The sequence below is a fragment of the Barbus barbus genome (genome assembly GCF_936440315.1).
Source record: "Barbus barbus genome assembly, chromosome: 35".
In the NCBI taxonomy this organism is placed as follows: domain Eukaryota; kingdom Metazoa; phylum Chordata; class Actinopteri; order Cypriniformes; family Cyprinidae; genus Barbus; species Barbus barbus.
This window is the reverse complement of record NC_136763.1, coordinates 7,349,926-7,494,104: the sequence shown is the minus strand read 5'-3', so window position 1 is coordinate 7,494,104 and position 144,179 is coordinate 7,349,926. Positions and strand designations below refer to the sequence as shown.

The window sequence follows — 144,179 nt, the reverse complement described above, 5'->3', positions numbered from 1 at the left end:
ATTGGTTTTGGTTCTGCTTTTACAGTTAAAAGCCGATATTGTGTATCAAATGGTTTTATAATATGACAAACATAATGAGGACTTCCCAGAAGTTCAGTCTATTTTCAAATGATGAGCCAGCAAAATGCATGCTGCAATAACTCCAGGTGCCTTGCGATCCAAGCTTATAATTAAAGTAAATAATGAAGCTAAAGACACATTTTTAATGAAATTTAAGAAATTGAGGATGCCTGGAAAAGTAATTGATTAAAATATCAAGTAAAACAGTGATCGATCAAGCTATTGATGAATCACTTGTTAGGAAGCCTTGTCAAAGATGCAGAACCTCATCAAGTTTTGTCGAAAAGGCCCAGGCTCCATTGATTAAGCATTATTAAAGGAACGCATGCTCTTGTATTGACTGCCTATTAAATGCATATCAGCAAGCTGCGAGTATGACAAATGATCAGGGTGTTTAGAGACTTCATTATTCATAAGCCATTCCAGGAAGATGCTGTAACAATGTAAATAATGCTCCCCTTTCCCTCACCGAACCCCTTGGGATGTGATCTAATAGAGGAAAGTGTAGTGGAAATGATGAGGAACTCTGTGTTTCAGCAGGAAGTAGGTGTTTAAATCCCTATCAATCGCTGAGGCTTAAAGAGACAATCTGGAAATGCTGATCCCAGCAATTAGTGCTGTTTAATCACATGTGGGAGGAATCACATTAAACATTCACATTATGAGAGTGCTGATATTTTCATGTACCACCAGCTGCCGAATGGAAATAAAAACGTGTCACACATGGTGCAAAAATGATCATGCCGGACCATCTTTTCAAATTGACATGACAGCTGCACTAAAAATTCTTAAAACAAAACTTCACCCAAAAATTGAACATTTTTGTCTTCAAAAAGATATTTGCAACCATATCCAACTAATTGTGGCTGTTGATGTACAAAATGACCTCAAATTGCATAACTGAATCATGAAAGACAAGTCAAATGTCATTGGTTACGTCTCATAACTAATAATCATTAAGTCAAATGTAGCTTAATGCAGCATATCTGAATGTATGTATGGTTTTCTGCAAATAACTAGTTTCAGTCTGTTCCTCACTCAAAGCTGTAGTATGGCTTCAGATGACTTGAATGTGTACGGGGACAAACAGTGTGTATTACAAACAGAGTAAATATATATAAATGGGAATTTTAGAGCACTGATCGTGCCCTTCCATTCTTACAGGTATGTGTTGTTTGGCTAACTACTAGTACTGGCCTCATGTAACGTATTCAGTTCATACTTTCATTACGGATAATTGTCTTTGTGGTTGGTTGGCAGCTGCCTTTCTCTTTCTCAGTGTTCTCCTTCTTGATTGGCGTGTTGATGTCCTTTTATGTTCACGGGTGCGTGCGATTGGATTTTACCATAATAACAACTTGAAGGTACTGTGTGTAGAATTACCACTGTTGCTGCATATTCTTTTATGTGGTAAATTATTTTTTGGTGTCTTTTAGGAAGAATAGTCTGATTTGGGACCCATTGTGTTTAAAAAAAGTAAATAAAATAAAAAACCTTTTATTCACTAACCACGCATGCATAAACCTTATTTTATCAGAAATACAAATTTGTACATACATTCTGATTACCTATTATTGTAGCCCACTTTGTGCTGAATACAGTGTAATCAGACTTTAGCCATAAACATGTTTATAAGAAACTGAAAAAAAGTACAAATGTCAGGGCATGTCAGAATTTCTCCAGGGCCCAAAAACCCCTTCAGACTCCAAAAGATTAATGAAGCGTGTGGGGCAACATTGACGCTGCTGCTTTGTTGGCATTTGTTTTTCTGTTGCTTATCTGATTTCTGTGTTAAAACTGCTCTCCAGCATTTTTTTGTTTATTTGATCTTATATTGTTAAATTTGTTAAAATTGTGTTCATTTTGTCTTGTGTTTGTTTTCTTGTAAAGGCCTGTATTATTTTGCTGTATTAGCTTCTCATTTGTGACCCTGGACCACAAAAGCAGTCTTAAGTCACTGGGGTATATTTGTAGCAATAGCCAAAAATACATCAAAATTCAAAAATGATCTATTTTTCTTTTATGCCAAAAATCATTAGGATATTAAGTAAAGATCATGTTCCATGAAGATATTCAGATTTTCAAATAGTTGTATCCAAATATTATCCTATCCTAACAAACCATACATCAATGAAAATCTGCTTCAAAAAAAGCTTTCAGATGATGTATAAATCTCAATTTTGAAAAATTGACACTTAAGACTGGTTTTGTGGTCCAGGATCACATATTTGTTTTGCTTTGTGCAATTTTTTGTTGTTGTTTCTGTTTGCTTTGTATTTGCTTGGTTTCAGAGCGCTTTTGCTTTTTTATTATTTGTTTAGTTTGTATTTGTTTTGTTTGCATTGCCTTTTCTTTTTCTTTTTTTTTTACTTCTAGTTGTAAAGGGCAGCCGTGGCCTAATGGATAGAAAGTTGGACTTGTAACCTGAAGGTCGTGGTCTCGGGTCTGGCAGGGATTGTAGGTGGGGGGGAGTGAATAACAAACACTCTCTCCACCCTCAATACCACAACTAAGGTGAGACCCTTGAGCAAGGCACCGAACCCCCAACTGCTCCCCGGGCGCCGCAGCATTGGCTGCCCACTGCTCCAGGTGTATGTTCACTACTGTGTGTACACTTGGATGGGTTAAACGCAGAGCACAAATTCCGAGTATGGGTCACCATACTTGGCCACACACCACTTCCCTATTTGCTTTTATTTGTTTTGTTCATATTTGCTTTGCATGTATGAAGATGTGGGAGTATCTACCTTCATTTGGTGATAGATTCTTAGCTTCACAGTAGGTGTTGTGTGTTTACAATCTTTCCTGGTTTCATAATTAAATATCTTTTGGTTCTTAGTATTTCATTGTTTAGTTGTAAGGATTAGTATTGTTATTGTTATTACTATTATTATTATTTTGTTCTGCTTACTTGTAAACTATTTTGGTTAACTGTGTTTCTTGTTGCAGGAGCCAAGGCTTCACAAGTTGGTCCTTGTGTGTGGTGGTGGGACTCTTTATGTGTATGTGACTTTACTTTACATGTGTGTGGTGTGTGACCAGTTCACTGGGGCAAGTTGGTAGCATTTTTGTGATATAGGAGCCTTGTGCCCATTAATTAGCTCACCTGCCATTGGTTCTTAGTGTTCTTCATGCTTGTTCTAGCCTTTTTCCCACTGTCCGTTAATTATTTTAAAATTAGTGCTTGATTATTAAAATAAGGTTTTGTAATTTGCTATCCATGTCTTAGGCCTCCTTTTTCAAACCACGTTCCTGAGTGTCCTTTGTTGGTGATCAGTAGCTAAGTATTAATATTTCCCTATTGACAGGATGGCCTAGTCAGTTGTTTCTCCTTTCCAACCATACCCCTCGCTACAAATGCATGACATACTGTGATATCGTGAGGCTCTCTGATCATTCTGGGAGTCTCATCCCTGTTGGTGTGAATTGCAAATTGCGAACTGGAACAGAACTGCCTGAGTAGAGATGAAAGAACGCCATTGTAAGTGGCTGCTAAGTGCCAAGCAATGTCAAAATACCATTCAGAGATGACTTCAATGATTTCTCCTGTCCTCCATCACATCTACAACAGATGCAGCCATGTGAATAAATGCTACAACAGATCTTATAAACCTCTGATTATTTGCCTCCTGGATTTCCTGGAGGCATATAGTGGCTAAGTGACTTGCTCAAGGCCAAATAAGGATAGAGGCATGGCATGGAATTTTTAAAAGTGATTCTCACCTTGCTGGAAAATCTCCAGGGAATGTAATTCCCAAGTACATTTGCTGACCTGCAGAACACCATAAGAGCTGCACAGCAGAGCATGTGTCTGCCATAGTGTATCATGCAAGAGACAGCAGTGGTATGTGAAAGGTCTTGAGCCTTTAGCTCAACTTCTATGACATGAATGATTTCACAAAAGCCCGCCTTTTCTTCCTCGCTTCACTTTGATGTCAAAAGCGCTGCTTTTCTGTCTTTTTTTCAACATTCTGTCCTTGTTTGCTTCAGGTATGTCTATCTGTCTCAGTTTTTCAGTCCAGTTATTCTCTCCCCAGCTCATCTCTCTAGAGACCGTGCTAATGAGCCCAGCTGTATGTGAACATCAGCGAACCATTTATGGGAGCTTACGAGGCTTTTGCAGGAAAAGGTGTGTTCGGCTATAATTCAAATTATTTAAACCATATCTCAAAAGCACTCAGCACTCATTCCCACCTTTCATCACATCCCCCACCCCCTCTATCACTTCATCCTGCTATCGCCGGCTGTCCATCATTGGTTTTTCTCTCTTCCTCTCTGATGGAGCTTCTACTCAGCGTCATCCTAATCTGTAAATTTCATCTGAGATATTTGAAACTGTTGGTAGACTTTGAAAACCCCATTTACGAGAACTTCAAACCATCATGGGCAGATGAAAATCTAATAAAAGTGACAGAAGAAAAATGTATATTAAGATGGAACCACTAATCATTTCATCTGCATGTTCCGGACTCCATATGTTCAAAGAAAATGGTAGATATCTCTCTCTCCATCTTTCATTTGACGCCAAGTCTGAAAGTCTCCATTTGGCTGGAGCAAATTGAATATTCTTTTCTATACATTTGATAATGTACTTCAAAAATTAAAATCGTAAGGTCAAAGTAACTAAAATGGATCTTGGATAGATGCAAATGTTTCGTCTCTCAGACTGAATAAGTTCCCATCCCTTTAAAAAGCACTTAACATGACAGGTGTTTTCATTACGCTTGCTACCTTTCATTATGTGATGGCAGGAGATCGCATGGGGAAATTTTGGGCGATATTCACGGGTTGTCCTTGAAGACAATTTTCTGTTTTCACCTGTTTGAAGAGCAAACAGGTGCTTCCTGACAAACAAAGGGAGAAGGATGTCTGTATAAAGACGAGGTTCACGCCTGTGCTGAAAGCTCAGACAGGCAGATGGGTAATTTGTGTCTTGCAAGAGCATAGATGTGAAGCTATTCTCTTTGATTCTCTCTCGCACCGGTCGGTGCATCAGTAGAAATGTATTGCATCCGTGCAACCTTAATGCATAAACCTTTACAGGAGATCAAATGCTGAACAAAATAAACAAATGTTTTACAGCTGCCAGTACATGCTTAATTTACAAAAGAGGGAAAAGGGAAGGCTTGAGTCAATAAAAAAATAAGTTTATCAGTGACTTTGAGACGGAATGTGAGTCATTCATAGACATAAAACATGCGCGATATCTCCAGTCTCCAGTGTGGAGGTCAGTCTGAATATCAAGGATGCACCTGTGTTTCTCTTGCCAGATCGGGGTTTGTGTGAAAGTTTATCCCCAGTCAGTTGTGGTCGACCACCTCAGTATTGGCTTCTCGTCTGACATTTGTTCTCAGAACAGATTAGAGGAAAAGTGTCCTCCCTTAGGAGCTAATGGGGTTTTTATCTCTGCGGTAAGGTATGTGAAGCTCTCTCCACTGTCAAAGGCACCGCTAACTTGTTATAAGACCTATTGCTATGTAATACACATACCCACTTTCAGATACGAGAAGTAGTACCCTGAAAAGTGCTCTTTCATGGACACACTCGCATAAATGTCTAACTACGGTCTGATTAGTCTCAAAGATTCTCATCCATTGTCCTTGCTGTTGTAACCATGGTTACATTTTCTACAAGTGTTGATTGTTCTGTTTCGCTCACTGAATCAAACAAACTACTAGAACTACAGTACTAGATCCTGTATGCTCATTTTCTTGAGGGTCACTCAAAAAATGTATTTCTGTCATCCTTTACTCGTTCCAAACCCTTAACCTTCTTCCTTCTATAGAGTGGAACAGAAAAAAAAATATATATAAATATATATGAAAAACATCTAGATCAGAAAATGTAGTGTTTCAAAATTATACTGAAGAATGATATTTTTGTCTTTCTCACAAATTGTGCTCATTTGTTTCCCATGGAAGAAAGTAATGGCTCATACAGGTTTGGAACTGTAAATAACGTACGTATTGAGCAGCTGATCTACACCTGAATATTGCCAAAGAATTTCCTGCTATTAACATCAAAAAGGAACAATATGAAATTAAAAGCACATGTATTATTATCTGCTTTCAAATGTGAGAAATTATTCAGTGTGCGATATGAACTATTTCCCTTGTTTCAGGATCCATATCTCACAGTCACTGTATGCATGCATGATGTCTGTGCAATTCACTCTGTCAACACACGCAATTAAAGTTATCGTCAACATTACATAAAAGTTTTCAAACAATGCTCTATTATAACCCTCTTTATTTCTCCAGTTTCCTATGTGCTCTTTCATTTTTAGCATCTTTTGTTTCCCTTTTTTGTCAAAGTTTTGTGGTCGGTCTCATTGCATTTGTCATTGATACAGCAGTGTATGATATTGATCAACAAAAGCTCAAAAGCCACAAAGAAACAGATGTACGGAAAGATTACCTAAGCAGCCACACAAACACAGCCATGAACTGTAGCTCTAAAGTATTCATGAAAGCACAAATCCTGATGTGTGTGTTCATGCCACTGAAACATGGTCTTTCTGCATTACTCCAAAAACTGCAACACAAATACTTTAACCTGTTTAAATAATGGATAAAATGAAGCCTAGATGCATCACACTACCAAAACAGATCAATCATGTAGCCTCACTTCAGAGAGTGTTAAGTGCCTGGAGATGAAGGCAGTATCAACAGTTGCATTTATTAGTATTGATGAACCAATAAAAATACTTCTAACACATTTCTGACATGTTCATCACAACAGGGTACAAAGGAGCCTTTTTGAACCGATCCCCTGAGCTGTAAAAATTTCATGTGACTCTGGAGTTGTAGAAAAATCATTTATTGACAATGCTGTTTGAAACTATAAGAACGTGTCAGGTACTTGTTAAAACAACTACTATTCTATTTTTATTTTATTTATTTACTTATTTTATGAAGGGTGGCTTTACATTGATCACATGACAGTAAGGACTTTTGTTACTATTTCAAATAAATGTTGTTCTTAAGTGTCTATTCATCAAAAAATCCAGAGAAGAAGAAAAAAATAGTATCACAGTTTACACTGCAGCACAACTGTTTTTAACATTGATAATAATAAGAACTTTTATTTGAGCACCATATCAGAACAACTTTTGAAAGATCACGTGACAATAAAAACTGGAGAAAATTGAGCTTTGCAATTACAGAAATAAATTATATTTTAAAATATATTCAAATAGAAAACAGTTTTTTTTATTATTATAATAATATTTCATAATATTACTTTTTAAAGATATTTTTAATAAATAAATGCAGTATAAGGGTCTTCTTTAAATAAAACAAATTAAATCAAACTTGAAATCAAATTGATATGCAAACCTAATAGAAAAAGATGCTACTGTAAAAAGTCTAGTAAGGTAATGCTAACCAGCCAAACCAATATGCAAGAAATTCCTAATTTTCATAAAATATATGTCTGTCATGAAAACTCTCGGAGGGTTTGACATGTTGCTGCTGCTGTGGCAGAGCAAGTACTGAGACTTGCTACTGCCAAAACATCCACAACATGCTGCTGTGAGCATATAAGAAATACTTCTGTTGCACATAACATATATGAAATAACCCCCATATAGCATACATCAATCACCCCGTAGCAGATCTATGCAGGTGGAGCTGGGGAAGGTGTAGGTTTCAGAAGCGCACTGCAATTGCTACTGCAAGCACTAGCCAAGTATTTGAATGTTGAGCAGCAAGCTCACTGTCTGCTGATACAAAAAGAACCAATCAGCTGAGTCATGTGATAATGATGTCATTATGTCAGACTGAATTTGACCTATTGGACTGAGCCATCTAGAGTTTCATGCCAGAACTTTGGATGTAGAGATTTCTTGGATTGTTGTTTGCCTGTACTTATTAAAACATGTTTATTCGATGCTCTGATGAATTTCTATAACTATTCTGTTAAATTAATCTCAAGATCAATGGCACTTAGCTTTAGTACTGACATGAAGAGTTTGATGCACTGTACTAAGTTATGATTGCTGCAGAACTGCATCACTGGAAATTGAAAGAACAGGACTGACACTCATGGTTAAAGAGAACATAGACTCTCTTGTTCTGCTTTGGTTCTCTAAATCAGGGCCAAAGCCCTTGGGGGATAGAGGGCAGCATGTCCTCTGGCCTCTCTGGATAAAGTATATAAAGTTTTATCTTTTACCTGTCTCTCAAAAACTCCAAACTGCTTGGCAGAAATCCAATTAGCCCTCTTAAGGCATAAGAGGCAGAAGGGGCTGACCTAATCACAGTGGAGATGCAGTCTAACAGATGGCATTATGGGATGTTGGGAGAACTGGGGGGATTTGTCAGTGTGCTGCTTGTTTTGTTCCTGGCTGATTCCAAAGGTGTTACTTTCAGGAAGCTTATGTACTGTGAGTGGTGGAAAGGAAGAGAGGAGGAGGAGAGAAAGAAAAGAACTATTCATGCTGAAGTATAAAGCATAAAACCCCAGAAATCTACTGAATTGAATACTTAGGTATTAATGAGTATGAATTTATGAGTTAAGTTTAACTGGTGTATCGCACTATGAAACAATGGTTTAAAATGGGTTTAGATGTTCTGGGTTGTTTAAAGATCAACCTAGGCCACATTTACACTGTAAAGCCTAATTCTTAGATTTAATATTCTATATGTATATTAAAGTTTTGGGGTGTTTTCACATATAGTGCAATTTAAAGTCTGCATCTATTGTTCCCTATGTGATGTACATCCAAGTGAAGTGCCTTCTCGAATGAGGAACAAAAAAAAAGTAGAGCAGGACTGTATGTGTCCTTTTACTGCCATGCACGGAACAAACTCTAAATGATGAGTAATTGATGCGAGTTTTGAACTATATAAAATAAAATAAAAATTGTATCTAGGAGTTCCAGTTTTAATTTCCTGAATATTCATTAATTCCATTTAATTTTCTGAATATGCATATACTAAAAATCTTTGAAGGACCCCTAAATTTACAGCCCCAATTCCAGAAAAGTTGGGACATTTTGTGAAATGCCATACAATCAAGAATAAGATATTTGTTCGTTGTCTTTCACATTTATTTAATTGACTAAAGTACAAAGAAAGACATTTCCAGTGTTTTCACTGGCCAACTTAATTTTGTTTTGTAAATATAAACAAATTTTGCTACAACACTCCAAAAAAGTTGGAACAGAGCCATGTTTAACACTGTGTGAATTCCCCTTTCCTTTTTAATTACACATTTTAATCATCTGGGAATTATGGATGCTCATTTTTTTAAGTTTTAGCAGCAAAATTTTTGCCCAGTCTCGCTTGATACAAGACTTCAGCTGCTCAGCAGTCCATAGTCATTGTTGTCTGATTCTCCTTTTCATGATGGGCCATATATTTTCAATAAGAGACAGATCTGCTCACATCCAGTCACATCCACATGTCTATGGAAACCACGCTGTTGTAGTACATGCAGAATGAGACCCGTAATTGATAATAGGGCATACCAGGCATTTTCCCGGTGGGCCGACGCACTTAAGGGGCAACAGAATGTTTTTTATTTTTATTTATTTAATTTTTTGCCAAGGACCATCAAGCAGGGACAGCGAGCAGCCAGTGGTCCATTGGTTTGTCTCCTGTATTGACAGCATAAACCACCCAATCACAATGCGCTATAGACAGAGAAATTAAGTATTTTGCTCCGCCTATATAAAGAATCGAACTTTGTCAAGCTTAAGCTACTGTGCTGGAGCAAGGAGAAGAATAGCTATAAACAGACTTTAATCTTCTTACATATACTGTAGATGCAAGAGAGGCAGGAACACATGTAGCAAGGGGTTTGACGAACAATACCGTAACCAAAAATAAGGGACACACAGCGCTTAAATAATAATCAAACTAAACAAGATAACTAAACACAGCTTGACACGAATTAACCAAGTATGAACTAATAAGAAATAATAAAGCGTAAATTCGTCCCCCGCAATTTTTTGGCCAAGTCAAGTCAAGTGTGTTCATAGAGGTTTCATAGGCCAATGCTAATAAATATAAATAAAAAAAAATAAAAAACACAATATTTTCGGACCTGAGGTAACGAGATAATCCAGGTACATGAACAACAGTACAAGCAAGGTGCAAACAGAGTCCGAAAGGGTTAATCCAAGGTACACAGGCAGCATTGGCTGCCCACTGCTCCGGGTGTATGTTCACATTGTTGCGTCCCTCCCATTGTTAAAAAGTAACTAAGTAATTTTTACTCTGAGTAAATTTTAAATGAGCTACTTCTTACTTTTACTTGAGTAGATTTTTAGACTGGTACTTTGACTTGTAAATTTCATTAAGGTAATGGTACTTTTACTTGAGTAAAATATTTTTGTACTCTTTCCACCTCTGGTAGTTGCTGAAAGACCTCAATTATTTGAGATTTTGCATTTAGAAATGCGATTTTTGACTTGTTTAACACTCTCATGAAATTTGGCAGTAATAAGCAATAATCCAGCTTTGCTTGCAAAGACAGAGATGCTCCTTTTATACCGAAACATGATACCCTTACCCATTACCCATTCAGCTGCTTACTGTGAACTTTTTCAAAACAGTTTAATTTTGATATTCTGTAACCTTTTCACTTTTATTTTGCCTCTGTCCCAATTTTTTTGGAATGTGTTGCAGCCAACAAAATCAAAATGAGTTTTTATTAACAAAACAATACTTTTATGTTGGTCAGTGAAAACTTTTGCAATCTTTTCTTTGTACTTTTGTCAATTGAATAAAAGTTAAAGAGAATTCCAAAACAGCGCCGATGGGCATGGAAATTTCTGCGGGGGATTTACTTACATCAGGCAAATTAACACAGATGTAACATCTTATTTACATATCGACCGACGCTTTATACCAATCACAACGCAAATTAGCATAGTCGGAAATAAATAAATAAATAAGCCACAGTAAATTGAAAAGGACCAGAGGCCAAAAAATTTAGGGTTCCAAGAAGTTTTGGTAACACTTTAGAATAGGGAACACTTATTCACTGTTAACTACGACTTTTTCTTCAATAAATTCCTAATTTGCTGCTTATTAATAGTTAGTAAGGTAGTTGTTAAATTTAGGTATTGGTTAGGATTAGAAAAAGAAGATCAAAGAAGGCTGTGAAAATTAATCTGCATTGTTAATCCTTTTGATCTTTTATAAAAATAAATCACAAAAATCTAACCTTTCATTGGATAATAAGAATTTAAAATGGGGGGAAATATCATTATGAAATAAATGTTTTTGAAACCTCCGTTTGCCAGTTGAACAGCTCTAAATGTATAATGCCTGATGAGGTTTGAGAACACCTGTCAAGAGATCAGAGACCATTCCTTCATCCAGAATCACTCCAGATCCTTCAGATTCACAGCTCCATGACGGTGCTGCTTCTCTTCAGTTCACCTCATTCATTTTCTATAGGGTTCAGGTCAGAGGACTGGCCATAGCAGAAGCGTAGTTTTGTGCTCAGTGACCCATTTTTGTGTTGTTTTTGAGGTTTGTGTTTGGATTATTGTCCGGTTGGAAGATTCAAACATGGCCCATTATAAGATTTCTAACAGAGTCAGTCACTTATTGATTTTTAATCTGTTGGTATTTGATTGAATCTAGGGCTGTCACGATATTAGATTATCGCCAATACCGGTATATCGCCACAGCCTAAATTAACACGATGTCGATATTTCATGATTTGAATATCACGGTTCTCGTCAATACCGGTATATCGCGACACCCCTAATAGAATCCATGATGCTATGTGTCTAAACAAGATGTCCAGGACATCCAGTAGAAATATAGGCCCACAACATAAAAAATACAGCAGTATATTTCATTGTACACATGGGGTACTTCTTATCCCTGTGTTCACCAAACCCATATTGAGTGTTTGCTGCTAAAAAGCAAATTATTTTGTTTCATCTGACCATAGAAGCCAGTCCCGTTTGAACTCAGTCCCATTGTTTTTGGATGAGCGAGGATAATTTTCCTTGAAACCCTCCCAAACAACATGTAGTGATGTAGATACTGTTTGACAATTTTTTTGAAGGTTTTCTGACCCCGATACTCAACTATTTTCTGCAATTCTCCAGCTGTGGTCCTTGGAGAGTCTTTAGCCACTCAAACTCTCCTTCTCACCACACATTAGGACGATATAGACACACGTCCTCTTCCAGGAAGTTTCGTAACATTTTATGTTGATTGGAAACTCTTAATTATTGCCCTGATGATGGGAATGGGAATTCATAATCATCCTGCGGTGGTCAAAATTGTGAATATGAATGGGAATATACTTCAGAGATATTTTACTCATAAGAATTTCTAGGGGTGCCAATAATTTTGTCCAACGTGTATTTGAGAAAAACATTTATTTCATAATGATATTTTCCTCCATTTTAAAGTCTTATTATCCAAAGAAAGGTTCAATTTGTTTTTTAAATAAAAGATAAAAAGTATTAACAATGCAGATTAATTTTCACAGCCGCCTTTGATCATATTTACCAAGGGTGCTTATATTTTTGGCCATGACTGTAGTAAAACTGGTCCTTAGTCTTATTAATTCAAATATTAATCTAATTATTTTCACAAAGGTGTGTTTGGACTAAGAGACTAATGTTTTATCAGTACTGATAGCCTAGTGGACAGCACATCAACATACAGCACCATTCCATTTTGGGCGTCCTGAGTTCGATTCCTGGCTCGTGGACCTTTCCTGATCCTGTCTTCTATTTCTCTCTCCCACTTCGCTTCCTGTCCTATCATATTAAAGTCAAAAACGGCAAAAATAAATCTTATAAAAAATAAACTAATGTTTCCCTCATCCTGAGGATCTGCTGTATATCAAATATTCCCATAACTTTGTGTTTTTATTCTTTTCTCCTTCAGCTTTAACCCTTGTCCTAGATACCAAACTGTATGTGTGAGTGTGTATGTGTATGTATGTGTGTGTGTGTATGTGTTAGAATAGTTTAAGTGTTTTGTGAAGTTAATAATCTTCTTTGTATCTATTCGATAGATAGATAGATAGATAGATAGATAGATAGATAGATAGATAGATAGATAGATAGATAGATAGATAGATAGATAGATAGATAGATAGATAGATAGATAGATAGATAATGTCCTCATGTCCTTCCCGCTTCTTAGAATCATTCTAGGAGGTCAATAAAACATAGTACAGCAGCAGTCAGTGAGTTGTATCTCCTTTTAAAGATAAACACAAAAATGAGTAGTCATGTAACAATGCCAAAAAATTATCTTGAATAAGAGTAGAATCAGATATGAGTGTTTATACATAATAGGTCAAAAGCCAAGATATCAGATACATATCGGATTTAGAACCATTTCTGAAAACGGTCCAAATCGGATGCATAAAAAAATACAATTTCATATGTAACAATATCCATGCAAGATATTGGTGAGGGTAAAAAAAAAAATCGTAATTGATTTATCATGTAAAATGCTGATCAATACACTAAAAATAAATAAATAAAGGAATAATGTGCCCTCTAGAAGCTTGCGTTCTGCAATTGAACAACGCATGAGTGTGCCATCACAAAGAGGCAAACAGACTTTCTCATTAACTGTTCCTACCTGGTGGAATGACCTGCCCAACTCAATCCGAGCAGCTGAGTCCTTAGCCATATTCAAGAAACGGTTAAAAACACATCTCTTCCATCTTTATTTGACCCTCTAACTCTAGCGCACTTTATTCTAATTCTGTTTTATCTATCTGTCTTTTTTTAATTTATTAGACTTCTTTGTATCTATCTGACCCTCTAACACTAGCTTTCTTTTTTATTCTATCTACTTGTTTTATTTATATAAAAAATACATAAATAAAAAAAAAAAAAATACTTGCTACGTGTACTGCATTAGGCTAACCCAGGCTTGACATAGCGCTTGCATAGTGTTGCTCTTTTGTTGGTTTTGATTGCTTCTATTGTCCTCATTTGTAAGTCGCTTTGGATAAAAGCGTCTGCTAAATAACTAAATGGAAATGTAAGAAATTCAGTATTTCACTTCTTTAGCTTGTGTACTACTTCAGGTGGTGCTTGATTAAAAATATTGTTTTATGATGAATTGCTTTGCAATATTCCTTATTTCTAAATAACTAGAAGCTGCTGCAAAATCAATTAATGTACATGCTTAAGCTAGTTAGTTCTGGTCTAGATCATCAATAATCATAGCAATGCTGTTGACCAAATGTCAACCGTTTTGTGGGAAAGTTTACTGGTTAAGCAAGTTAAAAACCTTTTAAGTGGCACCTACAACATGCATCATTCAAAACTCATATCCAAGTCTTTTCAACAGAGCAGTGTTCACATTTGATCATCTGCCACATTAGCATCCGTGTATATATCTGCCATTTTCTTTGACTGACTCCATTAGCGATGGCTGTATATCTTTGACTCCATATTGACTTTCTTTCATCTTCTGGAGGAAACTCTATAGCTGTAGATTACAGACTGACCCTAAGGCTCCCTACTCAAGAAGAGAGAGAGAAACGTACGCCAACTAAAGGAATAAGACACACATACATGGAAAAGCCTATGACAGGACGAGAAAATGCTGTCATGTTTCTTATAGTCTGAAAGTGTCTAAAGCTTTCAGCCAAGCACATGTTCCCTCACCCACTCAACACTGCCTCTTTCTTGCACACACACACTCACTCAATAATACACGCGTGTATGATCTCCCAAGAATGAGTAAGTCAGTGCTCTCTGGAGACGAGCGGTTTATCGGCTTATTACTGCTGACTGATGTAGCTTTCATTCCTTCTTTCTATCTCCTTATATTCCAGCACATTCAAACTGACTTATTGTCCTTCCTTTGAAAGACAAGCCTCCTCTAAACACCTGTTTCACAGTGAGCATCGCAGGTGAGCTAAATCCACATCTCCACTGTCATTAAGAAAACACACAACCTGAAGAGACTAACAGGAGGGAGGATTTACACCATAGGATCATTTTCTGTGTCTGAATGCAAAATCATGATGTGTGTGTGTGTGAGGTTTTACCGACTAATTTGGCGCAACCTGGGCTCCATGTCCAGACACCCGATACCACACACAGCTCAGCCGGGCAGGTAAAAGAGGAAGTGGAAGGGATCGATACACTTGTTAAAGATTGCAGATAATGAAAATATGGAAAAAAATATATTCTCTGCCATCAATTTTTGATGAGAAGAAAGACCATGGATGCAAAAAGACCCAAAAGACGCAAATGTAGAAATAGTATACTGGATAAATAATTGAATGAGTATCCTCATTGATTTGTCAGTCTTATTTATTTTTCATCGTCTTCAACCCTTTTTTAAAGGCTAAAATCTAAAACAATGGATCTGAAGGTCATAGCTGTGCATCATACGTTTACATTCAATTATGTTTTATCTTTATAAAGCAAGCTGTCAACAGCATTAAAAGGATAGCTCACACTAAAATGAAAATGATGTCATGATGTAACTCTTATGTGGAACACGAATGAAGATGACTGAAAAATGCATCAGTGTTTTTTATCCATACAATGGAAGTCAGTGGGGTTCAGAACAACACTGAAACACACTGACTATCATCATTCTTCAGAATATTTTCTTCTGTTTTGAAGCCTGAATACAATTTGGCAGAAGCAAAAATCTACAGTTAGGCTATAAACAAACTACACTACGGTCATACAACTTCAGTTCACCCCCATTAATCAAACGACAACTCTTTTAATCGTTATTTATAATTTACAAGTTGAAAGTTCAGAATAGTAAACAAAACGAAGCTGTAAAAGCAGACTTAAGATGATGTCCTCAACAACCTCTGTATTCTTATTTAGCTACTTGCTAGAAACCTTTTTTGTTTTTTTTCAAGACAAAAAATAATAATTACAACTGGGGAAATACTGATGTATTTTCTGTTGTTAGATGAAACATGAACATATCGTACTCGGTTACTATCGTAACCTCGGTTCCCTGAGATACGGAACGAGTACTGCGTCTTGCTAAAGACGCTATGGGAAAAAGCCTTTTTTCTCCTTTACTGAAGCCTTATTCAATCACGCAGTGAAACTGCACGATCATTGGTTTGTGCAGTGTGATAAAACGAACCAATGTGTCGGCAGCGGAGCTGCACGAGCCTATGGCGACGGAGCCCGCCAGATCCCGCCAGAATGGGCGGGGTTATCTGGCTATATAATCAGCCGTCTCGCCATAGGATCCTCAGGTTTACTTCGACTGAAGCGACGACTGAGTCGTGCAGCTACCTGGCACGGCAAAGTACGCAGTACTCGTTCCGTATCTCAGGGAACCGAGGTTACGATAGTAACCGAGTACGTTCCCTATCGATACTCCACTCGTACTGCGTCTTGCTAAAGACGCTATGGGAACACAATTCAATCACGCCGTGCTATGGTAGAGGAACGACTGTGTAAAATATCTCCATAAGCATTACATGCTCAGAGGGAAGTATAATAGTATACTCGGGCTAAAGCGAGCTGAGCTCATAGAGGTCACGCTCGGCCCGGGTCATTCCATGTATTCCTCGCATACTCAGCACTTTCAGGGCTGAGATATGTAAGGAACCCATCAGAGAGCTTGAGTGCCCATGCAGTCAAGAGATCTCCGTTAGGGATGTTCCCACAACATAAGTCATACTCATCTAAGCAGATAGGACCTTGGCCTGTAAGGTCGGTACATCCAACTTATAAAACTTTGCAAATGTGGACGGCGAGGCCCAGCCGGCCGCCACACAAATGTCTGTAATGGACACACCGCTAGACCAGGCCCACGACGAGGCAATGCCTCTAGTCGAATGGGCTCGTACGCCAATGGGGCATTGAAGGCCCAAGGAAGAGTAAGCCAGCGTAACGGCATCCACTATCCACTTAGAGAGTCTCTGCTTCGTGACCGGAAGCCCCTTGGCGCGGTTACCGAAGCTAACAAAGAGCTGTTCCGTGCGCCTGAAGGAGGCGGAACGCTCAAAGTAGATCCGTAGGGCTCTAACAGGGCATAACAGAATGAACTCCCGGTCCTCCTCAGAGGGAGGAAGCGCGGAGCGTGTGATGACCTGAGCTCTGAACGGAGTGGAAAGTACCTTAGGTACGTATCCATGCCTTGGTTTTAGGACGACCTTGGAGTCGTTTGGCCCAAATTCCAGGCAGGCAGGGCTCACAGAGAGCGCCTGCAGGTCTCCTACTCGCTTGACTGACGCTAGTGCTAGTAGCAAAGCAGTCTTCAGCGACAGCGACCGAAGGTTCGTAGACTGGAGCGGCTCAAAAGGAGGGCCCCTCAGGGCCCTCAGCACAGTGGGTAAGTCCCACGTAGGGACAGTAAGGGGCCGAGGCGGATTCAGCCTCTTGGCACCCCTTAGAAAGCGGACGATAACATTGTCCCTGCCCACTGATTGGCCCGCGATAGGGGCGTGGAAGGCCGCTATAGCCGATACGAACACCCTGAGTGTGGAGGGAGAGCGTCCTTTATCCAGCAGTTCCTGCAGGAAGGACAGAATCACCGCCAACTCAGATGTAGGGGGTCCTCACCGCGGTTTAGACACCATTCGGAGAAAACCGCCCATTTAAGGGCATAGAGGCGTCTCGTAGACGGGGCTCTAGCCTCAGAAATGGTATTTAGCACTCGCTCTGGGAGGCTGGTAGGCTCCCGTTGAGCGGCCAGAGGTGAAGCGCCCACAGTTCGGGACGAGGGTGCCACAATAAACCGTTCGCCTGAGAGAGGAGGTCTCGTCTCAGGGGCACGGGCCAGGGGGCTGCGGTTAGCAGCTGGGTCAGCTCTGACATCCAAGGCTGGTTCTCCCACAGGGGGGCCACCAACAAGACCTTGTGTCGTTGTTCCCTGATTCGCCTGATGACCTGAGGAATCAGAGCGATCGGAGGGAATGCATAGAGGAGGAGGTTGGGCCAGTCGTGGGCCAACGCGTCCTTGACCTTCGAATAATAGGCTGGGCAGTGAGAGTTGTCTTTGGAGGCGAAAAGGTCTACCTCGGCCTTGCCAAAGATTCTCCAGATCATTCGAACCGTCTGCGGGTGGAGCATCCACTCTTCTGAGGGGACGTTGCTCCGTGATAACATATCCGCTCCTTGGTTCAATCTGCCCGGCAAATGTGCTGCTCTCAGCGAGCGCAAGTTGAGCTGAGCCCACTCCAGAAGTCGCTCTACCATAAGGAAGAGGCGCTTCGAGGAGAGACCTCCCTGGTGATTTACGTAGGACACCACTGACATGTTGTCTGAGCGGATCAGCACATGTCGTCCCCTTAGCTCTGGCAGGAAAAACTGGCAGGCTCGACACACTGCTAGCATTTCTAAGCAGTTGATGTGGAGGTTCTGCTCCGCCTTCGACCAAAGGTCGGTTTGCCTTCGCACAGCGCCCCCAACCCATGTTGGAGGCGTCTGTTGTGACAACTTTCCTGCTGCAGACCATCCCTATGGCCACACCCTTTCTGAACCATCGTGGGTTCTTCCAGGGGACCAGGGCTGTTACACAGGCCTGGCTCACCCTGATATGTAGGCGATCATGTCGCCATGCGTGGGGTGGAACCCGTGGTTTCAACCAGCGCTGAAGGGGCCGCATGCGAAGCAGGCCCAACTGTAGCACCGGCGATGCTGTGGCCATGAGGCCCAGCATCCTCTGAAACGCTTTGACGGGGCGAGCGGTGCCGCTCTGGAAGGAGGCTGCGAGCTTTTAAATGGCCAGAGCGCGTTCCGGCGCTAGCACAGCTCTCATCTGAGCTGAGTCCAAAACTGTTCCCAGAAACGACACCCGTCGGCTGGGAAACAGCGCGCTCTTGGCAAAATTGACCCTGAGCCCCAGGCATTCTAGGTGGCTGAGGAGGAGGGCTCTGTGTGAGAGTAGTTGTACCTCTGACTGGGCCAGAATGAGCCAGTCGTCGAGGTAATTGAGAATGCGGATTCCCATCTGCCTGAGAGGGGAAAGAGCCGCGTCCATGCACTTCGTAAAAGTGCGTGGGGCCAGGGACAGTCCAAAGGAAAGGACCGTGTATTGATAAGCCACTCCCTCAAAGGCGAATCTCAAGAATCGTCTGTGATGGGGGGGCTATCTGGACGTGAAAGTATGCGTCTTTCAGGTCCAGGGAACAGAACCAGTCCTCTGAGCGAATTTGCGAGAGGATCTGCTTCAGTGTGATCATCCTGAACGACCTCCTCACGAGGGCGCGATTCAGGCGTCTGAGATCGAGGATGGGCCGGAGGCCGCCATCCTTCTTGGGAACGAGGAAGTAATGGCTGTAAAAGCCTGATTCGCTCTGAGCTGGAGGAACCATTTCTATGGCTCCTTTTTTCAACAGCATCATCATTTCTGAACGTAGAACGTGAGCGTTCTAGCCGTCTACAGAAGAGGAGACCACGCCGCTGAAGCGCGGGGGTCTGCGAGCGAATTGGAGTGAGTAACCTCGTTCTATTATCCGTATAACCCATTCTGACACTCCGGGGATGGCCCTCCAGGCCTTGGCCCGCGTGGCAAGGGGCTGGATAAACTCGAGTGGCAGGCCGCCAAGCGGGGACCTGAAGCTCGTGATAAGAGGGAGAGGAATGTGCTCCCTTTTGAAAATGTTTGTGTCTTATTTCCTTGCTATAACAGCGATCAGTTGTGTGGGCGCTTTTTGAAAGGGCCCAGTGTTCACAACAGTATTTACCACAAACTCATTGCCATCGGCACCCGGAGCTAAACGGGGTGTTTGGAGGCATGACAGAGGCCATTTGGGCCGTGGGCACAGCCCAGAAGCGTCAGGAGTCTGAAGCTGTCAGTTATAATCATAGTGACAACTTGCTTTCGATCTGCCTAAAAGGATCAACCACTCTTAGAAGAGGGGTATTAATTACCATTGTGTAAACACACCAGCAGATCAAAAGTGCCGCGCGCATCCTCTCAGATCCGCTCGTAGCGGACGAGGGGAGGGGCCATCTTCACTGAAGAAGGCGAGCCGAGATCAAAGAGTGAAACGCGGGGCTGCCCTGGCGTAAATTCACTCAAGCTTGATCGCGCGAACCCTGGAGCTTGCAGTTTCTTCCCCGAGATAACTGGGAGAGTAGAAACACTAGAGCAGGGGAGGCGTGGCCACCTTCATTGAAGAAAGGGACCGTGAGCGCGGCAGGGACAGACTGAAGCTTTCATAATGAAAGTAGCGCTGGCAGATCAAAGAGCTGCAAGAGGCGCTAATACTTAGTGTAAACACACTGGCAGATCAAAGACTGTATGCAGAGTGAAAAACGCGGGGCTATGCCGGCGCGAAAAATCACTCAAGCCTTTTTTTTTTTTTTTTTTTATCCGTCTCCTTCTCCGAGGTGACTGGGAGAAGAGAAACGCGAGAGTCGGGGCCGCCCAGTGCAGCATGTTACAATGTGCACAGAAGGATTGAGCCACTCAATGTAATGAGGCGCGCTAATCCACACGCGCTGGCAGATCAAAGCGCTGTATGCAGAGTGAAACACACGGGGCTATGCCGGCGCGAAAAATCACTCAAGCCTGAACGCCCAGCCATGCGATTTTACCGTCTTTTTCTCCGAGGTGACTGGGAGAAAATAAACGTGAGTGGGTGGCCGCCCAGCGCAGCATTTTACAATGCGCGCAGAAGGATTGAGCCACTCAATGTAATGAGGCGCGCTAATCCACACGCGCTGGCAGATCAAAGCGCTGTATGCAGAGTGAAACACACGGGGCTAAGCCGGCGCGAAAAATCACTCAACCTGATTGCTCAGCCTCACTCGCTGTTCCTGTCTCCGAGGTGACTGGGAGAAGAGAAGGGGGGAGGCGGGGCCTGCTACATAGAGGACCGCGAGCAAATCAGAGTAAAGCCCGGCTTTCGGTGAAAGCAGGCTGCCTGTGTGAGCGCAGTCTCAGTGACGCACACACATAACTTTCCACTCCGGTCCGCCAAAGAGAATAGAGCCGCCCAATGAAGGAGGAGCTCTGATTCTCACGTGTGAACACCGGCGGATCCGAGCGCTGCAGGAAGCTCCGTGGCTCTGATGTTTCATTCTCCGAGCTTTGCTGAGAGAGGGGAAACGGGAGAGCGGAGCTGCCTCCACAGAGACGGACAGCGAGCGGGAAGAGCGAGACTCATACTCGAACGAGCTGTCTCAGTAAGCGCGCAGTCAGTGCGTGGGCGAGACCCAGACAGGCGGCACGCGCTCACTGCTCTTTTGCATCGTGCAGGATCCCCTGCACGAGCCACACTCGCTGTTGCGGCATTTGCAACAACGCCGATAAATATGCATTTTTATAGCACTCACCGGATGGCGGCAGCGAACAGACCGGGGCTTCTGCGGGGCTGGAGCGCGGTGAAAGCGGCGTCTCAGCTGGCAGGAGGTCTCTGGCTCAGCTGCGAGGCGTGTCAACGGCGAGGCGGCTTCTTGGGATCAGCGAAGGCGAGATGTCGTCGCTGAAGGAGAAGAAATCTGAGGATCCTATGGCGAGACGGCTGATTATATAGCCAGATAACCCCGCCCATTCTGGCGGGATCTGGCGGGCTCCGTCGCCATAGGCTCGTGCAGCTCCGCTGCCGACACATTGGTTCGTTTTATCACACTGCACAAACCAATGATCGTGCAGTTTCACTGCGTGATTGAATAAGGCTTCAGTAAAGGAGAAAAAAGGCTTTTTCCCATAGCGTCTTTAGCAAGACGCAGTACGAGTGGAGTATCGATAGGGAACTTTAGCTTCTTTTAATCATAGTCCTTTTTTCAGGCATTCAACCAAAATCTAATTGAAAAAAAACCAAACAAAAAAAAACATTGGGAAGTTTAAAAATGCTAGCTTGTTTCCAAGTTTTAGGGATCAACACTATAAATAAACACTCTAAAATTTTATTTATTTTTTTTGCCATATGACCCATTTTGGGTTTCCCATGAACCTCTCAATGAACATTACTTTGAAAACACATTTTTTTGTGTGTGTTTTTGTGAAAATTTCATAGTGATGAATGGTATTTACACTAAGTGCAAATAGCAATGAAGGCTATTTACACAAAGTGCAAATAGCTATAGATTATATTTCCACTGTTAAAATATTTTCTGCTATTTATACTATTTATTGCAAATAGTGGCAATTATCTGCACCTCAGTATTGTTGTACATTATTTTAAAAAAAGTACGCAATAATAACGTATTGAGTGTAAGTTATAATTTTAATTTTAATTATTAAATGGATGCCACCTTATTAGGACAATAAAGCCCTCCCTACCCTTACCCAACCCGATACATTATTTTCAACTTTTTGATTATTTCCTTCATTTGTATTGATGTGACATCAGATTTGAAAAGGGAGAAGAAAAATTTTTTGGCATAAGGCAAATTCGAACTCGAGTCGATCACATCAAAGCATGCACTTTTCCATCAACGCCGCCAGAACTGATGTGCAAAAAGTGTCTAGACACTTTTTTTTCTAAGTTTGAATAACTAATCTGAATAACATTTTTCCCCATTAAGATCTTTTGTGGTATAGAAAGGTTCTGTGAATGGTAAAAGGTTCTTCATGGAACCAAAATGCCATCAAAGCACCTTTATTTCTTATAGTGTATGTTTGGAGTGACATGAGGGTGTCAATGAAGGGAGAAAAAAACTATTTTTGGGTGAGCTATCCCTTTAAAACTCTTGACATGGGGAATACAAAATGCCCTCTTATCTTGCATTTCATATTTCAGTGCATTATTTGGCAATTATAAGTGCATTTCTGCACTTGAAAGCATTCTGTATTGTCTAGTTATGCCTGAGACATTTTGCAGAGGTAGTTTAATGGTTTGTGCAAGACTAGCTGATTTACTCGAGTCTAGATCGACAGATGCTTGAATAAGATACAAACAAAATACTTCAGAAATCAGATCTCATCATTGTACTATAAATGTTTCCTTCTAGATCTCCATGGGAACAGCATAGGAAATATGTCATTAGAATGCACCTGTTTCGCAGGCTTTCATTAGCTCAAGCTTAGTTTCAAACGCTAAGGGGGTTTAATAATATGCAGACCAGACGATGCTCTGCATGAAGGCACGAAACAGACACGTCAAGACTTGCATGGATGTGTTGAAAAATGTCTGCTGCTCCGTCAAGATAACCTTTACATCAAACAGAGTAACAGCTGAAGCTCACAGAGAGAGAGAATTTAGTATTCTACAGAATTTAAATATATGCAGAAACATCCTACACATTGCAAGGGGGGTGGGTAAATATATAATGTGGAATAAAGCAGATAGCCACTAATAATTAATGAATATCATAAAGACAGTACTAATTCCCCACTTTAAAGTGAAGCTCACATTACACTGCAGCATCCCTTCAAATACAATACATGCTCATAATCAATTACAACGTTCCTCAAGCTGACTAAACGTGAACGAATCAAGCTGAATTTGGAAGAGCTTCACACTGCTTCTATAAAACAAGGTCTATATTATCTGGGGAAAGCTATTCTTCAATGGAAGTTCATGATCTTAAATGTGCCATATTTTCCTCATCATGAGCTGTCATGTGACTCTCTCTTGAGCAGAGGAACATTTACATCATGGCATAGCTGACACTACAAGAATATACAAAGTCCCAAGCCTTTCACTGGCCACTATCCTGAGCTGTGAGGTCAAAGACAGCAGAGAAATTTCAAAAATGTCCAAGTCAGTTTCACCCAAGGAAACGACTTCATCTTAAATTATTTATAAGATCTTGTCAGAATATTACAAAAGCACATTAACTTGCACCATTGAGCATTGCCACAAAAAGCACAATGATGCATAACCCAATTACAGATGTTCAAAATCAGGCCATGGTATAACATCTGCTATAATATAAAGGAATTTTTGAAAAGCTATAAATTCACAAAAATCCTATTTAGAACTATATAGTATAGTTTCAACATCTACTAGAAGGCATTCAGCTGTATTAGGTTAATCAGCCAAACCTCAACCTTTTTCTTTTAAAGCAGCCAACAATATATCAAGACCATAATTTAAGAGGCAGTGTGTAACAATCTATTGCTTGCTATCACACACTATCAGTAATAAATGTGTGTTAATATGACTATATATAGATATTATATTTTCTGCCCTACTTTCATCACCCCTCCATATCTAAAAATATATTTGTGCACTTTATTCAATATACTATACTTTCTCCTTAACTTCTAACTGTATGTAAGTACTTAAATGCTGTAGCAATATTACAGTCCTCTACACTTAGTGTGTGTCTCAGTGTTTTAAAAGGTCTGGTTGGAGTAAACGATTAACTAAACACTAAAACATCACAATTCCACTTAAAATTGGTTGATTCATTCAATTAATTAAACTCCAACCTTGACTATGAAGTGTTTATTTCTACATTACAAGCCTACTGAAATGCAATGCATAGATATAGAGTTCAGAAGTTTTTATTTAAAGGGGTCATCGGATGCAAAATTCACTTTTCAAGTTGTTTGAACATAAATGTGTGTTGGAAGTGTGTGTACACATCCATCCTATAATGATAAAAATCCATCCAGTTTTTTTTTTTTTTTTTTTTTTTTAATGCCTGTTTTAAAATCAGTTCTGAGAGCCCTGTCAGAATGATGTAGTTCTGTACAGACCGCTCCCATGTGTAGAATATCAGAGACTGAATCAGACAAATTTAAGATGCGATCAGAACATTGAAACATGAGGAGCTGGAATCCCACAGAGAGGCCCAAGGAAACAGAGCAACGTCGTAAATCAGATTCCTAGCTCCAACTAGTCTGAACCAAGCAAACTAACCAGCAAGCCTCTTTCACAAAACAGCTTACAACCTTGAGACAAAAGAACACTTTTTGATAATTCCAATTCAGGAAGGAGACTGTCAAATTTGTTGCAAATAATCAAGACAGATGGTCAAAGAGATGGCCATCACGTGTTCCACGATTGAATTCACGAGCTTCCTTAGACTGACTTCTCCACCACATAGGAGACAGACCAAACCAAAATTCCTTTGTCTAAAGAACATGCCTTCGTTCTCCATAGAACTATACAAAGACTTTCTTTTTCATATACATATAAAATCATCCTAAAAGGACATTTCTATGCAGAACCCCATATTATGTTTGTTACCCACATATTAGACTATCATGTTTTAATCAAATATTATGTATGTCTTTTTAATCATTGCTGAATAGCTGAAGGATTCATATGCGTGTTTGGTATGTATGAATTTGAAAAGTCATGCTTTAAATGTTTCTTCCAATCAATTCTTTGTCAAATGCATCATAGTCTTGTTATAGAAATCATGTTCAAAAGTATACTTTGCAAGAGCCTGTAAAGTTCGAACCTCTGACTGAACAGATAACATGTTGATTTATTAGTGGGGTGGAGAAACAAAGCAATACCCCGAGCAAGGACAGTATCTAATTGGTCAAGACGTCCAGATGGGACAGTTTGAAAGCCGAGTTTAAAACCTCAGGATGCCATCAAACTCTCTCTTCTTCTTAAAAATGCTCTCTTACAACCTCTTGGTCCCCTCTCTCTCCTCTTCTTCTCTTTTGCCACCGCGTTTTGACGCTGCTCTTTGAGCGTGCTCTGACCCACGTGCTAGTTGCTACCACAATGAGAAGAAAACCACCCAGTCGCATTCCCTCCTTTTATTCTTATTCTTTTACTTTAGTTTATTTTCTTTCCGTGGAGTTTCGTGTTCTAATGTAAGTTTGCTGCAAAGTTCAGCTCCGACTGCACTTGCTTCAAACTTCAGCCAGACCAACTCTGCATCCTCAGCCAATGCCCAAGACCTCACTTCAAAGACTATTGAACTTCCAGCCAATCAGCAACTTCGGGGAACCCCCTGTCTGCAACGACGACGACGCAAAGGAAACCCCTTAACATAGGCAATGCAAGCAAGTAACACCTCCAGGTTCTAACTGAATTGGTGTATTTAATATAAATTTTATCCTTATTGAGAAACTCAAAGCGAGGGTTAAATAAGTGATCTATGGTTGTTAAGGTCTATGCAATTAAACATATTGCTGTAAACTTGGGATTTCACATTTTCATTCTCTTAAACTCATCCTTTCCTCACTCTCTCTCTTTCTGCAACGTGTGAATGTGTGAATGCTTGTGTTCATATGTTAGATTAGTTTATATCTTAGGTTTATATAAATAAAATCTTATTTACATTGAAAATAATAAATTAAATATTATAATAATTAATAAAATAATAATTAATATTGTTTTCACTATATTTTGGATTTTAATATCCAGAGCAGAGTTTGTTATATGGCTCGTTCAGTGAATCGCCGTAACAGTGAGTCTGTTCAAAATTCCCTATAAAATCATAAATGATTCCCTTTGAGCTAAATTAAATTATTTCTTTAAATTACATATTGATATTACATTTTTATTACGTTACACATGACAGTTGATTGACAAGACCGTCTTACCTTCCCTGAGTGAGCTGAGAGCTGTCTGCCATTGTGATTGAAGTGTATAGTTGTTGGATGTAATAATGAATATATCAGTCGTCATTTACTCCAGACATCTGAGCCGCTGAAGATGCTGAGGATTCGTTACTTTTGCTTTGATGGGAATGCACCGATCCCTGATCTACATAAATGCATCCATGTTCGCCCGAATCATTCGTGATCCAGCTTTATCTACAGAAGAAGTGAGTATAAGGGTTTTTATGAATCTTTGCAAATCGCCTTTCCTAATAATGTGCCAGTTAGCCAGTTTCGCGGCTGAAGTTTAGTATGCTCCAGAGATATATATATATATATATATATATATATATATATACCTACCTAGATGCCTCATTATCGACTGTTTCTATGGGCCGCAATACGTAAGCCATCTGCCATTTTTTTAAAGTTAAAAATGCCAGCATTTGTTTGAAATAGTCAAATAAAAGTAATAGAACACATGAATAAGACGATAGAACAGAGATTGTGTAAATCATCACTTGCCTTATCACATCAAGCCCTCTGAAAATTAACCGGAGAGGTGGAGGGCGGCAGAGTTCTTGCTTTTCCTCATCAGTGGAAACGATTCCCATGTCCGCCATTGAGTGAAGGGCAGTGGAGATGAGAAGGCAGATTATGCTAAAAAATAAAGGAGAGGAGAGATTGTTTGCAGCTTAAAGGGTACGCTTCATTTCTCTTCATTTACTCTGAATTACCCCAGAGTCCCTCAGGAGACTTGTCTTGCCCGGTGCCCTTCAGTTCATTCTACAGAGCCTTGAGAAGTTCACACTTACTTTACCTTATAGGAAACTGAAGACCCGCTGAGGATAGAGGTTATGTAAAGTTAAATGAATTCCATCTCCACACCAGCTGTTAACCTGTGGTAGATAGTAGAGGGATCGTGAGGGTGAATATGGTGGTTCAAATAGACATTATTTGAACTAGCAATCATTGTAAACACCGCATTTTTTTCTGCATGAAATTACTCATATATTTTGCTTCATTACCAGAGATATAATTGCACTTTTTTAGCTAAATTATTCTCGATTATTGTTCCACCCAGTTCTAATATTTGTCTAAAATGTATAACTTTCTCATGGCTTATTTACAGAATGCATGTATCTTTTTTTTTTCCCTCCAGTCAAGTCAGGAGTGCTGCCATCAACTGTGACATCTTAAATGCATCTCTTTGATCTGAAGTTCCTTTGATCTCCTCTCTGCTTTCTTCTTTGAATTGTAGGATATTCACTTTTGATTAGACGCAATACACAAGTTTTATCAAGAGTGCATATGGATTGAAAGGTCAGAGAGTGGCATATTTATAGACTCAATCATTGTAATTCAGTGCTTACTTATTCATACACTCTTCTAAAGATACTGCCACCGCAAGCTGTCAGCCAAACCAAACTTCTTCATTAGCAGATCCTACTGTGTTCTTCATCTGTAAATCTAATCTTGAATCTTCAGTTCACGCTCAAAAATCAGTACTGATGTAGTCAGACTATGAGCAGTTTATGCATGCAATATGTGTCAGATGGTTAGTGAAAATGAGTGGTCTGTGGGTGTAACTATATCCAACTGGTGAAAAGTGGTCAGTTTAAAAAGCAATATAAACAAAAGATAGACATATAATAAAGACATGAAACGGGCCTTTCATGTGTCATCAGATTTTATCTACTTCATTTCCTCACTTCTGTTTCTGCAATATTGAAGTGAATTGAACTCCAGCATGGAGTGGATGTCTCATGGCATTTCTCCCACACAACCAAATCGCCCTCTACTCAAGCTCCACAGCGGGAGTTCAGTAGGTCAGACCTGTTTTAATGAGACACGCAGACAGCATGCGTGAGAAAAAGAAAGACAGAATCAGTGTATTGGGAATTCGTGTTCACATCCTTGCTGCTCTTTACACTGGAAAGGATCAAACAAACATGTCCTTCAGATATTTACTCAGGCTGAAGCTCATGTTTTCTCATCACACACACACACACACACACAGAGTACTCCCTTGGCGTACCAATATATCATAGTGATTTCAATTCACTGAATTCTGAATTCAATTCACTTTCAATTCTGAACCCTAAAAATTACTTGTATTATAGATATGTGAACATTGGGTTACAAGTCAAACGTTTATAACTACATGTTTTATCGTTTTTTGGGGAAAATAACTTATGCTCACCAAGATTGCATTTATTTGATCAAAATTACAGTAAAATATTGTGAGATATTATTACAATTCAAAAAATTGCTTTCTATTGTAATATATTTTCAAACATTTATTATTGTGATGGCATATAGATGATTTAAACCAGTTCATTTAGGGTGAGTTCAATAAAATTCTGACAAATAGTTTTAATGATTGATTGCCCTATAAATATCAGGAAACAATCATATGTAACAGTCATTAATAATTGTCACAAGGGTCTTTGCCACTATAAAATGTTTTGACTTGCCTGACATCCTTGTGGATGCAATCCAGCTTCAGTTAAACATCTGATCTCAGCAAACACAAGGAAAATCCACCAATAAGTGAGAATGCTCTCCTTAGACATATAGGCCATAAATAATATAAATTTCATACACCGTTGTATTAATCATGGCCTAACTGAATTTTAATGTTTTTTGATTAAAAAAATACAGCCACGAGATAGGGCTTGAGTTCACAACATAAGATTGCTGTTGTCGATGCTTCAAAATACCACGCCGTATCTCTCACATTCAGTAAAACTAACTGAACAGAACTTGTTTTTTCCTGGACACTATAGTTCTCTGCCATTGAAATCTGCAGGACTGTAGCTCTCCAGGAGCAGGGTTGGAGGCCCCTGTACTATGTCATACAGGTATCCTATTTTATAAATTTAGCATTTTTTGGACATCCTAGTACTTTGAAGTTGTTCTTTTTGCAATTTATATAGTGGGGAACTATACGTGCATTCAGGTACAGTGAAAGAAGATAACACTTTTATTTGGGTTTCATTAGGAGGCATGCTACCTAAATCCACATTAGGCACGCTTTTTTATGACAGATTTTTTTCAAAATTCGATGGCCCAAATTATAATGATAGACCTGATAACATATATGATAGCCTATGGCTTTTATATTTTAGGAAAGTGAACCCTCACAAAGGGTTGATCATCCTAAAATATAAAAGCCATAGGCTATCACATATGAGAATCATAGGTGAAAAATAACAGTTAGAATAAAATAATTGTAATCAATCACCAGTCTGTATAAAGTAGAATTAAATGTCAAAAGTTCCAACACTTTTCTTTTTTTTCTCTCTAAACATTTCAACAAAATTCCTATATCCTATACTATTCTTAAGACTCCTTGTTTTGAAAAACTCTGATTTAGGTTAACTAACCTAATAAGAAAGAAAGAAAGACATGAGCTCAGCTAGATAGTATCTTTCCTTTGTGGAGCTCTCCGTGGTCCTGAAATCGAGAGCGCGCAACTTGTATCCTCAACCACATAGTATTCAAAAAACGAGTGACTGAGAGAGAGAGAGAGAGAGAGAGAGAGAGAGCAAGCACCAAACAGAGAGAGCGCGAGTGTTGGATCAGTCCTTCAGAGGGATCTGAGGAAACGGCGGGAGGCGCGCGCACATTCGTGGTTGCACCTCATTGTGGCGGGAATCCAGGTGCTACCTTCACGAGACTTGAGGCTTTTTCCCTAACGGTTTTAACGGTCGGAAGTACCTCATAAGTGTGGAGCAGAGTACTTTTCCCAATATGAGATTCCACAACGGCATTGGAATTCTTCTCCTCACGACGTTAAGCGCGTTAACTTCGGCGAGTAACTGTAAGTCCATCGATTTATTCTGTCAAATACAACTGAGAAACAATATGTCGTTGTATTAAACATAATCTAAAAACGTACAAACATGAGAGACCTGAAGAAATCCAGTCAGGCTGCTCACTGAATTAAAAAGCAGCTTGTAAGGTAGCCTATACGAAAATTGCAGTGTTGTTTATTTATTAAGTATTAATGAAATTAACATTCATTGTGTCTGTTATGTATTATGATTATGAGTTTTGTATAGCATTAGATAACTTCTCTAAGACCATTGTGGCTTTTTGAAGTGACTCGACATTGTTTGAAATCACGCTTTAAATGCCTTCACTGAAATCTGCAGTTAAAATTCCCATCTTCGCTTAAACTGTGTAAAATTGTATACACAAAAATATATATGCTAACTTTAAATGTGGGGTGTGTTTAAGGCCATATATGTTATCACAACTGGTCTATGCTCACACAGAAATGTCGTCAACCCTCTGGAGAGTTAAGAGTCGGTTATTCAATAAAGATACAGAAATGATCACGTCAAAAGAGAAAAGAAAGAAAACTACTCTTTTGACAAAAATAAATGAATAAATGTCTTTCATATTTAATCGCTCTATCTCGCGCGCGCACATATCAAGGCGTGCGCGAGCAGAAAGACACTTCTTTCACGCGCTGAGTTTCACGCTCTCATTTACCATTTAATTTCATCTGAGTAGTGGGGGGGGGGGGCAATGCCTGTGAAGGGCTGGCAATGCCTGTGAAGATCTGCTGTGATCTTCCTCAGATACTTGCAAGATAGGATGCAGTGAGTGGGTCAGGTGTTGACTACGTCCTCTCGAAAATTGTTAAACCTGAAATCACCTACACTAGGGAAAACTAGCAAAAACTATATTACAAGATGTGTGTGCACAGGTTTTGCTTATGAGGGTTTGTTTGTTTGTTGTAGAAACCTGTCAAAACTAACTGGGTATTTTTTTAGATTTTCCTCACTTGGAAAGGCAAATATATTTTGGTTTAAACCTACTAATATTCATATAGGTTTGATTGAGGGTTAGGCTTGGGTATGTTTAGGTTTAGCAAATAACTTCCCCTCCACATGAAAACCTCTATGGAGTCTATGAGACTCATAGTCTATGAGTCCTCACTAATATACAGTAGGGAAACCAACACATGTTTTGGGGTACACTGAAAGACCGTTGAAGGTGCCATAGAGCATTAAGTGTGCTTGGTTAGTGTGTGAGTGTTTTGAAGGTTGCTGTAGCCTGGAAATTTGAGAGAGAGTTTTAGAGTGCACTAATGCAGAGATTTTCAAACTTTCTTCATTCCAAGTACAACCAATTATTTTTATTTTATGGGGCTGCTTTCTTAAGCTTCTGGAAATATTTTAATGAATAGGCCCATTTATAGTGTGTGAGTAAGGCAAGATATTTGTATAAATTGTCATTGTACCATGTGTGTGTGTGTGTGTGTGTGTATGTGTACATATATATATCAAAGATACTGTAGTGTACTGTTAGATGTATAGGGGTTGGATAAAATAATGTAAACAATGCGAACCCCATTGTTAGGGTTGGTATTGTTTGTTTAGGCAACAGTTAAAATATATATGGTTCAAATTTTGCTTGCCCTGCCAAAATTTTCACCGGCCCTGCTACAAAATATTAGATATTAATATAGTTTTCATAGTTTTTGAACCATGTTATCTTGTACTCTCTCTATGTGCATGCTGTGCAGACTGTAGACAGTGCGCAAGTGCTGAATTAAATTATTTTGCAACTTTATGCACTTGAATGAATTAAAATTGCTTGAATGTTTAAATTGACAAGGCTTAAAAAAAAGGATGAAAAATTATCAACTTTAATGAGGACTCGATACTTATTGTTGAGCCCTGATATAAGTGGTGGACAAGTTGTGTTTAGCAGGGTTCAGGTAAAATGGGTGATTTGTCAGACTTCAAAAAATGGTAAATTATGGGAGCCAATTTAGCAGGAGTATTTGTAACCTTAGCAGCCCAATTGTTTGGTGTTTTAAGAACAACAGTTTTTACGATTTTGTGTACACAAAGCTTGGCAAGGCTTCATTAGCGAAGAAGAATGGTGGGCAAAAACTGAAAGTGAATGATAGGATCCAGGAAGGATTCTGTCCAAACAACAGAACTGCTGCTACAAAGTAACAGCAAACCTCAGTATCTACCACGGAAATGACCACAGAGAACTTCAGAAAGCTGCCATCTATGAAAGAGCTGCAACTGCTAACAATCAAAGACAGCAATGCTAAAATGGAGAAAATATGTCATGATCATAAAACCTGGACAGTTGGAGCACCAAAATGAACTTTGTTCATCTAAACTTGAAAATGATCAAACCACTGTGAGCAGTTTTGGAGAGAGGAGTGAGAAGCCGATTCCCTTCTTCAAGAACTGGCAGATGCTCTGATAGACGACAAGTTGTATGAATCTATTATAAGAAGGTTGGAAGCTGTATCAAAGGCAGATGCTGGTAGAATACCTTAATAAAGAAGTATTGCCTATTTTGCAGTTGTTCACATTATTCTGTCCAACCCCTGTATTTCAAATTTATTTGTGTTGCGCTTTCACAATAAATTTGGTTCCAAAGCAGTTTTTAATGGAACATTGCCATAGACCGCTGCAAAACTGCTAAGTGATCAAGCTAAAGGCAACACAAATAAAAACCACAATACTTTTAAAGTCAAGTGTACAAGTGTGATTGGTGTGATGTTTAGTGTGCAGTAAGAGTAGTGCGTGAGAGTGATGAGGTTGTGAGTGTTTTGATGGAGGAATGTGGAAGGCTGCAGTCTGCGTGCAATCAGTACCGCCCATGTCAAGCAGAGGTACTGCAGCTTCTGAAAGACAGAAGTGGTGTTTAACTCGCTCCCTGCTGAGAACAAAAGCCCTCTGCGGTTTTCAATCGGTCTCTCACAGACTTCAGCGCCCACGAACAGGTGTGTGAGTGATTGAACTCGTGGACTCTTGCCAGGAGAAAATAAGTTACGCTTTGGAAAAAGTGATCTGAAATAGACAGTATCTGTGAGATCAGGGCTATATGAAGAATCAGACAAACCGCTAGAGTAAACGTAGCTGACTATACTTGGAGAATGCTTTTAACAAAACTTTAGACAAAATGGCAGGCAGAAATGGGTTTTAGTTATTTTTACACCCTTTCAGCTTTCGGTAAATGAAGCAGCAATTATATACAAGCACTTTCAATTTGTAATGTGACAACGTCATTCTGGCATCATACCACAGAAAAGCAAATTGCAGTCAATTGTATGGTAGTGCGGTTTCTTTGCATTTGCCAGGGGTTTACATGTATTTCAGGCACATGCGTGATATCATTACACTGGTAGAGCAGCAGAATTGTTTATTTGCCTGCACAGAAAGTGCTTCCGTATTGTACACACACACACACACACATGTTGGTTTTTGTGGTTTATGGGGACTCTCCATAGGCGTAATGGTTTTTATACTGAACAAACTGTGTGTGCTATTGCCCTACGCCAACCCTACACCTAAACTTAGCCCTCACAGGTGACTGTGCATTTTTAGATTTTCAAAAAACACCATTTAGTATGTTTTTTAAGCCTTTTGAATTACGGGGACATAGTGTCCTCATAAACCACCTTCATATTGTAATACCTCTGTCATACCCATGTCATTATACAAATTTGTGTCCTCATAAACCACATAAACATGCACACACACACACACAATTCTTTAAGAAACAGAAACATGCTTACATAGGATTCCAGCTGTTGATGTAGATTAAGGAATTTAGGCAGTCAAGTCTGCCTGAATTATGCTCTGTCTGTGTGCTTCTGAGTCATGTTTACAGTCTTTTCTGCTGAGTGTTACGTGCGTCTTGTGGGTGTTTATTTATGGAGCTGCTTTCAGTTAGTTTTCACCACATTCATGAAATGCTGGAGGGACATATTGCTATATTTATAATCAGTTTTGGGCATTACTCCAAATACTGAAGCTAGATTTTAAATCATGTAGCTTTTCAGCAGTGAAGCTATTTTATTGATTAGTAGCGGGGCAGAGCTGACAAACTCTACAGCATTACATTTTTCTGACAGTATTCAAGTGATCAAGTCGTGTTTTTCTCTCAGCAGTTTAGAATTGGACCAGACTTTTTTATTAAGTAAGAAAAAAATGTCTTTGTTTATTAGAATTGTATTCATAAGATGAATTGTGAATACAACCCCAGTGATGCCTGATTCATGAATCACTCTTTTGAGTCAGGTCTTTTCAGGAAAACGTCATTTGGACAGTTCACTAATGCACTGAATTGTTTGGAGTGGTTTCTCACTCAGTAAAACTTGAACGTAATCTATATGAACATATGCTATAAAATGAACATGCACACAGACACAGGCAGCTGTGATTCCTTTGGGACAGAACAGAGGTTATACTCACCTAATCCTCCATAAGGTATTAATTTAAAAAATGGCTTTCACCCTTAATTCCAGGGCCTATATTTTATCCTCCAGCAGATTCAACTCTATGTGCTGGTGTGCAGGAGTGCCTATCTATGAAAAGCTCCAGAACAGGCTTTCAACTCAAGTCAGAGCAGAGCAGATGAATTAAGAAAGGCGCAATCGCTATGTACTTTACGTTAAGCATGAATGTTAAATGTAAATTAAATGAACCACACAAATCCAAAGCAGGTTTGAAATGCCAGCAGCAGACGGGCATAAATATTCACAAAATGCCTTGTGTAAGAATTCATTTGTTTGTGAGTGGCACTGATGTCTGAAATAATCAAAATTCAGCTTGCCAAGAGATCAGTGTGATTGTTTTCTGCTGGCCCTAAAGCGGCGGGTTCAGTCAGTGTCGTCTGCAGGACGGCCCAGACGTTGCTCAAATCCACAAGAAATTACTGTGAAACTCAGGATGTATTTCATGTCAGAAAAATTGAATGCAATGACTTTAATTTGACTGTATCCTTACTGACCTCATCTTTACGTTTTTTATTTCTTGTGAAAAGTATTAGTATTATTAATTATGCATTATGTTTTAGCCTAATTCGGAGGTGTTACAAATACACTGAAACATGACAAGTAACCCATTGAATTAAACATGAAAATTTAAAAGTAGAAAGACTGAAATAGCTTTTTCTTGTAAAACATTAATAATTATAAAAATAGTTATTTACAACGTTGAAAAAAAATTACAATTTAATAAGACTAATGACTAATAATGACTAATCTGCACTAGTTATCATCACTAGTACAAACTCATCTCATGCCAGGACAGTATGCATCATTAAAAATGTGTAGAGCCCAGCCTCCATATATTAAGATTTAAGCATACATCATACAGTATGTAAGGCAGGCATGCTAAGTAGGGCTCCCTCCTGCTTGATGGCTGGATTACCTCCTGATTTCAGAGGAAGTAGCTCAGCCCAGAAACCACAGCTGACAGGCTTGCCTTATTCTGTTAAAATGTCAGGATTACTCAAAATTTTGTCTCTGAATTTTCTGAAACTTTGACGCCCAATAATGCACTTATGGATAAGAGAGAGGGCGACCGAAAATTAAATTTGTATAATTAGATCATCAGGTAAACACGCATTTGAATGTGAAAACAATTTGTGTGTGCATGCATTTCATGGCCTATATTTTGTGAATAGAGTCAGCATAAACAGCTCACTATTTGCTCATAAATTGGCAGTGTATGCATATTATATGTTATTTATTTTCTACAAACACCTAAGACAAATACAAGAATCTTTAGTTTTCTAAATAAACTCCATTACCTTCACAGTCACTTAAATTGCTCTTCACTGTCAATAATGTCAGTGCTACATATAGTCTGGGTTGTCCTAATAGCCACAGAGTGTTTGTGAACTTAGAGGATCAGTAAACAAGCTTCTGCATAAAGAGATGTGTTTGGTGTCATATATTGTCTCAGGGAATTGCTCGTGTTAATTGTTATTCAGTGGGTGGATTCTTGAAGGTTGTTAGATGCTCTTATGTAATTTTTTTAGCACCGCTTCTGTTTTAGAATGTTCACTCTGTTTGGATACATCTCAGAAATTCTTAAAAATTTTTAACATGCTTTCTAATTTAGCATATTGCTGGGCCTGTGCAGTTCTTAATTATATTAGGTAAATTAAATGTTTGATTTTAAGGACATTTTGTTTACCTTTGTTGGAAAAAATATATATTTCTGTATTTCTGCTTCAAACTGAATTTGATAATTATTTAGTTATCTGTAATAACTACTTTAAACTTTAGAAACTTAACCTACTTTAAACTTCTAATCTTAAATCTATTCTTCCTATATGGGACGGGCAGCCCAGACAGAAGTTACACCGTAAAGAATTATTTTTCAAGGTTTTAAATAAATCAAAGATTTTTGGAGTATGTTTTACAAGAAAATCCTATTTGAGTTTTTCTACTAAATTTCATGTTTAATTCAATGCGTTGCTTGCCATTTCTTTGTAATTGTTTGTGAAATTTACTCGCAATTTCTAAATTAACATTTTCTTCACTAAATTTACACTAAATGCCAGATACAGTTACCAAGATACGAGTAATAACAAACCCGAAATACACAAGGACTCATTATTTTGAAACGGGGAAGTCGTGGCCTAATGGTTAGAGAGTCGACTTGTAATCCGAAGGTTGCGGGTTCGAGTCTCCAGCCGGCAGGAATTGTAGGTGGAGGGAGTGAATGTACAGCGCTCTCTCCACCCTCAATACCACGACTTCGGTGCCCTTGAGCAAGGCACCGAACCCCCAACTGCTCCCCGGGCGCCGCAGCATAAATAGCTGCCCACTGCTCCGGGTGTGTGTTCATGGTGTGTGTGTGTTCACTGCTGTGTGTGTGCACGTTGGATGGGTTAAATGCAGAGCACGAATTCCGAGTATGGGTCACCATACTTGGCTGAATGTCACTTCACTTCACTTCACTTCAAGCTTTACTATTGCTGGCTGCTCATTCAGAAATATGAGGTAGATTAAATATTATAATCTCATACTGTGTAACAATGTAAATACTATGAAGTAAACTTTGTCATAAGTCATCATCTGTAGATCATGAGCAATCTATTTGCATACATATTCATTCATTGTGAACTGCTCTGAAACTGAAAGCTCATAGAACAAACAACAGCAGTTGCCGTACTCTTGCCTTCCCAGCCATACCCTGGTTGTTCGTTGCCATAGCCAAGTTGATTTCTTAGACTTTTTATGCATCTGCATGGACTTTTTTTTATCCTCAAATGTGCTCCTAAATGCCTTTTAAAGTTCACACACATCTATTTTTGGTCCCAAATGCTAGTGAAAAACTTACACTGTTAAGCCCTGCTGAGCTGCATGAGGTTTAGCTATGAGGTTATCATCCTATAGTCTCTTTCTGCTTTCAGTCTTTCTTTGTATTCTTAGAGAGACATGATAGATGAGTTATTCTAAGGATCCGGTCGGGTGGGGGAGTTTGGCGAAAGGGCCCTCCCAGTCACACACAAATATCGAGAGGACCATCCCACTCACACACAAATGAAGATCAAAGAAGGCAGGCAGGGATTTACAGAGATTAAAGCAAAGTGAAGGACAAACAAAATCCTCCCGAGTTTTGATGAGGGGAAATTAAGGCCACGGCTCAGCATCGGATGAATGCAAACAAATAGAGCGCCTGCCAAATGACACATCTCATAAAAAAATAAAAAATAAATGCACATGCAAATAATGTTTTTAACAATGATGTCATTAAATAAATAATTAACTATTATGTTAAAATCAAATAAAAAAACTGCCATTATACCATTAGGGTCTGTTGTCATAAAAAGGCTGTTTGAACTGTCATGTGGTGCGACATGCTTAATTCCATGTAAAACTTCTTTAAACAGCATTTTTCAAATTTGATTATAATTCGTATGCATTTTTATTGACATTAATTGAGAGACCACATGAAATATGGTCTCTCAATTATGTCCTTTTAAAAATCCATTTGTCTCATTGCCGGACCATTAGATCGAACTAGTGAGACATTAAAAGTGTTAAAATCTTGAAATCGTTCATGGACCTTTGCCCAAAACCCTCTAGCCATTTTTGGAAAGAGATTTCAGATTCCTTTCCTGTGGTTCGAATCTTATAAAATTATATCATACATCAGATAACTAAAGCTCAAGGGCCAAACTGAGTTATTTGTCAGGCAATCTTATCCAAGCTCCTATTTACACTGCAAGTACTGCTGTCATTCTGCTGGGAGATGATTTAAACAACGCCTGGCGGAAACACTGAGGAAACCCGTTAATCTGCCATTAATCTCCCACCTTAATCAGCGCTATCGTGGCGGCCCATCAGATGGGTGATCGATCCCGCTAGCTATAAATAGCTTAGAGCAGTGCGGGCTAAACAACTCTCTGATGTGATGTACGTTCATTAGACCTGGATGCTCGGGGTGTTTAGCACATCCTGTCCTCTCAGTGATGATCATAATCATTTCCTACCTTTTTTAATCTTTCACTCTATCCAGCCTTGTTTACAGTTGTTAAAAGCTGTCCCATGATTCCTCTACACAGGGGTCGGCAGCCTTTTTTACATGAAGTGCCATGTCAGCCTCTGAATTAACTGTATTTTATAATATAGACTGTAATACAATATGCAGTTGACCCAAAAAGTATAGGTACAATTTTGCACACCATTGCACAAAATGACAAAAGTTTTTCACAAAACATCTCTGAGCCATTTTTGCTGTTTATTTTGACTGACTGGTTCCAAAGTGTTTTTCAATAAATGCATAAAATCTACTATGAATATGTTCGACTATTTTTTTGACAACCAAAAATTAAGCTATTTAAGCCATTTTTATAATTTGAAACTTACTCCTTAATGGGAAATGTTTTGCTTAAAAACCGCTGTAATAATACAATGATATGTAGAAGTATTATGGTTTTATTTAATTTTTTTTGTGCAAAAAAAAAACAAAAACAAAAACAAAAAAACATCAAAACCACAGACCGAAATGCATCATTGCCGCTGCACTGCTGTGGGTGTGAGTAGGACTGCGCAGCTCCTGTAGAGCATTCCAGTTATAGTAAAGTGCAGATTATTTTCTGGTTTGCACTGTCTGTAGGTTGCGCAAGTAAATGGAATGGATCTTTGCACTGTTCAGTGGGCCACGCAAGTAAACAGATCCGCTCTCCAGTGATTCACGCTGCACGATTCAACTAGTAGTGCAGTTTCGTCCCACTTTTGGAGCATTTGGATTCCCAAACAGCTTTATAATTCAATAAAACAGTCTGTGTGATTACAAAGGAGGGTTGCTGAAAAATTGATGCAGATATGATTGACTTCAGCATCTCTAAAATAAACAACAAAATAAAATTATATGCATAATATTCTTCTCACTCCTCTCTTATTGCATGCATGCCAGTGATTACACCTCCATGTTCCAATGGCGTCAAGCAAGCTTTCCCAAGTTCCTTTGCCTATCCTTTCTTCGTGCTCGTTTCTTAACATCCTTATTACCAGCATTCCCTTAAATTTTTCCTCTCATTTATCTCTGCCATTCCCGCTGTCTTTCTCTCTTCTCTATGTCCCTGTGACCACATGATTAAAGCACTCTTGCCCATGTCACAGTGAGGTAGCACAGTAATAATGTCTGACCTTTTGAACAATGACCATGTGAATGCACTCTCAGGCAGCTCAGATTGAAGAGTCCTTCAGAGACACGGACCTGCCTGAAACGTCACTGACTCAGGCCCACCTTTCTTAGGCCAAAAATTCCACATAATGTCTGTCATTCAGCTACTACAAAATGCTGCTGCTCAAGGGTTATTTCATGTTGGAAAAATATAATTATGTCCCTGTTGCTAGGCAAACACTTGACAGGCTCTGTGTCTCTGTCATCGTTATGTTCGGATGTGAGTGTGTCTGCGTGCGTGTATGGCCAAAAGGGAGTGAGAACGATTTGAAATTGTGGTGATGTGGTGATTTTTAAAAAATTCTGAAAGGTCAATGAGATGCTCCTGCTGTAGATGAAGAGGCTTGAAGAGAGGTGCTTTTGTTGTTTTAACTATGGAGGGCCATAAACCATTTTTTATCAAAGATAAAAGCACACATTTTGATTGGCCAGGGGTCCAGCTGAGGGTACTTATGAAATCACCATCAATGGTGGACTTACAACATTGTTTTTGAAGAATAATATTTCATTGTTCTTTTCAAGTAGTTAACTGCATGAATTGACATCACAGATAAAATCCACTGAATTCTTAGTTATTAAATTGCCTGTAATGACCGTAGAGGATATTTATAAGTTAGATGGGTTATCATTATTTGGCCTATTCCTGGACATCTGCCGTGCTGTAAATTTCAGCTCCAACCCAAGTCAAATACACTTGAAGTAGCAACAGATCTTTTGAAGTTTGTTGTTTCACTGAAATATCAAGTTATGTTTTGATTAAGAGTTACAGGGTCACATTTTTAAAAAATTAAACATTTGCTTAGAAGAATTGTTTCGAATAAGATCAATAACATGCACTTAGAAAATAGATTTTACACCAGCCAATGGCAGATCCTGCCCACGCTTGCTCTGAAGTTATCTGTCAATACAGTGCCTATGAATAGGTTCGTATTGATGAAATGGTACAAAAAATAGAATTTTTTATTTTTATTTTTTTCTGCTGGGTTTATGCGTGCTCTAATAGCTGTATTTGATAGCTTTCTTGGAAGAAAAGTATTTACAGGAATAGTCATAGTGATTAGTCAATTATAAAAAACTGCAAGAAAACAGTACTCATTAATACCTCTAGAGATATCAGCCATGTTTTGAAATCTAAAGCCAATTATTTAGTTTTAAATGGGTTGCTTGAATGAGGTTAATGTAAAATAAAAAATGTATATGGCTGGATCTGTAAAAATATGTATTCAATTTCAATACAAATTCACTCTCTCAGCTTTTGTAGTGATTGTCAGTTTCTCTCAAAATGGGTCAACAAGCAACTGAAGAAAGCTAGCAGGATCAGTTTCACAGTGTATCATGTCCTATTCTTAGCCCTTGTTTGTTTGTTGCTTCCACATGTAATGTTTCTAAATCTTGAGTGGGATTATTAGTCTGAATATGTCCATCCCTAGTCTGTGTTTATGGTAATTAAACATTCGTCCAATTTTGTGTGCCCTTATCATCCGTAACATCTTTGGGTCTAGACACTCCATTGGGAAATTAACTTTATTTAATGAAAAAATCCTGTTAGAAATATCGCTGGAGTCGACAGTGCCTGTTTATTAATTTTACCACGCAGAAAGGTCTTGATTACTTTCAGAACATGCAAAAGTTCAGAAATATGCACTTCAGTGAAATTTATAAGGTCCTTCTTGTGAATTCAGACATGAAATATTTTTGTTGTACCCATCAAATGATGTCATACCCTTGAGGGTGTCACATAAACGTCAGGTATATCATTTGTAATCCCTGAGGTTGTATTTTCAGTGCAAACAAATCAAACTCAGATGAACTTTGCAGAACATTAAGTAGGACATTTCATCACTTTCTTCCGTGAACTTTCATAAAATGCTACTTATTACAGTGGGAGTAAATCTGAGGGGGCTGCTGTGTGTCATTTGCTTAGCTGAGAGTGAAAGGACGATGCTGCAGCTGTTCTCTCTGATGCAGCGGAGAGCACTGCTGACTCAGATTATAGCTCCCTTATGGTGACAATAACGCATGTGAGCCCCTTCACAATGGTGAGACTTCTCTCTTTTCTCATTAAATTGAAGAGAAAGTGGGAGTGCTTATGTGTGCGATGGAGAACGAGGAGGAGGGAAAACAGAAATTGAAGAGTGGGTGAACAGAAAGATGGGCGAGACTGAGGAGGAGAGAACAAAAAAGATGGAGAAATGGCCATAGGGAACGTCAAAACGGGGAGTAGACAATTCAATGTCAAATGAGTGATTGTCAGGCAAAATGTTGTCACAAACGCAAAGGCCCTCTAAATAAGGATATATTTTTACCCTGGTCCATGGAGAGTGCTGCAAAGTGCTTACGCTGCTGAAACAATAGAGAGCTTTAAAATGCTCCCTGGACACAACTAATGGCTCCCTAACCTGCTGTTCATTGTTTTGTTATTCTGACGATACATGCATATTTTGGAGGCTCGAGACTAATGTGTTTGGGCTGTCGAGCAGCAGATCATTAGAGTTCTTTTGATCTGTGAGTTTCCATGGAAAAGGCCATTGAAGGATGCAAGAAAAGCAAATTACATCATGTTATTTACCTTAAATTTACAGTATTCTTACATCAGGTGCGGTCTCACATGGCCTTCATGGCATTTAGTCTTTGTCCATATAAAAGCAGTTGTGTGCTCGATGGTTGGTTGCATGGTCGTTATCTGTATAATGTCTTTACATGGGTGATATATGAAAAGCAGTTTGTAATTGGTTGTACATTCCTCGCTTTACAACTGATGGCCATTGAAATGCTTTTTCAGTCTCTTTCATCCCAACTGAAAAGGGCCTTGACCTTTAGCAAATGGGTATTCTTGCCAACCACACTGAGTAAAAAATAAAAAATCAAAAGACTAAAATCACCACTGCTGTAATAAACTGACAAGATTTCAATGAACTGTCTGATTCAGCTGGTACTGTCACATAATGTACCGATTTCAAAAATTCTCACATTTGAACCGCACTTTTCCCAGCTTTGGTTTTGAATCCTATTATGAAATTCAAGATCTTGAAGGATGATAAAATTCCTGACAATCCAGACATTTTCAAACAGTGAAATTAATTCATTAAAAACAGACTGAGGTCAGTGACAGACTGGCACTCACAATGCAGGCGGATGAAAGGCAGGCTACATGTGACAGCTTGCAAGACTCAAGACTTTAATTAACTCTCACAAACTGGCCGTCTTTGCAGAGAGCAGATGTCTTTACATTACACCCTGCAATATGAGACTCCGCCACTGCAATTAAAAGAGAATTGTTTTGTTTCAGATTTGAACCCCATTAATGAGCTGAAATTATCTTTTTAGTAAACTGTATCTGGCAAAACAAACAAACAAAAAACATAATATTTATTATATGCAATGAGATATTTTAATATAATCGTATAGTAAAATAAAAATCATGTTCTAATATTTATAAAAGATTGAATAAACACTGCAAGGCTGCAATCAAATGGTTGCATTTTGTCATCATTTTTCTTGCCAGTGCGACTACATTTTTTTTAGAGGTCGCACTAGTGTGATCACCACGTTGTCCATCTGATAAGTTCTGCCATTTCTGTTGAGAAGCATCAAACGAAGTGAAAGAGGAACGAAACCACACTATTCGTTTGAGTTGTGCTGCATGGACCATTTATCAGCTCGAAGCAATATGCGCAGTTCGAGCTCAAAACAGATACTCGCGGGCCAAGTGTCAAATCTTGACACTTTTTGTCAAATGGAAAAGTTTAGAAAAATGGAAAGTTAGGAAAAGTCACAAAAGTCTCAAGAAAAAAAAGTCTCAAGGGTGGTGATGGCGCAGTGGATAAGACGCATGCCTTTGGTGTGAGAGACCCGGGTTCGAATCCACTGTGAGACACCAATGTGTCCCTGAGCAAGACACTTAACCCCTAGTTGCTCCAGAGGCGTGCGACCTCTGACATATATAGCAATTGTAAGTCGCTTTGGATGAAAGCGTCAGCTAAATGAATAAATGTAAACGTAAAATCAAAACGTTCTTCCAATTGCGATGGAATTACACAATAAGCAAGTAAAGAGCACTCCTTTTATAATCACTGAAACTGTCGGTCAGTTCAGTGTGATAGTAGAATATTGAAAAATGTTCCCTATAAAAATAAAGTAAAGTCGTGACGTATTGTCAAGTATGGTGACCCATACTCGAAATTGGTGCTCTGCGTTTAACCCATCCAAGTGCACACACACAGCAGTGAGTAGTGAACAAATGCACACACACACACACACACCGTGAACACACACCCGGAGCAGTGGGCAGCCATGCTGCGGCGCCCGGGGAGCAATTGGGGGTTCGGTGCCTTGCTCAAGGGCACCTCAGTCGTGGTATTGAGGGTGGAGAGAGCGCTGGACATTCCCTCCCCCCACCTACAATTCCTGCCGGCCGGGGGCTCGAACTCGCAACCTTTCGATTACAAGTCCGACTCTCTAACCATTAGGCCACGACTTCCCCACTGAAAAAATAGGTTTTTGCTTAATACTTTTAAAAGTTCATTTTATTAGCTCTTTTATATTTCAAATGAACAACTAAAGGTTTTTGGTTGTAATGTAAGTTTTCATTATATTTTTTATCCAGATTACTGTGAAGAGCCACTGGTGACGACACTACCCCCATCTTCCTTCCAGAACTCATCAAAATTCTCTGACAGAAGGTCACCACACTATGCTAAACTCAACAGAAGAGAAGGTATGTGCTCCTGTCTCGTTGTTCTCCTGCCTTGTTTGTACCAAATAACATCCACAGTTGTCTGTGTTTATGTGACTAGAGAATTAAGCAGAAGGGAAATTTGTCCTTGTCAGAAGAAAGTGTTGATGTAAAGCTTTTTTATGAATACCTAACATAATGTGATTTAACTTCCACAAACACTGCAAAAAAGTATTAGAAAACTGTATACTTTCGTTGAAGGGAATGGAACAGTCTGCTGGTGTCCATGAGCAGTACTGATGTGAAAAGCTCTGGTGATTAGCTGTGCCTGAAGCAACATTTTAAGATTTTAAAAGTCATTTCTCAAGTGTGACAAGACAAGACAAACATAGATCTCTAATGACAATATGCAACAACCATTCAAAATGTAAATTCAGACTTGAAGGAAGGTAAAGGAATTTTAAAAAAGTTCAGAAGTTTTAGTAATGAAATGTCATTTGTCAAGGGAGTTTTTTTTTTTTTTTTTTTGCTCTATTAATGCTTGGTGTCAGTTAATATTCAAATCCATGTTTACAAATTCTCATTCAGTGTTTGCAGATTTCCATCCAAAAGCTTTTCAAGGGCTGCCAAAAACATTGTAATCCTAAGCAGATAGTAAAAATCACTGCCACCAATAAACGCAGCCATGGTCATAGTTTTTTGAATGAGAAGTTTTACACTAAGATATTGTCCTAACATGAACGGTAAAAGGTAAATGTACTCAAAATGAATATTTGTTCACCCTTGTGTCATTCCAAAAATGTATGACCTTTTCTTTCTACTGTGGATCATAAAAGATGATATTCTGAAAGATGCCTGTTATTTTATATATATATATATATTATTTTTTATTTTTTTATCCATACAATACAAGTACATTGTGTACAAAAACTTTTTGTTACAATACCAACATTCTTCAAAATGTATTTTGCATTTTACAGAAGAAAGACTGAGTAAATGTGAGTAAATTATGACATTTATTATTACTATTATTTTTGGTTGAATCTGTTTAAATCAGAAATGCCAGTGAATGCATGTTTCCTGAACAACAGCAGCCACAAAAACCATCAGGAATCAAATCCAGGAGGAGTATAATGGCTGCTCTTGATTTGCTTAATGACCCTGAAACACTCACTCTCGAACTATTGTGCCAGACTGAGCTTTGGCAAAGCACGGGGTAAAACAAGAGGACTGTATAAATTATGACTAAGCAAACGTGTTGTGGTTTTTACTTCAGGGAGGTGGAGAGCAGTTTGATTAATCCAACCTTACAATCAGCAGCTGATTACAGTCTGTAGAAGCACTTGAGAAAGCTCCCCAGCCAATTAAGCAGTTAAGCATAGACATGTCATAAATACCAACTTACGCCGAGGCCCTCTGAGAGCTTTGTTTTGTGCACTGTAAGGTGCTTGACCTCATGGCCCAAACACACTCCAAAAATGACCTTATGATGCTTGGTGGCACTCACAAATGGATTTGTAACTTTTTGGATCAACGGTGTCTTCCAGTGGTCATAAGCGGGGCTATGATATGTCAGCTTCTCCCTGTCGCCCCCAAGGCATTTATTTTTCTCATCATGCCTCTTCCTTAGAAACAGCAGGAGGTTTCCTTTTGCTCTGAGACACAGATAGGCAGTTCGTTCCCAGTCACTGCCAGCCTGATCCAAACGTGTACAGACACCAAATGTTGTTATCGTTTGATCTACCCATCTATTCATTATCTGCCTCTGATGGTCATTGGAATACAGGATCTGTAAGTTGTAATTTATGTCTGTGCTTATTATTTGTGTCAGTTTGTAAATTATTTAATAAATTAAATAAATTGCTCTGGCTAAAATACATTTTCTGGATGCACATGCTGTATAAGAATGTATTATCTTCCTCCTCATGAAGGCTGCACTGGAATGTAATGAGCTCAGAGTGTTCATCCTGACCTTTTGCGAAAATCTTCACAGATGATATGTACCAGTCACTGAACAGCACTGATGAAGCATTTATTATCTGACCATCTTGTTCGGACTTGCCCCGAGGCAACCCTGTCACACCTGACCTTGAGGGTTTCCTTTTTCCACCCCAGCTTGATGTCCTCTCGAAAAGCAGCTTTAACTTGAGCTAGGAGTGCATGTGATATTGACCTCTCTATATTTTCTTGGATTTTGTTCGATAACTATATGATATTTCAAGAACTTTTCCGCTATGAGGCAATATTTTTACCTTTATAATGCCAATTGTTAGAAACTTACAGATGTATGCATTATACTTTATGCCAATAGCTTAATCCTTGCCTAGAGTAATAAGGCACTGTTACCAGTTAAATTAAATCTGTTTCAACCTAAATCCTTCTTTGCACTGCACAAGTGGCATAAAAACGGCATCTGTAGTAGCTTTTAGAACAGACAGTTTTATGCAGTTCGGAGTTGCTTACAAGCATTTACACTGCTTTTACAATTGCATAAGTAATGCTATGAAGTCATTTTTTTAATGAAACAATAATAATTATTTTATATTTTCTAAGGTGCATTTATAATCCTACTATGTTTTTTTCATGAGAAACTGTCATAATTTAGATATGAATAATTTTTTACCCTCAGTTTACCCTTGCACCATGTGTTACTCAAGGCACTATGGTTCCATTTGGAAATATTTGTTTGGCAATGTAAAGGGAAAACAGACAATACTGAAATTATTGTGTCTAATTTGTAAATCAAAATGTCAACTTGTACTGATTTTATGAAGTAGTATAATAAACAATGACTTATGACATTTCACAGTCGTGCTGATATTTGTGAAAAACAGCACTTTTACTTGTGTGATTATTACTTAACTATATAATTTGATATAAGCATAAGACAAAACTGAAAATGTCCCTGTATCTTGAATTCCGTCGGAATTCTAGCAGTACTAAAATAGGTTACATCACGCAGTGGAAGCTCACATGCCGTTAAAACAATAATTATATAATTATTGTAGAAAAAAACATATTGCACAAATAAGTTGAGCCCATTTCTTTGGCAGATTCAGTGGCTACAGTGTCTGAAAGATGTTCTAGATTTGTTCCAGAAGTTATTTTAGAAACCAAAAGCAAATTGTGCATTAGAAAACGTGGGCAGTGTTCTTTATCGTTGTTCCAAGGTACATGTAATTTCTTTGCTATCATGGGACCTGCAGAAATCAAACACAGCTCCTTTAATGTACCACTTGCTCGATTTATAGATTGTCTTGTCTGCCAGCATAATCCTTCATGCAGGTACCATTTACTGAATTCTGGTAAAATCAAAAAGAAAAGGAGGTGGGTACTCAGTACATCTGCGTGGGTGGACAAATATTTCCAAGAATTCTGTGAAGTTGTTTTGTGTGAGTGTCTCCTTTCTGAACAATCGATGCAGGAAAAACTACAATAAGACATACAAGTTTAGAAATATGCTGTGTAATTTTCAAATTGCGTTTTTTAACCTCTGTAATATTATACTGCGCTGGGGTCTGTCTGCTGTCCTCCAGGGATGAACTAGCGATTTCTATCTCAAAAAGAGAGAGGCTGAGCCTCAAAACTGCTGGAACAAATTTAATTCATTTTTACCTCTGACCACTAAGCTTCAGTCCTGTCAGCATGATGAACAAGAGTATGAAATCTTAGTGAGTGCTTGAATCATGGGCAGAGTTACGCCCCAATTCTGTTTCATTCCTCAATATTTTTAAGGCACTGGCTCTTCATCTGTGCCTTTAGGTGGTGGGGGATGGTCTCCAAATGGAAAAGACCAACAACCTTGGCTACAGCTGGACCTACGGGACAGGTTGAAGGTCACATCCATTGCGACCCAGGGTCGGTGGGGAAGCTCTGACTGGGTCACTCGCTACCAGCTGCAGTACAGTGACTCTGGAAGAACCTGGAGACCATATAGACAAGAGGACGTGATATGGGTGAGTCTAGCTAATTTCCAGAACATATGCATCTTGAGTATGCCTAGATATTATTAGGCATTGCTTAAATTATAGGACACAAATGATAAAGAGTGAGAAATAAAATCATTGCTACCATGACTGACAGATAAATCCTCACACACACACATAAACTCTGCTGTAACAGGGCCTGTAGTAACTCTAAATTGTCCAATTGGCACTGCAGAGAATGCTATTAATGGTTTCATTTTATATATGAAAACTGACAACTGTTTTAGTACACTCAGTGCCAACCTGCAGGACATCAAAATTCACTGCTGAGACTGGGTCAGGCCCCATTTATGTTTGTACAGTGATGTTACTGATTAGGAAGAAACAAAAAATGCTGGACTCTGAGAGGAGACCATATGTAGGATATTCTTTGTATCCAAAGCTACAGAAAGTGTCTTCACTGATTTAGTATTATTTATTGTGATGGGCGGTACTGGTTTATACCGAATACCGGTTAACGAATACCGGTATAACGGTTTTTATTTTTGTTATATATGAATTTTTTAAATAGCGCAATAGCACAGTGTATGTTGCTTAAACAATGTTCGGAACGCGACACTGTTCCCTTTTCACTACTACACTGTGGCGAGGACACAGCTGCATGTGTTACTAAGTGTGACTGTGAAGATTGATAGACATTGTTCTGAATTATTCCGAAGTTCCAAAACTGAAGCTGTAGAGCTAGTAGAATGTTACGACCAGTGTTCAAACTATACTGTGATCTTTGGGGGAGCCCACCTTTTGTTACTGGGGGTTGTTCGTGCACTTGCGCGTGGACTTACAATGACTTACTTGTCATTACATGACATTGTCATCCTGGCGGGAGGTGTGCTAACAGGGCTTGCAGCAGGTGAATCGGTCGTGCCATTAAACTGCCTTGTGTTCATGGTGGCTATATGATGCGATATGATGCTAACTGCAGAATGGATTTCAAGGACTGCGTGCGCAGATCTACGCCCAATGTTGAATCCAACGTTTATATTTTTTCTGCGAATCTTTGAGTTAACGTACATACCAAGATGGCGCCGCTGTGTTCGGACGCCGTTAGGGTCGCTCCACTGAGAATTTGCTTCTACTTTCTTTTTTACTTAGTTTTACTTTCTCTTTTTACACATCTCACGTCGGCACTGATCACCTACAACATAGAAACACTTTTGGACATTGGAAACCGCTACACCAACCTGTTTCAGGACACTTTATCCACGAATCCTGCGTGGCCTCTGGAGATTCTTCGGAACGCAGAGACGAACAATAACCCCCCGAGGCGACGGATCAAGAAACACCGCGGGAAGCGCGCTGGAATTCGAGTCAGACTCAGGAAAAGGGCTCACAGTCCTCCTCTCCCAAGCATTCTCCTCGCTAATGTCCAATCCTTGGAGAATAAGATGGACGATCTTAGAGCCAGGATTAGTTTCCAACGGGACATTAGGGACTGTAACATCCTTTGTTTGTCAGAAACGTGGCTTTCGTCCTCGGTCCCGGACACTGCTGTAATGCCGAGTGATAACTTCTCTGTCTTTCGGACGGACAGAACAGCAGAGGCCGGTAAATCCAGGGGTGGAGGAGTATGTTTCATGATCAACAAGAAATGGTGTGACCCCAGGAATATCTCCCATTCTGTCGCGTTCCTGCTCGCCTCATCTGGAGCATCTTTCCATTATCTGCCGCCCATTTTATCTGCCCCGGGAGTTTTCATCGATCATTGTTACTGCTGTGTACATTCCACCACAGGCGGACACTGGCTTGGCTTTGTCTAAGCTTCACGATGTGCTCAGCGGCCACATTAACAAACATCCTGACGCTGCCTTCATCATCGCGGGGGACTTTAACAAAGCCAACCTCAGACAGGTCATGCCGAACTTTTATCAACATGTATCCTGTCCAACTAGAGGACCAAACACACTGGATCATTGCTACACTCAGTTCAAGGATGCCTACAAAGCCCGCTCACTACCGGCTTTTGGCAAATCGGACCATGCCGCCATCTTTCTAACACCGAGATACAAACAAAGGCTCGTTCAGGAACCTCCGGTGCAGAGAGTAGTGACGCGCTGGTCCTCCCACTCAGAGACTATGCTGCAGGCGGCGCTTGATGACGTCGACTGGGACATGTTCCGGGCGAGTTCTTCTGACGTCAGCGAGTTCACGGATGTAGCATTAAGCTTCGTAAACACGCTAACCGAGCAAGCTACAGAAACAATAACGATAAGGACATTCTCCAATCAGAAACCGTGGGTGGACAGAACAATCCGTGCCGCGGTTAACACACGCACCGCCGCTTACAATGAGGCTCTTCTGTCTGGGAATACGAGCGAGTACAAAGCATCGTGCTATGCTCTCCGACGCGCAGTAAGAGCCGCCAAACACAGATACAGAGAGAGAATTGAGTCTCATTTCCAGCTCAACGACTCTCGACGGATGTGGCAGGGACTGAGGACCATCTGTGACTTCGGAAACAAATCCTCCGCGGAGGTGAGAGCAGATCCGTTGCTGGCCGACGAGTTAAACATCTTCTACGGCCGCTTCGATGGCAACGGCGGCGGCGCGTTTCTGCCGACCAGCGTGTCTGGAAGCAACAGGCAGAGCAGCGATGATCCTGTAATCACCGTGTCGGAGGATGAGGTTCGGAGGGCGCTAAAGAAAGTGAACGTCAGGAAAGCAGCCGGACCTGATGGGATAACCGGCCATGTTCTGAGGTCCTGCGCCGATCAGCTCGCTGGTTTGCTCACTTCTATCTTTAATGAGTCCCTTGCTACCGCTGTGGTTCCCACCTCATACAAAAAATCCATCATTATCCCTGTGCCAAAGAACAATAAACCCTCTTGCCTGAATGACTATCGCCCAGTTGCCCTCACATCTATAGTCATGAAGGTTTTTGAGAGACTTGTAAAGAGCCACATTTGCTCCTCCATCCCTGATACTCTGGACCCTCTTCAGTTTGCCTATCGCCCAAACAGATCCACGGACGATGCCATTTCTCACGTTCTCCACTCTTCCCTCACACACTTGGATAGCAACAATGGAAATTATGTAAGGCTGCTATTCATTGACTATAGCTCAGCTTTCAACACTATAGTCCCCATCAAGCTGGCATCTAAACTCACAGACCTCGGCCTAAACTCCTCACTCTGTGACTGGATTCAAGACTTCCTCACCGGCAGACCTCAAGTGGTGAAAGTTGGCCAGTTCACCTCAAACTCCATCACTCTGAACATAGGAGCCCCACAGGGCTGTGTCCTGAGTCCCCTGCTCTACTCTCTCTACACGCATGACTGCGTGTCCTCTCACAGCTCCACATCTATTGTCAAATTCGCTGATGATACTGTGGTTCTGGGCCTCATCTCCAACAACGATGAGACCGCATACTTGGACGAGGTAGAGAGACTCACATCATGGTGCCAGGACAACTGTCTCTCTCTGAATGTGAGCAAAACTAAAGAGCTGATCATGGACTTTAGGAAGAGACAGCAGCAGCCCTACACTCCTCTTATGATCAGTGGGACCCCTGTGGAGAGGGTGAGCAGCTTCAAGTACCTCGGTGTAAACATCTCCGAGAACCTGACTTGGACTACACACATCCAAACACAGGTTAAGAAAGCCAGGCAAAGACTGTACCATCTGCGACAGCTGAGGAAATTCAGGGTCTCACCAGCAATCCTGAAAACTTTCTATTCAGGGACCATAGAAAGTGTATTGACTCAGTACATCTCAGTGTGGTATGGAAACAGCTCCAATCAGGACTGCAAAGCACTACAGAGAGTTGTGCGCTTAGCTGAGCGCATCTCAGGGTCTGCTCTCCCCTCTCTGCAGGACATCTACCTCAAACACTGCAAAAATAGAGCTGTCAAAATCATCAAGGACTCAAATCACCCTGGTAACCAGATATTCACTTTGCTTCCATCTGGTAAGCGCTTCCGTAGCCTGATGGCAAAAACTGAGAGACTTAGGAGGAGCTTCTTCCCCCAGGCCATCAGGCTCCTAAACTCTAACTCTGTGTCATAACATCACTTGACTCCATGTAAATATCACCATATCAATAAGCTATTCATAATTTTTCTCTACCTCATATTGCTGCTATTATATACCCTGTACAACTTTTTTGCACATTATTTTGCACATTCCTCTTAGTACTATTTAAGTCAACAACATACTGACCTGCACATTTATATTTATATTTTTTATCTATCTTTTTATTTTATTCTTTTATTTTATTTTATTTTTTTCTACTTTTCTTCTCTTAATATTTGTATACTTTATAATTGCATTGTCCTTGGAGCGGACCTGACCTACATTTCACTGCTGGTTATACTCTGTATAATTGTGTATGTGACAAATAAAACTCTTGAATCTTGAATCTTGAATCTAAACATGAGTGGAATGAATTTGCACCGCAGCACCCCCACACCTTGATGCTCATGACAAGAATTGCATGTATAGTTATCTTTACTGAAGAGACTTAGGTTTAAATCACCGTCATGCATGAATGAATTATATTTTTGCAATTTTACACATAATAATCCACGATGATCACATTACTCAAAACTGAAATTGCACGTCAAAATAACACATTGTCATTATTTTTTCAGACCCCCCAGAATTTTACAAATCACGTTTTCATGGGAGCCCATGTCTTATTAAGGGGAGTCGAGCTCCCCCTAGCTCCTCCGTAGTTCGCACCCTGGTTAAGACACAAAAGAACTTATCCACAAATCACTGCCCGCTGCCACACGAGCACGACTTTAGCAATAGATTTAGTCAATTTCAGAAAAGTGGCTTTTTTTTCCATAAAAGGTAGGTACATAATGACAAGCCTAGTGACTTTTTGGATAAACCTTAGCTATCGTTCAGTTGGAAAATTTCGCCAGTGCTGCTCCGCGAGCACGAGGTCTAACTTCCCCGCCGCAGTATCGCTTCTCTCTGTGTCTGTTCTGTTCAGTGAGTGGCAGAGAATCATTGCTTTCAGCTGGCCGTACTGCAGCCGACTCGTCAATAGAACAAAACAGCATGCACCTGTCACTTTACTGACTGTTTGGAATTATAAATTTGAACATAGTTTGTCTGTTAATATGCACGTAGTTTGTTACTCAGACACAAGCAGTGCACTGCATGAGACAAAAAAATAATATAGCCAAAACTGCACAGCCGCTCTTTAGTGTAGATTCATGTTGATTTTATCAGACGATGTTGCAATTGTAAATCAGGATTTAAGGAGCAAAGTGAGAGTGACTCCTGGTTAACATGTATTAATGGGTTGTGTTTAGTCATTATTTAGTGTGGAATTATTATTCAATATTTGTACAATATTCACTCATAATGACAGTAAAATAGGGCATTCTAAGTCAATCTACTGCAGTATTTCCTCTCTCAATCAGTAGAAAATGCCCTGTCATGCATAAAATAAAATAAGAAATTACACTGTCATATACCGTGAAAGCGGTATAATTTTTAAAAAATACCGTGATATGAGCACTAATTATTTATATACCATTATAGTATTTACTACCATATTGAATAAGCTTTTATTTCTCTTATTTTCATTTTTCATTTTAAATTTAGTTTAGGTTTAGTAACTTTTGTCATTTTTAGTACTTTATAAAAATTAACACTCGGTATATACAGCCATGGTCAAAAATATCATCACCCTTGGTAAATATGATCAAAGGCGGCTGTGAAAATTAATCTGCATTGTTAATCCTTTTGATCTTTTATTTAAAAAATTCACAAAAATCTAACCTTTCATTGCATAAGAATTTAAAATGGGGGAAAATATCATTATGAAATAAATGTCTTTCTCAAATACACGTTGGACACAATTATCGGCACCCCTTATGAGTAAAATTATGAGTAATTTTTATGAGTAAAATAGTTCATATTTAAAGTACATTCACATTCAATGAATTCATAATTTTGAGCCTAATTTAATTATCCATCGCAATGAGAAAAACCAAAGAATATATTTCTGATGTGTAGCAAAAAATAATTGAGCTTCACAAATTAGTGAAGTAGTTTTAAGAAAAGAGCTAGAGCAGTGAAAACGTTTCAGGTTACTTATGTAACCATGGTTCCCTGAGAGGGAACGAGACACTGCGTCCTCTAGAGGTCGCTATGGGGAACTCCATCTACGTGACCCGTGTCTGAAGCATATATACAAAAACACCAAATTTTGGCCAGCGACAGCCTATGACGTCACTCCCGGCGCGACCACAGTATAAGAGGGCGGCGGGAGAAAGCATCATCCACTTCTTCGTCTGAAGCGGCATCCGAAGCATGGCCTGAAGTCTAGAGGACGCAGTGTCTCGTTCCCTCTCAGGGAACCATGGTTACATACGTAACCTGAGACGTTCCCTTTCAAGGGAACTTCGAACTGCGTCCTCTAGAGGTCGCTATGGGGAACGATATACCAACGCCGCCATGCTGAGGGGAGTGCATGCCATTCCACAAAGGCGAGCACTAAGAACCAACTCTACCAAAAAGAATAAGGGAGTTGTCCCTGGGATGAATTGACGGCTGTCAGTGACCTTATCCCCTTCGGCCAAAGGCCTGAGTTGCATACCCCGGAACTCACATGATAGAGGCCGGACCTCCTGGACCCAGGGTAGAGCTCAAGGCTTGGAATCAGAAAAGGGATTCCTTTAAGGGGATACGACCAAGCGCTTAGGATAGTAACTAAGCCTGGTCTGTCACCCAGGGCTACTGCTTGCTCCTACAAGAGCTAGCTGAAGGAACTGTATCAACAGATCCTTAGTAGTAGCCCCTGTTCAAGTAGTATCACTGGGGATACACAGGTAGAGTAGGGCCCAAGGTGAAAATGGGCCTAACCGACTCAAAGAATGGGTACGAAGCCGCAGCGCGTAACCCATACCATACAGGATTTTAGAAAAGACCACAAAACACTCGGTGTGCGATCTTACCACAGCGTGGCTTTCAGAAAATGCACAAAGACTAGCGTGCACACTTACCATAACATGGATTTGTAAACATCGTTCTTTCCAAATGCTCTGGAGAGAGCAGCATGCTCAAAAGGTGACCCTCTATAGTGAGAGGAGCAATGCTAGCTCTACCAAGGCAGAGCTCTGGAGAGCGGATAACTCAACTCTCAGCATGAGAGGAAACTCAGACGCTCAAAAAAGGGAGCGGCATGCTCATAGGTGACCCTCTATAACGAGGGGAGCAATGCCAGCTCGACCAACCAGGAGAGCTCGTGAGGGAGCAGCATGCTCATAGGTGACCCTCTAAAATGAGGGGAGCAATGCTAGCTCTACCAAGAAAGAGCTCTGGAGAGCGGAGAACTCAACTCTCAGCATGAGAGGAAACTCAGACGCTCAAAGGGAGCGGCATGCTCATAGGTGACCCTCTATAGAGAGGGGAGCAATGCCAGCTCGACCAACAAGGAGAGCTCGTGAGGGAGCAGCATGCTCATAGGCGACCCTCTATAGTGAGGGGAGCAATGCTAGCTCTACCAAGGCAGAGCTCTGGAGAGCGGAGCACTCAACTCTCAGCATGAGAGGATACTCAGCACATACATAAGTAGAGTGGGACCCAAGGTGAGAACCGGGGCCTGACCGATTCAAAGAATGGGTACGAAGCCTCAGCGCGTAACCCATACCATACAGGATTTTAGAAAAGACCGCAAAACACTTGGTGTGCGATCTTACCACAGCGTGGCTTTCAGAAAGTGCACAGAGACTAGCGTGCGCACTTACCATAACATGGATTTGCAAACTCCGTTTCTCCAAATCCTCTGGAGGGAGCAGCATGCTCATAGGTGACCCTCTATAAAGAGGGGAGCAGTGCCAGCTCGACCAACCAGGAGAGCTCGTGAGGGAGCAGCATGCTCATAGGTGACCCTCTATAGTGAGGGGAGCAATGCTAGCTCTACCAAGACAGAGCTCTGGAGAGCGGAGAACTCAACTCTCAGCATGAGAGGATACTCAGCACATACATAAGTAGAGTGGGGCCCAAGGTGAAAACCGGGGCCTGACTGACTCAAAGAATGGGTACGAAGCCTCAGCGCGTAACCCATACCATACAGGATTTTAGAAAAGACCGCAAAACACTTGGTGTGCGATCTTACCACAGAGTGGCTTTCAGAAAGTGCACAGAGACTAGCGTGAGCACTTACCAAATATGGATTTTAGAAACCGTATTGTCAGATGCTCTCTGGAGGGAGCAGCATGTTCATAGATGACCCTCTAAAATGAGGGGAGCAATGCTAACTCTACCAAGAAAAAGCTCTGGAGAGCGGAGAACTTAACTCTCAACATGAGAGGGAACTCAGACGCTCAGAAGGGAGCGACACGCTCATAAGTGACCCTCTAAATAAGGGGAACGATGCCAGCTCAGCCAACAAAGAGAGCTCAAAAGGCAGCAACATGCTCATAAATAACCCTCTAAAGTGAGGAGAGCAATGCTAGCTCGACCAACTATGAGAGCAACCTGACAAGGAGGCCTAAAGAAAGGCCTGACGTGCTGAGGTTTCTGAATAACAGAGCTCTGGGAGCGGAGACTCGACTCTCATATGAGAGGAAACTCAGACGCTCAGCAGGGAGCGGCATGCTCATAGGCAACCCTCTATAGCGAGGGGAGCAATGCCAGCTCAACTAACAGGGTAGAGCTCGGAGGGGTACAGCAGCAACAAGGAGCAGGTTGTTAAGTAACAAAGCTCTGGGAGCGGAACTCTACTTACAGCAAAAGAGGGAACTCACACGCTCATACGAGAGCAGTATACTCAAGGTGACCCTCAACAGTGAGGGGAGCAAAAACTAGCTCTACCATGATAAAGCTCTAGAGAGCGGAGAATCTACTCTCAGCATGAGGGCTCAGACACTCAGGAGGGAGCGGCATGCTCATAAATAACCCTCCACATTCTAGGCGAGGGGAGCAAAGCCAGCTCGACCTACAAACAGAGGGATACCTAACAACCCGAACAAGCTGCTGGAAAAAGTATCAGGGTAATAGGTAGCTGAACAGAAGGCAACAAGGGCTCAGGGAAACTGCTACTTAAAACCCTAATAAGGGTGGGCAGTTCTAAGCTAAACCTCATGCGCCTATTATGGCCTCGTTTGAAGAACAAAAAGGGCCAGACTTAGAAAATGCTGCTCCTCAGAGCCAAAGCATTGTACTCACCCATCCATGGATCCCGCGCAGAAGAACAGTCCAGTGTAGGGGCTGAAATAAGGGTGCAGGAGGTGCTCACCTAACCTCAGTCAGGTGGTAGAAAACTGAGGTTGAAGGGGAATTAGAGAGGGGAAGATGAGGACTTTAGATGTACAGGCCCCCTGAGGGAAGGAGAGATGTTCAACTCTTACCCTGGCCGAGAGCGTTGCAACGCCCCGTCCGGACCACCTCCCTCAGGTCTTGCTACCTCTCTTTGACCCGCGCCACCCTTGAAACCCTACCCGCAGGCGGGGAAGGGCGTGAGTTGCGACACTAGCCTTCTGTGCCCATCTCTGATCCTCAGATCGGGATGGGCCAGGACCCCTGCGCTGTTTGGGCTCAAACCTGGACCTTCTCATTTAAAATGAAGGTTTTAAAAGCCACTGAACACGCCTTTGCCTCCCTAAACTTTTAAACCACCGACTCGACGGAGGTACTAAAAAGTACAGAAGGCGAAACCGGAGCATTGAGAAGAAAGCCCTTCTCTCTCTTCCCAATATCTGCCAGGTTCACCCACAGATGTCTCTCCGTTACCACCCTGGCCGCCATAGAACTGCCCATAGCAGAGGCGGCCTGCTTAGTGGCTCACAGAGCCAAATCGGCGGTGCGGCACAGCTCAGCAACCTCATCAGGTATATATATATATATATATATATATATATATATATATATATATATATATATATATATATATTTACAAATCTTTTATCCAGGTCTTTCAACAGATCAGCCTGGTATGCCTGAAACACTGCCATAGTGTGTAATGAGGCGGCAGCCTGACCTGCTGCTGCGTATGCATTGCCATTCCAGCGTTTTTTTTTTCTTCTCAGATGACGTCAGCGAAATCGCGTCATTGTCATCCAACAGCTCGCCCTTGCTCGCGACTGACGAGCGCGAGAAGGAAAACCCCTACTATAACTCATTGGCGAGAACCACCTGCAAACCCCATGAGCTCATTTTCCTCCGTGCTTCAGCAGCGGAGGGTCCTGAACCGCGGGAAGCAGACGGCTGCCCCTCTTTCCTCAAAAAGAGAGACAGACGAGAGCAGAGCTTTTAGAAAAACGCTCGCAGTACGTGCAGCTCGCAAACAAAAGACGCAAAGATCATGTGAGTCATCAAGCATCAGATAACGTGGATGCGGATGCACACATCTCTTAACGCCTTGCTAGTGCTCGCATTACAAAAGTAAACCATACTTATCTTGTAAGGTGCACGCTTCAAACAAACAGTCATTGAAGACGAAGAAGAGGATGATGCTTTCTCTTATACTGCCCTCTTATACTGTGGTCGCGCCGGGAGTGACGTCATAGGCTGTCGCTGGCCAAAATTTGGTGTTTTTGTATATATGCTTCAGACACGGGTCACGTAGATGGAGTTCCCCATAGCGACCTCTAGAGGACGCAGTTCAAAGTTCCCTTGAAAGGGAACTCCATTTCCACCATCAGGGTAATAATTAAGAATTTCCAATCAACATAAAATGTTACAAAACATTTATTTCATAATGATATTTCCCCCCATTTTAAATTCTTATTATGCAATGAAAGGTTAGATTTTTTTAAATAAAAGATAACTTTTTAAATAAAAGATCAAAAGGATTAACAATGCAGATTCATTTTCACAGGCTTATTTGATCATATTTACCAAGGGTGATGATATTTTTGGCCATGACTATGTGTGTGTATATATATATATATATATGTAGTGTGAAAAAGTTTTTTTTTGTTGTTTTGCAAATTTGTCACACTTGAATGATTCAGATCATCAAACAAATTTTAATATTACACAAACATAACCCGAGTAAATACAAAATGCAGTTTTGAAATAGTGATTTTATTTATTAAAGGAAAAAAAAACGAAATTAAGTGCAGTTTACTTAAAACAAGTAAAATTGTCTGCCAGTGGGGTAAGTAAAATACTTGTTTTAAGAATATTTTACTTACCGAACTGCCAGATAATTTGACTTGTTTAAGTAAAATGCACTTAATTTATTTATTATATTTTTTTCTGGAAACAAGAATAAATATCTTAAGTCATTTTGCTTATCTAGTAAAAGTATCTTGATTTTGGAATTTTTATATATTTGGACTAGAAACAAGACAAAAATACTAAGTATGATAAGCCATTTTTTTGCAGTGTGATGCCATACATCTGAACAAGAAGTCCAGGACCTCCAGCAGAAAAACAGGCTCACAACATCATAGATCCATCCAGGGTATTTTTAATCCCTGTTTGCACCAAATCTATCTGGAGGGTTTACTGCCAAAAGGCTCTTTTTTATGTTTCATCTGACCATAGAAGCCAGTCCCATTTGTCGTTACTGACAACTAAATATGCTGGAGTTTGTTTTTGGATGCGCCAGGTTTTTTCTTGAAACCCATTTGAATAACATGATGTAGGGGTTGGTTTTTTTTTGTGTGTTTTTTGGGGGGGCTTTCTGACCCCAAGCTTCAACTACTCTCTGCAATTCTCCAGGTGTGATCCTTGAAGAGTCTTTGGCCACTCAAACTCTCCTCACCATGCATTGGGACGATATAGACGCACGTCCTCTTCCAGGCAAATTTGTAACATCTTTAGTTGATTGGAACTTCTTAATTATTGACCTGATGATGGAAATGGGGATTTTCAATGTTTTAGCTATTTTCTTACAGCCATTTTGTTTTGTGAAGCTCATCAATCTTATGCACATCAGAACTAAATTATTTGGTTTTATTCCTTGTGATGGATGATTAAGGGAATTTGGCCTTTGTGTTCCTCATATTTATAATCCTGTGGAGCAGGAAGTCATGGCTGGACAATTTCATGTTCATAATCACCCAGGTGTGCTAAAAAATGTAGATATGAATAGGAATATACTTCAGAGATATTTTACTCATAAGAAATTCTTGGGGTGCCAATAATGGTAGCGAACATGCATTGAAAAACATTTATTTAATAATGTGAGTTTCCCCCCACTTGCAATTGTTTTACTTCAATGAAAGTTTAGAATTGTGTGAATTTTTTTAATGGAAGATCAAAAAGATAAATGATGCAGATCTATTTTCACAGCCGCCTTTGCTCTTATTTATCAAGGGAAGGGTGCCAATATTAGTGGAAGGCACTGTAGTTATTTTTATTTCAATTATTCAGTTTTAGTAATTTTTGTATTTTTTGTCCTAGTTAGTAACATTTCTGATAAGTTTTTCATCTAATAATCAAATTATTTCAGATTTATGATTTTGAATAGTTTTAATTTTAGTCACTGACTACAACACTGACTCTCTGTAGAGACACTGTGGGCTTTTCTTATGGGCATAATAATGCAACTCTGCGATCTTTGCTACTAATTAGTTCATGGGTCACCTCCATTTTATTTTTTCTCCGTTTGACTGTCAAACATTCCAGCCTGTGTTTTGATTCAAATAACAAGGATCTAAATGCTGCATGCGGCATTGATGCAAGATGCAATGAAGCACGAGGCATTATGATGAACTGCGTTCGGTGATGGAATTGTGTTTGGAATATGTTGACAAATTATGCTCCATGTCTGAGATCAATAAAACACAGTTCGGGTCACTTAAGACCTGTCAGTGCATGCGGCACATACAAATGATTCATTAGACTATGTTAATTAATCCTGCAGTTCTCTAGTGGCTTGTTTCGGTGAAATGATTTTCCTCTCTTCAACTCAGAGAAGAAATTTAAATGGACTTGTTCTCTTATTTTGAGTACATTTAATTGTCATTCAGACCAAAAAGTGCAGTGTTAAATTTCCCAGAAATGTCAATTAATCTTTTGTTTTTGTTTATTCCCATGAGGTTAAAGTTGCATAAAAACCTCCAAATCCTAATAAACTGATGAGAAGGAGTATTAATTATGAATGTATTCTTAAACATCCAGAGTCCACTGTGACAGTACTTGTGACACAGTGACTTGAGCATTAATTATCTTGAAGGACATCTTGCTAATTTGCTTAATTATTTTATATTATTAATTAATAAGATGAATATTGCCCACTGGGATGACTTAATAGTAATTTGAGCAGGAAGAAACCTTATTGTGCGGCAAGCAACCCCTGTAGAGATACATGTGCATGTGATACTTATGTTAGTGACTTCTAAGATAGATAAAAGAGTTGGCTGACAGAAATTCATAAAAAGAATTGATCTATTCAGCATCCAGTCTAAACATCGGGTTTATTTTCACCTTGAAATATAAAATCTGTCACCAACAGAGATGGTGTGAGCTTTGGTGTGGCCAAAAGGATACATGTGAAAGGAGAAGCTGAGCTTCTCCTTGCTTTCGGGCACACACTGGCAGTAGGACCTTGAATTTTGCTTATTTACGGAAGAGCAAACCATCTCACAGAGGTGCCAGTCTGTGCCAAGGTGAGTTACCATGCCAGCTGGAGCAGATGCCAATGAGTCAGACAGCCAGACAGACAGAATCCGATGCCATCTGTTTAACGCCAGAATACAGTCACACACTTTGCCTAAACTTAAACACGCTTCCCATTAGATATCTGTTGCACACTAGATACTAGCCATTAATCACGGTAAACATACGAGTTTCAGTCAGTTTAAATCCAAATGGTATGATTGTGCTGCTTACATGATATATTCAAGATTCAAGATTCAAGATTCAAGAGTTTTATTTGTCACATACACAATTATACAGAGTATAACCAGCAGTGAAATGTAGGTCAGGTCCGCTCCAAGGACAGTGCAATTATAAAGAATACAAATATTAAGAAGAAGTATAAACATAAAATAAAATAAAAGATAAGATAAGATAAGATAAAAAAATATATAAATATAAATGTGAAGGTCAGTATGTTGTTGACAAATAGTAATGAGAGGAATGTGCAAAAAATAATGTGCAAAAAGTTGTACAGGGTATTTGAATAGATGGAAGCAAAGTGAATAGACGGTTACCAGGGTGATTAGAGTCCTTGAAGATTTTAACAGCTCTATTTTTGCAGCGTTTGAGGTAGATGTCCTGCAGAGAGGGGAGAGCAGACCCTGAGATGCGCTCAGCTAAGCGCACAACTCTCTGTAGTGCTTTGCAGTCCTGATTGGAGCTGTTTCCATACCACACTGAGATGCACTGAGTCAATACACTTTCTATGGTCCCTGAATAGAAAGTTTTCAGGATTGCTGGTGAGACCCTGAATTTCCTCAGCTGTCGCAGATGGTACAGTCTTTGCCTGGCTTTCTTAACCTGTGTTTGGATGTGTGTAGTCCAAGTCAGGTTCTCGGAGATGTTTACACCGAGGTACTTGAAGCTACTCACCCTCTTCACAGTGGTCCCACTGATCCTGAGAGGAGAGTAGGGCTGCTGCTGTCTCTTCTTAAAGTCCATGATCAGCTCTTTAGTTTTCCCCACATTCAGAGAGAGACAGTTGTCCTGGCACCATGATGTGAGTCTCTCTACCTCATGCAAGTATGCGGTCTCATCGTTGTTGGAGATGAGGCCCAGAACCACAGTATCATCAGCGAATTTGACAATAGATGTGGAGCTGTGAGAGGACACGCAGTCATGCGTGTAGAGAGAGTAGAGCAGGGGACTCAGGACACAGCCCTGTGGGGCTCCTATGTTCAGAGTGATGGAGTTTGAGGTGAACTGGCCAACTTTCACCACTTGAGGTCTGCCGGTGAGGAAGTCTTGAATCCAGTCACAGAGTGAGGAGTTTAGGCCGAGGTCTGTGAGTTTAGATGCCAGCTTGATGGGGACTATAGTGTTGAAAGCTGAGCTATAGTCAATGAATAGCAGCCTTACATAATTCCCATTGTTGCTGTCCAAGTGTGTGAGGGAAGAGTGGAGAACGTGAGAAATGGCATCGTCCGTGGATCTATTTGGGCGATAGGCAAACTGAAGAGGGTCCAAAGTATCAGGGATGGAGGAGCAGATGTGGCTCTTTACAAGTCTCTCAAAAACCTTCATGACTATAGATGTGAGGGCAACTGGGCGATAGTCATTCAGGCAAGAGGGTTTATTGTTCTTTGGCACAGGGATAATAATGGATTTTTTTAATGGAGTGGGAACCACGGAGGTAGCAAGGGACTCATTAAAAATGGAAGTGAACAAACCAGCGAGCTGATCGGCGCAGGACCTCAGAACACGACCGGTTATCCCATCAGGACCGGCTGCTTTCCTGACGTTCACTCTCTTTAACGCCCTCCAAACCTCATCCTCCGATACGGGGATTACAGGATCATCGCTGCTCTGCCTGCTGCTTCCTGACGCGCCGCCACCGTTGCCATCGAAGCGGCTGTAGAAGATGTTTAACTCGTCGGCCAGCAACGGATCTGCTCTCACCTCTGCGGAGGATTTGTTTCTGAGGTCACAGATGGTCCTCAGTCCCTGCCACATCCGTCGAGAGTCGTTGAGCTGGAAATGAGACTCAATTCTCTCTCTGTATCTGTGTTTAGCGGCTCTTACTGCACGACGGAGAGCATAGCACGATGCTTTGTACTCGCTCGTATTCCCAGACAGAAGAGCCTCATTGTAAGCGGCAGTGCGTGTGTTAACCGCGGCACGGATTGTTCTGTCCACCCACGGTTTCTGATTGGAGAATGTCCTTATCGTTATTGTTTCTGTAGCTTGCTCGGTTAGCGTGTTTACAAAACTTAATGCTACATCCGTGAACTCGCTGACGTCAGAAGAACTCGCCCGGAACATGTCCCAGTCGACGTCATCAAGCGCCGCCTGCAGCATAGTCTCTGCCATATACAGGCCATATACAGGGCCATATACAGTCATGGCCCAAATTCCCTTGATAATCCATCACAATGAGAAAAAACAAAGAATATATTTCTGATGTGCAGCAAAAGATAATTGAGCTTCACAAATTAGTGAAGTGGCTATAAGAAAAGAGCTAGAGCAGTGAAAATTCCCATTTCCATAATCAGGGCAATAATTAAGAATTTCCAATCAACATAAAATGTTACGAAACTTCCTGGAAGAGGACGTGTTTCTATATCGTCCTAATGCACGGTGAGAAGGAGCGTTTGAGTGGCCAAAGACTCTCCAAGGACCACAGCTGGAGAATTGCAGAAAATAGTTGAGTCTTGGGGTCAGAAAACCTTGAAAAAAAAATTGTCAAACAGCACCTACATCACCACATGTTGTTTGGGAGGGTTTCAAGAAAAATTATCCTAGCTCATCCAAAAACAAACTCCAGCATATTCAGTTATCAGACACGACTGGAACTTCAAATGGGACTGGCTTCTATGGTCGGATGAAACTAAAAAATGAGCTTTTTAGCAGCAAACACTCAAGATGGGTTTGGTGAACAGAGGGATAAAAAGTACCCTATGTGTACAATGAAATATACTGCTGTTTTTTATGTTTTGGGCCTATATTTCTGCTGGAGGTCCTGGACATCTTGTTAAGATACATGGCATCATGGATTCTATCAAATACCAACAGATAACAAATCAATAAGTGACTGACTATAAATATTATAATGAGCCATGTTTGGATCTTCCAACTGTACAATAATCCAAACACAAACCTCAAAAACAACACAAAAATGGCTCACTGAGCACAGAACCAAGCTTCTGCTATGGCCATTCCAGTCTTCTGACCTGAACCCTATAGAAAATGAGTGAGGTGAACTGAAGAGAAGAAGCGCCAACATGGAGCTGTGAATCTAAAGGGTCTGGAGTGATTCTGGATGAAGGAATGGTGTCTGATCTCTTGTCAGGTGTTCTTAAACCTCATCAGGCATTATAGGAGAACATTTAGAGCTGTTAAACTGCAAATGGAGGTTTCAAAAAGTATTGAATAAAAGGGTGCCGTTAATTTTGGCCAATGTGTATTAGAGAAAAACATTTATTTCATAATGATATTCCCTCCCCCCATTTTAAATTATTATTATCCGATGAAAGGTTAGATTTTTGTGATTTTTTTAAACAAAAGATCAAAAGGATTAACAATGCATATTAATTTTCATAGTCTTCTTTGATCATATTTACCAAGGGTGCCATTCTCGCTGTGCATTTGTGTATTAACATTTTTGGATTGGTAAAATGTCTGTATGTATATGTAGACAGGAAGTATGAAATTCACACACAAAAAAAATAAAAATCTATAGGCACTGTAGGGTTGAGGCTAATGGATGGAAGAGAACAGGAAGTGATCCTGCAAAGAGACAAATTTGTCATGATTCAGTCAGCCTTTCAGGAGGGTTGCTGAGGGTACTTTTCCATTTCCATTTCTTTTTTTTTTCTTTTTTTTTTTGAATCATGGACTTTTTGTGGAACAGATAACCCTCTCTCTCTCTTTCCCACCATCTGTGTGAGAGCTTCCTGGGGCCTGGAGTACAGCTGAAGTTTTATTCCTGCTGGCACAAATTGTTTTATTCTCACCATAGCATGAAGGTGGTGCGCTTTGACAATTAAATCCTACATTAGCCACCATCTCCTCCATCTGCTTCCCGCCTTTTTTTCATCATCTGTACTGTACCTTTTGTACCTTTCCTTTGTTTTAATCTATGTCTGTACCTTGAGAAAAGATAGAAATTGAGAACCATAATCCAAGCAAAGATCTAAAGACACTGGGTTTCATTCAGTAGTCATTTTAATATTGCTTATTTGCATGTACAGAAAAGGGATTTCTGATTTTCTGCCAAAACAGGTGTGTGCACTTTTTTTTTTTTTTTTCATTCTACCCTCATTCTAATGTTAATTATTCTGTTTTATTATGAGTGAGGAAGTGCATATCTGTGATTAGTAATTAGCATAATACAAGCCAAACCATGTAAGGGCTTTCTACACATAGCCTTTGAAAGTTTGAAGTCAGAATTAAATAGAAAATTCAGAATTAAAAGGATGCATTAAACTCATAAAAGATGATAAGTATATATATATATATATATATATATATATATATATATATACATACATACATACATACATATATATATATATATATTAATATATATATATATATATATATATATATATATATATATATATATATATATATATATATATAATATCCTTACAAAAAACAAGCTAGACCTATGTCACTGTCAATAGCCCCATTTTGGATGGTAAATGTTTCTCATATAGACGACTGTAAAAAATTAATCTCAGTGATAAAACGCTTGGATTTGGATGGCGATTTATTCACAGTGGAGAAGTGAGTTCTATGATCTTACGAACCTGGGAACACGCTGTTCACATGGCTAGTCACACAATTGTCTTATTATTGTGTAAAATGTATTAAAACATACTTATGTAAAATGTATTCTTATTATTCAAAGCAAATTTAATATAATATATGATCCTATTTATTATTTGATTATTTAAATCTCCTGTTTAAAAATAGGAAAATAGATGCACTATAGTTGCATATAATTATACGCAATATAGTTATGTATATATCTGTTTATAATAAACATTTTAAAATTGTATTGCATACCTGCTGCTGCCATAATAAAGACCCATTTCGAATGTTTACGTGCTTTTCTTCTCTTTTTGCTCCCAGTCATTGTGGTGGAGCAGTTATGAAGCATTGTTCTTTTAAATACTTTCCAGCATTTCAGAAATAAATATGTAGGCTATGCAAATTACACCAAAGTACAACAGTTACCTTACGGTGGTCGGGAGTGCTCAAAAAGGGTTTAAACACTGAATTTTGAATAGATTTATTTTCGTAAACTCAGAGATGTTGATTCGGATAGCAATTAAATTACCACACGACATTGGTGTTTGTCAAAATACAGTAGGTAATTCGGCCAGGGATTTTTACGGGGGTGGTAAGAGAAACACTGACATTGTGGATTCGGGTGGCAATTAAATCACCGACTACCCCCTGTAACTGGTGAAAAATCACTTGCGTCCCCATGAGAAACAATTACTGTCCAAATAGGGCTATAGTCACACAATCATGTTCCCTCACAGAAGAAGCCAAATTATTTGTGTAACCATTCTCAGGTGTGATTGTGGTTAAATTGATGGTGATGCAAGAGTCTTAGGGCACAGCTGAGATTCTTTTGAATGTATAAGGTCTATCCTGCTCATTAAGTGATGGTAACATCAGGCTTTTGTCACTGAAGCCTCACCACCAATTGGTATAAATTCAAAGCCTCTAAGTGAAAAAGTGAAAGTGCCATGACATGTGGCCAAGTATGGTAACCCATACTCAGAATTTGTACTCTGCATTTATCCCATCCAAAGTACACACACACAGCAGTGAACACACACACCGTGAACACACACCCGGAGCAGTGGGCAGCCATTTATGCTGCGGTGCCCGGGGAGCAGTTGGGGGTTCGGTGCCTTGCTCAAGGTTACCTCAGTCATGGTATTGAAGGTGGAATAGAGCACTGTACATTCACTCCCCCCACCGGACCTGAGATTCAAACCCGCAACCTTTGGGTTACGAGTACGACACTCTAACCATTAGGCCACGACTGCCCTTCAAGTAGTCTTGAAGATAGGGTGACCATACGGGCCATTTTTACGGGATGCGTCCTTGCCAGGATTTCTATATTGCCTAAAATATCCAGGTTTTGGCTGTTTGCACTGTGCAGGTAGATCGTTGTGTGACGTTCATGAGAGCTATAGAGAGCAGAGCAGACAGCTCCTTATGCTTTCAAATCGCTCTCGTGCCTACTCTGGTGTCTTTTATGATCGGTGCGCAGCGACGCTTCAAGTCAAACGAATGAACAAACACACGTGTGCATATTTGCATCACTTTGATCGTTCTCTGTAGATCTCACCTTCTCACAGGCAGCGCCACGATTGGTCGATTATGTACAATACCTGCATGTTATTGGTAAAACTATTTATGCTTTAGGCAATATTAAAATCCTGTCCAGGACATGTCCCATATGAACGGCACAAATGGCCACCCTACTTGAAGAACATGTTGATATTTGAACATTGCTGAGGTGAAGAAAGAGCAACAGGTTCGAATAAAGGCCCTTTTCGATGCTGGCTGGAGTTACCGCCTCATAACCAAGGACGTGAGATGCAGTCCAAGCACTGTTAAGTACACTTTAGACTGCCATGATGCCACCATTTCGCACCAGAATCGAAAGGGGAGAGGCAGAAAAAATAAACTTTCAGACAAACAAGTGAAACATCTCAAAATTCTCAGTCTTAAGGACCGAAGAAAGACCTCACGAGAACTGCATGACGAGATTAACACCACAATGACTAATGGTGCAACAGTGTCTTCAAGAACTGTGCATCAGAAACTGGGAGAAGAAGGTCTTGTTTACAGAATAGGAGCAAAGAAACCATTACTGAAAGAGAGAGACAGAGTGAAACGCCTGAAATTTGCAAAAGAACACAAGGAATGGACAAAGGAAAATTGGTATAAAGTGTTGTGGACTGATGAGTTCAAGTTTGAACAGTTTGGCAACAAGCGAAGTGTGTATGGAGAGGGAGAGATATAAAAATGAATGCCTCTTGCCAACAGTTAAACACTCAGGAACAGGTGACTTAATGAAAATTGATGGCATCATGGATAAGAAAGTATACTACAACATTCTGGTGAGGCACAGAGTACTGGGAGTTGTCTTATTGGGCCTGGATTTATTTTCCAAGAGGACAATGATCTTAAACATTCTTCTAACTATTGCCGGAACTACCTGCGATGGAAGGAATCTTGCCAGAACATTGAAAATTATGGATTGGTCCCCTCAAAGTCCAGACCTCAACCTCATCGGCAAATTTGGGGTGAGTTGGAAAATAAACTGGACTGATCTATTGTACATTCAAAGGAAAGCCTTTAGCTTGAGTTGCAGAAGGCATGGGATTACATTAGTGTTGAAGTTCTCAGGAAATATATTGACACTATGCCAGAGAGACAATACAGAGCAGGTTACTTCTGGTGTGAAACAAGGTCTCAGGACTCTCAGCTTTGGTCATTTTTAAAGAAATTCAAACAATAAATACCGTTTTGTGGCTCTTTAATGTGTCGTGACAGATCACTTTATTGCCTCACTTCAAGCAAGTAAACCGATCGTCTTTTCATATTTATGTAAAGCACGAAATGAACATGAATTAACATCAGAAAGTATTTTACGGCTACTGGGCATGTGCATTTACATATTTTCCGAGCCGACAATAAAACGTGAAACCTATGAAATTCGTTTTAAAAGCACATGGCGCCATAGTTTCATCACTTCAGAGCAGGGATCATCAAACTTGATCCTGGAGGGCCGGTGTCCTGCACAGTTTAGCTCCAACTTGCCTCAACACACCTGCCTGGAAGTTTCAAGTATACCTAGTAAGACCTTGATTAGCTGCATCAGGTGTATTTGATTAGGGTTGGAGCTAAACTCTGCAGGACACCGGCCCTCCAGGACCGAACTTGGTGACCCCTACTTTAGAGTGCCGCAGTGGTCGTCTTATTGCAGTAAAGGACCGGTTGTAGTTTAATGAGTGGGAATATGACATGAAGCAACACGAGGTTAGCTGCATCGAAAACAGATGAGCGCACATGTGCATATACAGCTCCCGATCAGGGCGAAGTTCATGCAATTTTGTCCACAAAATAATGTTTTAAAATATTATTTTATTATTTCACACTCTGTATTTTAACTTAAGAGCTGCAATCCATGCATACAACTCCGGAAATGACAGATTTTCTGGTGCACAAAACAAGCACTTTAAAGGAATTCCTTAGCTTGCCATTACTGTGGCAGCCAAAAACAGCACAGCTTAACCCTCCGTACATATTTATATTTAGTTATACTGAAAAAGTTCCAATACAGTTGATCTTTTTTACCCCGTTTTAACATGGAATTCTATGGAGACTAGCCGTAGATGTAATTTAAAAAGCAATTGATACACAATAGACACAAATGAATTTTTATGCAGAATTTATTCTAGTCCATGTTATAATTTACAAGTCTTTTGTTACTCTGAACTAAGTATGACTTACTGTAGAGTAATTTAGTTATTTAATTTCTAATCAAAGAATATTTAAATAACAAATCCATGTTTCCAAGGCCACTGGGAGCCTTTCACACGTGGCTTTAAATTATGTTCTAAATTTTGAATAAATGTAAGGCATTCTTATTAATGAATCATTATTTCAGCATGAAAATATTAGCGTGCAAATATGCACACACGGTTAGTGATTGAGACCCATTGTATATGTTCTTAATGACAGACTGTGGAAAACTCTCAAGGATGTGTGTGTGCGTGTTTTAGAGCACACTGCTGATACCTTTGCCAATGCTGTAGTGTCAGTGTAATGAGGCATGGCATGAAGCAGCATGACAATACAGGAAGCCACATCCACTCTATACCTATATTCAGTATCCTCCTCAGTCCTTAAGTGCACACGCAAAGACATACGCACTACATGAGACAACGGCCGAGATATTACACTCCTGCTACTCCCTGCTCTAATGGTCATGTTCAGGCAAGAGAGACTGAAGTGACTGTTTGATGGCCATATCTTGAGCACAGCAGCATCCAGAAGAAGCAAACACCTCTCTGCCTGATGCACTGTATGTTTGGGCACGCAAGATAATATGTTTCAGTCCGATCCAGAGGCAATACCTGATATGTTCCAGTCCAATATTGTTGAACACAATTTACCGCCTCATTGTCATGCAGACCTAGTTTGGTTGTTTTTTTTCTGGCAAGGTGACACTACATATGTTTGCAGGCTGATATGAACAGATTCAGATAAAACTGCATCCCTTTGTCTCATAAATACTATCAAACACGTGCATTTTGGCTTACATTCTTTGTTTTCTCTCAAATTTATGGGTAGATCAGGAATGGGCAATTCCAGTCCTGGAGCATCAATGTCCTGTAGAGTTTAGCTCTGTACCTAATCAAACACACCTGTCTTCAAGTCTTCAGAATTATTTAAAAATTGCAGACAGGTTTGTTTGAATAGTAATGGAGATAATGTTCCCTATTATGTAATTATTTCCTATAATGGGGTGTTCAGCATCTCAGACCACAAGCTGATTTGCGTGTTATGTTTTCCACTTGTCATAATGATGTTGTAATGATGAATGCCCAACCCAGAGGTCCAATTTTCCCAGCTGCGCTGCAAGGCATCATAAACTCTGCAGGACAGTGGCCCTCCAGGACCAGAATAGGCCATTCCTGGAATAGATGTGCAACTGTTGTAGTTGAGCAAGATGCAAACAATGAGGAACTTATCAGATTTATGCCAGATATGTTTTATGTGATTATTTTTTGTTTGTTTTTAAGCCTGTTAACATACATTTATCCAAATGAGAATAATACAAGCATATGCTATTAATCTAGAACAAATTAACCGTTATCTGATTGTTAGCTACAGAGGAAAGGAACAAGACAAATGAAGATTCATGTCAGCAGACAGCAACTTTAATCACAGACAAAACAATGAATGGGGGATATGGTAGTACTAAGGGTTTTTCACTAAAAATGTTGATGTACTTGCAAGAACTTTTTTGTATTTCCCATCGATGTCCCTTTAAAAAGTGCAGTTGTGAGAGAGGTTACTGGTGGGCGAATTTTCACTAGTCTAAATGGAAAATGTTTACTTTGAATCAGCTTCTCTGTGAGATACAGAGATGGAATGTTTAAAATGGATTGGCTGTTCAATAAGGGATAGCAGTACAGTGTTATACATACAGTACATTTATTAAAATATAATGGAAACATCTTAATTTGACTAATTATTCAATTCTGTTGTCAAATTATTAAACTACTATTCTATTATTGCTTTATATATGTCCAAAAAAGATTTGTTTAATACAGAAGGTCTGTTATGCATTAGTCAGCCACTACACACAAGTTCTGGTTCACACACAATGACAGACAAACTAACCAGGATCTCATAGGTTATTAGGTTTTTACATCCTGTCTTGCACCTCAGACCTTATTTTTAACTGATTTCATTGTAGCAGAAAATGGATCCACCAGAAATGATTTGTTTAATACAGAAGGTCTGTTATGCATTAGTCAGCCACTACACACAAGTTCTGGTTCACACACAATGACAGACAAACTAACCAGGATCTCATAGGTTATTAGGTTTTTACATCCTGTCTTGCACCTCAGACCTTATTTTTAACTGATTTCATTGTAGCAGAAAATGGATCCACCAGAAATGATTTTAACTGTAGTCTTAATGGTTTATATTGGAGTTATTTGGACTAAATTGCAGGCTAATCATAAAACATAGTGGAGAAAGTTAAAGCAGGGGGCATAAAAGATGCCATTTATTTCCTGCTGAATGATTATGTGTTGATTTATGACCAGTTGATGTGGTTCCTGCTCCTTGGGGTTGTGCATTATTTAGAAATATATCAAATGAAAAAGATTTGCTAGTTCATTATCAGAGAAAATGCTCTGTGTAAAACAACCCCCCCCCCCCCCCCCCCAAGAGGAATACAGAGGTCACCTTGTTGTCATTTTTTTTATAAAATGCAAAACTTGTAATTTAGAAAATATCAAATGAATAGAAAATAACAACTGAGAATTGCTAAACCTCCAATGGTATCTATAATTTAACACTCTTGAATTCTTTTAATGTAACGTTTTGAAGTTGGTGGTTTCAGAGCCCAAAGACCTGATGTTGGCAGATCCAGTTGTCAAGATTTACAGAAGGCACTCTGCAGAGCTATTGTTTGGATTACTGTAGTGTCTCCCATTGACTCTAGTTGTGTTTTCTTTAGTTTGGGTTTATTGCAACATCTCTGAAATTGATTTCTTCAGCTCCTTTCCTCTGCTGCTTTGTGTTCACGTGACCCACCAGGTGTAAAGCCCCAGACTTGCACAAACCCACACGTGTACACATTCACACAAAATCAATATATTTCATTTCAGAACTATCTCTTATCTGTTCCTCTGTACTTGGATTGGTAAAGAAGATCAACCTGCATCTTTCCACTAAAATAATACTATTGCAAAATGGTGCGGCAAATATGAAAGTCCCTTATCTTGTACCATAAAGATCGGCTGTCAGTTTCCTGTTGACATCCAGGATGAACTTCTGAGTACTATTTTACTTGAATAATGCACATTTTCTCAGAGAATAAATATGAGTGCAGTGTTGAAAGAAATAGATGAATTTTCATCAAGTGTCTGCAATCTCTAAATCCATACACTGTAAAAAATGTCAGACCTCCCCAACTCAAAATTTTCTAGTGACTGATTACATCTAAATTTTTCCATTGGCTCAATTGAATTTCTGCTAACTGAAGTTGATCAATTGTGCCAACAGTCTGTTAACATTGGCTCAATGAGAAATAATATGTTGAGCCAACTGGGAAAAAAGAAGTCTACCAAACTAAGTTATTGGCCCAATTTAATATTTTAAATAGTAGTAGCATACATTTTTTGTTTTACCTAATTTAAAAATGTATAGTGCTAAAGAAACCTTACTGAATTGTTTATTCCCTGTTGTCCCAAAAGAAAAGGAAGAAAATAATTAAATGATGATACACTAAACACTGCCACATTTTAATACTTTTAATGAAATATACAACAACATTGTGAAAATACCTTAAAATTATAAATACACTGAAATTTTCTACACAGTATACATTACAAAATCATGCATTTTAATTCTCATAAGATACACAAAGCTGATGAATTGCACCTTATACAATAATACATTCACAAACGTGCAAAATGTCGAAAACATAAAATGATAATTTAATAATAATAATTTAATAAATAATAGTAATAATTTATCTGAGTTTACTTCAACCAGTGTTTAGCTTAATGCCACTGAATATTACCATTCTCACAAAAGGTACTCTGAGCTCATGAAACTGCATCTCAACTATTTAAACATTAAACATCAAATACATTCACATATTAGAAATGTCAAAAACACCATCAAATTTAAGTAATGGGGAGGTTACTTCACCCAGTGTTTAGAGTAATTTCACATGAACTCTACCATTCTCACAAGAGGTACTTTGAGCTCATGAAACTGCATCTTACAAGTCAAATGTTTGCCAAAAAAACTCATAAGAGGTACTTTGAGGTTAAAATGTCATTAATTACCCTCGTGCCGTTCCACATCAATAAGACCGTTCTTTCATCAAAAATTCCATCAAACAAATTTCATCATCGGATTTCATCAAAAATATCTTAATTTGTTTTCTGAAAATTAACAAAGGTCTTCTGGGTTTGGAACGGCATGAGGGTGAGTAACTAATGACAGAATTTTCATTTTTGGGTAAACTATCCCTTTAAGTCCTTGTTGTACTCCAGGATGAGTGCATACAATAATCCAAAAAAGTACAATAAATGCATTTACAAAGTCTCCTAAATTGTGACGCACCAGCTCCTCTTCCAGGACAACGGAGAAGTTCAGCACACTTGACAGGTCCCTGCAATTGCTTACTATTTCAAGAATTCCCATTTTCATTACAGTTGTCTGTTTCTCCAAAAAAAAAACAACAACAAAACATATATATAATAGCAATGTCAATACTAAATCTACATTAGAATTAACAGCCTACATTACACCAAGCCATGTCTCATGGCAGCTCTCAATAAAGCAACTCCTCACAAATTACCTATTATCTAAGAGCTAATAATATTTGACACTAATATGGAATAAACATATATCCAATAAGAACTTTTGTTGCCGTTGCTAGGAAACGCTTATTTTGTTTACTGAATGAATATGTTTAATTTTAATTTCAGACCTTCAAGTCCGCGTGAACCGGAAGTTGCTGCCGACTTTATTTCAGTGAAGTGACATATTTCCAACAGAAACGGAATACTGAGTAGAGGGCAAGGTTTTATTTTAGCGCTCCTCCTCTCTGTCTCTCACTCATAGCAACCTAACGGTCGGAGGGTGTGTTTAAGAATATTCTGCCCAAGCCGTCAAACTGACGTCATCAGAAAAGGAATGTCATTCCAGTGCAGAAGTAAATGTTCAGATTTTGATTAAAGGGATCCCTGGGTATTAAGACTTGTATGGCTTAATATAATGTAAATGATGTCTCTTACTGAAATATGTAGTAGAAACCCATTAAAGATTTATGTTATTTAAAAAAATCATATGGTTTTATACATATTTTGGACTATGGGGGGGCGCCATTATTCTGATGACGTTAAATGGTTACACTCGGTGAGCTACTGGCGCTACCTGATACTATTTTTATCACAACACATCTCGGAATAGACAACTCGGAAAATAAAATAATGATATGATGACTACAGCTACTGAAAGAGCTTACAGGTGGCGATGGATATAAGTATAGGTTTAAACCAAATGCTGTACCATGGATTTTTCCCCACAAGGAGTCGAAACGCCCCGGATCTCCAGGGAAATCCGTGCTGAGAAACTCCTCTAGAGGCCGCACGTCATGATTAGCGTCGGCATGTTTACATCCTAACAGATGGCATCTAGCGTTTCTTGTCGCAGCCGTTTGTAAGCTCTTTCAGTAGCTGTGGTCTACTAAAAGACTCAAAGGCATCAGGGCTAAAGTGGAGAGAAAAAAGAAGCGGGTTTTTAGGAAGTTTTTTCTTCCACAGGCATCTTCCCATTATTTTCTCCTCTTCTTATCGCTAGGAAAGCAGTGAAGTCTTACATTGCTTTTCTTGTTGCCCTTCGACTGAAAATTACAACCAAAAGACTCACAATGTGGTATCGTATTAGTATTTCATTTTCTGAGTTGCGTTGCGGTAAAAAGCCAAAGAATATAGAAATAAAGAGTAAAGTAAAGTCGTGACGTATTGTCAAGTATGGTGACCCATACTCGAAATTGGTGCTCTGCGTTTAACCCATCCAAGTGCACACACACAGCAGTGAGTAGTGAACAAATGCACACACACACACACACACACACACACCGTGAACACACACCCGGAGCAGTGGGCAGCCATGCTGCAGCGCCCGGGGAGCAGTTGGGGGTTCGGTGCCTTGCTCAAGGGCACCTCAGTCGTGGTATTGAGGGTGGAGAGAGCGCTGTACATTCACTCCCCCCACCTACAATCCCTGCCGGCCGGGGACTCGAACCCGCAACCTTTCGATTACGAGTCCGACTCTCTAACCATTAGGCCACGACTTCCCCAAAAATAAGTGTCGGTAGCTCACCGTGTGCAACCATTTGACTTCATCAACGCAGAATATACTGTGCACTCAAAATAATGGCGCGCCCCATAGTACAAAAACAATGTTGATTTGTTTTAAATTACATACATTTTCATGGGTTTTCTACTACATATTTAAATAAGATACATCATTTATGTTATACTAAGCTATACATGTCTTAATACCCGGGGATCCCTTTAAAGAATACCAAGACAAACTATTTTTTTCATTAACTTGCACAAATTAATTGTTCACATCAAGACTAACAAAGTCAATTTTGATTTCATGCGGACTTTCAGCTAAAATTACTACAATGCATTGTTTTCTGTTTGGGGACAATTATTGGGAAGCAATTTGTTGAGCCAATATTTATTTGTCAGTTTCCACAATTTTTCAAAATGTAAATTTTTTACAGTGGCATTTAAGTTAAAATAGTAAGGGATGTAATTGTTGATATTTCCCAATTGTGAACTGATAATGTTTTTTGTTTGTTTGTTTTTTCTCACAATTAAAACAAGCATTTGAGGTTGGATTGCAAATATAATCTGCAGCAGCATGAAAAGGTCAGAGCAGCTATGTTGTGTTTTGGGCTTTAACAGTGATCTCCAAAGCTTTTCATAATGTTTCTTTTTCATTAAGCTCTTTGATGCCTTTGCTCTGCAAACCTCCCACTTTTTATCCTACATAATAAGATGATGTTGTCCATTTAAAATCAATGGCAATGACTAGGAGGAGCTTTAGCGTAAGCCGCTAACAGCAGCTAATGTGGTAAGGAGGATTCATCACGTTGTGACAGATTCTATTAAACCACTCTAAAAAGGTCAATCAGTTCAGAAACGTGTTTATAGATATTTTCTCCCAGCCATTCTGGTATGCTGATCTGTCTCTGTCTGGCTCCAAAGTTGTTTTAGGTGTGGTCCAACATGTCTTTGTATTTCCACAGAGCTGGAGGTGACCATTGAAAATATTGATTATGTTGAGCTCAAGCCGCTAAAGGCTTAATCAGATCATCTTACTGTTGTGAAGAATCTTTTAGCTAAAAGGACTTTGGTTGCAACATGTTGCTTTCATCTCTTCCTCTCTCTTTTATATTTAAAGGACTAGACTTTTTGAAGTATTCAAATGCTAAATAAAGAAATATGACTAGACTAGGATCATGCACAAAAACAATATAAACTCAGAATAAGCCAAATGAGAATTTATAGCTCGAAAATGCACCGTCTTCTCAATTTTCATGCCTCTGCTTTCAAACAAGGGTCGATGGCTCAAAAGTTAATTGACCTTCTTCTTGAACTTTAGGAATGACACAAAATGTCAGCTGTACCTTTTAAATGCAAAATAATAATGATTATAATTTAAAAATCGATACCTGCCGTATTGACTCTGTATCGGGATGAAAGAGCATCACGGTGTTATACTATATTGATTAGCTTGCCCCACTTTAGTTCAGAGCATTCAAATAGCACCACATTGGCTAAATAAAGAAACAAGGAAGTTGCTAGAGAATAATTAAGTTAGAATCCATATAAAAGTACATGGTGAACAATATTTTAAATTTTAAGCCTAACTTGGAGATTTTTAGGTTGATAGATTTTTTGCATACCTTGCATTTTCAGGTGAATATAAAACACTCTGGGAGATACTGATATGCAGAAGACCTGGAATGTGTATGGCTGGCCTATATTTTGCACTTTTCAAGTTTTATGATAGATTGAGAACAATTTGCGGAACAGCTTATGTAATAATATAATACAAATTTAAAGGGTTTGTTTGAGTTTTGAATTGTACTTACTATAACACACAAGGCTTGATTAATTTAAAATTAAACTTATTTTATATAAAGGAACTTCACTTTGTTTGCATGTTAAACAAAGTACCATCTTCTTTTTTAATAGCTTTATTCAAATAAGTGATATTTACAGTGTTGCTTAGTACCTTTGCTTTGTGTATCTCACTAATGAACGTCTTTGAGAAGCTATTGTACCTGTCTTCGTCTCTTTCTTTCTTCCTCTCGCTTTACCTACGCTAAATGAACACATAAAACTAAGCCTATTGTTCAGTATGAGGATTAAACACCTAGCCCTTCATCCTTAAGTTGAGAAGGTGAATCACTTTAAAATTAAGTTGTCCTGTCGTCGCCCACTGGGATGTTGGGCGGAGTTCAAAAAGCATTGTATTATTCCCTTCTTCTCTGAATAAAACATACATTTTTGTGTTGCACTATTTTTTCATGGTTTGTCTCCCAAGAAAATGTCTGAGCACAAAAGAGATGATACTATGGAAGTTGTGGCGAAAATATCTGAAGGTATGTCAAAATTTGCTATCCACATTAAACCAATATGTAGGTCATTCCGACATGATCTTCCAGCATCCAAAATGATATTAAAGTGAGTAAGAGTATGGCTTTTTCCAGAGATTGCTGAGAGTTTCTGAAAATGTGAAATTTTATAGCATTTCCTTTGAAGAAAAACCAAGGCTAGAAATTCACTGTAAGGTTTAACGAAACGAACCATAATTCTAATGATTAACATTTGATGATCAGCTGACTCCCTTCACCTTTCTGGCAGAATTGTGGTATTATTTTTATTTCTGTATTTTAATAATTAAAAGTAGACCATTGAATAGGCCAGTTCATATGTCCATCCTGGAAACTTGTCAGCCATTAGTCAGAGGTTTATTCATCCTCACAGTCTGTGAGCAAGGTCTTAAAATTCACTTGGCAAACATTCCAGTCACCCTCTCCCACAGAAAAAAGAGAGAGATCTTTCTCTCTATATAAGTTTTCTCATACTTTCTCATTGTTTCATCACACCCTTGATCTTTCATTAACTTTAATGATGCAGACAAGATGAAGGAAATTAGTTTATTCTGGTTTGTATGCTGTCGGCATGCGTTAGCTCGGTGAAAGACAAACAGACTGGTCGCCATCTTCCAAAAGTCATTTGGCAACTTCCCCCTTACAAGCTCAGAGAGTGATTTATTTTCAAGGATCCTTTAATAAAAATGACAAAACAAAACAGCCCAGCAGAGATGAATCAGCACACAGATGAAAGACTAAGAAGGTCAGAACTCATCAGAAAATCATTTAGCCTCATTTCATCATCGCTGGGGAGAAAAGAACCAAACTCAGAGTGGATAATTTGTGCTAATATAATGTTTTCATCGTACAAAGCATTGTATGCTAAATGGTGTCTGCAGGGCCTGGTTAGCATGGCAGCTGTTTTGTTGAAGAGCCTTTAATAAACTGTCGCTGAACTACGGTGTTGAAAACACCCATTTGTTTTACTCTACTGTTTGGCCAGCATTTTGGTGAACAGCTTTGTTTGTCTGGATGGAATGTAATGGAAATGTATTGTAGTCTTTTGTACATAAGTGAATTAATACTATTATTAATCAAGAATGCATGAAATTGATCAAAAGTGACAGTAAAAGACATTTATAACGTTACAACTTTCTATTCATCAAATAATCCTGAAAACAAATGTATCACTGTTCCCCAAAAAATATGAAGCAGTCCAACTGTTTTCGACATTGATGATATTAATAAATGTTTCTTGAGCCTCAAATCAGCATATTAGAATGATTTCTGAAGTATCCCCAAATTCAAACTATTAAGAACTGCCTTACCAATATCACTGTATATGTGTGTTTTTGTGTGTCTGTGTGTATATTTACAGACATTTACAGGAAACAGTGACACAGACACAGTGGTCCAACACAAACTCCCTCACTCAATCAGAACTCGATATATGCGTCTTCTGCCTCTTGAGGGAAGCCCCAAAGGAGGAATGGGTCTACGGCTAGAAGTCTATGGCTGCACATACAGTGAGTGATATCTTACATGAACTGAGATGAGATTAGATATCTGTCTATCCCATACCCCTAAACCTCACCATTACATAAAACTTTATTCATTTAGCCCTTTCCATATCAAGTGTTTTTTTGTTTTTTGTTTTTTAAATAAAAGTAATTTACTATCCTTTCCACATTGCATTTAAAACCTGATGCACACACACCAGAAGAAGCATAAAAAGTATATAAAAAATGCCATTTTGTTGTCCATCAGTTTCTATTAGCATATTTTATACCATATTTAAGATCTGAAGAAGTGATCTGCATTCAGGCATTCAGTGAAGCTTCATTTTCGAATCAACAGGAATGATCAGAGCACACAGACCTTAGAAAGTCAGAGAAAGTGCAGAGAGCAGAGAGTCTTCTCACATTCTCTTTCATCTCCTTTTGCTGTCCTTCTCAGAGTCCGACGTGGCTGACTTCGACGGCCGCAGTGCCTTACTCTACCGGTTCAACCAGAAGTCCACCAGCACAGTGAAAGACGTGATTTCCCTGAGATTCCGGAGCCATCAGGCAGAAGGGGTTCTGGTTCACGGAGAGGGACAGAGAGGAGATTTCCTCACTCTGGAGCTTCAGAGAGGAAGACTCATTTTGCGTCTCAATTTGGGTGAGAGAAAGAGAATGACCTTCTATCATTTTATTCACACTCATGTACAAGTGTCTCGATGGATCAGAAAGTGAAATTAGAGATTAAAGAAAAGGACCTGAGATGTAGTGAGTTCAGATGCGTGCCTGAATTCTTTGCTTTTAAAGGGATAGTTCACCCAAAAATCTAAATTATCTCATTAATTACTCACCCTCATGTCGTTCCAGATCCGTAAGACCTCCGTTCATCTTCAGAACACAAATTAAGATATTTTTTGATGAAATCTGAGAGCTTTCTGTTGAACATCAGTCTCTCATATTTCCTTGTCTGTATTTTCTGGTTCAAATATGTAAGGCTGGGCAAAAAATTGCACAAAAAAAGTCTTCCTCTCTGTCAAACTCTCCAGACATGTTTACGAAGACTGTTTTATGTACAACATGCATCTTCCTCTGCTTGTAAACAAGGTGCAGTGCATCTGGGTTCTAGTTCAGAACGCCAGCTCCTGCGTCAGCAGCTCCACACACATGCGTCGTGACGCTCTCGTCAATGCTCGATGCTCTCGAGATTGTTGAATAAAGTCGTTGTTTTTGTTTTCTTTGCGCACAAAAAGTATTCTCGTAGCTTCATGTAGACATCTTAAGGATGTCCTTACTGACTTTCTGGGCTTTGAACGTGTCAGTTGCATTGATGTATATGCAGGGTCAGAAAGCTCTCGGATTTCATCAAAAATATCTTAATTTGTGTTTCGAAGATGAACAAAGGTCTTGCGGGTTTGGAACTACATTATGGTGAGTAATTAATGACAGAAAATTCATTTTTGGGTGAACTATCCCTTTAAGTGCTATAGTCTATGTTCCTATTCTGTCTTTTGCTGTCCCTGTACAGACGATGCCAAGCCTCAGTCTACTGGTCGCTCATCTTCTGTGATGTTAGGAAGTCTGTTGGATGACCACCACTGGCACTCTGTTCAAATTGAGCGCTTTAACAAACACGTCAACTTCACTGTGGATGGACACACGCAACACTTCCGCAGTCCTGGACAGGAGGACACACTGGAGATAGACTATGAGGTGAGAGCTGAGTGTAAATTATAATAAATCTGAATATAATTAATTATTTTTATTCTGTATTTTATGTTATTTATTCATAGACTACTGAAAATATGACAGGCTATCCCTAATACACAATGGACACTGACACAGCAAAACATTTAAAAAGAACTTCTTGTCATAACAGAACAAGACAATAAGAAGAAAAGAAAAATATCTATTACTGTGACATGCATAAAGATATCCCATTGCTTTGTTATCTGAAACCATGTTTCAAAACATTTTATTCAATCACTCTCACTGCAAACTTATGAAAGCCATAGAGAACAAAGTCAGTGATTCCAGGAACTTCAGCACAACCAAACAAACACACGTAGACCATTTGAAACACACTACCATTCAAAAGTTTGGGTTTGATAAGATTTATTATGTTTTTGAAAAAAGTCTCATATGTTTAAAATACAGTGATATTGAGAAAAAATTATTACAATTTAAAATGACCGTTTCTGTATTAATATATAAAAAAAGTAATGTATTCCAGTGATGGGAAAGCTGAATTTTCTAGCATCATTACTCCAGTCCTCAGTGTCACATGATTCTTCAGAAATTATTCCAGTATTCTGATTCACTGCTTAAGAAACATTTCTTATAATTATAAATGCTGGAAACCGCTATGCTAATCAATATTTTTGTGTAAACCATAATACATATTTTTAGGATTATTTGATTAATATAAAGTTGAATGGAACAGCATTCATTTGAAATAGAAAATTACATTTTTTGATTTGTTTAAAGCAGTATTATTTCTTTCAAAAAAGAATTGCTATCAGCCCAAGGGCTTAAGTGTTTGTTTGTTTTTTTTCAAATTTTCTTCCTCATATATTTTTGGTTATCCATTTTGCTGTCCTTTTCACCTTCAGCTCTTCATTTCTTTAACCTCCACCCTATCTTCTATCCCTCCATTTTTAATTGTTTGTGTCTAAGTGCGGATTTCAAACATGAGAGCACACATCCCCTGTTTTTTGGATTTTTTTACTCATTCCCGCTTAAATGATTAATGGGTTCAATACTGAATGAAAATTGATACCATTTATTATAGATTAACCTCGTTACAAACAGCTGAAATATTTACCACTTCCCTCGCTCTCTTTTTTTTCTCTCTCTCTTGTTTTTTAAAGAGCTTCCAATCTTGACAAGGGCAGCAGAGTATATAATTTTCTCATGGAGATTGTGAGTGCCTGCTTGGTACATTGTAGCATTACTATCAGGCTGCAGCACTCAAAATAACAAGCAAAAGTGCACCTACACCTCTATCAAAGCCCAACTAGATATATGCTCTGAAAATACAGCAATCAACTTATTGATTTTATTTAAAAAAAAAACAAAAAAACAGGCCCCACAAAATAGCCTTTGGAGCTGTTCTTTGCTAATATTTTTTTCTTTTTTTTATTCTTTGTTACTGATCTCTGGGATATGTGGTTGTTTTGTGTGTGTGTGTGTGTGTGTGTGTGTGTGTGTTTCTGTGTTTGTGTGTCCTTATTCAAGCTCAGTTTCGGAGGAATACCTTTGCCTGGTAAGCCTGGGACGTTTCTCCATGAAAATTTCCAAGGCTGCATAGAAAACCTCAACTACAATGGTGTCAGTGTTATAGACATGGCAAAAAGACGGAAGCCACAGATATATACAGTGGTAAGTATGAACTTTTACAAGTGCTTTTGTAATTGTAAAAATTGCTTTTCAACATGCCCATCAATTGTGAGAATCAAATGGCACCTAGTGAGTTTGAAGGCCATCAAATCTCACTCTCTGTCAAGGTTGTGATTTGAAATCTCTCATTCATTTCACAAAGTAATGTGAGACCACAAAAGCATTTTTGCCTTAAAAAGCATGAAGCATAACTTTCTTCAAACAACAAGCCTTTATATATAAAGCAATTTACAACAGCGTCACATGGCAAATTACAGTAGCTCTGTGTGTATCTGAAGTGTGTTTCTGCAGTTGTGTGAAGTTGTGTGCATCGCACCATAAAAGAGCCCTCTTTCCCTAATTAACAAGCTGTGAAGTCTATTCTCTTGTCCATTTCTCTCTCGCTCTCTCCGGGTGGTCTAATACACTTATCACAGAAGGAAAAGAAGAGCAGTGCCACATTGTGATCTTAATTTTGTCTTTCCCTCCCTCTTGTCACAGGCATTTTAAGATAAAGATCTTACCAGCTTATTACACTACAGTACATGCATAGATTGAGACGTTCCACACGTCACTGACTAAATAATGGTCATGCAGTAATGTTCATGTTATTTATTATTTATACATACAATTGTTGTAGTACTATATAATTAAGCGCTGTAGGATTTTATAATTATGAATATAAATTGTGATTAACAGGCTGTAGATTGTAGTGTACACTTTCAAAACAATCTAAGAACTTCAACTTCACAAAGGTCCTCAAAACAATAGTTAAATTAAACACAGCGCTACCACATTCATGCACATAATTTCCTTTAAGGTATTAAAGGTATGTGTGTGTGTGTGTGTGTGTATATATATCAGCACAATAATCTGTTTATTGCCTTTGTTTAAACACATTATTGATAAAAATACAATATTGATCGACCTCTAATTTGCATGTGTTGATATATAACTACTACCTAAACCAACTTCAGTATATATTTATATTTTGGATAAATCACAACGTGTGCTTGTTTAATTAAGTAAAGGAAGCTAAAATTGAATCTGCTGATTTATTTTGAGATTTTTTGTGGTTTGTTCTGTATGAACATACAGTATTAATGTTATTTGTGCAGGTCTTAAAAAGTCTTAAATTTGATTTTAAAAACCAGTTTGTTTGGTCCAAGGCTTTAAACTCTTTACAGAAAGGCATTTCTATGATACATTTTCTCAGAGAGCCTCCGGAAGAACACTTGCACTCTATCATGTGGTTTGCCATGGTTTTGCAATGAGATTTTTATTCACTAGATTTCCACAAAACCTCTGACTGCTTGAGACCCCCAGCCCCCGCCCCCAAGGGGGACCATAGACCCCAGTTTGAAAAATGCTGATCTATCGAGTGTAAAAGATAAATGCTTTTTTATGTGCGCTTTTAACTCTTCTACCAGCACACATCTATTGCTATGCACCATGTGCCAATGCCCATGTGTATTAATGTTATTTAATCCTCCCTTTGCCCTTTCTTCCAATACCGTTTCAATTGTCATATCCACATTCTCATAATTTTGTTTCATTATCTTCTTCCCATCTATCTTCCTTACTAAGGGCAATGTGACGTTCTCATGCTCTGAGTCTTCCTCAGTCGCTGTGACATTCCTCAGTTCCACGGGTAGCTTCCTGATGCTCCCTGCAGATTACAGTATGGAGAGTCTCTCTGTACGACTGCAGTTCCGCACTTGGAATCAGGAAGGGCTGCTGTTCTCAGTCCCGCTCTCTCGTGATCCGGACACCATTAACCTGCTTCTGCAGCTCAGCCAGGCTAGGCTGCTCCTCTTGCTCTCTGAAGGGCCACAAAACTCTGCTCAGGTTTTCAGCGGTAAGTTGTATATAGGTCTTTATGATTTCCATGCTGTGGAATCCAGTCATAAAACTGGAATTTACTGTATAATGCGGAATGTCATAGAATTTGGCAAAATTTGGATGAATAAAGCAGGCGTAGGGCTGTATAGTAAATCAAAACACATTATGGACTAGTGTCTGTGAATATTAAAGCGCAAAATGATTATTGAAATATGTAGTCTGCATGTTCTGCATGTCTCAAACATGATTATTTCATGATGATTTCAGTATCTGTTGTCTCCCTATATGAGGACATGAAGACATTAAGACATCCAGAGCTGCTCTGAGAGTCACCTCACCGGATTTACACCATTTAATTTGATAAAACTATTGTCAGATATAAGCAGAAACTTAATGGTCATGGCAATTTGTCAAAAAAGTTTCATTTAACTTGAAGAAATTGTGACAAATATATTACTATTGTAGAGAAAGTGCATCATAATATAATATTAGCAATAATAATAATAATAGTTGATTATTAATAAAAATTTATAATTTGGGAAAAAATAAAACGTAGGAGCAATAATTAATGTGTGGATACATTTTTTAAATTGTATACTAAATAATTGTAGATGCACATGATTAAGTGATTTGTTCGCCGCAGCATTCATTCTGAGGATTACATTGTTATTCTTCCACTGTGTTTCAGGTCAGAATTTGAGTGATGGACAGTGGCACTCCGTAGCCGTCGAGGTCAAGGGTCAGATGGTGTCGTTAACAGTCAACAACCAGAAACCTGTCACTATGGAAATCAGTGGGCTAATTCAGAACCTGCAGAGAACAGCCATTTTCATTGGAGGTATAGCATCAGAAATTGAATTAGCTAGTTTATCCTGATTCTTAGAAAGGGTTGTTGGCTATATTCAAATGCAGAGATAGTAACTTATTTGGATCTGTTATCCACAAAGCTCAGTTCTGATCTAGCCTGATGGCTGCAGACAAAAAGTGGCTATTACCCAAAACATTTTCCTGAATGCAGTGGACAATTTTCTTCTACCTTATTAACTCTAACCTCCATCAACTGAACGTTCCTCATATTCCTGAATAAAATACAGGCTTGGCAAGCTGAGTGTTCTTAGGGTCCTTTCATTTCACATGCATAGCTGTTATTCCCAAATCTCCTGCTTTTTCTTGAAGGTTTTTTTTTCTATTTACTTCATTCAGGCAGCTCAAACCACATTCAATTATTGTAGAGGATAAATGCAGTTTCTTTAAAGCGGTTATTGAAATCTTTGACTCAAACTTTCAATGTCTTAACTAAGACCTCTAAATCTCTCATTTTGCTTACTTCAGGGACAATGCAGTCCTGCTAAGATTTTATAAGCTGCTTTGCGTGAATTTCTCAGAACAGAGATTTTTCTTTGTACAACTTGGTATTAGTTGTGGATGTTGTTTTTAATTTGAAAGACAGTAAATCTGGATTTTTCCATTATTTTAGGCTGCCCTTTATCCCAGAGCGATTTCAACTGCAAAAACCCCAACAGAGGATATCAGGGCTGCCTTCGTCTCCTTTTCATAAACAACCATCAAGTCAACTTCCTACAGATTCAGCAGGAAAGCCTGAGCAACTTTAGCCAGATTAGCTTTCATGTCTGCAACATACAAGACAGGTCAGTTTTCCCCATTGGTTTTCTTGTGTTCACAAAGTTTTCTGACTAATTTTATTTTGTTTTTGTTTTTTTTGTTTTTTTCACTCTGCATGTCTTCTAATACGTATGTAGTGATCAAATATGTAATTTGGCTTATAACCAGGTGCTGAATTTCTTTGACTTTTTAATTCTCATTTTGGAGGAAAATCAATGGAGTTCTTTGGAATGTGTATAGAATAGAAATGGGTTAAACAAAACTCAAAGCTCAAACAAAGTGATACACTCTTATTCTTAGCTTGAAGTATAATCAAATCAGTCAAAATATGTAATAATCAAACTTGCAAAGAGCAGGGGATGTGTGGAATATCATTATAACTCTCTGGATCCCATGTGGGCGACTCATAACCTATTTGCCTAGTTTCAGTTTTCTATCTACATTTTTCAGGTGACAATTAAATATCTTAAACTCATTAAAGAGTATGTTCAATAAGCTGCATAATTTGAGTTTTTTTTTTTTTTTTTCATGTCTGTGGCACAAACATGCAGCATAAAGCTATATACAGTAATAAAACGTTGGGCTGAGTGTGAGCAATAATATTAGTTACAAAGCAATAGTTAGGCATTCACCATTGTTTAAAAACAGAGATGCAGATAACTGCAGTTGAACATGTTCGTCCCAACAGGTGTTTGCCCAATCTGTGCGAACACGGTGGTCAATGCATTCAGTCATGGGACCAATTTTACTGTGACTGTTCTGGAACAGGATACACGGGAGCCACCTGCCACAACTGTGAGTTATGCAAAGCCCCAAAACACCCCATGCCTGCATGATTACTCAGATATCAGCTTGTTTTCACTGTTCTCACCTTCTTCTTTTTTCCTTTTTTTTTGATAATAATGAAAATAATTAAAATAGAAATAATACATTGTCAAAGTTTTCTATGTGTTAAAATTAATTATTAAGACAAATAAGTGCGTAGAAATTGCAATCTACAGCTGCCAACATTGTGTAGGAGTAAGTACCCTACTAAATTTTACAGTCAGATATTAAATTAACTTCAACTTCAATTAATGTGTTATTATGTTTCAGTAAAGTTGATTAGGTCCTTCTTTCCCCATATTGTTTTTATTATTCATATAAACTGTATTTATTATTATTTTTTAAACGTATTGGATTAGTCCATTGCTGCTTACTTTTAATCTTTAAATCATTAAGATTAATTAGAGAGTGCATAATGCATCACTTGACAGCTGCAAGTCTATGTGTCATGTAACGATGATTTGAAACTGCGCACTTACCAATTTATCCATTTCATTTTGGCATCTGTGTCTATAAAAGGATTTAGAGTAATTATTTTTGGCAAATATATTTTTACGGTTCCTTGCTGTAATCAAATTTGTTGGATCAATATGTTCTAATCTGCCACCACATGCACCGTTTTATCATACGCTCATGATTGTACATGTTCTCTGGAGGAGAGAGAGGCACAACAATGCCATCTGTTAGACTTATTGCTTTAAAAGAGCGAGAAATTTGATTTTTACTTTTTACAAGTCCTGCTGTGTGATTCGCCGTCAGCAAAACAACACGTGCAGCAAATTAGCTCACTCTACCACACAGAGGACTTCTCTGTCATGACGATCAAGTACCAAGTAAACAACAATTACCTCTGTTTGCTCAACTAACTGTTTGAAATGGTTTTGCCATTGTTAGGAATATTAATTTAATATAAATGAAAGAAGATTTCAACACTTTTTTATGTGTGACTGATTTAACAGATATCTACTATTAATGGCATTCAAGCAGAGTGCTCTGTCTGAAGGATATTTCTGAATAGCAAAAGTTGACGTGTGTAATTTATCTTATATGATTAAACTTTAAAGTCGTGACGTATTGTCAAGTATGGTGACCCATACTCGAAATTGGTGCTCTGCGTTTAACCCATCCAAGTGCACACACACAGCAGTGAGTAGTGAACACACACACACACACACACACACACACACCGTGAACACACACCCGGAGCAGTGGGCAGCCATTTATGCTGCGGCGCCCGGGGAGCAGTTAGGGGTTCGGTGCCTTGCTCAAGGGCACCTCAGTCGTGGTATTGAGGGTGGAGAAAACAATTAGGCAAGAAAACAAGGCAAGAAAACAATGTTCTTGATCTTACTTTTGTGTTTACCTCTTCCTACAATCTCAGTATCCCTGTGCCAAGCATGCAGATGCTCCAAAATGCAAGTGTTCTGTAATTAAGCACAACATAAAAACTGCAGATTTATTTCCATCATTTCTATGATTCATCATTTTCAGCAATATATGAGCGATCCTGCGAGGCCTTCAGGAAAACAGGAAGCCAGTCGAGTGTGTTTACAATCGACCTTGATGGGAGCGGACCTCTAGAGCACACTCAAGTCAACTGCACCGTGGCAGGTGACTGACCCAAATATGCATACTCAGCTTTGCACATTTCTAGATGTATTATACACTGATGTTCATCATCTTTCACATTATTGAATGATGAAGCTCAAAGCTAAGCACTTCTCATTTACAAACCTTATTCAGCGCATGGACAGGTGTGACCTCAGCATGTGTGGGGGACTGCCTGGAGAAATCACACATCTCATTATGTGAGTTCAGCATCTCATGCGGCTGTCTAGTTCAGCAGGTTGGATCAGGGTTGGCCAACCTTCCTCTTTTGGCACCACACAAACATCCCTAATTCAGTTAGACTGGATCCCAAAACTGTGGGGGAATAATTTGCATCTAGCGTAGTTTATTTTCATTGATATATGATGGATTATTAGTTTTCCATCACTTAATCATAATTTAAGCAATGACTCCTGCCATGATTGCTAAACACTGCACACTTGAGTGGTTTAGAGGAGGTTAGTGAGAGATTCTGGTTTTTGATTGATAATAAAAAAGAGAACAGAAGGACTGCACAAGTTTAATGAATTTGACCCTATACAGTATGTGCTCTTTTTTGTAGTAACTTCACACTGTAATAAATAAATAAAAATCTCTCTGCTATGATAGTTTCATGTATTACAGAATTATTAGAATTTATTTTGGTACTTGAACTACTAAAATCTTTTTAATAATAATAATAATAATAATAATACATTTTATTTTTGGGCACCTTACTCGACACTTAAGGACACATGCGAATAAAACATGCAAATAAAACACATAGAGTTAACAAGCAACAATACATTTCAAAGCCCACTTTCAGTTATTTACAACCATTAGAAAATACATAGAATATCACCAGTATGCCTGCCTAAAAAGATGTTTACCTTAAAATGTACAAATATGAATATCATCAAAATACAAGTGGCAAATTAGTAAGCCACATGTTGAATCGGAGTAAATTGTAATTGGCCTGTCCTTAAAACATTACACACATATGAGAGAAAAATAATAATAATAATAATAATAATAATAATAATAATTAAATAAACATTAACTAAAAAACATAAATATAACCTAAAAGACCCGAACATACACTACTGATCACATAAAAAGGAAGAAACAAAAACATTTAAATAAATTAGAATCATATGTGATGTCACACTCACTTTTATTGTGAATTATATGGCAATTCACAGTTTTTTAATCTGAAAAACAATATATTTGACTGTAATTTACAAAACAAAATAAAATAATGAATGTGTAAGGTAACTTAAAGTAAACCAATTAACCGGTTTTTACTGTAGCATTTTACATTATTTTTCTAAAAACAATTTTTTTTTTTTTTTTCGGAATTTACATTTAGTGATGAGCTCTTTATAACCGGTTTTGATATGGCAAGATATAGCTCTTTATAACACCTTACCAAGACATGTAGGGGCAAGCAGACGCATCCTCTGTCACCGGGAACAATGCGTTTTCTCACATCTCCTGTCAGGTTTCATCACAAATTTCACCGACATTGGTTTTTGTCATCTGACATTTCTCTCCGCTGCATCAGATGTTGAACTGATCTGTCTCTGAGATAAGACTGTAATACATTATATCATCATGCAGGGAAATTCAAGCCCCATTATGTCAGCAGCAGGGAGGAGCGCAGGTGAAGGAAGAAAAAAGTCAAGGAGCATGTCTGCCTGCAGAGACTGGGAGCACGTACTAGCTGCGACTGATAGCTTCATTTTTCTTAGTTTCATAGGCAGTGGGCTTTGGCTCTGAGGTTATTGGAGCTGCAAGCTGAGCAGAGAAAAGTAAGCACCGGGAAACTGTCATACGCTGTGACCACCTGCTGCATGTTGGCGTGACTAAGCTGGGTTTATTTTACAAAGTTAGCTTTTATTGAGCTTTAGCCAGATTGCAAAGTTAGCTTTGTCACGGTGAATGTATTAAAAGATCCAAAGTCCCAATACAAATAGACCTTTTCTCTGAGGCGACGCCAACAAGCACTGGCAAGAAAATCGTTTGAAACTGACCTCAATTACAGGAGCTATTAGCCATACTAATTCTGCAAGACACGGCAAACCGGCACCTTTGGACATCGCATGCAGCAATTTCAATTTGCATAGGGAAAGGTGCTAGGGTAGACTACCATCCTCTCATCATTTCACACTCTCCTGAATGAGTGACCTTCTGTTCTCTGCTTAATATTCATCAGGTATTTGCATATGACTCCTTTACTCCGTTAATCTCTCATTTTCATTCACAAGCACATACGGTCGATTGAGTGCAGACTTGAGAGGGTTGATACACGATCCGAGTCAATGGGGATTTCTGTTTCTGTTGTGTGTGTGTTTCTTGCACAGAAGATAAAGTTTGGACCGTAGTGGGGCACGATCACATGAGGCCCATCAACATTCGAGGATCCACTCCACGCAGCCCTTTTGTTCTCATCTTCAACTACACCATCTCGCCATACCATCTCCGCTCACTCGTGACCTCCTCGGAGCACTGCCAACAGGAAGTGAAATATCGTTGCAGGAAGTCTCGGCTTTTTGACACCTGGGGTTGGTCTTGCTTTATTACTCTAGTCTATCTTATTGTTTTCGTGTACTGTAGCGCTAAAATGTTGTCTTTCTTATGAAGTGTGTGATTTATGTTACCTCAGGAATTCTAATCCTCTAAATTCAGCTAATATGTTCCTCAGGAACAAAAAAGTACCTCACAGCTAAATGATTCACAACAGCAGGTTATTACCACAGATATTAAAGGGGCTCAAGTGTGACATGACGATGATGCACGGTGAATGATGATGTTCACTTAAAAAGCGGTTAGAATGTAATTCTTGTCATGCAGGGATGGTTATGGGACGTGATGAGAGCATTTGAATTGCAAAGGCATGCATAAAGCCTTAAAAAGATTATACACTGGTACGCTAAATTATTCCATATGTTTTTTCTCACACCGCTATAATACTTTCGACTTTGCGGGGTTGATATATTTAGGCTTTTAACTGAGTTGGAGTTAACTTATCCTCAAACGCTCGGCTCGTACTTTGGGTTCATTTCGATTCAATGGAATGAGATCCAGTGAAGCCTTTGAGCAAAAGATCAACCTTTGATCAAACATCGCTCAAATGGTGAACCTCCAGCATTAGACATCTTGCATATCTGATTGCCATTTGTCTTTGGCTAAGCTCTTGGCCATATCTCTGCACCGCTGTGATAGCAGATGTCTGGTCACGCACATTGTAGCAATACTATATCGACTACTTGACTGACAGGAGTCTCAGAGCCCATTACTGACCAGCAGGGGCAGGAGACCAGATGTCATCATGCATGACTAAATTACATTAGACTACAAACAGTGTTGTCATTATTTGCATAATTATTTACTTCCAGATAAGTAAAAAATATTCTTATCCTTGGGGCATTTTGTCCGTTTTCAGATGGAACTCCTCTGTCATGGTGGCTTGATAGAGACGGAGTGAAAAGAACATATTGGGGAGGATTTCTGCCTGGGGTCCAGCAGTGCTCTTGTAGTTTGGATGGCAACTGCAGGGACATGAATTATTTCTGCAACTGTGATGCAGACCAAGACACCTGGTAAATCTTAATTTCACAGTGAATCACGGTTGCCAGTTCTGTGTAACAAAACGAGCCCAATGGCCAGTAAAATATAGACCAATGACCTTAACCCATATATCAAAAAATACATAATTGTCAGTCACTTTTATGTTATGCACTATGTAATAAACAGTTTGTTTTTTATAAAAGACCTCACAAAGGCTTCCTCTATAAGTACCCATTTCTCAGAAAACATAACATCTAGCACAGTTTTTCCCGCACATATGGCACTGAATGAGCAGTTTTCCCTACTTTGTAAGGTAATTGGATTGTTATTTTTCATGGAACGAAAGAAATCTGAGGCAGATTGCAGAGATTTAGTCGATTAAATTGCTGTATAGGAAGTGCACTTTAACACCCTTCATTAGGTGTCCAAGACGCAGCAGAAAAAGCTTAATACTCGCCATAGGGCAAGTATTATAAATTTTTTTTAAGCAACAAGTGAGGCACACTCGCTCCTCAGAGGGCAATCTACTACCTCAGAAAGAGATTAAAAAGACTTTCTCCTAGCCTTTCGCTCATTACCTCATCTCTTGCACATTCTCTCATTCTCTTTTTCCTCCTGCAGGGCAAATGATACTGGTGTGCTGTCTTACAAAGACCATTTACCCCTTAGTGAGATCGCCATTGGAGACACAAACCGGACAAACTCGCAGGCCGAGCTCCAAATTGGACCGCTGCGTTGCTATGGCGACCGTGGGTGTTTTGTTTACCAAATTTAAAAGGGGAATGGGGGGGTAATATGGCTCTCTACTGAATATATTTTCATATTTCAAAATGCAGAAGAGATGGACCTTTTTTTATCGAATTCAGTGCACAATTTGTTTTTCAACACGCTGTGTGCTTTCTTGCCTGTCCCTCTGCTGCAGGATTTTTCTGGAACTCTGCCTCTTTTTACCAGGAGTCCTCCTATCTGCATTTCCCCACTCTGCAAGCTGAACTGAGTGTTGATATTTCACTCTTTTTCAAAACTAGTGCTCTCTCAGGAGTCTTCTTGGAGAATCTGGGTGTCAGAGACTTCATAAGGCTGGAACTGAGTCGTGAGTGCTTGTTTAAATATTACTTGCAAAAAAAAAAAAAAAAAAAGACTGTTTTTCTTATTCTTTTTTTCAAGAAAATATCTAAATTATAAATATAAATGTAACTGTAGCCAAATTGCATAAGAAAAATAACAGTTTTAAATAGAAACAATTTATTTATTTGTCATTTTATTTGTAAAGCAAGAGAGAAACAAATTACATAATAGTTCATTTTAAGGATAAGATATTGGGTTTGTCTGACCTGAAAATAAGGGTTTCAGCATGTGTGTTGTGAAGAAGTGCTCAGAGGCCCTTTTAAGAAGTACATTCAGTGAACTTTCAATGAACTTCATTGTTATACATTTGTTTAAACCACACAGTGTGATATTTTTTCCCCTTTCTTTCTCAGCTCCATATACAGTGAACTTTACTTTCGACCTAGGGGACGGACCAGTTATCCTTACCGTTCAGTCACCTATAGCCTTGAATGATCGTCAGTGGCATTATATTCGTGCTGAGCGAAATGTGAAAGAAGCTTCTCTACAGGTTGACTCTCTGCCGCCAAAGCTAAATGAAGCACCATCTGAGAGACCTTACCGCCTTCAGCTCAGCAGTCAACTCTTTGTGGGTGCGCAGAAAAGTAATCGAGCAAATGTCACTAACAATGAAAAAATAACACTAAGGCCCGGTTTCATGGACAGGGCTTAGCCTAAACCAGGATTAGGCCATAGTCCAATTGGGACATTTAAGTAATTTTTATAAACATGCCTTAGAAAAAAGCATTACTGGCGTGCATCTTAAGACAAAACAAAGGCACTGGCATGTTTTAAGATCAGTCAGTGCAAGTTTCTTTCAGTTGAAAAAGCTCAGAATTACATTTTAGTCTAGGACTAGGCTTAAGCCTTGTCTGTGAAACCGGGGGTAAGCGTACTTTAGCTTGAGCTAAGAATACCTCTGGGAACAGAGAAAATTTAGATAATTGAAATAGAAGGAATCTGTGATCATATTTATAAGTCAGGAATCATGGTGTTGATAGATGTTACAGGGTTGAAGATCAGTGCAAAAATATTATTACAATGCAAGCATTCCACTGGCAATTTTGCAATGACAAATAGATGTGTTTTATATTCAGTTCAATCAAATTTAAGGTCATAAAAAGTCATACATTCCTTAAACAGTATAACAAATGAATTATTATAGGTCTTAAATTTGGGTATGGAAAAACAATAATCGCATTACGGTCTATTGTAATTATTAAACTTTGAATTAATTAGTCTCTGAATTAATTAAATGAATGCAAGCACTGCACGTTTCAAAGAAAAATGTGGCAATGTCTTGTGGGCGTTCTGTAGGCTTGCAGTTTCAAAGCAGCGGCAGTAAGTGAATACCGCACATTTATACTCAGCTATTTCTTATGATCAGCTGTTCATGAATTATGACAAAGTTTTAACTTTGCTGTTTTATATGTAAGATGCTTTTAAGATGCATCTCCATCCTTCATCTGTCCAGCTGTATTTTGGGCCTGTGTATTATCAAATTTTCCGCATTGCACAGTAAACTGCATCTGGCATTTAGTTCAACATTTAAAATAAAAATAATTACATAATTATTTAATAAGTTCAGTCTGAAGCCAAAATATTTAAAAACCTAGTGTACTTTTTGTATTCAAATAAATAATTTAGATTGTAAATGTCTTCTTATATCTCTTAATTAAGGAAAAACATTATTTATACATTTTCATTGTGTCCATAAAGTTTTGTGTCAAGCCCTCACACCACATTATTTGCAGTCAGTGTGTTTTATGACAAGAGTGCTTTTCAGTAAACTTATCTCTGTTAAAAAAAACATGGTCAGGAAATGCTATGCTGTCACTCCCTTAAATACAGTGTCACAAAAAGCAGATAATTATTTGAGAGTATGATGATGATAATGCCATATTTTTAATAAAAATAATTTAATGCCATAAAAGCAGGTAAAATTGTATCCTCTAAAACCTATTAAAGTGGTGATGAATAGGAACATGTAAATTGATGTAAAAGTATGGTCATATATTAATCAAATATTTAAATTTTTGCTTACGCACTAAACAGAGTAAAACTATCAAATAATAATATTAAATTCAGGTAATTAATTCATTAAGCTGGGACACACATAGCACATAAATGGAACAGTTTTTTCTGAGAATGACACTATTATGGACTTCAAAAGCCTTGGCTTTCTAATTTGCCTATGACAATTAATCATTGTACTCTCCCCATTAGGAGGAACCGCTTCTAGGCAGAGGGGCTTTCTGGGCTGCTTACGTGCCCTCACCATTAACGGGGTTATCCTTGACCTCTATGAACGTGCAAAGACCACCCCGGGGGTGAATTCCGGCTGTCCGGGTCACTGCACCAGCGACAGCGTCTGCCATAACGGAGGGAGATGTGTGGAAGAGAGGAGCAGTTACACCTGTGACTGCACGCAGACAGCCTTCGACGGGCCACACTGCAGAACAGGTGAGGTTACGATGGCCTCCGGGTGAGTTCGCTTTCACTGGTCTTGCTGCACCAATCAAAAAGAGCTGAATGAAACAGGCACTCTGGACTTAAGCACGCCTCAGACGCTTGTAGCTCTCAAACACCGTAGTGTTGGCATTCCTGATGGCGGAAGTGTTTTTATTGGATTTACACTGTAAAATCACACAATTAGATCAAAGCCAACAGAGAGAAATCAAATCAGGACTCTATAGGAGTTTATTTAATATCTGTTTAATCCAAGGCTTGCGGTGAGCTGTTGGATGTGGCATGAGTCTCACAGTATGAGACGTTTGTACCAAAAATGTGTGCAACAGGAATGAAAGTCAACCCACTATATACTCTCAATTTATATTTCTCACTATATATATTTCTCAATTTCATCTGTTTTAGACAACTTTTCATTTTCTATTAGATCAGGAGGGTCGGCCGCCAATGGATGACAACATGATGGTGTATTCACCTTGAATTTTTTAAGGCTGGGCTGACAGGCCTTGGCACAAAAGCTTTAACTGACAAATGGAATTTAATTACAGCGGCCATCCATCTGCCTCTTACCAATCCAACAGCCTGTCAGTCAGATTAGTGATGTAATGGCTTTGTTTCTTTACAATGGGATTTTGTGACGGGTCCGTTCAAGCCACGGCTGTTTACTGCTAACTAGAATAGATGACCAGAAAATGAGAAGAGACAGACAGAATCAGTAGGACACCTCTCCGCCACGGTCTCAGCTGTGGTTGGGGAGGAAACAATGCTAATGTTGTTGTTTTTTATAGCTCTAATAATGACAGATGGGACATAGAGTTCATTGCCTTTGCACGCAATCTGAATTTGCATAGCGATGATGATGATGTTCTCAGTGAAGTTCACCAGGGACTGCTTTGTCTCTCTGTGTCCATCACAGCTCTAGCAGCTTCCTTCGAAAGTGGATCTTCAGTCCTGTACACTCTCCAGGAGCCATTTTCCGGAATACTGAATGAGGAGGCCAGAAGATCTCCGGCCGGTTTCCATGATGCTGAAGTTACCAAATCTCAAGAGAAAGTGTCGTTTGGGTTCTTGACGCATCATTTGCCAGCCTTGATCCTGACAGCGCACACTGTGGACCAGCACTATATGGCTGTTATGCTAACATCAAACGGTACCAAGTCATACATTACTCTAAACCTTGGGGAATAGTCATAATTTGCTCATCCTGTTACAAACCTATATCAAGCTCCTGAAAGGACAATATTATTTATTTATTTATTTATTTGTTTGGTTTTTTTTTTGGTGTTTTTTTTTTTTCGTTTCTTTCACAAAAACAAACTTGTGTGTGTGTGTGTGTGTGTGTGTGTGTGTGTGTACAGTGGTGTTCTGAAATGAACAAAAATGAACAAATTAATTTGATTTTTTTTTTTTATCAAATGTAAATGTCTCAGTCACATTTTCTTGTTTAAATAAATATTACTTGCACTATCAGAAAAAAAATAATAATTCTATTTTATATTTTTACTTTAACAATGTAATCAATATTGTATTTATTTTCTATTTATCTCATTAAGTTGGTGTTTTTAAGCATTTTACATTTATTCCAAAATAATAACTCAAGGCAGTAACAATTTAAACATTATATTTTATTTGTTAACTTATGTTCTGCTTTACTTTTTAATAGTTAACTTTTTAACTATTTTTGAATTTTTCGGGTCATCAGTTATCACAGCTCAGTAAATATTGGTCACAGATGCGGAGATTTACTTAAACTTTTACCAAGCTGATTACTCGCTAAAAACTCACACAGATCATGTTTTCAGGCCATTTTAAGGCTTATTTTGATGTAACAAAGTGGTTATATCTAAATGTGTGTTGTTTACATGCTTTTTTAAATTCCCATTTTCCCATTAACTCCATTATTCCATTCAGACTGGTTCGCGAATGCACATGAACACAAGAGGCAGGATTTATTGCATGAACCAATCACAGCCGAGCATAACCAGTCATATCCAATCAAATCGCGATGGAGGCATTGCCTCCTCTCATGTGAATTTCCCCCATTCATTCTCAATTACCCCCCAGCCCCAAACTCATGGCATTTGATCAAAAATGCAATAAAGCCCATAATATTGTTACACGTTAATTTAAAAAAAAAAACTGTTTTCTATTTCAGTATATTTTAGTCATTATTTTAGTCTTCAATATCGCATGATTCTTCAGAAATTCTTCTAATATGCTGATTTGATCAAACATTTCTTATCATTATCAACATGCTGCTTAATATTTTTTTCAGAAAGTTCTTGATTAATAGACCAGAATATATATATATATATTTTTTTTTTTTTGCAGTTCTATAAATGTCTTTACTTTTACTCTTGATTTAAGTAATGGATCCTTAAAGAATGAAATATTTAATTTCTTTAAAAAAGAATTCTGACCCCAAACATCTAAATGGCAATAAATGCAATATCTGTCTTCCTTTTGAGCTCTAAAAATGAAATTATAGCTATGCAGATTAGGTTTTTACAGAGCAGTGAAAATACATCAGAGTTGTTCCCCTAAAGTCAAGTTAAGAAGTCAAGGAAACAAGTATTTTTGTTGGGTTTTTTCTTCAATTTCACACCGTGTACCTTTCTTGTTGGCATATACTGTTTCAACCAGGCACCTCAATATGCTTGAAAATCACACATGTCCATTAAAGTGTATCATATGCACATATGCTCTATTCCTCTCTGTGTAACACCCACACCCTTTACCTAAAGAGCACAAGGCATCTAAATGGTAGGCTCTTGCAACCATTGACTCATCACCATTTACAGCACTCTTTCACACCAATTGTTTTTCCAGTTAGTGGAATTTGTCACCATCTCATCAAGAAAACACATGGCTGGTTAACATGTCTTGCACAGCAGATACCAATACAGATCTATCTTTAACATGGAAGGATAAAAAAGAAAGAAAGGTAATAAAAAGAAGCACTGAGGAGAGAAGCAGGAAATACAGAATAGAAGGAAAGCATTTTTAAGGAAAGCCAGGAAGCAAGCAAATACTATAAAAATTATTAATTACATATTTTTTTGTTAATTTAAATTGACAGACAATAGTATCATTATTCAGCTCAAGTCAGTTCAATGTTGATTCAATTCAGCTCAATAACAGAAGACAATATAGAGTCATTATTCAGCTCAACTCAGTTCAAGTTTCATTCTCGTCTGATAGAGTCAGTGCAGTCAAATCAATATTATTACTGAATGTTAATTGTCTTTTAAACCCTAACTGAGAAAAGGGAGGGCTAGTAGATGGAGTTAGTCATGTTACCTATAAGAGAAATAATAATTCACATGAGAACTTTTAAAGTGCAGCGGTGATTACGAAGACTTGCTTGGTCCTGTTATCCCAAATGACTGTTAAACATGTTCAAGCATTCATAAATCACAAATTGTTAATTGCAGTGAGATGACAGAACACTTAATTAATATACAAAGAGTCTGTTTTATTGTCTATTTTGGGAACTAGTTTGCATGTGCACTCAGTTGCTCGATCTAAAATAAAACTGCGTTTTTATTTTTTAGGCCAAAAATATTCCTGTAAGCTTCCATTCAAAAGCTTAAGAGTCTGTAAGATTTGTTTTATGTTTTTTGAAGAAGTGAAATAAGTCTCTTATGTTCATCAAGACTTTATGTGGCATTTATTTGATCAAAAATACAGTGAAACAGTAATATTGTGAAATATTATCACCATTTAAAATAACTGTTTTTTTTTATATATTTTAAAATGTAATTTATTCCTGAAATGCATTCTTGTGAATTTTCAGCATCATTACTCCAGTCCTGTGTTACATGATCCTTCAGAAATCATTCTAATGATTTCTAATTTCATTTTTTTTTTTTTCATTATTAATGTTAAAATAATTGTGCTGCTTAATATGTTTTTGTGAAACTGATCCATTTTTCATGATTTTTTACATTTATTTGATTAAAATACTGTAAAGTATTTAATATTTAATGTCAAATCACATTAATTTATACAGTGCTGTATACAGATTGTTTCAAAGCACTTTCACAGTAATAACGAGGAAAATAAGTGTTGATGTTGCTAAATTAATTATGAAATAAGTTCAATTCAGCTATAAAGCAGTTACACGGAACACAGTAGTGTCATTATCCAGCTCAATTTAGTTCAGTTTGTGTTCTCATGAAAGTCTCAGTGCAGTCAAATCACTGATATTACTGAATAGTATTTGTCTTTTAAACCCAACTGAGCAAGCTATAGGCGACAAGAACCAAAACTCCATCAGGTGTTCTTGCTGGCTAAAAATATTATTTTTTATTTAACAAAAAAAAAAAAAAAAAAAACTTACTGACCCCATATTTTTGAACATTAAGTCCTCATCTTACATTTATAAAAGGCGCTTCACTTCTTATATGTAAAACTTTTTATTGAATAAAAATGAGTTTTAATGAAATAAAACTTTTAAGTGTAAATGGATTTATTATATGGCTTTCTGGAATAGTTGATTCTAATTGGTCAATTGCAGCATTCTGTGGTCATATATTTTTATATTATTACATTTATATTTAGTCATTTAGCAGACACTTTTATCCAAAGCGACTTACAAATGAGGACAACAGAAGCAATCAAAACCAACAAAAGAGCAATTTTTTATATATAATAAATAAAAAGAAAACAAGTAGATAGAATGGAAAAAGAATAGAGAATGCTAGTGTTAGAGGGCCATTTTTTTATAAATAAAAAAGAAAAAGAAAACAAGTAGATAGAACAGAAAAAGAATAGAGAAAGCTAGTGTTAGAGGGCCATTTTTTTATAAATAAAAAATAAATAAAAAGAAAACAAGTAGATAGAATGGAAAAAGAATAGAGAACGCTAGTGTAAGAGGGCCATTTTTAATAATAAAAAAGAAAAGTCAAAAGAATAGAAAAAGAATAGAGAACACTAGTGTTAGAGAGTCATTTTTTATTATAAATAAAAAGAAAACAAGTCAAAGGAATAGAAAAAGAATAGAGAACGCTAGTGTTAGAGACTTTTTTATATTTATCAATATTATATTATGATCACTAAACATGATCAAACATTGTCCTATGCAGACAATTTTCTACATTTATTCTAGTGCATATTTCTTGTATCAGTATACCATCATTTTTATTTATTTATCTTATCTTGTCACGGTGATACAAAAACACTTTACACTGGGGTCTTGAACAACCTGTTAGAGTTTGTATTTCAACCCATTACTGTAATTAAAACATTATTTCTACTTGTCATGTTACAACTCTTCATTTATTTGATCAAACAAATACCTTGTGACTTTAAGTCAATAGCTTTTACTCTGATTTCCCAGGCAGCCTGCAAATACGATACTTGTTGAACAAAGAAAAACAAACCGAAACGTTCAGCCCAGTGTCATCCAATCTAGCAGACGGACAGTTCCACTGGATCAAAATCAATCGAAAGGGACAGGAGCTTTTTGTCCAGGTGAGTCTTTGTCTCATTGCAACAAGTTTTAACACAGTGGCTCGTATCTGATTTCTAAAGGGTTACTTGAGAAATAGTAATTGGGTTACTTTTACTTTGTTCTGTTACTTGACCACCTATACTCAACTCTCTACAGCAATGAGAACAGATGACTTTTATGATTGTCTGATAACTTATCTGAAATTTTAAAGATCTTGTAACATGTAAATGATATTTCTAAAAGTATGTCATAGCGACCTGAAATGTTGTTTTTGTTTTTTCCTGTGACCAATTCAAATCTATTACTTATCAATCGTCCCAAGTTATCTGCCATTATCTGTCCCCTTCCAGATTGACAACACAATAACCCAACAGTACAGCCTGTCTCCTGGCTCTGCTCTCAGCCCGGCGAGGTCAGTGATTCTGGGTAGAATCCAAGGTGAGTTTCTGACAGGCTTTTGAAGAGGACTCCATTTCTTCATGTTCCTTGTGTGCTGTTTCACACATTTCAGTGAGTCAGGTTAGGACAGGGTAGGTGGTTGTCGGGGTAGGAAGGCACACTTTTGACAGCACTGTCACAGGTGAGTTGCCAAGTCAAAGCCAAATGGAATGTCTCAGTGTTGCCTAGGAGACTGTTTCTTTTTACCTGATAGCCAATAAGGAGGGTCTGAAAGTGGCACGAACCCCAGTGCTTTGATAGGGGCGAGTGAACATTTAAAATTAGCAATCAAGCACTCACACAACTTCAACAAGCTACTTTTAGACTCATTAGTCAATACAGACGCAAAATAGAAAAGGAACCAGCACTGAATGTGCTGATTTGTTCTGTTTTAGAAAGGCTTTGTAGACACTAATAAAGGGACTTGAGTAATATAATAATGAAGCTTGTTAAAAAGGTTTTAAAGCAGATTAGAGGTTACTTGTGTGATTCTGCAGTCGGCTCCTTTTAAAATAAAGCGGTGGAATGGTTACATAAACAGTTTAAGAGTTGACTTTGAATTCATTTAAAGGTGAAATGCATAATTACTCTCAAATTACTCTCCTCGTCTCCCATTAGTCAAACAAACAGCTAATTTCACTCCAAAGTCACTAACAGAGCCTTGTTTTGGTTACTCTTTTCAGAAGAGTGAACATAGACATGGTTTATTTATACAGTAGATTACATTCAAATTTAGTTTTAAAGAAATCAATACTTTTATTCAGCAAGATTGCATTAAATTGACCAAAAGTGACAGTAAAGATTTTATTCTTTTTTTTTTAAATCATCAAATCTTAAAAAATCAATTTCTTAAGGATCACGTGACACAGAAAACTTGAGATGCTTAAAATTCAGCTTTGCCATCATAGAAATAAATTGTATTTTAACATGTAAATATTACACACATCACATTTAAGTTCTGTTGCTCAATTCTTTTTCCTGTTTCAGATATTGACATTACTGATAAGGAACTGGTTCAGGCTGGATTGAGAGGGTTTATTGGCTGCTTGTCCTCCGTGCAGTTTAATCAGGCTACCCCTCTGAAGGCAGCCCTGCAAAACAGCCAAAGCCCGTTAGTTACTGTTATCGGCCGCCTGGAAGCATCAAGTTGTGGGACGATATCCAGCTCGAACACTTTGAGCGATACACACACACGGTCAGGTAAATGATCCTTTTTAATAGTTTCCACACTGCAGAGAGACTAAAAAATTACAGTGTTTTTCAGCCTGCTGAAAAGAATAACACAAGCCAGTTCATTGTCTTCCTCTCGCTCTCGTTCTCTGCTTGCAGATGACTCAGCAAAAACAGATCAAGGCAAAGATCCACTGAAAAAAGCTGATCAAAATGACTTGGCACTAATCGGAGGTATAGATCCCCATGATACTGTGCTCTGGGAAAAACTTTTCAAAATAATACTCAGATCTGACAAGTAATAAACCATCTTTAGAAATGAAATTGTACAGCCTTGTTCATCTTTAGTTATATCAGAAGTTTTATTTCACGTTGTTCTCATTTGTTCCACTGCAGCACTGCATTGTAGAGCGATCAAGATATATTTATGAAGCCGCACCATTGCATTCAAAGTAGTGAACCAGGGTAATTTATTAATATTTAGCATGTTTTCATTTTTACCTTGTTTTTCTAATGAACAGGAGTAGTGGCTGCAGCGGTGTTCATCACCCTCTGTGCGTTGGCCTTCATCATCCGCTTCCTGTATCGTCACCGACGGATTCCAGCATCCCCCGTAATCACCGCAAAGATGCACCGACCCAGCATGGAGCACCCTCCGTACCGGGCTGCACTGGACTTGCACAAACCCAACCACGACAGCAAAGAATACTACATCTGACCTCGCCATCTCGCGCCTGGCCTTTAATCGAACAGCCTGTCGCCAGTGTACATGCTAACAACCTCACCGCACTGTATTATCCACACTACAAGCTGAGCAGCCAATCAGAGGCCAACAATGACCCAACAGGCACAAGAAATTACAACAGAGACATTTTGTTTGTTTGCTTATTTTCTACAAAGAGAGTCAAGCGTATGTGAAAGTAAGCGTGCGCCGGCCTCCTGGATGATGACAGCTGTATATTGTTATTGTACGGGCATAATAATAGGTTATATATGCACAGCACACACACTTCCCAAGCAAACAGCACCGCAGGAGGACTGAAGCATCACTTTGAATTGTCTTTATCCAGTGTGCCTGCTCAAACCTGTCTCAGAGCCTGCATATAGAGTGGGCTTAAGCTAATGGACTGAAACCCCAGCGGAGAGGGTTCTGAGAGAGTGGTTTTGTGGCAGAGCGGCAGACTTTCCCAGATGTTGTTTTTAAAGGATCGATCATCGCTCAACATGTCCAAAAAAAACTAAAGATTAAAGACGTCCGCATCCGACAACCCCTCATTTGATGTTGAAATTATTGACTGGTGCTAGGAGCCGCTAAAGGCTGGGATTAACCACCAAAGGACTATAAGAATATATCAGCGGCAGCTGAGGGATGGAATATGAGTCATTTGTGTGTATCCCAATTCCCATGGGAAGGGCAGATTGAGGCAGTTTAATTCTCTTTCCCACTGCAATCGAGCTGGTCTCGCAACTGAGCATACCCAGCATACCCCAGGAACGAAATCTCGTCCTTATTGAAGTGCATTATATTTCCTGACTAGAAAAAAAAAAAAACACACACAAAACAAACAAACAAACAAAAAAAACACTTGCTTTCTATTGAGAATGAATTCTATGGCTGTTTTTTCTTTTCTTCTTTTTTTCTATATGACTACTGTAAATGAATGGTGTACATACATTTCATAATTATATTTAATAAACAGAGCTTTCTAGGAGCTTCAGATGACCTATTGAAATGGTTTTGGTATATTTATGCAGAAATGAAAGTATGTATGGCAATGTATGGCATACTGTGCTTAGGCTCAACATAGGGATTGTTTCTGCTTGATTGTTTCGGGCCAAGATTTTCACTAGCTCCAACACATACAATTATAAACTTCACATTTTTATCCATTTAAATTGAGAATTTTATATTGTATTTTTTATATAATTTGTATTATTACAGGTTTGCATAGCATAACGATGCATGTATACTACCGTTCAAATGTTTGGTGTCCGTAAAAATGTCAAAAATATTTTTCAAAGAAGTCTCTTTCATCAATCAAAAAGGCAATGCAAACAATATTGTGAAATATTATTACAATTTACACAAATTTACAATGTTCATTTTAAATAATTAAATTTATCTATGCTGATTTGATGCTCAAGAAACATTTCTTCTTATTATCAATGTTGAAAACAGTTGTGGGGGGCGAATCAGGATACAATTGAAATATGATTTTTTTTTTAACTGATCAGAAATTGCTTAAATATGTCCATGTTCAAAAAATGTTACAGATATAGCACTAACAAATATGTAGCATGTGACACTTGTAAACTGTCACAAAAATCTCTTATAATGGACCCAGGCCACCAGACTATCCATACTGTTGAGCCCTAGTGGATTGCCATACTACTCTTATTATTTCTGCAGTGCATATAGTATGATTCTGTGCATAGTGTGCTATTTTTCTGTTTCCATGTAATACAACCTTCCGAAATGTGCATTATACAACAGAGTACATTGCGCTGGGTACTCTATTCTACAATGCAGTCTGTTTGACCTTCTATTTCCTGTGTGTCAAATGAACTCCTAGTAATATAAGCCAAGATGGAGAAGGAAAAAAGAGAGAGCAAATCGATTGCGAGCCCTTAGGATACAGTGGTAATGGAACAACTTCTCTTGGCCATCTGCTGTAACAGGTAGGCTGTAGACAAAGCCAAACAACACTTCTCAAGGCAGGATGCACCTGATTGTCTGACAATCACAATGATCGCACCTTCAAAACAAGCCCTCTGTTATAGGCGCCTTCACAACATGTGAACGCGCTTGACTGATGTTAGACTACCAGTCAAAGTGTGAACAGGATTCCTCGTGATCTTAAAAACTTTGAATTTGCTGGCTTGCAGTATGCTTTGCTTTGTAGGCCTATATTGTTGTTCCAGCCATGGTTCCAAATAGAAGCTGCTATTAAATTGAAATTTTGCCTAGGACAAAAACTCTGATTAACATGGAAAAGACAGCTTTCATCTTTCATCGTGTGTCGTGGTGTCGCATCGCGTTTAGTTAAGACACGGTGTAATATTCTGATTTGCTGCTCAAGAAACATTTCTTATTATTATCAATGTTGGAAACCGTTGTGCTGCTTAATATTTTGGGCTGTCCTTTAAGGCTATCGACACTAACCCATTGAATTTTCTATAAAAAAAAATGCACGGAGCAATTAAATATTTTAAACATTGATAATAAGAAGAACCATTATTATTCAAACATTACCTTTTTACTGTATTTTTTTATCAAATAAATACAGCCTTGGAATATGTCCAAAAACATTGAAAAATCTTAATTGCTAACTTTTGACTGTCTAACATTTGTGGCAAGTACATAATTTAACATTTGCATGATTTTATGGGGGGGGGGGGGGGGGGGGGGGGTTACATTAAAATGTAGAAAATAGTATCACAAAAAAAGATAAGACTACAAATGTTCAAGAGACAGGCTACACAGGCTAATGTTTCACATGACTAACTTGTTCTGCTATATTCTCTGAGCCAGATAAAAGGAAAACAGAGTGTGTGAAGAAAAAAAACAAAAACCTATGAAGATTGAATTATCGATGAGCCCAAATTCAATTCGGCCCCAATATGAGTGGATATCTGGAGAAAAGTCTAAACCTGAAAATGCAGCATGTAGAAAATTGCAGCCGCGCTAACCTGAGAGTGGGTTTTCAGATGCGTTTTTAATCAACACCTCAAGCCTTAAAGCAAAAAGAAAGGAAGAAAAAGATAGTGAAAGGGAGATAAAAAAGAAATGAATTGCTCTTTCTTCTCTGCATGGATATTTGGCCTGAAAAGAAGCTGAAAGATAGACAGAATACCTAGCCTAAATGAATTTCTATGAGAGTTAAACTATAATAGTTCAATTGTGTGTCATTTTTAATGCATTCACAGATGCACTGTGCCAAAAGTACATTTGCTATTATAGGTGAGGTGGATGAAAGCTTTAGGCGGCGCAATATAAGTCCCAGTCTGTTGATTGAATATGTTTGAACCACCCAATTACTATAAAATACAATTATAGTTCGCATTGATTTTAATTGGATGCACAGTGGACAGTCGAACGCCAGGAGCGGAGACTAAATCACTGCTGGTGACTACATCTCTTTTACTTAATGCCTTGATTAAACCCATCACCCTCCGCACTTAACAAAAGCAAAACAATTTTGATACCGTCGATCAGCCTCTGGGGAGTCCAGGGAAGCCAATTAACCTTGGCTGCCATTTACTTTGGGATGAGATCTGAGGGAACTCTAACCCAGTGTGTCATCTGTTATGTGCTACGTGATCTCATGGGGAAAAGCTGGCATAAACCTCGTAATTAATTTTTCTGGAACTGGCAGCATTTTTAAAAAGTCAGCTGGACCAGTGGGCTTGGGGGTGGCTGGTATGAGTTCTGGCCAGAGGTCGTGGAGAACAGGAACTTTAAGCGTATTTTTGTGTTTTTAACTAAATTAATTGGTGGAGTTGGCAGCTTCATCTGCATTGGCTTGAACGAGTGGTCCAAGTGAAGCTTTAATGGCATTGCAAGATAATATCACTCACATACGCGATGAAGAAAGTCTAGTGCAAACTCCAGAAATTGGGTAATACCTATATATATCTGCAAAGAGAAAACTGAGGGGAAAATAGCTTGAAAATATAGCTTTCCAGAGATATTTATGTATTAATTTATTTGTTTGTTTGTGTATATATATATATATATATATATATATATATATATAATATATCACTATACATTGCAAATATTTGTCTACTTAGTTGACCACCCATTGATTTTGCACAATCTGAAGCTGAATTAAGAATACTAATTGAGGTAGTTGACAGATTAAAATTTTTGTTGTCAGTAAGATTTTATTAGATTGTTTTTATTATTATACTTAGAATATATTTAATACTCACTGAGATAGAAGACTTGAATTTATATACAGTGTAGTATTGTAATATATAGGTCAAATTTGAATTGTAAATGTATTTTCCTAAATTTTGGGGTCACTAAGATTATTTATTTATTTATTTTATTTAGTTGTTTGTTTGTTTTATTTTTTTAAATGCCAAATATTTTTATTAAGCATGTACACATTAAATCAAATGTGAGTTTACAATATTTCTTGAGCAGCAAATCAGATGTTAAAATGATTTCTGAAGGTTCATGTGACACTGAAGACTGGAGTAATGATGCTAATATTTCAGTTTTGCATCACAGGAATAAATTACAATTTTAAATATCTTAAAATAGAAAACAATATTTTCCATCATCATGAAAATTTTCCCAGTCCGTTTTGATGCAGAATTGGTGGCCACAAGAAATTTCGAATGGTTTATATTTTATTATTTTTATTTATGTATTGCATAATTTATATTGGACTAATCACTTGCGTTACTGTGTCTGCATTAATTAATTGAATATGTGTCACCAAATCACTTTCCCGTGGTACCAGTTACATGTGCAGTTGTCTGAACACTGTTTTGTATTCTCAAGGCTGCTAGTAAATCTCAAATTGCAGCAATATTACCTGAGCCTCCGCACATTTCAATTTGCTAACTTGGCAGGGTATGGAAAATGAGGCTTCACTGTAGCGCAGAGGGGTACAGTCACACCTGTTCACACACACACACACACACATACGCACAGACTTTACATCTGGCGGCCATCGCTTTGTTTTGCCAGCTATGAGAGTCATTGATTACTCAAGCAGGATAACTGTGTAAATTTACTGCGAAATTGCCTGTGCCCATGCAGTTGAGTAACTGGAGCTTGGATTTTTTGTTTTTTAAGTGTTGTTGCTGACAAGCTACAGGCTCGGTGTTCAGCACGTCTCTGAAATGGCTGGATGTGCCGGGCAACATCTTTTCCCATCAGGCATGATCGGCCCCGCAGGCGTACACAGATGAACCCATCCACAATGTGTTTTCTCCCGCCTCTGCTGCGCTGGGAAGCATATTTATCATACACGTTTGTTAGAGCTTAGAGTTTAGGATGTAAATATTCATGATCTACAGTATCAGACTGTTGCCTGAGAGCAATGCACCATCAGTGAGGTCAAATGGATTCTGCTGTATGTGGAGTTTGCTGTTTATTTGTGCCAAGCAGCATTGTGAGAAATGTTCTGGGTTCAAGTTAAGCTCAATCGGCAACATTTGTTGCACATTGAAAATAACTTATACTCATCCTTTAGTTTATTATTTTTTGTTTGTTTTGTTTTTAATTGTTTTAAATAAGGTGCTTACAGTGCAGCATCTGGAAAGTTGCAATGCCAACATATTAATCCCATTTCTGATAAAGTTCTTACATTAAAGGAATATTTAACCCAAGAATGAGAATTTGCTGAAAATGTGCTCACCCTCAGGCCATCTAAGATGTAGACGAGTTTGTTTTCTTATTTCGTTTTTTTTTTTTTTTTTTAATTTAGCATTACATCACTTGTTCACCAATGGATCCTCTGCAGTGAATGGGTGCCGTCAGAGCTAGTGAAGTTATGCAACCAAACATTTCTAGTGAGTGTGGAACTACACTATGGCTTGGAGAAATTTTGACCACAACTCTGCTTCAACTTAGCGACGTGAACTTTTCAGGTTGTCCCTTGACATATATTTTGTGCTAAAATCAGGAATATAACTTGGCCTTTCCAAACATTACATTTCTTCTGCTTTAACCATTATTAGACTTTTGTTTAGGGTTGCAGGTTCTACTTTCTTTTGATCTTCAGTTCACGGAATGAACCCTGACATTCTTCTGTAGAATTTTCTATTATAAAGCAGAATTTCTTTTGACTAAAGCATGATGGACTTCTGCTAACCTACATTACCGTTCAAAAGTTTAGAGTCACAAATATATTTCTTGTTTTTCTTCTTCTTTTTTTAAATAAATAAATAAATGGTCTTCGCAAGGACACATTACATTTATCAAAAGTGACAGTAAAGATGTTAATTGTCACAAAAGGTTTGTCAACTTTCTCAAAAATGCTGAAAAAATATCACAGTTTCCACAAAAATATTATGCAGCACAACTGTTTTCAATACTGATAACAAAAAAAAATTTAAGCACCAAATTAGCATATTAAAATGATTTCTGAAGGATCATGTGACACTGAAGACTAGAGTAATCTTCAGCTTCAGTAAAATTCAGCTTTGCCATTGCAGATTACTTTTATTTTTCAAACTGCAAATTATATTTAATTCATTTATCAAAAACACCTGAGTCAACATTTACTTCTTTAAATGAACTAATCTAGAAATGAGAGAATTATATGTTTGTTCTTCTGCTGCTTCAAATCAACAATGTATCAGACTCTCCTCATGCGTGTGTGTGTGTGTGTGTGTGTGTGTGTGTGTGTGTGTGTGTGTTTATGTGGTTTATGAGGACACAAATTTATATAATGACATGGGTATGACAGAGGTATTACAATATGAAGGTGGTTTATGAGGACACTGCCTATGTCCCCGTAATTCAAAAGGCTTAAAAAACATACTAAATGGTGTTTTTTTGAAAATCTAAAAATGCACAAAGTCTCCTGTGCGGGCTAAGTTTAGGTGTAGGGTTGGTGTAGGGCAATAGCACACACAGTTTGTTCAGTATTAAAACCATTACGCCTATGGAGAGTCCCCATAAACCACAAAAACCAACATGTGTGTGTGTGTGTGTCTGTGTGTTGAAAGACATATATATAAGATAGATATAATTTACACAAGGTTAGTGAATGATTATATCACTCACTGCATGTTAACGTGCAATATTTAAGTCTTGTGGCTTTATTAAGAGTATTTTCATTATAATTTACAATACATAGCTAAATGAGAGTTGATCAATAGGTTTTAGGCTTGATTTAAAATAGGTTTATCATTTATTGTAGCATGTGCTACTATGTGTTTATCACTCATTAAAAACCTGAAAGGGTGACAAGCTTCCATCTTGTGCTACACTTAAAAGGCACAAGCAAAATACACGTTCATAAAGACATGAATGTCCAAAACATCAGGAGAGTATGTGCTTTTAGCATAAACATCAGACACATCAAATAGCTCAATTTAAATGAAATGTCCTGCTTCAATAAAAGAGAAGAAGGGCTTCCTTTGGTTAGATCGTTTCCTCAAAAAACAGAGGCAAGTGCATTTTTCTGACCTGTCACAGGCTGCTCATGCTAGTAAAGAAGAGATCAGTGAACAGGATGAGGCTCGGTGCTCTTAGAGGTGGAAAAATGTGTACTTCAAAGTCCATTGAACAAAGCCATCAGTGAGGGGTCTAATAGTGCTTTCGCACAAAGCATCATTTCCAGACACTCCTCAGCTGGAAGTGTTCCCAGAATGCATTGCCAGCCTCATGCTCTGTTTAAAAAAGTCCCAGTAATACAACATGTATTGACTGCCATGACAATTACAGGTGTGTCAAAAGTATTTACAGTCATTTGGTGCAATTTTCAGATCATCAGATCATCAAAAACGCACTTTTTTCAAACATTTCAGTCTGATTTCAATTGCGTTATAGTACAAATCACAAAATATCCTTTTCACAGCACAAAATGTTTAATCCAGTAAACGTTTCATTCACAGTGCTTGCCTTTCAAATGTGTATGATTTAAACCAAATAATCTTAATGGTTAATCAGTGGCTACGTTTACATGCACAATGTTTGGTTCAATCGGACTGAATTCATTCCGATTGATGAATCTGAATGTAGTGTTTACATGAATACTAAATAAAGTGATCTGGTTGATGTGTGCGTTTATATGTCACAAGCTTCGAATCAGAATTGATTTGCATGCGCACACTGCACAAATATAGAGTTTCTCACTGTTTGCACATAATAACCACCGTCATACACTGTTTCTTTATTTGTTTTTAACAGCAGAATTAATATTTATAAATATTTGGATAAATATACATATAAACCGCTGTGTCGTGCTGCTCATATTTATCAAGCAGTAAAAATGCCCGTCATATAATTTATATAATTGATTTCCAATATATATATACTGACTCCCACGTTTTTGAATGTTTATAGTGCATAAATGCTGATCTTTGGATATTTACATTCATCAAAGAATCCTGAAAAAAAATCTACTCAACTGTTTTAAATATTGATAATAATAATAATAATAATAATAATAAATGTTTCTTGAGCAGCAAATCTGAATATTATAATGATTGGTGAGCACAAGATGCGTCTTAAAAAAAAAAAAAAAAAACATTCTTCAATTCATTTCAATTCTTCAAAAAAAACTTTCGACTGGTGTATATTTGTAACAACTGGATAATTTGTATTAACAAGCACCCACCCCCTTATTGCCCATTTTTTGGTTCGGGCCACTGCCCCTCAAAATGTCTGTGCATGACCCTGGCCTTGAGGGTGTGTAAATCATGGGCTAATTTTTATTTTTGGGTGAACTCACCCTTTAAAGGGGTCAAATGATGCGATTTCAAGTTTTCCTTTGTCTTTGGAGTGTTACAAGCTGTTCATGCAAATATAAGATCTGTAAAGTTGCAAAGACTAAAATCTCAAACCCAAAGAGATATTCTTTATAAAGTTAAGACTCATCCACGCCTTCCTAAAACGCCTCATTTAAACATGCCCCCACAAATCTATGCCACTGTGTTGGAAGATTTGCAGAACGCCGCCCAAATGTTTACGCAAAGAAAGAAGGCGTACCTTTTATTCTCGCTGTAGTATTGTCGCCGCCGTCATGTCGTGGAGATGCTGTGTTTCCACATATGGTAAGGGGCGTAACATTTCCATCACAGGTCACACGCTTGAGGTATTCAGCAAATCACCTGGCCAATCAGAGCACGAAAAATCGACATGTTTCAGAAAGGCAGCAACAATGTACGCTATGTGGAAAATAAAATGTTTTTTGAACCTTAAAACATTGCATTATACCAAATACACAAAATAATATTATTTTTAGCATCGTTTTATGACCCTTTTCATTTGTGTTCCGAAGATTAATGAAGGTCTTGTGGATTTTGAACGACATAAGGGTGAATAATTATTGACAGAATTTTCATGTTTGGGTGAACTTTCCCTTTAATATTATAACTCAACAGAATGTGGAAGGTTTTTAGTCAGAGAGGATTGACACATGAAGTAAAAAGTTTTTGATGTAGCCTAGTGGAACACAAACTTCTGCATATATTAATATTTGCTATGCCACAAAAATAAAAGTGCTACTTAGATTTTGATCACTCCGTTCCCTTGATCAAAGAGTCATGAAAATATAATGATTGGGGTGCATAGAGAAATGTCTGAGAGCACAGGGACTCATATTAGAGACATTTATACATTTACATTTATTCATTAAGAAGACGCTTTTATCCATGAGACGAGAACAGACAGTTCCTTCAGGAAATTTAGAGAATGAAGGTATATGCATGGCTTTTTTTTTTTCATCTGCACTGTTTGAGCTATGTGATGAATGATACCTCACAATGCATGGAGAGGTGTGCTCTGAATAAAAAAAATTTTTTTTTTACTTACATAAGAACAATAAAAGTAGGGAAAAATTGCATAGACTTACATTAAAAGAAGGAGCTGGGAAAGTAACAATTACTACTCGAAGTTAATACTTGTTGGAATTGCTCAAAATCAGCCACTTAAGCTTTGATGGGGTCCCTGCATCTCTGTAAACTGCTGATTGGGAGTCTCTAAGGCTTGTATTTGACATAATGGGTTTCTGGGAATTTAGGCCATTTCAAAAGCGTGGTTATGCCTCTGGGGAAATAAAATCGATACGCAATTAAAGTATTTCAGGAAATGGAAACTGCATTAAAGTGTACTTTGAACCTGAAACTGCAGCACTGATATTTTTAAATGACCAGTAACATAGTTTTGGCAGGTGTTTTATACATATGTCAGACCTCTTGTTCTGATTAACACCATCACCAGCAGTGAGTTTAGTTACTGTAAAAGATCTGTTTAATTCTATTGTATTATTGCATTATTTATTTTATTTTATATATATTTTTTTAGCATTTGTTTGCTTGTTTGATGGTCTCTGGCAGAGATGGGTAGTATCTGATTATATGAAATCTGGATTACGTAATTACGTAATTAGAGCATATTACATTTTAAAATGCTCATAACCAGATTACAGTTACTTTTTTATGCATTACATGATTACATATTATTCACACAATGGCAGTAAATCATCCATAATTTGAGTCTCCCTAATTCTTTTTTTTTTCACTTTAAATGTTCCTCTCTAAAAATCCTACTGTCATACCATTTAGCTTTTTCACAATATACAATGGCCCTTTTAATGCCATCTAAATGAATTTGCAAACCATGCTTCTGAATTTGAGTGAAAAAGCACCTCTCAAGGAATTAGACCGTGTATGAAACACATAATTATGCAAGTTTCTAAACACATGATGTATAGCTGTGAAACTATCATTGATTCTGGAAATCTGAAATATTTCAAACCTGCTGGGTGTGTAATGTCATATTTATTAATGTGTGTTCAATGCAAGTATTCCCAAACTTTTTTTGTCAGCCAAACCCCTTTGACAGTCAGTACTTGCTTGAAAAATCTGTGGGGAAGCTACATTTCAGTAATGTAACAACACATTTGCACATCATTTGCCTTTTTATTACCAACTCCCAGTTTGGGAAACACTGGTGTAATGTAATTTTTAATATATTTTTATCCAAAAATTTAATATATTTTCTTTTTTAAAATGGTACGGTACATTTAATGGCAATTGTAAACCAAGTTAGATAAAAAAGTAATCTAAAATGTAGTCAGAACACATTATCTAAAATGAGTAACCTATGTTACTAACTACAGTTTTCATCATGTAATCTGTAATCAGTAAAGGACTTGTATAATTTACCCAGATCTGGTCCCAGCAAGTGACTTCCTGATGACTTATAATTAAAAGTCATTTAATTATACTGTACCAAGACAAAACGTAGGGTTTGTTTGTTTGCTTGTTGTTTTGGAGCTTGACAGTCCTAGGCATCATTTACTTTTACATATGAAAAAATTTAGGCAGAATATTCTTGAAAAAATATGTTCCAAGGAAAACAGAAAGTCATACAGGATTTAAACAATATTAGAGCAAGAAAATAATTATAGAATTTTAATTTGTGTTGAACCGCTTTATTTTTTTATTGAAGGTAATGTTCTTTTTTTATACATTATTGTACCTTTAAATTTGCAATACAAACAGATGATTATCATATAAGAGCCATTTAATGAACATCCAGTCATTTACTGCCAATTCAGTTCAAATACTTTTTTTATTCTATGTGCTTTGTGTGAGTGTGTACGTGTGTAGCATGAAGACAAACGACCCACACTCCACTACCTGAAATGGCACACCACATAATCAGCCCATAACCTCTCATCATGACACCATTAAAGCTTCAATCAACATTTTCAAATAACCGTCAACCTTTTCCATCAAACACACACTCTGTAGACTTTTATGCTACTGCAGCAGATGCTTTTCGTACAAATGAACATTCACTAATTTCAAATAAACTCTTTCCAAAGCAAGGAGCAATGGCTATGGGGCAAGACAGGTGCTTAATTTAATCTTCAGTTCATAGGTTTTACCAATTTGGGAATGGACATGAAACATTTGTGTGATCAGTCCGAATCTATAGCCATTACACAACTTCCACATCAGGTAATGTGCAAATTTACGAGAAGAATCATAGCAAAACATGCTTAACCTTTAGAAAGTGCAAACAGAATTTGTATTTACATTTTAAGTTTTTATAAAACACAAGAAAAAATTAGTAATTAAATCACATTATTAATGCCAGTTCCCTGGACAGATAGCCGAGTTCACATAATTAAGCAAAGACACAAATGCCAAGAAGAACCACATGTAAATTCAAGGGTCTTTTAATTATCTTACTTCCAAACAGAGTAACTGAAAGTAGCAGCGTAATAACCTAACCCTATTTTAGTTTAGCTACTTATAGTTTCTATGGTTTTCAAGCTTTCCCAAAACTGTGACCAAAATAAATCAGCCCAAAAGAGTCTTTAAATAATCAATAACAAGAAGCAAAGTCATTTGAAGTGCACTAAAGTGTGTAAAAAAAAATAGACGTGTTGATAATAAGAGAGAGAGAAAAAATGAATTAAGAAGTAGCTGTGTTAGTTTAGGCCAAGAGTTAAAATACTTTTGAAGAGACATTTGCTTTAGTAAAAAGAAGCACATCTATTAAAATATCCAGCTAATTAGCAGGAAATTACGTGACAGCCTAAAGGCAATATGGGGAGTAGTTCAGAGCTGGTAAAACATGTGGTAAGTTTTCAGACTTCGCTCTAATGAGGATATTTGCAAATGTCCTTCTTATGAATTTTTAGTCTTGTTAACAACCTTACAAGTTTAGAATTACGGGAATTTTCTCTTCAAGAAATGCATAGTAAAGTGCTCCTTGTTTTACCCATTGGCTAAATGTAGCTCTTAAATGTAGTTTAACTAAACAGTCAGTTCATAATATATTACTAAATTCGTCTTTCACTGACCTAAAGAGCCCAAGGGGCACATAACACACACACACACACACACACACATTTGTTTTTCTGTCATGGTGAGCACTTTTTATTAAACGGACAGTTCACCCCCCAAAAATGAAAATTTACTGACTCTCAGGCCATTCGAGATGTAGATGAGTTTGTTTCTTCATCAGAATAGATCACTTGCTCACCACTTGGATGGGTGCCGTCAGAATGACAGTTCAAACAGTTGATAAAAACATCACAATAATCCAAAAGCAATCCACACAACAGTCCATCAGTTAATGTCTGGTGAAGTGAAAAGCTGTGTGTCTGCAAAAGCCCATTATTGTGATGTTTTTATCACCTGTTTCATTCTGATGACACCCATTCACTGCAGATGGCTTTTATTTTTTAGAAACCATTTTCCTCATGGGGTCTGTTGGCTTGTCCCCTCAACTTAGATAATTTCAGGTTTTACTATTCTTTGGGGGACATTCTTTCCCCAAAATGTAGGTAAAACCACACGCTCTTACACATTATTTTGGCAGTGCTCTCTGCAAAATTAATTTAAAATGATCAAAGCTGCCAAGCACACACAAAAAAGCCAAATTTCCTAGTTTGGTTTAAATATAGCTCTTTGTTACATAGCATTTGGTTGAGGAAAATGTGTTCTGTTGGGAGCAGGCCAGAGGGGAAAGAAATCTAATTTGGTATTCTCGTCGATTCCCCTGTATATTTGTCTGGAACAATCAGGTGATTACGGCAGCGAAGTTGGATAGCAAATCAATGGCATGCCTTTCCCTGTTGTTTCTCTCGATCTTTCTCGCCATCTCATCAGGAAGGCCAGATTCAGTTCAGACACACAGCACATGCAATGCAATATGTTAAAGGTTAACAGAGCACAGGTCAGCCTTAATCAGATCGCTTGAAAATGTCAGCAGAGGGCAGAATCCTTAAAACTGCATGAGCGCATTAAAGCAATAGCTCACCCAAAAATGACAATCATGTAATTTCCTCATCCATTGTATTGTTTTCATTAAAAATGAGATCTATTATTAGCATTCATCTGTTTGTGTATGTGAAAAACAGAAGCTCAAGTCAAGAGCAATTTTAAAGGGATAGTTCATCCAAAAAAGGAAATTCTGTCATGATTTACTCAACCTCAAGCAGTTCCAAACCTGTAGGAATTTCTTTCAGCTATTGAACACAAAAGGCGATATTTTGAAGAATGTTGGTGACCAAACTGTTGACCCATTGAATTCCATAGTATGGAAAAAAAAAATATGACAGTTACCAATGATGACAGAATTAAAATTTTAGGTGAACTATCCCTTAATTGTTTGATGTCAATGGCAAGACACAAGAGAACCAATGACGTATGATCTATATTTGAACTATACTGATTATAAGATCATGATTTTTTTCTTTTACTCTCTGCCTATTTTCAACATGCTCAATCTGCTGCCTCTCCTGAATCTTTAATGCCACGACAGTTGAGAATGTGAGTTTGCAGTCTGTAACGAGTGGCATGTACTAAAAACATAGTTTACTGCAAAATAATGGTAAGAAATATCTTTTTGTCGGCCAAGTGCAAAAACAATTCACAGTATTAGCAGATCATTTCTTTCATAAACAACATGGACATCAGGCTATAACTAAAATATAAACCTAAATGAATTGGAATGGAGAATCAAATTGAACTGTTAGAAAAGTTATTGTGCGTGTATATGTATGGGCTATGAATTTTTCATTAACATATTTTTTGTAAATTGTGTCTTATGTCTAGTAGATGTGTTTGAATGCACTTTGATTTAAAAAAAAAAAAAAACCCTGAAGGTCTGTATGCTCGCCTTCATTTTTCACTTCAAAGCTCTAACCTAACGCCCGATAATATACCAAGACATTACGTAAATGGCAGACTAGAGATGTTTAATAACTTCATCTAAATACAGCGAGGCAGGGAGTCTTCAATCAGGAGGTCAGCGATGACATTTAAACGGAGCAAATTAAACCCGGAGAAGGTTATAAGCTCTGTTAACACCATCGCAATGTCAAAAAATCCTGGATAAAGTTACTTTCCCATGCCTCTTTTATTTGAGGTAGGATTCAGTGTGATGGCTCACAAAGCCAGGAGAACTCTCATACTGTGCTCTGTCTGAAACGAATTATCTGCTTTTAGCTTACTAGGATTTGTAGACAGAGAGTACAGCGAGAGAAATGGGATACTGTCAGTGTGACCCCTTGGGAAGGGTTGTGAATTTGGTGCACCGTCGTCCCTTTATGTTCCTCAGTAGGCCTAGATGCAATGAAGACTTTACTTTATAGGCGTTTTTGACAAGGTAATGGTGCAGCAAAGTTATCCCATTCTAGATGGAGTAAAGTTATAGGTTGTTTAGATTCAGATGGAGCAGTCCTGTCAGATCTTTAAGCAAACCATTCACATGTGAAATGTATAACTCTGGGTTATCATTTTTAACCCCAGGTTATCTTGTTCCATGTACATTTCAGGAATTTGGCAGATGTTTTACAGTGACTTCAAGCTATTTTTCCAGTACAGTTCCAGTTCCAGTGCATTCCCTGAAACAGAACCTTAGTTGAGCTATAGGAATTTTTCACACTGTTCTTACAGTACTGGGTGGTTATTAATCCCTGGGGTGGTCAGGTTTTGAGATTAAATACTGAAAACCATGAGTTAACATTCTTATTTGCATTTTTAATTATAACTTTAATTGGACAAATACAGAACACAACAAGCACACAATATGTATAACTCCATCTGTGTAAATGTTGCCACATAAATCCACTGCGGTTGTCTTGTGAAACAAAGACAAAATTAAAGGAAATTAACAGTTGTATGACATTTTATTTATTGCAGAGGAGCATTACACTTATATTTATTTACTTATTGCAGAAGAGCATATTAATTGATTGAATATTTGATTGATTGATTGATATTTCCCTCAGATGTTAAAAACTAAACATAGAACATTAAAAGTTTTTGCATGCTTGGTTGTTTTTGTCACATACGTTCCTGTACTTCAAATAGTAGCACATCGGCATCAGCCTGATTAACAAATAATGCATGAACTGATAAAATGTATACCCTGAATGCAGAGTGTACATTGCTTTGGTTAAAAGTATCTTTCAAATGCATAAATGTACAATTTAAACATTCATGCTCTGCATACTATATACATTGAAAAGGGCTTTTTAACCCATTAATTAAATGGCACCATCCTTCTCGCAAAAGCCTTGTAATTGTGAAATATTGCATAACCCTCTCTGCCTTAAAATCTGGGGTTAAAAAAGATGTTAAGATTCACTTGAATAACCCAAATTAATTGAGACATCCTTCACTAGAAACAGCTGAGCCATTCATTATTACGTCCATGCTCAGTCATTTCCATTTCCATGAGATTTCAATGCAGTGGGTTTTTTTTTCTTTAAATGGCAAACAACTAGTTGATCTTTGCCTCCCAGATGACGTCCTGGTATAAGAAACTGCTTGTTAAAAATTGGGAAGAAAAAGAAAAATATATTTAGGCAATATAATCTCCTTCGTGTCCACAAAACAGATGCTTTAGCATTATGTTACTAGGAACTTCCTCAGACCAAATTTGCCCAAAACTGAGCAAAACTTGCTGTCACACTGATGAATGATGCAATTAAACATTGGCATCTCAAACTCACAACATCTAATTCACCCCCCACATTTCACAAGTTCATTACATGCTGTAGATTTAATGCCATTCTTAACTAAGATATCCGTGAAAGCATTTCCTTTCTGCCGTGTTCCTAAAGCGTAAGAAAATGAGCCCGAAAAATCAATAGGTAAAGTAATTTCACTTTAGTGACTTCCAATCAAACATCAACCCAAACAAAAACACTCAAGCACACTTTTTTTCTCCGATGCACAAGCCATGATATCACTTGTCTCCTGAATAAAACATGCGTCCCATTTAGATTCACTTGGCTTCATCTTGGGGAGAGAGAGAGAGATCTGGCCTGATGGGACGTAGAAAAGAAGCAACGTCTAGAAATAGTGTTGGCACAAAGAATCGACTTATTCGTGGATAATTATGTCAATTATACAACTCTGAAATCCTGCTTCCTCTTTACCTCAATAGCTTGCGATGAAGATGTCTGGTTGCATTCGAAAATCTCCACTTGAGAAAGTAAGTAAACCAGAAACCAGCAGCTCAGAGCACCTGCCATGATGGTACTCCTCTCAATATGCTAATTAAGGAGACAAAGAGTAGAAGATTTGACAAGTACAAGAAGTCGAGAACACTTCTCAGTCACATATGCTGGAGCATATATAGAAGAGACGCCATTAATGCGAGCCCACACATCCTGGCTGCACTTCCCCAGACATGTCCCTCTCTAAACTTTAGTGAAGAGAAAAGCAACTTTGATATCGGCCGTGTTTATATCGGATGAGTGGGCTACCATAATTTTCCTTGCCGGATCAATAATATTAATCAAAAAAATGAACTGGGCTATGTTTGGACAACCAGAAACCCGATAAGCACGGCTGCACCTGCGTTTCCGCACACAGATCCCCAGCTCTCCGCTTGTCGCTTTTCTTTATCCACCCGGAAGGTTTTCTGTGTGTGACACATATTGACGTTTTCCATGCATACTGTCACCATGATAGATTTTCAGTCCTTTGCCATAACTCCCCACAGTCCTGAGCCACACTGTTTCCATCAGTCCGTCTCTCTTTTCAGCCTTCTTTCTTTCTCCTACACACACAAATTGATCCAAAACATGCAGGAGTACCAAGCGTCTACACTAGTCAATCAATGCGTCCTATCGTTGAATAACAAAGTCTAGCAAATACAACTATTCCCACTCAGCATGAATAATTAAAGATGGCTACTCTCATGGACACAGGCTCTATATTTTCTTTTCTTATACTTCATTGGCACTAGAATCGGCCTCTGGGCACAGCATGATTTTTACACACACCGAGATCAACAAACCAAATGCACTGCGGGCTGTACAACAAATATCTGGTTTGATGTAAATCCTTAATTAGCAGACACTATACACTTCTGGCTTCCAGCTAGCCATTTTACAACCTATATTTAAAAAATGTAGTTAAGATTTTTTGTATTTTTTTTATGGTGCTTTCATAAAGGGGCAACATAATCAATGAACAGGGTTCTTATCGGCCCAGTGCGTCTGGATAAAAATTAAAGATGTTTATTAAAAGGCTGCTCAGTGAAGAGAAACAGTGCTATGCAATAATGTAAGGATGTAACCACATATTCAGGATTGAGGGGGACCAAATGTAATTATATATTTTATTATATTATAATACATAATAAAACATTATATTATATAGTATGTGTGTGTGTTGTGCGAGGGACCTCATACTTTCTTGGATAAAGACCTAATAAATATTATAAATGTCTAAATATTATTTGAAAAAAAAAAGTTTCTGTTAAGTTGTTACATTCTTTTCTACTCACAGCACTGTACTGTAATGTACACTGTACTAATGTATTATTTATTTACTCATTTATTTTCTAATTTTAATCAGATGTTGGTAACACTTTACAATAAGGGTAAATGAATAATCATGTACTAATACCTAAATTAATACTTAATTCATCACATACTAATGATTTTTTAAGGCATTAACTAATTATGAACTAACAAAGCGCTATCCTTAAGTACGACTGGAGTCATACGGATTCATGCACGAATAACGGCAGCCTTAATGTTAGTACATGTTTAGTTAATTCATTAAACTAGTTAAAGCTTGCTACGTTGTTTGGAACAGCCATCACGTCTCCGTCTGATTTTTGTTATCACACTGTCCATCCAGACACAGCTGTGATGATCCTGTACCCAAAGTCAACTTTAACAAGCCATTAGTTGATGTTAGTTAGTGGGTAGTTAATGAGTTAGTTATGTTGGGCCCTGTCCCACCAGAAACAAACCTTACATACTGTAGTCCCGTTTACTTGAAAACTACTTAAAAACTCTACTTGATACTTTCTATCAAACACACATGTACTAACACAGTGAGTATTCAGCCCGGTTAAGAGATTCTGTGTGGATTTTCAAGGAGTCAGAAAGCGGAGGTACAGGATCATCACAGCTGTGTCTGGATGGACAGTGAACTCTTTTCAGTTTGAGCATTTCTTTAGGAAATGTTCTACAAATGTTCTTTGTGGGTTTGAGGTTTTATTAATCTGTGTATAAGTCACAATAAAGTGAGTTTAAAGGGAAAGAGAAGAGCATAAAACAGACAAGACCAGTCATTAGTGTATTTAGTACGTTCTACACTTGATGAAGAGGATCAACTGATCCTTTGCCACCCAATAATGTTTATGACCAAGCTGAATGTCAAATGCTCAAATTACGATGGTATTAAATTATTGAAATTAATTTCAAAATCAGAGTATTTCTTATTCCTTCTTAAAGAGGTTGTTTGATTTAGTTTACCATAAATGTTAATTAATGCATTAACTATCAAACATGTACTAACGTAGTAATTCATGCATGAATCCGCATGACTCTAGTCGTACTTAAGGATTCATTTTTTAGGGTAAAATAGGGACAAAGTGTATTTAGCTACCTGGTCTCATGGCATTTACGTACCTGGGTGCACTTTTTAGCGAGACACGAAATACGTGCCAATAACTACGTGGGACATTCTACCAGAAACATACCTTTTCACTTTTTATTATTATTAAATCTGAACATTGAGTCATATGGAGGACATGTTAAACTATGAGAAACGCATATCGTGCCAACTCAGCATGTTTTTATGATTTTTATACGCATTTCACCCCTAAAATGTCAGGCCCTGTCACGGACCAATTTGTATATGTTAGAATTACCTAATAAATTTATTTGATACAAATAGCATTTTATTATTGGTCACATGTCCCTGATTGAATTTAACATGGTTTTGTAATTCCTATAAGAAATATAAGCAACTTTCCGGCCAACTGTAGTACACAAAAATCACAGAATACCCGCCAGACACTCATATAGTTGTAAAAAAACTACCTTTACATAGGAGATTTTTACAAAAACATAGCAGTGTATATTTACGCCCACCTTCATCTACACAGTGAAAGAGATTAATTCATCAATATTTCCTCATATAGTACATTTTTATATCATAATTTCCTGTGTGACAGGACTGACATTGGCGTGACAGGGCTGACGGTGCTGTGACAGGATTGATTTTATGGCTTTCTTTGATGCAGAAAAAGTTTGTGTTCTTAAGTTTTGATAAGCATTCCTATTTTAAATTATTATAATAATCTTAATGTTAATGTAATATTAGACTGGTAAAGTTACTGTCACACAACCTTTTAACAGTCATTAAAAGGTTACACTACTCTATTCAAATCAAATTTTTATCAATTCTAATTTGAATTCTGAACCGCCGCAATACATAGCCTACCTGTAGCAACGTAATAAAAACACAGCAATAAGTACCTATATCTACGTAATAAAAACGTGCCAGGGTTCACGTATTTAACCTGTGTTTTAGCGCCACTCAGTGGACATTTCCCTTTGAAACTCTGGCAAACCGTGCAGTAAGGTTCTAAAACGGTGTCGCAGTGCACAGAGGTACGTATTTTTGTATTTACTTTTAAATTGTAGCATATTTAGTCTGTCTACTAACAAACAACAGCGTCTGCTAAATGACTAAATAAATAAATAAATAAATCTAAATAGAAATACTGAGGAGAACAATGTCTGAGGTTACAGCCCTGCCTTTATGCCTTGACTACATGTATTGTTGAAGATGATCTCTGACGAAACTAACTAGTCAAATCCACCCTCTTCAATTGCTCTCTTTGAGAACTTTTTGAATGTGTCTCATTGTTCTTTGTCATTTCCTTCTCGTTTCATTTGAAAAGACCAGAGGAAGAGCTGCTCGCAGGGAAATGACGAATTGCTGAGGCCTTCGAGAGCACAGAAATTAGCGCGGCTGAATGTAAATTACTGCCATTGTAAATGATGACAAGAGGCGAGGCGACACCAAGATAATATTTTTCTACTTTCCTCACTTCTGCTGTTGAGCCACAACAATGGAATCAGAAGTGTTGTTTCATTTGTACTTAGAAGCACAGCTGCAGAGAGTAAGACGGTGAGTCTGTTCAGCGGTTCAGCGATACTGGGTTGTTTGTTCAGTTTAATCCACCTCAGAGCACTTATGCGTTGCATCTCTTTTCTTTTATCAAAATCTTTTGAATGAAACAATTCAACCATGCACTTCAATTCTAAAGGAAAACTAGAGAAGGAAGAGAAAGTATTGAAGAGGTTACAGTAGGATTGAGGGAATCTTCCAAATGAAATGCAGCTTTCTCTGAAGACTTCAGCTCTAAGATTCTGCTCAGTGTAGCAGCACCACCTGGTGACATATTTCCCCTCAAACCGAGACGTTCTTTCTTATATTAACGCAAAATATGATATTGGCCTGTTCTTAACACTGTATTGGTCGCTTATTTCATGCAGTTCAGATAACTGAGAATACTGCATGTGAGTATATAGACTATTTTTATGGTACTTTATAATTATGTTTGCCAGAATTACCATTTTACTATTGTGCCTTTGAATTTTATTGGAGTGGAAGTTGAGTCATCAATATAAGCTGTTGACTGCAAATACATGTAGGTTGAAGGGTGTTATCTATAAGTTAGTTTTGCACATTTTTAAGAGTACACATTTATAGATTACCTTAATAGACATGGACTTTAAAAAAAATCACAAAATTACATTACAAAGAAAATGTGAAGACATCAGAAATAGTGCATACTTTATTAATATATTTTTGATATTTCATACAGAACAAGCTGCCAAGAAGCATATTAATACATATTTTGCCAAAATGCATCATACAGTGAATGCAGACCTTGATGAATTCATAAAGTAGTTTTGCGATGGCTTTAAAAATTACTGTTGGTTAAAATGAAATGCCTGACTGAAATAATAATAAAAAAACTAGTAAATAGCTAAATGCATAAACACAAAATATAATGATGTGAATTAATGTAAGAAGAAATGTAGTGAAGTTAAAAGTTTCCTTTTTAAAATGTATTTTATACTTCAAAATAGATTCTGAAATAAACATGATTTGACTGTCTTTGAAGTTCAGTCAATTGTTACAAAAATCATAAGTAATTACTGTCAATGTAGATAACAATACACAAGGCAGAAGTTCATTATAACTGGAGAGTATAAAAGGCATTTTTCTCCAGAAAAATAAAGCAGGCATGTCATAAAACTAAACTTTAAAAACGGAATAAAAAAAAAGACAAGGATGTTATGACAAGACAGTCAACATAGTTCATAAACCTCTTATGAGGTCTAATTCATTGCATATTTCGAGAACACAGAGAGGGCTTTAAGAAAGCAAGATAATTTAAGCTGGGGAGGAGATTACACAGCCTCAGCATTTTCAGTTGAGCAAAAAATTTGGTTTAGAGCTTGTCGTGTTGCTCCAGGCTCATTACATCATGCATTCGCTTCTGATCCCCTGTCTGACAGAAAAATGAGGCTTGAGCATACATTAAATATCAAATACAACTCTCAGATCAATACATCAAAGCTGGGCCCACGGTCAGGACACAGAAAGGGGTTCAGCCTTGAGAAAAAGCTCTGTGGCATTGCATATGAAGCAACAGAAGTCACAAACGTGCTGAATAATCACTCTGAACGGTGTGAATATAACAAGTATTATCTTTATAAACATGCAAGTACATAAATCTCAATAAACAAAAAAATATTTGTTTGGTTTTGGTTGCAAAGTGTTAAGACACAAGAACATCTGTTGGTATGAGACCAAAGAAAATCTGCTGGCTACTATCTGCCATAGAAAAACAGTTCAAGCACGTAAGACACACTTCTACGACTAAGCCAAGGTAATTTGCGGTAAAGATTTAGTTTGGTCTCTGTTCGCACTTAAGCACCATAGATGTGACAATTGACCATCCTTTGACTCCCCCTGTGGGCGAGGAGATCTACTTGCGGCCCACGGTCTCCGCCAGCTTCTTAAGTCTCTTCTTTAGCTCCAGAGGAAACTTCTCGTAACATTTCTTACACACTGGCTTCATATCAAATTCCACAAACTTGTTCCTAAAACACAAATTTTGCTTTTAGGAGTGTGATTTTTAACACATTCAGGCCAGAAACATAATCTACATGTATGCGTCCCATTCCAACTAAAACTATCAATAATTTGATAAAATAAAGCTGAAATAAAATAAAGATTGTTGAAAATGTTTAAAAAAAAAATAATAAAAAGAGAAACATTGCTCTGGAAGCTAACTGTAATTAAATACATTTAAGTTGAAGTGCTAAAATTACTAAAAATAAAATATAAATATAAAGCTAAATATAAATATTAAAAATAATAAAATTGACAACACAAAATAAAATTACTAAAACTAAAATGATAATTGAAAATATTAAAAGCCAGTTTCAAATATTAAATACTACAAAAAAACTATAATAAACCATATAATAACATATTATTAATACTTTAATGAACATTTTGAAGGCAGAGTCATGCATTTATTAGGTTTATGAGTTAACAAAAAATAAGGGGAGAAACAAATAAAATATAAAAAATATGATAATGCTGAACTGGGCAAATGAATACTGGAAAATAGAGATGCATCTATATTACAAGCATTTTTTGCAGTAATAAAGATTTTAATTAAACAATCATTTGTTTTATTTTATATTCAATCGTGTATTTACGGTCATGTTATTTAAAGAAATGTTTGCAAAAAAAAAGAAAAGTTTGCTAACGTTAACATTCACAACATATTTTCATGTCTGATCAGGGCGATAACCACCATAGACACTGAGGGGGGCTAGTCCCCCCAATAATTAGAAATCGCAAAACCTTTTTCTCAAATATTCGAGAGAGAGAGAGAGATGAAAGTTGTGTGTGTGTACGTACGTCTGTGCATCTCTCTTTACAATGAGTGAGTTTACTTCAAAAACAGATTTAGTATTTAAACTGTTATTAATAAAAGTTGTGGGGCAGCGTCGACAAGATTCTTTGCTCCTGGATGTGTGAGCAGTGCAATCTCCAATATATGTGTGTGTGTCTGTGTGTGTGTCAGTAAGCAGGGCATTAATATAGAACGGTAAGGCTCTAATGCGCACCAGTATAGGTGTGTGTATTGTAGAAGCTAGACGGCGTATAAACGGTATAGTTGACGTGTAATGGTACAGTAGTGGTGTCCCATTTCTTAGGGGAATATGTTTTTACCCCTATCCCTTGCCACTCTGTTTCAAGGGAGAAGGGGAAGGGGTAGCCGTATGGGTAGAGGTAGCTGAAGGGGTATAAAATAGAATTGGGCCTAATTGAGCATTAGATGATGGTAAATGTACATTTACCCTCTAACATGGGGGGGGGGCTTGATGGTAAAAAACAGGGAACGTAAGCATGCGTAATTAAATATCCAATAATGATTAATGATAAAAATATAGGACAAAGTTGCTGAAAATTGCAGAAAAAAAAAATGGTAAGGCTGAAGACACTAACCAATGATAATGAACGAGTGAAGCAGATGAGCATGAAGAAGAAAAAGGAGAGAAAAGGGTTACAGACACACAGCGATGACTTTCTTTCGCCGTTCGCGAGAGTCACGTTCACGTTTGGCCAAACGGCGCTTCAGCTCTTCCGGCAGGCGTTCGTAACAGTGTTTACACATCGGCTTCAAGTCCACCTCCACAAACCTGTCCCTGCAGGGCCACCGTCAGGGACAATGAGGGAGGAAAGAGGAGAAACAAGCGAAAAGGAGGGGAAATTGGATGGAAGATTGGAAGAGGAATGGGTTTGAAGTGGGAAAGAGAAAGAGAAATGGAATGCGGTAGCATTTTGAGAGCGAATGAGAATCGAATGGGACAGAAATAGAGAATAAAAGAGTTAGCTGGAGAGAAAGGTTAGTAATGATCCAAAGAAGTACATCACAGCAGCCGAGAGAGCCAATTTAAAGGCACTTCAGCACAAATTTAAACACAGCTACCGAACAATCGCTAAGAGAAAAAGGAAAGAGGACAGATTGTGATATAGGATGAGTACATTTGTGTAAAATCACTTACTTGAGGGTGAGCTTGGTGTTACAGGTCGAGCACGAGAAGCAATTCACACACCAAGCCTTATTCAGAGCTGACACCACTGAGAGAAAACACAAAAACAATTCAAAACAGCAGCACCCATCGGCATAAGAACTGCACATCAAAGCATTATGTTTTGCAAGTATTATATATTGAAGCTTTAAAGGTTGGGAACTAAATGTCAATATCATGTTCAAGTAAAGAGCAATTACCATCTCCTTCGATCACACGGTTGCAATGATAACAAACGTCACCAAAGAGCTGCACAACAGACAGAACAGATGCTTTAGTCTCACATTAAAAAGTTTTGTTATACACAACACAGCGTTTTCAGATCAAAAGGGGCTTTGAAAGAAGAGCCAGGCATGAGTTACCTGGTTGTAGTGAGTCTCGCAGTAAGCAAGTCCTTTTCTCTCGTAATGACGGTGTCCCAAGAAAGGCTTCTCACACTTGGCACAGACAAAATGCTGTAGAGACACAAACACACAAGTTGTGAGCATGCCCTTCAAATATACACTACCATTCAAAAGTTTTGATTGATTTTGAAAAAAGTCTCTTATGCTCACTAATGAGTTTATATGAGTACAGTGAGACAGCAGTATTGTAAAATATTATTACAATTTAAAATAAGTGCTTTCCACAGTAATATATTTTAGAATGTAATTTATTCCTGTGAAGGCAAAGCTGAATTTTTAGCAACATTACTTTAGTAATTACAGTAATTAGTAACATGACATGATCTTTAGTGTCACATTATCCTTCAGAAATCATTCCAATGTGCTGATTTGCTCAAGAAATACTTATAATTATGGTGAAAACAGTATTTTTTTGTGAAAACTGTGAGACTTTTTTCAGGATGCTTTGAACAAAGTTCAAAAGAACAGCATTCGTTTTAAAAATCATAAATTCATTTACTGTCACCTTTGATCAGTTTAGTGCATCCTTATTGAAAAAAAAGTTATAGTTTCTTTAAAAGCCATATCATCCAGTCAACACAGAAAAAAAGGAGTCAATTAAAACAATTATATTGTTGGTTTTTTTTTGTAATAATTAAAAAAAAATACTTAATTATATGTAGGACTGTCACAATATCAACATTTCAGGAGTCAAAAGCATTTTAGTAGCACAACAAAAAATAAGCTTTCCATTTTTTTTTTTTTTACAACACTACTTTAAATATACTATTAAATATCAATAAAATATTTGCAAACTAAATATGACAACAGCATGAAACCTTTATTTTTCACTATTTTTCATTTTTCAAACAATTATTTAGGTATGCAGTCAGTAATAAAGAACAAATTACAATAGAACAAATAAAACAAAGTTCTTGAAGTTCTTGTGCTTGAAGTTTAGTACTTGATTACTGAAGTATTCAAGTAAACATCCAGAAAGTGTAATATGACTAATAAAATAAATTACCTGGCATAGTCATAATCACTGCATGATTATTATATAATACACATTAATACCGATCTGATGCAATTTGACTGCAGAGAGCTTAATTGAAGTACTAAAGTTATCCAGGTGAGAGCAGTTTCTCCTGTATTATTGTTTGATTACTATTGCATACATAATAGATGTGGCAGGGCTATTGTACTGCAAGGCCTCATAAACAGAAGCGATATACCATGTCCAGATATGCTTATATACACTTAATACATAGATTGTGTTCGCATTGATTCCTTGCCAAGGCAGCCATTCTGACCAATAAACATGAAGTTTTTTTTGCATCACCAAACATCCTTAAATATATTTTCTGAAAAACTTATGATGCACACTGTACTAGAATTGTCACTATGTGAATTTAAAAAATCTAAATAAAATACACAGACCTCAACATGCCACTGTTTGCCCATGGCGTTGACCACACGGCCCTCGATAGGACGCCTGCAGGCTCCGCAGATCGGCACGCCCATCTTATCATGGCAGGGGAGGCAGTAGAGTTCCCCTTTCAGCTCGCGAGCATCAGCTGTCAGCTCCTTACTGTAAAACACACATCCTCAAATTCATATCACTTACAGTAAATGGACACAGCAGATGGAATCATTTAGTGTCGTACTGACCCACAGTTACTGCAGTTGAAGTGGTCGGGATGGTAGGGGTCGTTTTTGAAAATGAGGGGCTGTTCCTCGATGATGGCGTGACACTTCTGACAGATGTACTTCCCGAGGCCCCGAGCTTTCTCGCGGTTATGGCATGGACGGCAGAGATGGCTGGAAAAAGCAGATATGCACATCAGCCAATCAGAACGCTCGAATTGTTTCCCCTATGCAACCACCTCAAAAGGATGATTCTGGTTGGTAGGACTAAAAACACGCGTTTAATAATCAGAATTGCTTAAGATAATTCATTAATGAAAGCTGATCATAGACCAATTGAATGTATGCAGCCTGTCAGTCGCACGTTCACAGTCAAACCTCATTGGCTGTAAACTCACCGGCCGGCGTTCTTGACAAATCCAACATCGGCGAGCACGGCTTGGCAGATATCACAGCAGAAACAGTCAGGGTGCCAGCTGTTATTCATGGCCTTAATCACACGCCCAATTATAAACTCTCCTGTGGGAATATGAGGGACACAATTCACAATTAGCATAGTCAATAACATCACCTGTTCATATGTTTGTCCGTGTGCGTCTCTTACCACACTGGTGACAACAGGGAGCAAACAACATCTGGAAATCATGCTCACAGTATTTCCTTCCCTCAAACTATGGACAAAAGGGAGAAAAATCAAACGTAACATCAGCTCCAATGGGAATACATCTCAAAGTCAATCAATTGCAGACAATTGCAATCTGCATACTGTCTTCCAGAACTTTGAAGAGATGTCTACACTTTTATAAATAAAAAAAATTACATATATTTCTGAAATAATATATATTTATATTATTTACTTACATTTATTAGGGCTGTCAAAAAAAAAAAACAATTTTGGATATTCAACGAATTTAAAATAAAAATCCACATTCAAATCCAAAAACGTTGCATTTGAATTTTAGGTGTCCGTCAGGCTGCCTTATCAGTGGCACACAAAATGTGATGACGATGGGAGTGTCGTTGCATTTTAATGCTTTTTTTAGCCTATCCAGCTGAACCCACTGGATGTGGTGCTGCCCTTTCAAAATATTGCAGAAAAAGAGAACATCAATGCGGAGATGATGTTTACGTCAAAGCTGAAACTAAGCCGTTCACACAGATCGCATATTTATTGCATTTTCTACAGGGACGTCTATCACCGTTGCACTCGTGTCTCACACAAGAGAGCCACATGTTTAGAAAACCATGTAAAATTAATGTAAGTTCAACTTTTAAAAAACATGTCTTGTGACTTTGGCAGTTTTTCTGTTTCTGTTTTTAGTTAGTTTACTAAAAAACAAAAAAGGTAATTATGATATTGCTCTTTAAACCAATAGGCTTCAAGATTAAATGCTACATGACAGGTTTAATGCAAGTACCTCATAAAAGAGCCCTTCAGGAAACTGCTGGAAACACTGTGCGCAGACGAAGCACTGTTCGTGATACAGCTCGCCATTGCTGTTGACGATCTTCTCTGCTGGGGCAAATCCGCTTTTACACCGTTCACACGAGGCATTTGCCAGGGCACTGGCCATGTTGCTGTTAGAAACAGATCAATGTCACGAGAAATTAACAGCGGTGACCATTAGCCTATAGATCTAACACTGCATTACAAATCAGCTTCCTTCAGTAAGAATTCATTTAAAGAAATATTTGCTTTTATTCAAGAATGCAATAAAATATCAGAATTTATAGAAAAAAAGGCTGTTCTTTCGAACTTTCTATTCATCAATGAATCATGCGAAAGAAAAAAATATTTCTACAAATTTATTAAGCTGCACAATTCAGCTTTGCATTACAGGAATAAGTTATGTTTTAAAATATATTCAAATAGAAAATGTTTTTATTGTAACAATACTTGAAAATATTAGTGATTTTACTGTATTTTTTAATCAAATAAATGCAGCCTTGGTGAGTAAAGAGACTTCTTCCAAAAAACATTTAAAAATCTTACCAACCCAGCTTTTGAACGGAAGTATATACAGTGGGGAAAAAATTATTTGATTCCCTGCTGATTTTTTACGTTTGCCCACTGACAAAGAAATGATCAGTCTATAATTTTAATGGTAGGTTTATTTGAACAGTGAGAGACAGAATAACAACAAAAAAATCCAGAAAAAAGCATTTCAAAAACGTTATAAATTTTCATTTTAATGAGTCAAATAAATATTTGACCCCTTTGCAAAACATGACTTAGTACTTGGTGGCAAAACCCTTGTTGGCAATCACAGAGATCAGACGTTTCTTGTAGTTGGCCACCAGGTTTGCACACATCTCAGGAGGGATTTTGTCCCACTCCTCTTTGCAGATCCTCTCTAAGTCATTAAGGTTTTGAGGCTCACGTTTGGCAACTCGAACCTTCAGCTTCCTCCACAGATTTTCTATGAGAATTAGGTCTGAAGACTGGCTAGGCCACTCCAGGACCTTAATGTGCTTCTTCTTGAGCCACTCCTTTGTTGCCTTGGCCGTGTGTTTTGGGTCATTGTCATGCTGGAATACCCATCCACGACCCATTTTCAATGCCCTGGTTGGCTTCAATGCCATCGTTCCTTTGATGCGGTGCAGTTGTCCGGTCTCCTTAGCAGAAAAACACCCCCAAAGCATAATGTTTCCACCTCCATGTTTGACAGTGGGGATGGTGTTCTTGGCATCATAGGCAGCATTCCTCCTCCTCCAAACACGGCGAGTTGAGCTGATTCCAAAGAGCTCGATTTTTGGTCTCATCTGACCACAACACTTTCACCCAGTTCTCCTCTGAATCATTGGCAAACTTCAGACGGGCCTGTACATGTGCTTTCTTGAGCAGGGAAGCTTGCGGGCTTCACGGCGTAGTGTGTTACCAATAGTTTTTTGGTGACTATGGTCCAAGCTGCCTTGAGATCATTGACAAGATCCTCCCGTGTAGTTCTGGGCTGATTCCTCACTGTTCTCATGATCACTGAAACTCCACGAGGTGAGATCTTGCATGGAGCCCCAGTCTGAGGGAGATTGACAGTTATTTTGTTTCTTCCATTTGCGAATAATCGCACCAACTGTTGTCACCTTCTCACTAAGCTGCTTGGCGAAGGTCTTGTAGCCCATTCCAGCCTTGTGTAGGTCTACAATCTTGTCCCTGGAATCCTTGGACAGCTCTTTGGTCTTGGCCATGGTGGAGAGTTTGGAATCTGATTGACTGATTGCTTCTGTGGACAGGTTTATACAGGTAACAAACTGAGATTAGGAGCACTCCCTTTAAGAAAGTGCTCCTAATCTCAGCTCCTTACCTGTATAAAAGACACCTGGGAGCCAGAAATCTTGCTGATTGATAGGGGATCAAATACTTATTTGACTCAATGCAAATCATTTTTTTTTGTTATTCTGTCTTTCACTGTTAAAATAAACCTACCATTAAAATGATAGACTGATCATTTCTTTGTCAGTGGGCAAACATACAAAATCAGCAGGGGATCAAATAATTTTTTCCCCACTGTATAACTATGTTTGACTGTTAAGTTGACTGTATGAATTGATTATATGTCTTTTTTATTATAGTATTTTTTTTTTTTTAACTGATATATTGGCCAGACAGATTAATCGGAGGATAATTACTCGATGTCCAATTACTGGCATTGGCTTAGCAATGAGCCAGATTGAGCCAAACAGAGTGAGCCAATGTTTAAAGGGATCGTTCACCCAAAATGATTCAATTGAGTAAACAGTGTATACAAAAACAAACATCATTTAATTTCTTCAATTATGAATGTGTTTCACTGAATATTATTAAATTGAATTGATATCAGTATCATATTGTAATTTGTCACCCTGCTCCTGAAAGTGCTTCAAGCTGATGTTTCTCTACTCAAAAATCCCATGTAGCCTGTCTGGCACTTTGCAAGATATTACGTTTCTCCATTTAAGAGTGACCGGGCAAGACTGCAACCATTGTTTACATCACACAAACAGAATTAGTCTGCCGTGGCCTGTGGTTACACTGCCAGACGTGATCTCAAATGACTCATGGCATTTCTCCTCTATGACATCACAAGAGATGTGGCTATTAGGGGATGGGGCATCTTTACAACTTCCCCTCATTCCCTTCACCGCTGTCATGGCGTTAAAGCAGACTGATTCTAAGGCCGCGTTCCCTATATGGTGAAATGAAGTTGGGCTGAGAAGATCTGCTTGTGTACTAACACAGCGTAGATCTATTATAGATCATTTGTGTGTTAAAGAAATGGAGACTGTTGTATGTCAGTTCTTACTACATGCAAGAGCTCACAGTGCAACAGTGGAGGTCTCACACTGCTGTGTGAGGAAGTGGGAGCAGTGCCATCTGTGTGTGTGTGTGTGTGTGTGTGTGTGTGTTGAAAGTTTGCTTATGTCTGTGACACACTCCCAGCTTATCCAGCATCTATTTAGCAAGAATATACAGTGGGATATAAAATTTGAGAACCAAAACAAATCATTAAAAAAAAAAACATTTAATTTTCTTTTTTTAACAAAACTTTTCATTCCAAATGTCTTTTTTTTTTATTAGAAAATTGCAATAAGTATTTTCATTAGTGTTTTTAGACTTTAGAACCCCATTGCACATACAAGTAAATATTTATCACAAAACTTAATCTAAATATTACACAGAATCTTATATACTACCGCTTAAAAGTTTGGGATCTATAATTTTAAGTTCTCATATGCTTACCCTTATTTATTGTATTAACTTTTTAACGCAATGCCAGCATCAAGACTATTTTCATGGCGATCTCAGGAAAAAATTACACACGGTAGCCTATACAATTAACAAAAAGTTATAAAAGACATTTCAGATCTACACTAGACAAAAATTATAAAATACATTCAGGTGATCATGTACCTACCAAGGATCATTTAATTTATTTAAAAACAGTAATTGTGAAATATTACTGCAGTATTTGAATATATTTTAAAATGTCATTTATTCCTGTGATGGCAAGACTGAATCAGTCTTCAGTGTCACATAAGCCCTCGGAAATCATTCTAATATGCCGATTTAGTGCTTAAAACATTACTTATTATTATCAATGTTGAAAACTGTTATCCTGCTTCATATTTTTGTAGAAGCCATGATACTTTCTTTCAGTATTCTTTGTAGAACAGAGGAATCAACAGAACAGCCTTTAAACATAATAAATGTCTTTACTTTCACTGTTCATCCATTTCATTTATCCTTACAGAATAAAAGTAGTAATTTATTTACAAATAAATAAATTGTAACTGGCCCAAAATTTTTCAACAGTAGTGTATATTTTACTGAAACTGACATGATAATTGCAAGCTTTACATCTCAGGAAGCAGATTATATCCATGTTTCCCAGAGGATCTGACAGTCTGTGGGAGCATCCATGTCTCCCAACAGCACAGACAACACAAAACATCTGAGAAGCTTTGATTTATTCAAATGGAAGAGGATCACAGTTGTCCAGAAACACTGTGAAATTAAATATCACAACAAATAATAATGTATTTAATTCCTGTATAATACGTTATTTATAACGTATTATACAGGAAGTTAACTACAGTAAGACAGGACTTATTTAAACACTTGTGGTGTGCTCAATGTCTTTGCAGCTCTCTCTCTCTCGCTGTGTGTGTGTGTGTGTGTGTGTGTGTGTGTGTGGAAAACTCCACTAGGGAGGCTAATTAGCTTAGCATCCGCCCTCTCATCTTAATCCGTTACATTTCATAGTTTTCCCTCATGACCAAAACACAGATTTCACACAAATCGTTTAACAATAGACAAAGAGAGTGGGTGGAAAAAAGAAAGAGAAGTAAGGTAATAAAGTATGTTAATAAAACTGCAGATATCTACAGCATCTCTGGTTAGAGATTTCTCCGTAACATATCAAATTAAAAAATAAATATCAGTTTCAAACATCGTACCTGCCCGTCATCTCTGACACCCCCAGCATCCCCTTCAGCACAGCTTATCCTGAGATTTCAGATTCAGATTTAATTCGACAACATAAAACGCCCCTCGGATCTGTTGCTTTTCCACTTTTTTTCGACAAAGATGTTATTCTGAAAAAACAGACTGTCCTCTCTGCTCGCTCTTCTGGGTCACGTGCTGCTCGGCTGGAATTCTGATTGGTTACATGGATAAGCTCTACAGAACCTTCAAACTTTATTTGGGCACTGTATAATATAATTATTTAGTCATTTTGCAGACGCTTTTATCCAAAGCGACTTACAAATGAGGACATTAGAAGCAATCAAAACCAACAAAAGAGCAATACATGCAAGTCTTGGTTAGCCTAATGCAGTACACATAAAAAATGTTTTTTTGTTGTTGTTTTTTTTAAGAAAACGAGTAGATAGAATATATAAAAAAAGAAACCTAGAGTTTTTTTTTGTTGTTTTTTTTTTTAGATGTATTCCCATTGGAGAAACAAGTAGATAGAATACAAAAAATGTGTGTGTTTGTTTTTTTTAAATAAAAAGAAGACATATAGATCAAATAAAATTAGAATAGAGTTAGAGGGTCAAATAAAGAAATGCCTTGAATTTTATGCGAGCAGCTATTGGTAGCCAGTGCAAATTGATGAACAGAGGCGAGACGTGCATTCATTTCGGCTCATTAAAGATTAATCTTGCAGCGGCTTTTTGGATTAATTGTAGAGGTTTGATGGAATTGGCTGGAAGGCCTGCCAAGAGAGCATTGCGATAGTCAAGTCTGGACAGAACAAGAGCCTGAACAAGGAGTTGTGTTGCATGTTCCGAGAGAAAGGGCCTGATCTTCTTAATATTGTATAATGCAAATCTGCAGGACCGGCAGTTTTAGCAATGTGGTCTGAGAAAGTCATCTTATCATCAATCACAAACTCCAAGGTTTCTGGCTGTTTTTGAAGGAGTTATGGTAGATGAGCCTAACTGGAAGGTGACATTGTGATGACAATTATGCACCCTGTTTTGTCCCAATCCTCAAGAATCAGTGCTATAATATAATATAATAAATAATTTCTGTTTTAAATAGTTTATGGGGTAGAGTCTGGAGCAACTTTACCACTCACAAGGTGCATGAAAACAACTAGATACAGGAATGTTAGGAAAGATTCCAGCACTAATTGTGATAAAGAGATATTTTATTATAACGCGTTGGTTTTGTTTGCTCAGTTCTTTAAACTTTTGTAAAATGACCACACAAAATAAATGTTAAAAAAAAACCTCTAAGACACATACATTTAATGTATATTAATTACAAATCTACATTAATATAATTTTTTTTAAACAATTGTTTTGAAAATAATGTTCTTTGTAATATGAAATATGCTGAACATAATGCTAAGCACTGATTAATGAGCCCTCTTGTGGTCGTTTCGCGTTAATACGGAGCAGAGTGGACAGGCTAGAGTCCACAATAGAAATGAGCTACACACTTTCCTCTGGCGTCAGCACTGTTCTACTCGCTTCTATCAAATAGAGACTTATATGGCATTGAGTCGCGACAGCGCAAAATCAACTCATTTGAAGTAAAAATCCTTGGTCTATGGGTCTGTAAACTTCTTCCGTCTCACTTGATTCAGAAAACAGCTTTATTTTGTCAAATACACACAACATGCATTGTGAAAAGTTAAGTTTTGAAACTATGTTGCAGCTAATATTGCATATCCACCACACGAGGACGCTGTTGCAAAAAAATGAAGAAAAAATAACTTGCACACAGTAAATGTGAGGAAATGTGGTTGCTCTTCTAGGACACCTGTGTGAAATGTAGGTAAACTGAAACATCCAAGTAATTAAGATTGCAATATTTCTCTACGTATATGTTATACAGTAACAATGAGCAAAAGTAGGCTTTTGTAAGTGTGTCTGTGTGTGTAAGTAGGCTTAATGATTATTAATATGATAGTTTAACCATTTCATTTCTATTTGTGTGTGTGTGTGTGTGTGTGTGTGTGTGTGTGTGTGTGTGTGTGTGTGAGCCTATTGTCCATTCTTGATGTGTTTCACTGTCAGCTATATATCCAGGTTGGCCTAGACCCTAAAAGCACACCACCTTAAAGGCCTTAAAATGCTTGAACCCCGGCTGCTTGCAGCTATATTTGTTGTTGTTATTATTATTATAAATGTAGCTTTTTCTTTTAATAGTTTAAAAAAAAATCTTAAAATAATTTTGCCTATTATACCCTATAATTTACGCCCAGTATTTTGTACAAAGCCATTTACATTATTTTTGAAGGTGATATTTGCATTGTAAGCAGTCCAATCATTTGCATTTTCATCAACAGTCAATCAAGTTGATAAACAGAAACAGCAGTTGATTGGCCTCTTCACACACACACACACACACACACAGAGACAGAGAGAGAGAGAGAGAGATAGAGCGTCTGTGTTATTAATGCGCCCTTATAAAGAGCAGCCGTGTCTAATCTTTCTGTGATGGTTTCTTAGCTATAAGAAAAAAAGCTGTTACTGGATTTCGAATCTCTCATTTATACATTATCATTTTTTGGCCTCTGGGTTCTGCCCTTTAGTCTGAATTCATCACCTCCCGCCGGGTATCGTTGTCATGGATACAAATGGATGCACAAAGGTCCATCTGAAGTTCTGGGTAAGAGAAATGCACGGTTCCCTGATTAACATTCAGAGATAAGTAAAAGCGGTATAATCACCAAAAGGCCTGATCAAACATGCCGCTGTGATGTGAGATAAACAGATTTATAACGCTGTTCATCTTAAGGTCATCACTGCTTTAGAAGAGTGTTGAGAGAGACAATCATTAATCAAGTGGAACTTACAGACCAAACTTAGGTGATAACATTCATCTTGGCAAGCGAAGCGCATATTCATAAGTATATGCACACAGTCACTTTTAGGATTTCTTGGTATGTCAGTCCTTGTCAAGTTTTTCTTTTGCCTTCTGAGATTTGAATGAAATAAGCGACTGTGTTTTGGCATGTGCATGATAAGCTCCCACAGATGGGTTTTACACTTCACATGACAGTGAAAGGGATGCTTGTGGTACAGAATATAGATACGAATCAAGATCTCTTCAACTCTGGGGGTGTAAAATATATATTGACATAACAAATAAACTTTGATGGGTTCATTACAGAATTGAAAAATCAGTTATAAGAGCATCTAATGTATTACATATTTGTTTCATATCCAAAACATGATCAATATTTATTATATACAAAATAAAATAATTATTTGGCCCTGTAAATGAAAAATCTAGGTGTATTGTTTCTGTTAATATTTCATTATGGTGTAATTTGTTCCTTCAGTTACATTTGTGTTTGCAGCTTTTTTAAACAAATATGAATCATATCAAAATGTTCAAATAAAATTGAACCAAATGAACTAAGCATGATTCATCACATAATTTGTGGTAATAATCACATAATCAAAGTGAATCGCTGTCAGAGCAAATATTTACACCTACAGTACACATCCACATAGACAGACAGACAGACAGATAGATAGGTCAAAACTTAAACTTTTCAGTGTAATGGTATTTCAGAGAGTGGTTCCCGTTGCCATGTGAACAACACAGCTCATAAACATGTGACATGAAGCATGAAAACACTGTGTCTGGTGTTTCTACATGTGGCTCTGTGCATCTGTGGGTCTCAGAATGAGTGAGTGAGTGAGTGTGTTATTGGAAGTGCAGATGAAGGACAAATTATTCATAGATTACTTGGCATCTCTGTCAATTAATGTCGATTTCTAAGAGTCATTGAGATGTGAGAAATTCACCGTACATTGATCTCCCATCTTGCTGAAACCCTCATGAGTATCACACACTTCTATTCACATCCTTAGAGTTGTATTTTTACACCTCTCAAGTGTAATGTGAAATGTCAAAAGTATGGAAATCCTGTTCAGATATTCACAGCATTCTGCATGGAAAATAAAAAATGCCAAATGGTGAAAAATGTTTCTTGTCTTATTGATAATCAATTCAAAACAGCATCACTGGATTAGTGATGGGTCGTTCTTGAACGATTCGTTCATTTTTTGAACAAATCTTTAATGTGACTCGGGAAGAACGAATCGTCTCTGGGAGTGATTCATTCAGTTGCGCATGCACAACATGCTATAGGTTCTGCACTGAATTAGTTCACCTGTTCGAGTCTTCAGGTTTGAGTCGTTCGTTCATCACGTGACAGCCCCATAAGCTAAACCTATGCAGTGGCAGTCTGAGGGGAAAAGACTTAATAATAATAATAACCAACTCTTTAGTTTATTACCTTTGTTACCACATTCAGTGTTGTGGAAAAGAATCATCATGACAGAAATTCACACATTTATAAACTGTAAGAAATAAAAAGCTACAATCTGAGGCCAGAAACGCATCACGTAACTGTAAATAATAATAATAACTATGCAGCCGTTTGTAAGGAAGGTTGTAAATGAACTAATTTCTCTATCCAATGCTGTCACGTCACGTGACAAAAGAACAAAAGACTCGGGAGGTGAACTAATCAATTCTCTTTCCGGATCTGACTGCATTGGTTAAGTTTATGGGGTTGTAACGTGATGAACGAACGACTCAAACCCGAAGACTTGTCAGATAAGAGGTGAGGTGAGCTAATCATAGACTAAAGACCCAGGTAAACAATTAATTAATTTGTTTCTGTTTCTTATACCATTATAGTTTTGTATTGTTTGTAGTGTGATCAATGTTTGCATAAGTAGTAGATATGTTAGGGAAGTAGCACGTAACATTTTAATTATATTTTGCAAAAATGAACGAAATGACTCGAAAAAAGATTTATTCATTTTGCTGAACGAGACTCAAAGGTCCGAGCCAGTAAAATGATCTGAACTTCCCATCACTACACTAGATATTAATATACTGTAGGTCATTTAAGAAGCCCGCCTTCTTTGATTTGATTGGCCATCTTAATCATTTGTGCATAAATGAATGCTGCTAGACTTTTGAAGACTTTTTGTCAGCCCAAAAAAAAACTTTTTGTCAGCCCAACAAGAAAAAGCAACATCAATCTGGCCTTTGAAGTTTTTGACTCTACTAAAGCATAAAAATACCATAATATGTTTGCAGATATGTAAGAAACATGCTAAGTTAACATTTGTTTTACTGAAAAACAATGTTACAGTCAGTTATTCTCCTTTGAAAATGTGCATTCCGTGTTGGAATGTCTGTCTCTGTTTTGGTCTGTGTAACCCACCCACTGCTAGTTTACCCAATTGTATTTTGGCACCCCGGGTTGCCAGTTGGCAGAAAACACAGCGTATTTCATTTCAGTCATGGAAGCTGCCAAGGAAGGTGCGCTCGTTCCTTTTGCTGTCGTCTATCTGGCAACCTGCGTGTGGGTCAAGTCTAAGGAGGAGGGGCCGGGTGAAAAAAAAAACCCTCTTCAATATTTAGAATTTGGACTGCAATCCTACATACAGCACCTTTAATCTTTATGATGGACACAGCTCTTCAGTTTCGAAAGAAAAGATTCACAAAGTTTCAAAAGCACCCATTACTTGTTGTTATTCTGTGGTTAGAAAATCTCTGTGATATTCTGGTCTCTAAAGGTGTGATGGAAGGAGACTCACACAGAGGATCCGCCGTCCTCCTGGATCAATGGAGGGGGGGTTCCTCTGTTGAGCCAGGCTCTGTGGGAACAGAAACGGGAGGATGGCAAGGTTTGAGCAGTGACACATGGAAAGATGAGTGAATTCCACAGTGAGAGGGAAGTGGAAGCTGGTGCGTGATAGGGTTTATCTGTTTGGTGATTGTGAAAGGGCCAACATATCTGGGACTGAGCTTTTTACAGGGCAGACGCATCCTGATATCCCTTGTTGACAGCCAGACCTTCTGACTGGGTTGGTAGGTTGGTGTTTCGGATCTTCGAAGGTCTTCTCTGCTGTCATCTTGTGTCTGCACACTTCCCGCTGGAGCTGATGGTGAGCTGCGTCACAGCCCCTCTCGCTCTCTCGAAACCAGTAGTCGATGGATGGATCATCGGATGGTTCCCCAGACCAGGGGAATAGGGGTGGCTGGTAAACGAGTTCGCACTGGAAGGGAGTGAGTCCAGTGGACGGCTGGCAAAGAGAGTTCTGTGCGTACTCAGTCCAGCCTAGGAACTGGTTCCAAGAGTTCTGGTGGCCATGGAAGAAGGTTCGCAGGAAGTGCCCAATCTCCTGGATTTTCCTCTCCGTCTGCCCTTTGACTGGGGATGGTAACCAGAGGACAGGCTTACAGTCACACCTAGGAGGGCAAAAAAGATTTTCCATAACCTTGATATGAACTGTGGTCCACGGTCTAAGACAATGTCTTCAGGAATTCCATAGTATCTGAAGAAGTGATTAAACATGAGTTTGGCAGTCTCCATTGCACTGGGAAGACCCTTGAGGGGGAGAAGACAACAGGACTACGTGTTACCATCAGAGGCAGGCATGTATGGATGAAATCAACTCCTAGGTGTGACTATGGGTGGTTGGGAATGGGCAGCGGGAGGAGTTTACCAGATGGTAAGTGGTGAGGGCTCTTCAAGATGTCGGAACAACCTTGGACGAACCGTCTCACATACCTGGCCATGTTGGGCTACCAG

The 144,179-nt window shown here is 38.2% G+C and overlaps 2 protein-coding genes across 2 annotated transcripts; one reads left to right on the top strand and one right to left on the bottom strand.

Moving 5' to 3' along the window:
• Positions 1 to 30,170: 30,170 nt before the first annotated feature.
• Positions 30,171 to 104,700, top strand: LOC306854925 (contactin-associated protein-like 5; the record flags this gene model as incomplete). Its single annotated transcript, XM_079393246.1, has 24 exons — positions 30,171 to 30,240; positions 44,499 to 44,609; positions 48,330 to 48,523; positions 80,401 to 80,548; positions 80,979 to 81,182; positions 82,047 to 82,231; positions 83,756 to 83,899; positions 85,484 to 85,754; positions 86,427 to 86,576; positions 87,216 to 87,387; positions 88,050 to 88,156; positions 89,678 to 89,797; positions 92,137 to 92,337; positions 93,219 to 93,375; positions 93,965 to 94,092; positions 94,266 to 94,436; positions 94,825 to 95,043; positions 96,677 to 96,913; positions 97,836 to 98,069; positions 102,261 to 102,394; positions 102,725 to 102,812; positions 103,800 to 104,012; positions 104,142 to 104,216; positions 104,504 to 104,700. The coding sequence occupies 24 exons, from the start codon at positions 30,171 to 30,173 to the stop codon at positions 104,698 to 104,700; spliced, it is 3,930 nt and encodes a 1,309-aa protein (XP_079249372.1).
• A 21,534-nt stretch (positions 104,701 to 126,234) lies between these two features.
• Positions 126,235 to 137,715, bottom strand: LOC306855285 (LIM and senescent cell antigen-like-containing domain protein 1). Its single transcript, XM_079393861.1, has 10 exons — positions 137,554 to 137,715; positions 133,038 to 133,197; positions 132,224 to 132,290; positions 132,018 to 132,138; positions 131,644 to 131,793; positions 131,413 to 131,563; positions 129,952 to 130,044; positions 129,790 to 129,838; positions 129,563 to 129,638; positions 126,235 to 127,579 (listed from the first exon to the last, which is right to left on the bottom strand). The coding sequence occupies exons 1-10, from the start codon at positions 137,580 to 137,582 to the stop codon at positions 127,465 to 127,467; spliced, it is 1,011 nt and encodes a 336-aa protein (XP_079249987.1). The 5' UTR covers positions 137,583 to 137,715; the 3' UTR covers positions 126,235 to 127,464.
• Between the last annotated feature and the right edge of the window lie 6,464 nt (positions 137,716 to 144,179).

Coding starts and splice junctions, on each gene's coding strand:
- LOC306855285 (XM_079393861.1), bottom strand. CDS start 137,582: ATGCTGGGGGTGTCAGAGATGACGGGCAG. Junction 131,794..132,017: donor TTTGTCAAGAACGCCGGCCG/GTGAGTTTACAG, acceptor TGCTTTTTCCAG/CCATCTCTGCCGTCCATGCC. Junction 131,564..131,643: donor TTCAACTGCAGTAACTGTGG/GTCAGTACGACA, acceptor TGTGTTTTACAG/TAAGGAGCTGACAGCTGATG.